General features: G+C 34.9%; 8 protein-coding genes across 10 annotated transcripts in view; 3 read left to right on the forward strand and 5 right to left on the reverse strand.

Annotated features, from left to right (window-relative positions):
• Positions 1 to 618, forward strand: part of tlr5a (toll-like receptor 5a) — a 3,502-nt gene extending 2,884 nt beyond the window's left edge. Inside the window, exon 2 of the mRNA XM_052534714.1 lies at positions 1 to 618. This exon is cut by the window's left edge and continues 2,218 nt beyond it. Within this exon, the coding sequence (XP_052390674.1) occupies positions 1 to 444 (444 nt within the window). The 3' untranslated portion in view covers positions 445 to 618.
• Positions 619 to 4,454: 3,836 nt separating this feature from the next.
• On the reverse strand, positions 4,455 to 49,649 carry LOC127938689 (protein dispatched homolog 1). 2 transcript variants are annotated; one of them, XM_052535496.1, is made up of 8 exons: positions 49,492 to 49,649; positions 23,618 to 24,037; positions 10,910 to 10,939; positions 10,092 to 10,215; positions 9,666 to 9,793; positions 9,049 to 9,146; positions 8,543 to 8,640; positions 4,455 to 8,440 (listed from the first exon to the last, which is right to left on the reverse strand). In XM_052535496.1, the coding sequence occupies exons 2-8, from the start codon at positions 24,007 to 24,009 to the stop codon at positions 4,868 to 4,870; spliced, it is 4,443 nt and encodes a 1,480-aa protein (XP_052391456.1). In that variant the 5' UTR covers positions 24,010 to 24,037; positions 49,492 to 49,649; the 3' UTR covers positions 4,455 to 4,867. The 2 variants fall into 2 exon arrangements, with proteins under 2 accessions (XP_052391456.1, XP_052391457.1); XM_052535497.1 differs by lacking the exon at positions 49,492 to 49,649 and adding an exon at positions 26,340 to 26,788.
• A 2,655-nt stretch (positions 49,650 to 52,304) lies between these two features.
• Positions 52,305 to 55,221, reverse strand: LOC127938122 (uncharacterized). The gene is made up of 2 exons (XM_052534546.1): positions 54,715 to 55,221; positions 52,305 to 52,921 (listed from the first exon to the last, which is right to left on the reverse strand). Exons 1-2 carry the CDS (start codon positions 54,854 to 54,856, stop codon positions 52,449 to 52,451), a joined length of 615 nt encoding a protein of 204 aa, XP_052390506.1. The 5' UTR covers positions 54,857 to 55,221; the 3' UTR covers positions 52,305 to 52,448.
• A 1,514-nt stretch (positions 55,222 to 56,735) lies between these two features.
• LOC127938822 (BRO1 domain-containing protein BROX) lies at positions 56,736 to 68,509 on the reverse strand. The gene is made up of 13 exons (XM_052535716.1): positions 68,374 to 68,509; positions 67,321 to 67,427; positions 64,368 to 64,474; positions 64,163 to 64,259; positions 62,933 to 63,028; positions 62,095 to 62,167; positions 61,832 to 61,937; positions 61,666 to 61,755; positions 60,772 to 60,857; positions 60,547 to 60,628; positions 59,379 to 59,529; positions 59,142 to 59,301; positions 56,736 to 58,444 (listed from the first exon to the last, which is right to left on the reverse strand). The coding sequence occupies exons 2-13, from the start codon at positions 67,419 to 67,421 to the stop codon at positions 58,358 to 58,360; spliced, it is 1,236 nt and encodes a 411-aa protein (XP_052391676.1). The 5' UTR covers positions 67,422 to 67,427; positions 68,374 to 68,509; the 3' UTR covers positions 56,736 to 58,357.
• Positions 68,510 to 69,314: 805 nt separating this feature from the next.
• LOC127938665 (axin interactor, dorsalization-associated protein) lies at positions 69,315 to 73,453 on the forward strand. Of its 2 annotated transcripts, none has more exons than XM_052535444.1 (10): positions 69,315 to 69,605; positions 70,214 to 70,280; positions 70,448 to 70,501; positions 70,628 to 70,682; positions 70,918 to 70,981; positions 71,196 to 71,266; positions 72,130 to 72,252; positions 72,334 to 72,456; positions 72,872 to 72,989; positions 73,078 to 73,453. In XM_052535444.1, exons 1-10 carry the CDS (start codon positions 69,499 to 69,501, stop codon positions 73,172 to 73,174), a joined length of 879 nt encoding a protein of 292 aa, XP_052391404.1. In that variant the 5' UTR covers positions 69,315 to 69,498; the 3' UTR covers positions 73,175 to 73,453. The 2 variants fall into 2 exon arrangements, with proteins under 2 accessions (XP_052391404.1, XP_052391403.1); XM_052535443.1 differs by having other exon boundaries at positions 69,316 to 69,605; positions 71,196 to 71,299.
• Positions 73,454 to 76,138: 2,685 nt separating this feature from the next.
• Positions 76,139 to 96,584, reverse strand: LOC127938664 (transport and Golgi organization protein 1 homolog). The gene is made up of 27 exons (XM_052535441.1): positions 96,390 to 96,584; positions 94,957 to 95,090; positions 94,333 to 94,419; positions 91,790 to 94,244; positions 90,570 to 90,860; positions 90,366 to 90,502; positions 88,975 to 89,094; positions 88,865 to 88,886; positions 88,016 to 88,104; positions 87,868 to 87,945; positions 87,667 to 87,777; positions 87,504 to 87,575; positions 85,552 to 85,656; positions 85,362 to 85,484; positions 85,185 to 85,260; positions 84,207 to 84,262; positions 84,043 to 84,133; positions 83,815 to 83,953; positions 82,325 to 82,487; positions 82,215 to 82,250; positions 82,058 to 82,125; positions 81,892 to 81,980; positions 79,986 to 80,099; positions 79,803 to 79,871; positions 79,029 to 79,078; positions 77,596 to 77,803; positions 76,139 to 77,212 (listed from the first exon to the last, which is right to left on the reverse strand). The coding sequence occupies exons 1-27, from the start codon at positions 96,511 to 96,513 to the stop codon at positions 76,974 to 76,976; spliced, it is 5,346 nt and encodes a 1,781-aa protein (XP_052391401.1). The 5' UTR covers positions 96,514 to 96,584; the 3' UTR covers positions 76,139 to 76,973.
• A 3,135-nt stretch (positions 96,585 to 99,719) lies between these two features.
• On the forward strand, positions 99,720 to 114,229 carry LOC127938942 (dual specificity protein phosphatase 10). The gene is made up of 5 exons (XM_052535869.1): positions 99,720 to 99,829; positions 100,899 to 101,130; positions 102,313 to 103,102; positions 110,488 to 110,856; positions 112,125 to 114,229. Exons 3-5 carry the CDS (start codon positions 102,379 to 102,381, stop codon positions 112,388 to 112,390), a joined length of 1,359 nt encoding a protein of 452 aa, XP_052391829.1. The 5' UTR covers positions 99,720 to 99,829; positions 100,899 to 101,130; positions 102,313 to 102,378; the 3' UTR covers positions 112,391 to 114,229.
• Positions 114,230 to 125,344: 11,115 nt separating this feature from the next.
• LOC127938081 (uncharacterized) lies at positions 125,345 to 139,350 on the reverse strand. Its single transcript, XM_052534485.1, has 9 exons — positions 138,992 to 139,350; positions 137,967 to 138,263; positions 131,078 to 133,013; positions 130,902 to 130,970; positions 130,066 to 130,140; positions 129,873 to 129,950; positions 128,929 to 129,003; positions 126,970 to 127,062; positions 125,345 to 126,423 (listed from the first exon to the last, which is right to left on the reverse strand). Exons 1-9 carry the CDS (start codon positions 139,250 to 139,252, stop codon positions 126,194 to 126,196), a joined length of 3,114 nt encoding a protein of 1,037 aa, XP_052390445.1. The 5' UTR covers positions 139,253 to 139,350; the 3' UTR covers positions 125,345 to 126,193.
• Positions 139,351 to 144,179: the final 4,829 nt, after the last annotated feature.

Genomic DNA, 144,179 nt, shown 5'->3' on the forward strand with positions numbered 1-144,179 from the left:
AATACACTCCGCTGCTGCTTTGAGGAGCGAGACTTCATACCCGGAGAGGACCATCTTACCAACATGCGAAATGCTATCCAGAATAGTCTAAAAACCCTTTGTGTGGTGTCTGAACATTTCCTGAAGGATGGCTGGTGCTTGGAAACCTTCAACCTGGCTCAGTGCAGAATGCTAGTGGAACTTAAAGACATTTTGGTGGTGCTTGTTGTAGGGAACATACCGCAGTACAAGCTACTGAAGTACGAACAACTGAGATCCTACATTGAGACCAGGAGATACCTTCAGTGGCCCGACGACAGCCAGGATTTGGAGTGGTTTTATGACCAACTTCTGCATAAAATAAGAAACAACACCAAGGTTACACAAACAAATGCTAAAGAAAAAGACAAAGAGGTAAAAAATAATCCGGAAGCAGCAAATGTGTATGCAGACACGGCAGTGTAAATATGAAGGACCTAGTTTGGAGATACTTTTCTTTGCTTATGGTGAGGTTCTCAATCGTACTACTGTGTTTGACCCACTTTCTTTAAGACGTCGACGTCTACAAAAATGAAGTGTATTATGCTTGTCACCATACTGAACTGTGTAATTATAAAAGTTTATTTTTATCATCCAAAATGTGCAGTAGCATGGTCTTCTTTCTCAGTTGGTGTTAAGTTCAATGGATCTGTGACATTACAGATATGATACCTGCATTAACATGGTAATTGCTTTAATGTTTTATGTAAATGGCACACCTTTTAAAAAATAATTCTGGATTTGGCACAAAGTTTAATAAATCAAGACTGTGTGTTACAAGTCACATGTTCAAATAGCTGTGGGACACTAAACTACATGTTATATTTTTTAAATAAAACATGACTTAAAAATAATGTACTACTTTGTAAAATTATACTTTTTTATATAATTCTATTTTGCATTCAGTTATTTGAATGGACCTTGGCAAATACCAAATGGTTACTGCTAAAAATGACAAATGTTGGATACACCACACACACACATATTTTTATAAACTACAAATTATTTTACATTTACCAAATTTGATGTTTTATATTTAAATTATTATGATTAATAATATTATTACACGCTTTAATGGTACATCCAATACTAACAAATACAAACATTTAAAAAAAATTATATTTATTATTCTATATATAAAAAAAAGAACACAACCGATTCTAAAAAAAAAAATGATTTAGTTAATAAATAATGTTGTTGCAGAAATGAGTCGAATCAGACAAATCAAAGAGTCTATCAGAGCTGTGTGCATTGAAACGAGAGCCGAACTCCTCAGGAAGTCATAAATCAGTTCTAGTGCCACAGGAACCAAGCAAGATAACCAACCAACCAACTTGTTCACACAACAGCTTTCAACATTAACACCAATAGAACAATTATTAACAATTTTAATTCGAAGAAGAGATTGTCAAATTTATTGTTCGTGATTGAGATGCAACGCTGGACATCACATGTAAACCCAGGAGATCAAGTTAAATACTTGCATTGACTTCCCCCATCAGGCAGAGCCAGACTGGAATTCCTAAGGGGGAAGGGCTTTAAACCTTTGTCTTCACAGAAAAGTCCCTTTGCCAGAGAATTTTGTACATTATATATGGACCAGAATGAACTCAAAAAGACTTATAAATGAATCGTTCCATTGCTTAACTCCATATTCATTTATGTGTAACCCACACATTTGACTATCATGTATAATCACTTATTGTGTATGTCTTTTGATAACTATAGGATACAAAGTCATGACTAGTATTGATATAATCGAATTTTCTTGCTTGATATTGTCCTGACAATCATTTATTTGTAAAATATATCATAATTGTGTTATAGGAATCATGTCCAAAATTAGATCCTGCGAGGCAGTTACCACATGCTTGGTAAGATAAACAAATGATTTATGATCCCCTGAGCCAAGACCATATCTGATTGGTCAAGGCAACATTTGAGGGGTGGCCAACAAGGAAGTTTAAATACTTTGGACTAGGGCTGCAACTAACGATTATTTTGATAATCGATTAATCTGTCGATTATTTTTACGATTAATCGGTTTATGTACTTATATTTTAGTTTTTTCCATTTTTTCCCCAAGGAAATTATTAATATTATTGTATTTTATTATTTACTGGGAAAAAGCTTTATAGCTTATGCTGTGAAATTGTAAACAATCCTTCGAAAAAAAGTGCCAATGGCATGAAACCTGAATGGAACTCACAATTTAAAGTAAAATCCATCAGAAGGTTGTCCAGAAAAAAAAAATTGGGACACACACAAAAAAACCTGCTGTGTGAAAAAGAGCAGTGAATACTTAGAAAAGAAGTGCATTTTAAATATACTCAAACATTTACCTCTCTCATTCAGTCATAATTAGGCTGCAAGTCTGAATTATGAACTGGTAAACGACAAACTGATCACATAACATGTTTGTAAAGCTTAAATGTTAACTGTTAAAAAGCAATGTTATCAGCTTTTACGACTAAACATTTGCAAACAACCTTGTACTGGAGAATCTGCACAAATAAAATTCTTAGGGGCCGTTCACATATCGCACCTAAAAACGCGTGGAAAACGCTAGTCGCGCAGCTTTCTCCTTCTTTCCAAAGCGCTCGGGCAGAAGCGCCCGAGGCGTCTGCCTTTGCTAAGCAAATGACGTGCCCTCTCCATGAAGACCCGGAAATTTCAGCAAAGGATAAATGGATGCGGTGTGGACGCGCCTGGAAAAACGGGCGCATCGCACCGCGTGCGTGTCGCAACCGCGTCGCTTCCATTATGAGAGTGCATACTGCGCGCCTACATAGGAAATAACGAACTTGAGCACGCAAAAGACACGATATGTGAACGGCCCCTTAAACAGTTCAGTAGTGCAGAGTTTACAGGTTACTCTTCATTTTGAAGGCTCAAAGTAAAGTACTCCCACTTCCCGCTGAATGCTGCAGAGACGCTGTTCGGGAAGCACGTGACATAAAACGAGGCCAGCTATTGGCTATTCGCTACTTCACCTGCTGTACTGGCTGAGTAAAACCTCCGGTGGCTCATTACTGCCACACTTTGGTCACCGCAGATTTGAAATATGCACGAAATGAGCCGCTTATGGCAAATAAAATTTATTTAGCGACGAATCGATTACTAAATTAGTTGACAACTATTTTAATAATCGATTTTAATCGATTTTAATCGATTAAATCGATTCGTTGTTTCAGCTCTACTTTGGACCCCATGAAATTTTGCTTTTAGTCTGCTTTTAGTTCCCGCCTTGCTCGTGCTATCAGTCATGCTATTAGTCATGCCTGCTCTTAGCTTTTAGCTTGTAGCTTTGCTACCTAGCTTTAGCTTGTAGCATCTAGCCATGCGGTTAGTCATCATTGTTCTTTGAGCGCGGTTCCAGCGTGCATGCCTGCTGCTACTATGCCACGATGAGAAGGAAAACAACCTTGTCTCGTCAAACTTTATTTCTTTTATTTTCCGTTTGAGAGTTTCGTGTTTTGAGTTAAGTTTTGTAACGTCGACCTCGTCTGAGCGTTTGAACTCCAACCAGCCACACAACTCCAGCTTCAGCCAACGCCCAAGCACGGGCTCCCCAAGACGTCACTTCAGCCAACTGAACTTCCAGCCAATCAGCGACACCGGGATACCCCTTTCAACTGGAGTCCCTTTCACAGCAAACGAAGGCAACGTATCCCCAGATATTTGTTGTGCTGGTGTATCTAATATAATTTTAGTCACATTGAGGAACTGGTTGTTCATGTTTATGCAATTTAACGTATTGCTGTAAACTCGGAATTCCCTATTTCCATTCTCTTAAACTCATCTTTTTCCTAACTTTCGATCTTCCTGCAACTTGTGTGAATGTGTGTGTGCGTGCGTTTATGTGTTAGATTAGTTTATATGTCTTAGATTTATCTAATAAAGCCTTATTCACATTGAAAAGAGAAGTATCTTGTGTTTTGTGCTTACAAGTTAATGTCTCAAACTGCCGATCTTGTTACTGTGCTAATTGATAGTGTTTTCACTATAGTTTGGATATTAGTATCCAGCGCAGATTTGATGTTAAACGGCTCGTTCAGTGAACCGCAGGCGCGTCTCCGCGTGAACAGCCGTGAAACAGTGATTCTGTTCAAATTCCCTTTAAAATCTTAAATGATTCCCTTTGAGCTAAATTGACCTGTTTCCCTTACAATGTTCAGGTATGAGATACACAGTCAAGAATGTGACACTTAATATAATATTTAGTTTTCCATGTAGTATATCTGACAAAAACATTTTTTTTTTTTTTTTTACAATTTTCTTTTATCTAAAGTCACATAAACTGACTCAATTTCCCTGAAGTCTTGAGGCTAATGTAAATGTTTGCGTACTGCAGGAAGTGGCACTGGTAAAAAGCAGATGACTTTGAAACGAAGCACAATGAGTCCTTCAATTCACCATCATAGAAACTACTGAAGTTTGCTTGTGAATTATTAAAAACATTTATAGGCGAAACATTCAAATCAGCATCAACAAAAAAAGTGCATGACTCAAATACATACACAACACACACATAAATATATACAAGTTCATATAAATTGTGCAGGAAAATAATTCTGATTATGTTTTTCTGTTCCCATGAAAAAGTTATGGCCTGTGGCCAGACATAAAAAAATGATCTAAAACAGATGTCACACAAATACTAGCAAGTGGGTAAAAATAGTGTCCTCTTAAATCAGACAAAAAGTTTGCCTTGACGTCATGTCAGGATTCCCATGCACATAATGTCAAGAAACTCTTTCCTGTCAGGAAACAACCAGTTGCTTTTCTGTGCTAAATCTTAATATGGCATTATGTTCTGAATCTCAATCTAACGCTCTCATTTTAAATGTTAGCATAAACTCTCAGATGAGGCTTTTGAATTAATGGTAATAGCAGGCACAGTGGTTTTTGGTTTGTGAAACTCTACAGAATTGCACTTTGCTTTTACAGTCTTTTTAAAACAGTTAATTTTTTTGCGAGATAACGGCTCTGCCCTTTCATTATTGTCTTTGTTACTCAGATTGCATTTGACACTTTCTTCCGGTATCACTGGAATCGCTTCGCGAATCTCAAGACTGTCCTGCAGCAACACACAAGTGCCATTTGTTTTTATATGGTTCCATGGTATTTTTTGAGAGGTCTGGGAATTCAATGCTAGGTCCCCTGTCTTCTGTGTATCATGATTAACAGTACAGACCCGAGTTGTGTCAGGTAAAGCACAGCGCTGAACATCTGGAAACTGAATGTGAGCTGGAAAGTTCTGGCTCTCTGGTAGAGGTGAACTGGGGCCACGCACGTTGATTTGGGACCTGTCATGCACTGCATTATCGGACGACAGTGCCTGATGCAAAAGTTGCACTGCGTGCATGCTGTAGCCCCCGGGGAAACATCTGTGGGGGACTGGCCTTGATGTTTGGCTCTGTGAGCAATGTTGGAAGTTGCCAGATTTTACGAAGCAGTCAGCTGAACTGTGCATCGTATCCCGTGAGGATTGAAGGTTTTGACCCACAGGTAAGTGATTGGTCTGTTTAACAAGGCATGGGCTTTCTCGAGATTGGCAGCAAGGATGGTAGGGAGTCCTTTGTCGCTCCCTCATATACTGATGCATGGCGTTCTCACAGGTGCACCTCGTACTGTATGCATATTGATGAAGATGTGCAAGTTCTGTGCCTGATAAGCCATTTTCAATCTCAGGACTTGGTCCTTCTGGGTCGGTGCAGCTTCTCAGGGTTGAGTGTTGAGAGGTGATGCCATTGTGCAACTGTGTACATGCTTCCTGTTCCTCATCAGAGGACTTCTCTTCATTCCTGACATTCAACGCCAAGGGCTCAAGCTCATAGTGTTCGGGTTGACCCTCACTTCTGGCGTTATCTATCTGGTACTTGGCTGTGTGGCAACCACCGAGTTTACCTTGGTTCGGATTAGATTGGTTTTCTGATGTGTGCTCTGAAAAGGAATAGCACTGGAGTTTCTTTGGCAAAGGAATCTGTCCACAGGTGCCCTGGGGTCCCAAACAGCGACACATGCATTGGAAGAAAAACGTAGCAAATGCCCAACTAATGCACATGATTAGCATCAGAAACGTCCCCAGTTGAGTGTACGCCAAAACGGTGGATGGCATCATCATCGCACCGGCTACAAAGGTTGTGAGTGCTGCCATTGCTATAGCCGAGCCCATTCTGCTCAAGGAGAATACCACTTTTCCTTCCCTGTCTGGTTGTGGTGCAAGGCGGTACGCCACTCCATAATGGACAGCAAAGTCCACAGAGAGGCCTACAGCAACTGAGATAGTCACTGATTCAAGCACATTTAGTTCCCAACCCAAGAGCACCAGCGACCCAACTGTGACAAATATGGTTCCGGCGATTGATATGATGGCATAGAGGCTGATGATGATATTCCAGGTGGTCAAGAGCATAACACTGAAGGCCACTATTACCGACAGTGCCATAGCGATAAGAGTCCCATCCGAAAGACTGTCCTGTAGGTCGTAGAACTCCAGGTTGCTTACAAACCATCCATAGCTCAGTCCTTCAGGGGCATCCGTCAGCTCCTTCTGAATCCAAGCATCCACTTCTCTGTAAAACTGATGCATCTTCTCGTACGCCAGAGTGAAATGGTATGTACTTCGAAACTCGAGCACAATTGCTCGAATTGTGTCATTGATGTCAAACCTTGGCCCTGGAGTCTTGCTGTCAAGGTGGTAGATGGTGCTTCGGTCGAGCTCCATAATTGCCCGTTTGATGCACAACTCAAAGACGTCTTGTCGGTAAGGGAATATGGATTGACTACAACAGGGATAGACGGAAGCTTCTTCACAGTCTTGGTTTTCCATCCATTGCTTGAAAGTCTCCATGAAGCAGCTCGTGAAGTCTTGCTCCTCGGACTGGAACACGAAGCTCTGGTTCCTAAGCTTCTGGCAGAAGTTGAGAATCCATATCTGACTCGCAGGACTCGCAATGTTGAAGGTTGTGTCAAGTGTCAGTTTACCCTTATTTTTGGGGCTAAGCGGATCTCCATTGTCGACTGGAGTAACTCCCCAAATGATGGTGATTGGCATGTGGAGGTCTTCCCCATGGTTGACCCGTTCAAACATAAAGAGTTTTTTGTACTCCGCATCGTAGCGTTCAAAGGGATGGGAAGAGCGGAAAACCTGAAACTCCGACAGCTCCAGAGAAGGCAGTTTCATCTTGGGATTGACGCAGACAACGTAGGCACCACCCGCCATCATCGCCAAGAACCACAAGAGCCACAAGTAGCGCAACTTGATCACGATGCAAGGCAAAACTTTCTCAAAGAAAATCCGGGAGGCCTCTGAGATGCTAAAAAGACACTTGTTGACTATCTGGTACAGGCTTGTCCAAAACGTCGTAGCACCCTCCGTCTGGTGGTGTTGTGACCGGGAACATGTAAAGAGGTTGACCAGGTACCTTTCATGTAGGACCACCACAGCTGGCAACCAGGTGACCATCAGTATGTAGTTAACCAGGATAGCAGTACCAGCGTACACACCAAAGCATCGGATGGCAGTGATGTTGCTCACGTAGTTGGCATAGAAGGCGGCAGCCGTGGTGAAGCTGGTGACAAACATAGAAAGTGCTGCATGGTGAAGCGTGACGCTGACTGTCTCAGACAGTTCAGAATTGGGTTTGTCAAGCTTTGTGTAGTTCCAGACATCGCAGAGGACAAATGCATCGTCTGCGCCAATTCCAACCAGTATGATGAGTGCGGTGAGGTTCATGAAGGGGAAGAAATCAAAGTTGAAGACCACACGGTACAGGAAGTACGAGACGATGAGCGAACTGATAATAGCAAACATGGTCATAAGGGTGATGAACATTGATCTCGTGTAGATGCACATGACTACCAACACGATCACAATTGCTATTGCGGGATACATGGTATCTGTCAGAAGGTAGTCCTGAAATAAGTCGTGTTTAATGCCAAATTCTATTCCTGTGATGGTCGTGATCCCGTCCGACGAGTTCCAGTTCTCAAAGTTGTCCAAGTAAATGTTCATCATCGTTTCGCCTTTCTCCGTCGGGGAGAAGAGCATGCTGTACTTGAGGTTAGGCGTGAGGTAGTCCGTGTTCTTTGGATTCAGAAAGTCTTTGTCCACCAAGAAGTGAAACATCTGATACACGGCGTTGTATTTTGTACACTTCCGTGGCACGTTGCCACACTTGAGGTCCTTCTTACGGGTCGTCATATCCCAGCACTCGGGTCCGAGAGTGCCATTGTGGTAATACTTTGCACAGGAGCGTAGGATCTTCAGAGTGTGGGAAACATCTCGCTCTGTGATCTTTTGGCAGGAGGACTTGTTAGTAAGAACCGCTATGTAGTTCCCAAGTGTCCAGCTGGGACAACATGAGGCAGCAGTGGTGCGCTGACACAGATCCAAGTATTGGGGATGGGAACGAACCTGCAGGACCAAACATGAAAAACACCAGTAAAACTCATTTCAATCATCCCATTATTTATATGCAAGAACTATAATCAATATATGCAATGCAATGCTACATACCCGTGTATTGTCAAAATTGCACATGGATTTTATTGCCTGTACATTCCACAAGTTCTTTCCCTCTGCAGAGGCAAATACGATTCGGGAATAGCGGTCACCTGTAGAGAGACAATGATTGGTGGTTAAACACTTAGAAATAATGTACTAAAGCCGTCACTTGCACAAAAGGTACAAATAAGGCTCTAATTTGTTCAATTTAGGTACTAAAATATACCTACTATGCAATGTAAATAAGGTAATGTAGACATGTAGAGTACTGCTCTGGTGACAGCGTTTACTACTTTTTTTCTGAGTGTGAACAAAAGCCATCAGCCTTTCTTCATGAACCACTAGGTGGCAGATTTGATTAATGTCAACATGTTAAACTTTAATACTATGTTTGTATTTACTTTAAAACAAAGGACACATCCAATAGATCAAAAATTTGAGCACAGCTTTGCCATCACAGGTGTAAATTACATGATAAAATAAAACAGTCAAAACATTTTTGTAAATCCAGAACTCACTTGGTACATCACAGAAGAAACTGTCTTTACTGAAATCCCACTCCGCTTGTCTTTTCTTTCGATCATAATTGTCCTTGGACCACCTGTCGACTTGGTGACTGAAAAGCAGGATAAGGAGAGTGTTTCAAATTTAAATCAGCTGTGCATGAAGAGCTAAATCATTCAAAAAACTAATATTTGTATCAAACAAAATATGCAATCTACTCTGACTTTATAAAATTGCTCAAATGTTGATAGTTATCCAGATAAAGCTGAGTCAGCCACCACAGATCGCATTACCATGCACTGCTATTCAGCAACAAAAAAATGCATATAAAGTGGCCCCAAAAGCATCTGCATTGATCTGATTGTCAGTGCATTCAACCATAAAGTGTCTATGCTGTTTGGACACATTTGAAAGCAAAAAAGTCTCATTTCTGATGTGCATTTAAAAGATACACATTTGCAAATAAAATACAAACAGGTCATGTTCCCTATTGCAAAACCAAAATCCCATAGACGCAGCCATTTTGGCATGAGTCCCAATCCTCGCTTGGCTCACGTCACTCATCTAGTGCTGTTCTGGATGAATACGAACAGGAAAATGTGGTTATCAGATAAGAAGTGGACTCTGTTACCTTTTGGCCTGCTCGTCTGCGTATTTGAAGGGGTAGTTGGCCAGCGTTGCCTTGTAGCCCGTGTTCTTCACCATGTTATTCCATGTTACAAGTCTCTGGCCTATTGCAGTGCCTCTCGGTTCGAATCCCTAATAAGAGAAATTACAACAAATCCTCACTCAAGCTGCCCATGAAATCAACATGAAACATCATAAAGTGTCATACATTTTTCCATTAGGATCTGATCCAAGTAGAATTTTATTTTAGAAGTCCAGGAATGTAACAAATTACAGAATTCGGGTTAGCTTATATATTTACTAATAAAAAAAGTTCAGAATGTAGTAATTATTATGTATCATGGCAATGCAACTTGATGCATCAAAAGGAAAAAATATATAGAAATGTCAATATATTAAAAAGTAGACTGGAACAGCTGCTCATGCTTACTTGCAGTGGATTTGAGAAATCAGGCAGGTCGGGCACGAGGATACCGACTAGGGCACAAACCACGATGAGAACAGTACACACCCCTAAAACCACCACCGGCCAATCAGCAATGAGCTCCGCATAACTGCAATTGAGGGAGATTTATACATCATATACACAAATAAGTATATCACTGTATACTACATACTGTCCAGCTTCTTCACTGTACAAGCACAGATCATGAAAACAACACTGTACATACATTTTACACATTTTAATTGACCCAAATTTGTTTACTTGAAAATGTAATATATTGTAATATTGCAATATAATTAAAAGGTGAATAATTCAAAATTCTACTGCAAGCATTTTTATACAACAAAAATTTTTTATTATAAAATTAAATATGATATAGAATTATATATATATATATATAGATTTTCCATTAATTAAAAATGTAATGTAATATATAATGTAATATTACATAAGTAAATAATTGTAAATAATATTGTAAGCATTTTTATACACTAAAAAAGTAATATAATTTTTTAATGTGTGTATATATATATATATATATATTATTTTTTTTTTTTTTTATTGTATAATACTTTTATTGGCATTTAAAATTTACATTTTGTAAAAATACTTTAGTCTTAATTTTATTAATTTATCATTTTCCATTAACTGAAATTGTAATGTAATGTATTGTAATAGATATAGATAGATAGCTGACTTAAGTCAACTAATAAAACATACTTCAATATTTTTGTTTAAATGTAATTATTTTAAATGACAACAAAAATGATCTAAACAAAAAATAAAAAGAGGAGTATGCTTACCTTTTGGGAAACCGGAAAGGCCTTGGAGGGCTGAAAGACAGAAGTAAAGAGCCTAAATTAAATAGCCAAACAGTGGATTAAAACTACCAGTGTGGAGAGACACGAAGCGCATATTTTTAACCACATGTGGTCTAGATCTCTCCATTCAAGCACACATTCCTGTGGGGAAATCATGTTTCGTCTTCCTGCTTTTCCAAATCAAAACCATCATGGATGTTCATATTAGAGGCTCTGCTTTAACACAGCAAAACGGCATCACCATGCATCTAATGCACAGCTGTTCTCAATCAACCCCCTTCATGCATTCATGCAATATACAGACGCATTAAAGATCCGTGCATGCAGGTGCATTGAGAGAAATGGTGCAGGATCCTCAATACTCTAAATATGAGCAGCAGTATCAGGGATCCTTGAAGAACCACAACGACAACCAACACTGCGCTCTTCTAGGAAGATTACACAGTGACGGGAGCAGTAAGGTCACAGGGCCAAGAGGTGGCTGTAATTTTCTTCCTCGTCGTCTTAAAAGGGAATCCATGGAATGCTATAATTAGTGGTTGTTATGGCACTGGAAAGCACAGATGAACAAAAGCCATTGGCAAGAGCATTTTCACCACAGGGCGACTTCTAGAGAGGCCGTAAATCCCTTTGAAAGTTCGACGGACACGTTAATACAACAACCAGATGTTGCAAGCGCAGGCTTTACAGCATCTGCATATTCGGCTCAAGGTGAGTCCCATTAGGCTTTAAAAACAGAGAGGTGCACATCCTTCTCCGAGCAATCAGAGAGAAGTACACGCAGACAGCCGTTAATCAAAAAACAAAACCAAAAGTAAATAACGAGGAGCAGATTTCCTCCACTTCCTGTGCAAGCGTTGCAAGGACGGTTCGGGGGGAAACAATGAAATGATTTATAAAGCGAACTCTCCATATTTGGGCCACAGATTCTGGAATTCAGGGGCGTGAAAGAGAAATGGTCCAAAATGGAATAACATTGATGAGATATCGGGACGGATTATTCCACTGGAGTGCAACAGTTCTTCAACGCGATTTGGGAGTTTCCCTTAGAGATTATTATTTCATATTTAGATGTGTGCAACTTTTGTTCTCTGGTTAGGCTGAGAAGAATACAATTGGTATTCTAATCGTTTTTTGTATGCATTATTGTAAATGTTTCTTACTGGCATCGGTGGTTCTATGAATAGACATTAACATTCATGGATCATTTCCATTGTATGAAAGGCTCTATATAGTGAGGAAAAGAAGTTCTTTAGAATATTAAAATGTTCTTCACACTAAGAAAAAATGGTTATTTGGAGAAAGCAAAAAAGAGTTCTTCTTTGCATTACTGCAAAAACTACAGAAGCCGTTTCCACCACAGAATAAAAAAATAAATAAAAAGCTACTTTTTCTCAAAATTCTTTTTTTCTCAGAATTGAGTCTATTTCCCATGAGTTAAAAAATTGCATTACTTTTTATTTTATTTTATATAAACAGTATTTTGAGATGCAAACTCAGAATTCAAGTCAGAAATATGAGAAATAAACTGAGAATTGCAAGACATACTCCTGCAGAAAAATTAATTTTGATTTGTGATACATAAACTAAACATTAAATTATTTAATTTTTACAATTTTTTTTTTTTAAATAAACAGGATTGTGAGGTTTAAACTCAGAATTCTCAGGAAAAACATCAGAATTGTTTGATTACAAAACAAACTCGGGAATAAAGTCAGAACTGCGAGAAAATCTTACAATTCTGAGAAAAACGAACAACTCTGAATTCTAATACATAAAGTCTAAATTGTGAGAAAAAAGTCAGAACTATTTGATCAGAAGTTGCAGTAATGCATTTTATTCTAAGAGCATATCGGATTCGGTTCAATATCTTAGGAATAATGCTTCCAAAAAAAAAAGACTATTTTAAAAAATCACAATCATGACAGCAGGGTATTCTGCATTTCTCATTTTGCAAATGTTACTGGATCAAGGGGTTAATTAATAAAGAAAATAGGGGAAGTGAGGTCAAACAACAGCACGGTGAGGGGGTGAGGTCAGAGGTCAAAGAAGGGAGCAGGAAAAAATAAATGCATCACGGTTTCCATCAATTAGAATGTTTTCTGAAGGATCGTGTGACACTGAAGGCACTGAAAATTCAGCATTGATTCGTAAAAATAAATTGTATTTTAATATACATCCACATAGAAAACAGCTAATTTAAATTATAAAAATATTTCACAATTTCACTGATCAAATAAACAGAGCCTTTCATAAACAGAGTGTTCCTAATTAAGTATATAAACATTTAACTAAAGTAGCACGGTGCAGAATCTTCAGACTGAAATGGAAAATGTTTCAAACATTTGGTTTTTCATTCCTGCGATTTTAATCACAGTAACAGCAGAGCATGTGAATGACGTGCACACATGCATCTGCTCGAGTGAAGAAACGGAGAGGTCTGGAGGTCGACTCCTGATATCTCTGCATTCTTTGCTTTGACATGTGGATATATGGACTCCAGACAGGAACACTGTGGCCAACAGTTACAAGCTGTCCAAGAAACATCTTCATTATCTATTGGCCTCCTACTGCAAGAATTGGACAGCTTAAGCTACAAACTCTGGAAAGGCGAACACAACACGCTTAAATAATGTGACACTGTGTCTTTCACATGATTTTCAGCACTTATATTTAACTTCAAGTGGAATAAATGAACAAATAAAAGCACTAAATTCAAGTGTAAAGTGCTAATGCAAAAGTATATTTCGTTATTAAAACTCATAGGTTAACTATAATGTTAATGTAACTGTTGCAAGAATCATTTGAACTGTTTGAAGCATAATTACACTCACAATTTTCATTGCCGCAGATCAGTGGTTCTTGCACATTCAAATAAGAATATATAAATATAAATCATTATGCATTTATTGATCCACTTTTGATTCTTATTAATGGCTTCCAAATTCTGAAATAATTGGATGAAATAAATGTTGTCCAATTGCAAAGATCACGAGGTAGACTTCTTGGGAATGTACTATATGAATCAATAGCAATACTAATAATATTAATTATAAAAATGTATGCCTTGAATGCAATGCATGTAATTTTGGATAAAAGTATCTACCAAATGTATAAATGTTAAAAAAAAATGCATTAAAAATGGCTTTGTGTATTAAATAAATGCAACAAAAATGTGGCTTTATGTATTAAATAAAAGAGAAACTGAAAAGCAAATCTGTCGGGAAATTTACTCTAAAAGAGTTAACATTTTTAAACTCTAGAAAAAAAGTGCATTCATGCAAAAAAAAAAAAAAAAGAATTGTTCTAAAAAATAAGATTAATTATAAAAGTTTGTAAATGAAAGGCAAAACCCCCCTTAGATGAACAGGGTAATAAAAATATACATTCCTTTTATATTTATATATTTCATCATACTTCCATAGTTAACTGATTACATTAAGAATTGATTTTCTTTTTCTAGTGTTGTTTAAAAATACAAATGGGGCATAATCTAATTAAATATGCATTAAATTTGCATAACTTTCCAGAACAGAAATCTGAAAACTAGATAAATACAGGTTCAAAATTGTCAAAAATGTATTTTTTTAATCACTCCATAAATTAAAAAAAATTTGGTTGTTAGCCAGAAGTTACAAAATCATGCTTAACATAAAAAAAATGTACACAACACTGATAGAAATAAAACCATAGTTAGCTAAATAAAACCTAATTGTGAGAAAACGGCCTTCAAAAACATATTGCACTCTAGAGATCCAGACAGATACAATAAAATAAATATTTAATAGTGTATTTTAGGAGTTCATTCCACTAGTCAGTTTATGTGCACGAGTCAAATTACCAGCAGAAATCACTGGCACATTACCACTGAAGATTCATTTCATTCAACTCAAGAGTGTGTGAACAGCAACAGAGGCTCGGCTTTGATATCAAGCATGTCTAGACACGGGCCGAACTCATTCAGCAAGAGCACACCGCAGGCAGAGCTCTCTGTTTGTGTATCACATCCAGATGCACTGAGGTCCATGCAATCCTGCGAAATATCACTTTGACCAAAGCTTGACTGAGAATCAAATCAATCAATTCTGATTCTTTTTTATGCCACAAGACCGAAAGGATAAGTTCATGACCCCAGACAGTATTTCCCAGCAACACAGCGCTGAAAGAAAACCACGTCACGATCTCTACCTTCAGAGGAGGGTGTGCGATTCGAGAGGTGGGGATCGAAAGAAGGTTTTGAGTGTGACTGAGACTGGAAAACACAACCAGGAAGAGAGGAATGAACAGGGTATATACAGCAATCCTTAAGTTAAATTTACTACTTTTTAATACCTTTTTTACTACCTTCAGAATATTTTTTTAAACCATCACGACACTGAATTGCAAGTGTTAATCAGCGACCTTTCTATTATTTACACAGATTTTGACATATATAACATACAAAAAATAATAGATTTAGAGACTGATGTTGACAGCATATTGCACATTTATTTCACTTAGTAAATAAAAATAAAACAAATACCATAAAATGTGCAATGGAGAAAATGGATAGTTCCAGCACATTGGCTGGTATTCATTGCAAGTTGATGTATTACAAACAGGCATCTTCTATGAACTGTTGCAGATTCTAAGAACTGTTGCGGATTCACAAACTGCGCCACAAATTTGTGGCGGTGGTGGTGGAGGTGCAGCCGCGCAGACAGCTGAGATTGGTAGAATTAACTGCTCTCTCCGAGCACACATTCCATTTTTATGTTTAGTGGATTGCATATGCGACCGAAGTGCGTTAGCTCCCATCCAGTTGACATTGATGTTTTTTTTACACACCAAAGAATAAGCCTGCCTGTTAGTGTTGTCACGGTACCAAAATTTCAGTATTCGGTACCGATACCAGTGAAAATCCACGGTTCTCTGTACCAATTTCGGTACCAAAGCAAAACACAAAAATTTGCTAATAAAAAAATAACTTTTTAGCACTAAAAATAAAACCAATGCCATTCTTTATACTTATTTAGAATTGTGTTTAAAGTTTTTCTACAAGTTATATAATTATGAAAAACAGTAAACAAGTTTCACCCAAATTTAATTTGTCTTTTAATTTATCAAATTTAAACACATTTTATTTTTGGTAAATAAAGGAGATTTGCTATTAAAATTAAAACATGGAAGAAATATTGAGATTTTTTTTTTTTTTTTAAATAAAGTTTTTTATTTTTTTCAACAGTGGTAGCAGTATCACATATGTTTTACTAAATAATAGTAATATTTCTAGCACAATGCCCTTATGTAAAAATTGTCTTTTAGGCCTAATGAATGCATATTTGTCATTTTGAAATTGCTATTTGCGCATTAGCTCCGCCCACTACCGGAGAAACCGGTATGTCTTCTGCTTTTTCGAAAATGAATATGAATAATTCTAAATGAACTCCATTATTTTGACAGGAGAAGACAACAGATGCTGAAATTAATGCAAGCGTCATGACTGAGATTTTGAGATTCCGTACTCGTTTTCTGCTTCGCGGAAATCATAGCGCTGTATGCGTCAAGAACCGGGTTTGAACGGGACCTTGGTACTACCGGTCCTTAAAGAAACCTGGTACAGTCACATTTAAATTTTTTTAGTACCGACTTGGTACCGAGGTACCGGGTCTTTTGACAACACTACTGCCTTTTATTCCCTGTACAGGCCTGAGCCAGTCCTTAAACGCTGGGTCGTTAACCCAGCTATTAGAAAACTTGCATTTGTCCATGAAGATGACGATGGTTGTCCAGTCGTTGAAGATATGCCTTGAAGCAAGTCTAAAATAAAACGTAAGCCAGCCACTTCTGTTGAGCTCACAGTGTTCTGAGATGATGCCGAACGACCACTGAATATGACGTCAGCATCAAACATACGTTGAGACGGAGACGGAAGATCTTTGATTATGTGCCCAGATATGCTAAAGCCCATATAAATGAACTAACGCGAACGCAGATAGAATTTCAATCAGAATAGGACACCTGATAGTCTGGAAAAAATAATACCTAATTTGGAAAAAAATAATACCTCCGAGACCACATTTAACACTTTTAATGGCCTTAAATTTGACCATTTTGATTTATCACTTTTTAATACTTTTTAAAACCCCGCGGACACCCTGAATGAAAGGAGAAGGCTGGAAATTAGCAGAAACACGTAAGAGCCGAGGCTTTGAGAGATGTGTTTGAGGGTGAAGTGTGGCACTGTGTTCATTTACACACAAACTGATCTGCTCAGAGTTTGGATCATTTATAACATGCAATATGTGCCAACTATCTTCCCAAACTTGTGTTGAGAAGTGCTCGGAGATCTGCTGTCAACAAAAGAGAAGTTTTAAGAGCTCACTGTGGGCTTACGCCAAAATAAAAACTCTGAACGACTGAAAATTAGGACAGCTATAAATATTACTTTTGCACTGTAAAATAAAAGGATTTTTGCTTTATTTTACAGTGTGATATTACAATAGTAAAATATCTTGTAGTTTATATTTGTATTTAGTAGAAGTAGTCGTAGTAATTCAGTATAATAACAACCACCATAATAATACATTTTAATATATTATTATAATAATAAGTATATATATATATATTTGTTATTTTACAGCAAAATATTAAGTACAATTTTTATGTAGTTTAATATTTACATTAAGTAGTAATTCTACTAATAATACATTGTTATTATTATTATTAATCATTAAAATATTTTACAGTGATGTTTAATACTTAAGTAATACAATTATAAATAAAATAATACTAATAAAAAATATACATTATGAATTATTAGTAGTCTTAGTAGTCGTATATTTTTCTTATTTATTTAACAGTGAAAACTTGTGTTGTTATATATATATATATATATATATATATTTATTAGAGAAATTACAATTTATTACAGTAAGAAAACAACAATAAAAGCCATGCAATAATACTTGTTTCATGAATCGTGCAGCCTCACTATAGTTCCTAAGAGAAAACAAAATCAATTTTAATATTTTCTTAAAGAAAACGCTTCTGAAAAACCCCCAAACTCTGCGTCTTAACCTCGTGTGACGTCACAGAGCGCCAAACAACAAATGCTTTACCCCAGTCCTGAAGAAACATTTCTAAATAAAGCCACGATTTATTAGAAGCTGACTAAAAACCTTCAAGCTCAACTGTTGCAAGGATCCTCTCTTTGATGGGGAGAATAATAAGTGCACCTGCAGAGCTAGCATCAAAAACAGGACGCTCCCAGATAGACTTAATACGCTCCAGCTGTTCCCTCGCCCTTCTACAGGCTTCAATCTGTTTAGCAAACGGGAATAAGCAAGCTACACATCAGCCTAATTTGAGGTTGTGACTGGGTCCTGCTTGCTCGGTGTCTTTGATGGTGTTTTATGGGATCAGATGGGCTTTGATCTTCTCTGGGCATCTTCACCGGGTTCCTCACGAACCCTGGACCAGGATACAGACGGAGATCCTCGGGATGCATCAACAGCAAACCAGCATTACATTTAAAATGCCATTCAAAGATCTCAAAATCGATAAAAACTCTTAAAGGGACAGTTCACACAAAAATGAAACTTTGCTGTTGATTTAAAGCATATCAAGAAACACAAAATACCGGTGTATTATGAAGCGAAACAATCGGTCTGTGCAAGAAACATTATTCACATTATTCCCTGTAATCCAGAGCCTCAAGCAAACGGGGGAAATATGATTCTTTTACACTAACTGGTTCTTTCAGACAGTTCGATTCAATGAACTAGTTCATTTGTGTCATCATGCAACGATGCAGCGGATATGCAATTACATGATCAGGAATGATTAGAAACGGGGATGTTTTACATAAACCATGAAAACGTTCATTATATTAAAGTGTTCGGTTCATACATGCGCACATCAGTGACTCATCGGTCCGAGTCGAATTGTTTGGATGAATCGGTTCATTCATCATTGAATCAAATACACTGCTATTTTGACTCATTTTGGTGTCGGAGTGACTGTCAGGCTTCTGAAAGTGAATTTTGATCGAGTATAACTTGTAGATTTGTGCTGTTTGAGCCGCGGACTTTTGCAGGTGATTCAGTCCGATCTAGTGAACTAGTTCACTAAAAAGAATCAGTTCACTGGAATGATTCACTTGTGAACTGGATATCCCTTGTTGTAAACAATGTTCAGTTTCTTGCACAGGCTAAATGTTTTGCTTCATAAGACCTCAGTATATCACGAGGACATGCTTTTTTTGACTCTTAAAGTGACGGTAGCCATTGACTTTAATTTTATGAATCACAAATGATGATTCGGTCTCAGCTAAAAATATTCTTTACTCTTCTACTGAAGAAAAAAGTCACCTACATCTTGGATGGCTTGAGGGTGATCACATTCATTATTTTTCAGGTGAACTATCCCTTTAACATTGTACAGAATCTGACAGGAGCTCTTAAAACTTAATAGCTTTTGACTGCCTCCAAAAGCAGATGCAAAACTTTGATTAATGCATGCACAGAATAAAACAGCTCATGGCACCGTTTAGTTAAAAAAACATCCTTTGGCCGGTGCTAAAATGCCACTGTGCTGCCAGAAGTATGTGTTTTTGTGTTTCTGTTTGGAGCTGAAGCGAGGCGGTCAGGGATTAAACGCTTGTAGTGTTTGTGTATCAGTCTTTCCAGGGCTCAGACACATTCAGAAAACAAATGACAGCATTTATTACGCATTTAAGCGAATGCCAACTTCCAAAAACACCAAGAGGAAATGTGTGGCCTTGGGTTGGAGCATTACGATTTTGCAACACTTTCACTTTTCACTTTCAAAAAAAATTATTACCTTAAAAAAAATCCATAACTGTCTTGTGACTTGTGAGTATGAGAGAATTAAGACAGATGTGTTAAAAATTTTAATGACTCTTTTGTCCTAGAAGTCAAAAATCAAGTTTTTCCAAGTATTACAAAGGAAAGCATAAAAACAGTATTAAAAAAATCCAACCCTAAAAAATAACATTATATAAACAGTTAATACATTTATTACAATTATTACTATTATTAAGTTAATGACTTTTATCTGATAACACAACATTTTTCAAAGATATATATAAATATAATTGTTATAAACAATGTATGTATCATATACATATATATATATATATATATATATATATATATATATATATATATATATATATATATATATATATATATATATACACACACACACACACACACACACTTTTATATTATATATTTAATTATTATTTACTTGCTTATTACTTTTTCAGATCACTCAGAAATGTCCCAAAAAAAAATCGATATATATAATAATATATATATATATATATTATATAAATTTATATATATATATAATGCAATTATTATTTACTTGCTAATTACTCTTTTCTAATATTATTTCTTTGAAGAAATATAATAATATAAGTAATATTATTAAATATAATAATAATAATAATAATAATAATAATAATAATAATATTATTATTATAAGTAACAATAGAATAAATATAATGAATCAATATTATATAAAATAATTATATATTTTAACATTTGTTATAAATATATTATATACTATGAATAATAGTATATTTATAAATAAAAATATTTGAACCATCACTTAATGCACTAAAGATATGGCTTTAAAAATGCTAAATATTTATTGAGTGGTGTTTATTTAGCTATTTATTTAGTTAAATAGTTAATAAGAGTATATATAAAACTTAGCTACTTTAGGTATTATTTAGATAAATAACATTTATAATAAAAACATTACATATAGTGTTAATTGTTGTTGAGCATCTGCTTTTATTGAATACTTGGAGTAAAATGGAGATGTCAGACTGAGAGACACGAGCTAAACAGTTGTTGTTTCTGATAACGCATGAAGGTTTCTCAAAATGACAGCCTGAAATTGAGAACACAAAGATCATTTTCAGGCTAGTCGGCTGGTTGGGGCTTGCAGCTGTCACACACACACACACACACACACAAAGCTCTGTACGTTTCGTAAACATCTTCCAGCTCTGTCCTGCAACAAAGAACTGGAAGCTTCTTGTGATTCTTTAAACACCGGGACAGATTTATCAAAGTTTCTGTTTGACGTTGATCAAACATCTTCCTGAAAAGGAACTGAAGGAGCTGAACGAAGCATCTGTTGACTTACACAGGCACGACAAGACAAGCATCGTTCCCGTCCGAAGTGAAAGTGAATCACTTCAAACTCAGAATGCATGTTCAATTAATAGCTGAGAGGCACAGAAACTAAAATGACCAACATTATGCACATCCGAAATCTGCTTTAGCGTGTTGCACCTGGGTAGAAACGTTCTAGTCAGATAAATGAAGCGTGTCAGGTTCAACATGTGACATGACCCCTGAAGGCTACATGTCAGCTCTCTCTTTTTCAGTCAACGAAAGCCATTCATCATTCCTCAGGTGGAAGATCGGCTCAACTGCATAATTTCCTGGAAAATCCTCAGGTACTAAAAGACCATTAGCTCTCTGAAAACAGTTTTATAGTTTCATCGTGCACTCCGTCAGTGGTAGGAGTTAAGCAATACATTTTTGTAGGGATGTGAATCTTTAGGTGAATTGATTCATGACTCACAATGAGATTAATGATTCTATTAAATGCATTCATATATGAAGGCTTCTTCTAATGTGTCTTTAGGTAAGAAAAAGACCATAATATCGGCAACTATTCTGGTAACCGCCGATTTAACAGCAAGAGATAGTGATAATACATATTTTAATTCATTTGTTGTCTCGATGCATAGATTATAAATCCTGGCGATGCATATGTAGCATCTTGAGACTTGGATTTAAAATGCTAAAAAATCTAATTAATAGCATTTTGATTTTATTTTTCCACATTTTAAAATAATTTTTTCTTTATATTCGCATTTGAGACCTTCAAATAAAATTTTATAAAATTAATAAAAAAAAATTAAAAAAAACATGATTTACCGAAGTGCCATAAAAAAAAATGTAACAAATTAAAATTATATTATATAATAATAAATTTGCTTAATAATAATAATCATAATCATCATTAGAAGTTTAAATTTTAGGATTAATTCAACTGACATATGGTTATGAAAAAAAAGAAAAAAAGAAAAAAAAAATATTAAAACCTGTGGAAATACAAAAATAACTTTAAAAATGAAACATGGAATGGTTTTCTAGGTCGGCACATTCCATAAATAGCCTGTATGTACATATTTAATGTGTGCAATAAGTAGTTTCCCTTTTTTTTTTGCCATATTGCATAATCCTTTAAATACACTTATAAAATGCTCAATCGAATCATTAATTTAAACTGAATTGTGAACCAGATCAAATGGTTCTGAAGTCATCTCTGAAGCCGTGAACTAAATCAATTTGATTGGCTGTCAATCAAAGATTCACATCTCACATAGTGATTATTAATTTGTCTGTATGATATAAATGTGTCTATCACTAGTAAAGCTTCAACTTATGACTGCTACTCTCCAAATCAGCAGAAGCAGATCAAACACACTGGATATGTTTCTGTGTGAGATGCTGATGTTGATTCACAGAGCAGAATCTCTGACCTGATCTAAAGCAACCTGCCTCTTCAATTACAGTCCAGACCAAGGCAGCTGTGAATAAGCACTTCGCTTTTTGTCCTAAATCCCACTCCTGTCGAAACGTTTGGGGTTTATACAAAGAAATGAATCATTTTATTGAGCAAGGATGCATTAAATTGATAATAAAGAGATTTATAATGTTACAAAAGTTTCCTTTTTTCAAGTAAATGCTGTTCTTCTGAACGTTTTATACATCAAATCGAATGTTATTCTTTTATTTTGCTTTAATTTATTTGTGTTATTTATTTTAGTACTACTCAAGTCAACTTTTTAATCTAATTCTTATATTTTAAGCTTTATTTCAATTCTCTTTTTAATGATATTAATTAACAATTACTCCACAAGTATGAACGCCTGTCAAACTAAATGTGCTTCAGTCATTTGTCATTATTATTAAATTTATAATATAACTTTTGAATTCAACTTTGATTTAATTTGATTTCAGTTTTACTTATTTTAGAGCTTATTCTAGTTTAGTTAGTTTGCAAGGTAATTTTAAAAAATAAATTAATACTTTTATTCAACAAGAATGCATTCAAATGATGAAAAATAACAGTCAAGACATTTATAATGTTATTAAAGATGTCTATTTCAAATAACTCGCTATTCATCTGTGAATCAATGAAATAAATAAAATGAAAATGTACTGTTTTCAACATTTATAATAATCAGAAATGTTTCTTGAGCAGCAAATCAACATATTATTCTGATTTCTGAAGATCATGTGACACTGAAGACTGGAGGAATGATGCTGAAAATAAAGCTTTGATCACAGGAATAAATTATATTGCAATATATATTACAACAGTAAACAGCTATTTTAAATTGTAATATTTTTTCACATTTTTTACCTTATTTTTAATCAAATAAATACACCCGTGAGACTTTGTAATAACACTATAAAATCTTGCCAACCTCAACATTTGAATTCGTTAAACTTTCGAGTAAATGTTTACATCATTTGTTATGCCTGTTGCCATAGAAACACATACTTGTCTGAGAACATGAATACTATCAAACAATACACCATGCACAGAATAATCAAGTTTTCTGAAACGCAGAGGAGACCCCGAGCTCACCTCAGTGTGGTCATGTTGGGCTGCTTCTGGAGATGCTCAGGCCAGTGATGCTGCATGCAGAAACAGCGCACGCCCTGAACGCAGGACGAGGACATGTGAAGCGCTGCGGACGACACGCCGCTCTGGAAGAGAGCACAATCCTGCTGGTTCCCGCTGCAGCAGACGGGCTGACGGGGCGAGCAGTAAACACAGCAGGGCGCTGGCAGCAGCACAGCCCGCCTCTGAGAGTCTGTGACATGTGACGAGGAGGCGGAGCCTGGAGGAGACGGACACACGGCACCGTTCTGACCCGTCTGCTCGTCCTCCGGCTCTTCAGTGGCGTCTGCAGCAGGGTAACCGGTGTCTGCTGAGGATCCAGCGCTGCTGGTGATGAAGGCCTCGCTCAGGGCCATGATCCTCGCTCGCTGACCACGACTTAATCTGCGATTAAACACACAGACACGGTCACTCGTGCACAGACATCTGCATTAAACCATTTACGACAAATGTTAAAGGTATACTGACTCTTGAGATGAAGCTGAAGTGATTGCATGTGTATGGAAACCAGTTTTATTTTGATAAAATTAAGATACTGTTATAATTTTAAATAATATTTTGAATGTGTCTATTTCTATTTTTGTTTTCATTTTAGTTTCAGTATTCATTTTGGTTAAGTTTTAGTAATTTTCTTGTGCTTTTTTCCATTTTTATTTTTTTTATATATGTATATACTTTTTTTTGTGTGTGTGTGTGTGTGTGTATGTATAATCATTTAAGTCATTTTTAGTTCAGTTTGAGGTTTAGTTATTTTAGGACATCCAGTTAAACCAAATGAAAGCGAAATGTGACTTGGCAACTAGCTGAAATAAAATACATTTATTTTTTTCATATATTAATTTGTTAATTAAATGACGTTATCGACTCAACTTTTATCACATAAATGTTGACTTAAAAAAAAATCTGAAGCAATTCAATATATATATATATATATATATAATTTAATTAAAAGACTAGCTGCAACTAGCTGAAATAAAATATGTTTTTGAATATTTTATTTCAGTTAAAGCCATTTTTATAATCTGAGTTTTAGTTAACTATAATAAACCTAATGAAAAAAAAATAAAAAAATCAGGTTCTGATTCCATTTAAAAGAGATTGTGTTATTAAATAATTCAGTTTCTTACTGATTCAGTTAATAAGTGAATCATTAGATTGATTCAAACCAATGACTCATGAGTTAGAGAACGATTCGTTGATAAGAACCGACTCACAAGAGAGTCATTTGTAAAAATCTTTCTGACAGCCTTCATTCTCATTAGTTTTCTTCATAGAGGATGGGAATGTTTAATTCAAAAGTTTCAAGCCACAAACCAAACCAACAAACTCCAAGAAAAATCACAACTTTACAAACTTAATTTTTCAAAAAAAAAAAAAAAAAAAAAATGAACCACTTCAGACTGAGAACCGGTTCTCCATTACCAACCCCAGTTTAATTTCAGGAAGAATGGCTTTGTGAACAAAGTGAATTTCAAAGCCTCTGTCTGATTGAAAAGAACAGGTTCAAACACAGCAGAGTCGTCCACGTTTCATGGTACGCTTGAATTTCAACCCCCATGGCCAGGAAATTGTTGCTGAGGAATGACATGAGCCGCCTCTGCGATATTAAATGTTTCATTGGATGTTTTAAAAAGTGCACGCCATGCATATCACGGTAAAATAAGATCCAAGCGTATTACTCAGGTAAAACACACACTTGTGATACTGGAAGTTTGCCCAGAAACACACACACACACACTGACGCCATGGTCAGTGCTTCCCGTGAAGTAAATCACCGATGTCCTTACGTGACAGATGGAGACCTGCACAACTCCATTAGAAACCCAAAATCGTCTCGAGCATCCAAAATAAGAGCTCATGAAAGATCTCTTTTGATACTGAGGTGACTGTCCTGTAAACACAGCGTCCGCTCGTGTTTGCAGTGGAACCGCATCCATTTAAAAAGCAGGCAGATAGAGAGAGCTTTCTGAAGAGCTTTATGAATGCTCAGTGTGCTTTTCTTCTGAACGCTGTGCGCTGGAGGAAGATGATCAACAGAAGTCACCATGATTAAACCAAGCCTTCAGAGATACATACACATTCTGCTGGACATATGGAGAAATTAAAGCATTGGGCTTAGAAAAAAATGCTGATTATTCTTTTTCTACACGTGATGCATTATTTTATTATTTCAACCCATATATATATATATATATATATATATATATATATATATATATATATATATATATATATATATATTTTTTTTTTTTTTTTTAATAATGAGTATAAAATTAATACTGCCAACAAGCCAATGTATGTAATTTTCTCTTTAACATAATTAAAAATTATGACCGTAGGACAAGCATTAATCAAAAAAAAATTAAAATAATAATAATATTATATATATATATATATATATATATATATATATATAAAAAATTATAATATTTTATAATATATATATATATATATATATATATATATATATTCAACTAAATTACTACTATGATTCATGGAACATCCTAAAAGAAATTAATATCTAAAAGGATAAATACAGCATTACAGATAGATAGGTAGGTAGGTAGATAGATAGATAGATAGATAGATAGATAGATAGATAGATAGATAGATAGATAGATAGATAGATAGAAAAAATACAAATAAAATCCTGTCGATGTAAATCATAAACAAAAGACAAACTTACTGAATGTAGGTCAGATGCAGATTTCCATTCTTTACAGAAACATTACATGAGCCCAAGACACAGGACTGAGTTAAACGAGGTTTTTGGTTCAGATGCAATCATACAGTATGTTCAGAGGTCTTCATCAGTCTGAGCTCAGCTCGTCTCTGCAAACCGCGTTATTTACTTCTTCTGCACTCGACAAACTTTTGCTCACAAACATCCAAACAAACGCGTCTGAAACTCCGTGAACTAACTTTAAATCTGCTTTTAAAGCGCAGTTTCGTAGCAGGAGATAGAATAACATTCCAAGATCACAATACAACGCTGTAATCCTTTCGAAAGGAGCGAGCTATGTCGCGCATTTGTTGAGAACAACGGAGCGCATTCAGACTCTCTGTTGACGCGACGCAACAAACGCTCCAGCGCTTCCATAAAGCCGAGCGCATGCGACACCGCGAGCGACGGGATCCCTGACGTCAGCGGCCGCCAGCCAATCAGAGCGCTCTCATTATAATACATAGAGCTGCATTGAATTGAAGCGTATAATGTAGACTTATGAAGCAAAATCGAGCAGATTTGCTATTCACGTCTCTATTTCAACCTTTGCGTTTGGTTTTAGAGATAATACTGTGATGTGTGGAAGATCATAGTCATACTAATAGCAAGTCATACCGCAGCTTACAAATTATTTCACATTATGATAAATAATTTGGATTTGTTCAAGACTTGGCTTGAGAAATGCAGAAGGTAGAAATTCAGGATATAGAGTTTGTGATAAGACTAGAAGTGTGATTTCTATAGTTATATTTTCTAATAATTATCGTCTATATAAATATCGTACCCTAATGTTAAAACTGATGCTTCCAACAAGATTATTAATGATAATAATGAATCTGATTATGATCATATCAGGATCATTATATATATATATATATATATATTTCACATTTCATTTATGATGGATGAAAGGATGAATGGAACAAAAGACGATGGAGGGACGGATGGATGAATTGAATGAATAAAAGACAGAGGGATTAATGAATGGATGGATAGAAGCAACCAATGACGGATGGATGGATAAATGGATGGGTGGATGAAAAAAATTATGGATGAAAGGATGGATGGAACAAAAGACGCATGGATCAAAGGCGGATAATTGGATGGAACAAAAGACAGATAGACAGATGAATGGATGGATGGAATGAAAGGCAGATGGATGGAACGAAAGACGGATACACAGATGGATGGATGGATGGAATGAAAGACAAATATACGGATGGATGGATGGAACAAAAGACAGATAAGACTGATGAATGGATGGATGGAATGAAAGACAGATGGATAGAACGAAAGACAGATAGACGAATGGATGGATGGATGGAATGAAAGACAGATAGACGGATGGATGGATGGAATTAAAAGAAGGATGCATGGAACAAAAGACAGATAGACGGATGGATGGAACGAAAGATAGATAGACGGATGAATGGATGGATGGAATGAAAGACAGATGGATAGAATGAAAGACAGATAGACGAATGGATGGATGGATGGAATGAATATAAGACAGATAGACGGATGGATAGATGGAATTAAAAGGATGCATGGAACAAAAGACAGACGGATGGATGGAACGAAAGATAGATAGACGGATGAATGGATGGATGGAATGAAAGACGGATTGATGGATGATAGAAAGACGGAGGGATATATAATAATAATTATTATTATTATTATTATAATTCATTTTATTTCTGGGTGCCTTTCAAGACACTCAAGAACACCTTACAATTATAAAATACATAATTAAAACAGAACAACAACAACAACACAATAAACAACAATACATAGAAAAAGCATGGATTGATGGATCAAAAGACAGATTTATGGATGAATGGACGAAACAAAATATGTATGGATGGATGAATAGAATAAAAAACTAATAGTCAGATTGATGTATAGATAGACGGAAGATTGGAAGGATGGATGGAAAGACTGATACACAGAAAGACAGATAGCTCCATCCCAACTCCACATGTTCAAGCTCAGCTGCAGATGCCCGTCTGAAATAACAACAGGCAGATGAACTTCAAAGAGAAGAGAGAGAGAGAGAGAGAGAGAGAGAGAGAGAGAGACAGAGAGAGAGAGAGAGAGAGAGAGAGAGAGAGAGAGAGACAGAGAGAGAGAGAGGGGGCACTGGATGGAGCTGTAATCAAAACGCTCCGGGTAAACCCTCGATCGATCGCCAGCACTTCATCAAAGCTGACAAGGTCAGCCAACAACACAGCGGGAGAGAAGGAAGAAAGAAGGGAAGAGAAAAGAAAAAGCACATCACAGAAGGATGAGGGTCACAGAGGAAGGGTGGGTTAGGATGTTGTCTATTCCAAAATGCAACAAGGTAACAGTTTCCAATCTATTTATATTGAGAGTTAGCTAATGCCACCTACTAAGTGAACGAGCAAATGTGTTGTTAAATTATCGACTAAGTAACTTCAAATCTACTGTCAATATACTTTTCTTATTAGACATCTAAACATTGAGTTGAGTTCCCAGGAGTTCTCAACTCTTTCGCTTTGTTCTGCTCCATAATTTGTCTAGTTTGTTTTGATCTTTCTCCAGTGCCGTAAAACACATTCATATGCAGCCTTTTATTCGATGCTACAAAAATGTTGATCCATAAAAGTAGGGAGGGATGGGATGTTTGGCTGGAAATGAAATATGGGAGTGCGTTCATGATTTACATTCCTCATAGAAGTGCTGCCTAACGGCTCTCAGGTGCGAGCGAGAGCACAAACCCTGTACCGTATGCCACAAACCATCATTTAGTTTACTTTGTTCAGGTAGGTTTGTTATATACGCCTGGCTTGTCATTTGATCTGAAGCCTGATTGGTTGAGAGCAAATGGTGAGAAAACATCATCTGTGTTTGTTTCTTCATCATGTCTGAAGAAATGTAGCATTGCATCACTTGCTCACTGCAAGTGAATGGGTGCCGTCAGAATGAGAGTCCAAACAGCTGATGAAAACATCATAACCACAATAAATAATAATCCACAGCACTCCAGTCCATCAGTTATCATCTGGAGAAGACAAAAGCTGAAACAAATCCAGCATTAAGACGTTTCACCTTCAAGTTGTCACTTTTGGTCAAAATACAAGAATAACGTAATCCAGAATAACGCTTCCTACAGTGAAAAAGTGTTCTGGTCTGAATCAGGAGAGAAATCCGCACGGATCAAGCAGTGTTTAAACAGCTCTCAACAAATCTGTGTCTGGATTTTGATGTGAGAGAGGAAGTGTTATTATGGATTATGGACTATTTTAGATGAAGCAATAGTTTGAAGTTAAAAGCGTCTTAATGCTGGATTTGTTTCAGCTTTTGTCTTCTCTAGATGTTACCTGATGGACTGTGGATTATTGTGATGTTTTTATCAGCTGTTTCGGACTCTCATTCTGACGGCACCCATTCACTTGCAATGAGCTAGTGATGCAATGCTACATTTCTCCAAATCTGATGAAGAAACAAACTCATCCTAATCTTGTATGGCCTGAGGGTGAGCACATTTTCAGCAAATTTTCCTTTTTGGGTGAAATATTCCTTTAACGTCATTAAAATAAAATAAAAAGTCAATTGCACTGCAGATTTTTGAAATATTCTGGTTCTGGTTCTTTGGGAATCCAAATATGGTTATCCTTTTGGAACCTTTATTTTTTAAGAGTCTATATCCTGGATACTGTTGCCTACAGAAGTTCATGCATAGACAGATAGAGCTGGTAAAAAGATGATAAATCAGAGTAGCTGTCTGTTTCAGCAGAACGAGTCAATCTCTGGAAGACACAGTCAGACACAGTCTTCTGGACTTCCACACACTTTTATGGAGTGTGGATGTCAAACTACTCTAGGGGCCTCAGATTCCAAAGACAGGGAGTTTCGGGGCCAGAGGAATTCTGACATGATGTCTCAAGGCCAAAATGAGAAGAAACAGCAGACTGACGGTATTATAGCAGGAATAAGCCAAAAAGTTTCAACATTTACTTTTAGGGGGGCAAACTGAAACGGGCTAAAATGGCTAAAACGAATCAATTTACTATGCATTTACATGCATCTAAATATATAATTAATTTTTATTTGCATTTAAAAAAATGTTATGGCTTTCAACACAGGTTTTTTTTTCAATATTAATTACGGAATTATGTTTTATTTACATTTTTTATTTAAGTCTCTTCTGCTCACCAAATTTGCATTTATTTGATGAGAAAACGGTTTATTTGAACAGCAAAAACAGTAAAACTGCGAAACAGTTATACAATTTAAAAGAAGTTTTTCAATGTCAATATATGTGAAAAATATAATTTATTTCTGTGATGCTCCGCTGTATTTTCAGCATCATTACTACAGTCTCCAGTGTCACATGATCTTCAGAAATCATGAAAATATGATGATTTGATTTATTATTATTATCAATGTTGAAAACAGTTGTGCTGCTGAATATTTTCGAGGAAAATGTGATGTGTTTTATTCTTCAATATTCTTTGATTAACAGAAAGTTCCGTTTTTGAACATAAATGTCTTTACTTTCACTTTTGTCCAATTAAATGCATCCTTGCTGAATAAAAGTATAAATTTCTCTAAAAAACCAACCAATCCCAAACATTTGAACAGTAGTGTACAATAACACATAGTTCCTAAAAGGACAAATTCGAGCAAGAAGCTAAACAACAAACCTCACTGAACCTTCCCATCCACGTCCAGTCTTACACTTTACTGTAACGCATCTAGAAACTCATCACCAACAACATCAGACCGTTTGCGTAAAGCGGATTCCACACAGCAGAATTAAATCATAAATCCTTAACTGATGAAAATTTAACACAAACATTTGTGCAAGCCAACCACAAAAAAAAATGTTACGAGTACATTTGTGAAAAACGGCCACAAAAACCACAAAAATATCATAAGTGCATAATAAATTTCAGCTGTTTCCACGCGGTTCCACCCGCAACACGGCATCCTGGTCTGCGTCTCGTTCCGCTTTCATGCCAACACAAACCAAATCACCTCACCCTGCATGATTTCACTCAACAGCCCCAGGAAAGACAGACGTGTGTGTGTGTGTGTGTGTGTGTTGGGTCTGATTTTAATGAACAGACCCGTACTAACAGCGCTCTGCTGGGGAAAGACTTCTGGCATCCCGCCTGTGTCATGTTTCCAATGAGCGCCGTGAACCAACAGCTGCTGGCCACATTAAAAATGTGCAAATAACACAACAACACAAAACAATCTGTACATATTGCATTAGAAATGTGTGCGTTCATGCATTATATACTGGGAGTTGCATGCATTCACCTCCTAAATAGCTAGTTGCATTGAAGCTTATCCTGTTTTAACCTATATTTTGGTTTTGGCTTTATGAACACACACATACAAACACACACACACGTGTGCGCACTGCATTCAGAGTTGCACTACGACTCTGGATGCAAACCAGTAATGCTTTTAAGCTTTCTTTAAAATACAAGAGCCATTTTCTGTCTTTTTCACTGAATCTGGACAAATATGACACTATAGGATTATGTTAGCAATTATTTAAAGCCTACTTTTTGCTGTGAAATCAGATTTTTATAAAGTAAACATAGGGATAACTTTAATATTTCCAGATGTACACTTAAAGCTGCTTTGCTTAACTTATTTATCCAAGAGTCTTTTTTTTATTAGAATCTGTGAGTCTCAAATATGGCCTTATTCTGACGGCACCCATTCACTTGCTTCATTTCTCCAAATCTGATGAAGAAACTATCTAAACTATCCTAGGTAATTAACACGGCATTTTCCATTAGTGGTGTTAAACTGAAAGGCAATCTCGACAAATGTCAAGTGTGCAAAACAGACACATTTTTGTTAAGAATTTCCATCTGAAACATTAGCGTATGGGTACCAGCAGACGGGTCGAATGATGGATGTGTGCTTTGACAAATGTGTCCTATAAATACAAACATGTGTGTGATCTTGTGCTCCACACTAACAAATGTTTCTAGGACTGGAAAGCAGAGAGTGTGTCAGTGTTTTAATGTTTTCTGATTTGGAGGCGAGTCTGTGCATAACTTGATGCTCTGGTCTCATGGATGACACTTGAACTACACTTTTGAACGACGAATAATGTCAGGAAAGTGATACTGTGGCAGAAGAATGACAGCAATAGTGGCTCGGAAAGGAGAAATCCGGGCGTTTTTTATATGCTTTACCCTGAGTATTTTAAAAGAACAGATCGGGTGTCAGGATCGTGATGCTTTGCTTAAATGCATTACAAAAATACAACACATCACACAAAAAGAAAGAAAGAATTCCTTTCTTTATCTACACTGGAAAAAACACAATTTCCACGCAGTAAATTTCACAAACAATTACAAAGAAACTACAAGTAACAGTGAGTTATATGCAAAGACTGAAACAGTATTTTCTTGTAAACATGCTTTATTTACAACTTACTGACAGTGTATATTTCTCTAACCAATCTATGTGCATGAAGTAAAAAACACTTTCTTTCTTTAAATGAACAGATGAGGGTCGTTCCAAAACTTGGATTGAATCCAAAAGCACAAATTTTTACAATATATAAGGGTATGAGAAGTGCTTTTGGCAGCCAAATATTAATTTCTGAGACCCCAAAACCAAGAAACAATTTTGAACTAGATGTTATTTTCAGGTTTCACTTTCATTTTAGTGTCAGAAATGTAGTTGTTTTTGTCATTTTTATTGGTTAGCTTTTAGTTTTTTTAATGTGTATATGTACACACACACACACACACACACACACACAAATAATAAAATATCTTTATAAAATTATTTTTATTTATAAGGTTCCCTTAATTTAGTTGTAGCTATTGAAGCACTAAACTAAATGCAAAATGTTGCCTTTGCAACTAAAAAAATTAATAAAAATAATAATGCATATTTTATTTCAGCGAAAGTTTAAATAACTTTTTTTATGTTTTAGTTTTAGGTTTATTCACAAAATGCATCGCAACAAGTTAATAAAACCATAAAAGGTCAGTAAGATCTTTTATTCAGCGAGGATGCATTCATTTGATCAAAAGTGACATTAAATGCATTTATGTTTTAAAAGATTTCAAATAAAAGCTGTTCTTTTGAACTATCTGTTCTTCGAAGAATCGTGAAAAATAAAATATATCATAGTTTCCAAAAAAATATTGCGCAGCACAACAGTTTTGATAATAATCAGAAATGTTTCTTGAGCATCAAATCATATTATTATGATTTCTGAAGATCATGTGACACTGGAGACTGGAGGAATGATGCTGAAAATACAGCTTTATTGCACTTTCAAATGAATTATAATAGAAAACATTTATTTTAAATTGCACTAATATTTCACTCTATTATTTTTGATCAAATACATGCAACCTCCCGTTGAGCAGAGGAGGCTTTTATAAACATTAAAATATTTTACCGACCCCGCAACTTTGTGTTAAAAAACCAAAAACCAAAAACTTGAATAAGTATTTGCATCCTGAACCTAACTTTTCTCGTAATTTCAACCAAACCTTTGGTTCATCAAACCATCCTGTCGCACCTGTGAAGAACTCACTTCGCTCATTCTATAGACTTCCTCTTGCTGTAAAACGACCATTATTTTGATGCACAATTGTATATTTGTACAGAACAGGCAATTAATGTGGCATAAGACCGGTGGATGATGTAAAAAGAGCCTTTTCGAAGCAGAACCAGAGCTATAAAAACGGTAACAGCAGTGTGTCAGACAATAAAGTCAGTGTTAACGTCCGAGACAGAGAAGGAAACGGTGAATATATTGTGCCATAATGGCCTTTAAGTAGTTTCCCAAACAGCACTGAGCAAATATCCACCTCAGTGATTTATAGGAGGAACGCTAACACACTTTTGCACCATAATGCTCTGGATATTAGAGCAGATCCAGCATAATTACTCTTAGCACTTGTTTTTTTGTATTTTTTCAGCCCATTCTGAAGAGCTTAGAGGTCTTGAGGAATGAAACACACTTAGCGATCCATTTGTCCCAGTCTGTCATTGTTGGGAGGCTGCTAAATATTTGCTCTTCCCAGCTTAGGATGTATAGCGAGAGGTCAGAGACCGAAGCGGAGATCTCGGCATCTTCAACCATCACTTACACTCTTTCCGTTAGTGGAAAGCTTTGACTGCTTTCAGGAAGAAACTCTTTGAAAGAGTCTGCCACATCTATCAGAGTCCAGCAAGACTGCGAGGGATTCGCTGGATAGAAACTAATAGCAACATCCTTTGCTCCAGAATACTCACATTTATGTGCATTTATGTTTTCATAAAAAAAATTCACAAGGTTACTTAAAAAAATGTTTGCACTTAATAATAATATTTTTAATATTATATAATAATAATAATAATAATAATGATGTCTAATAATCATAATAATAATACATTTCTTGAGCACAATTTCAAAAATAAATTAACGTTTTAATTTTAGAGGAAAATACTTTTTTTTTTTTCTCAGGAGTACAAATTCAAAATGTGAAAAGTCACAATTAAATTTTTTATTACTTGGTAGAAATTCCAAAATTTCTAACATTGATAATAATCAAAAATGTCTGCTGAGCAGCAAATCATCATATTATTATGATTTCTGAAGATCATGTGACACTGAAGACTGGAGGAATGATGCTGAAAATACAGCGGAGCATCACAGAAATAAATTACACTTTAATATATATTCATATGGAAACAGCAATTTCTTGTTTTAATAATATTTCAAATTTTTATATATTTTTTTGTTTAAAGAAATACAGCCTTGGTGAGCAAAAGAGACTTCTTTCAAAAAAAAATATTTTTTATTATTATCTTACCAACCCCAAACTTTTGAACAGTAGTGTACGTACTTATTGTTATATTATTGCATATTAATTAAAATAGTTATAATTCTTCCTCATGCTCATTTAGTAAATACCAGTATGGGGGGGAAAATGCATCTTTGGCTGTTTGATCAAAATCTCTTAAATTGAAACATTCATGCAATACATCTCAACTAAACCATTCATACTAGCTGCAAACTTTAACCCACCCGAGTTATTAATATTGGCATAAACAACAAACTGTTTTGAAATAAGTGTGATGACATTGAAAACATTTTTTTAAATTATCAATGCAATTCCTATTATTATAAATTGGGATTTTTACTAGATTCTCATTCCCTTAAAATTTCTTTGTTTTATTAAGTTAACACGATGTAATAAATAGGGGGCTCGTCCGGGATGATTTTAATTTTTTTTATTCATATAAAAGTAATTTGCAATTTCAATAAAATATCCTAACAATATTACTATAACGTGAATAAAATGTTTCTGCATTGCAGTAAAATAGGGTTAATTTTCTCATTTCTTCCTTACTTTGTTCTTTCTTTCAGGATGAAATATGCCTGGTTTGGTGCCATTCAAAAGCACGCATTTGTCAAAGTTTTACGTGGGCAAATTAAAAAGGTCAACTTAGAAAAACAAACCTTAAAAGTAGTTTTTAAATCAACTCTTTCTTTATATAAAGTAAACTGGGAAAAGGTCATACAAGCATTATCGGTCATCGAGCTTACATCCATGGAAAACCAGGCACATGGATGATGGAAAGGATCTGAACAAAGCCTAAATTTCCATCCTGGACTCAACACTGCTGGAGTTAACCACAAATCACTGACCAACAGGAAAAGTATGTCTTCAGTGTACGAGGTTTCATTCTACTGTGCTTGAATTACTTCGCAGTTCATAAAAATTACTGACCCCAAGTATAAGCAATAGCTATTCTTATGATTTTAAGTAAATGCATTTATTTTCTCAAAAATACAGTAAAATTTAGAAATATTTTTATAATTTAAAATAGCTATTTTCTATTTGAAAATATTTTAAAATGTAATTTATTCCAGTGATGCGCAGCTGTATTTTCAGCATCATTCGTCAAGTCTTCAGTGTCACATGATGTTTCGCTGCTCAAAAGACATTTCTGATTATTATCAGGATTCACAGATGAACAGAAAGTTCAAAAGAAAAGTTAACATTTTCATCAATGAACATCTGGAGAAGACAAAAGATGAAACGAATCCAGCATTGAGACGTTTTTAACTAAAATACGAGTCTATAATCCAAAATAATAACGCTTCTTCCAGTGAAAACGTGTTCTGGTCTGAATCAGGAGAGAAATCTGCACAGATCAAGAAGTGTTCAAACAGCTCTGTGTCTGGATTTTGATGTGAGAGACAACAGGAGATTCACTTTTTCACTATTATTATGGATTACGGACTTGTTATTTTACCAGGAAGCATCAGTTTGAAGTTAAAAGCGTCTTAATGCTGGATTTGTTTCATCTTTTGTCTTCTCTAGATGTTAACTGATGGACTGTGGATTACTGTGATGTTTTTATCAGCTGTTTGGACTCTCATTCTGACGGCACCCATTCACTCGCAGTGAGCAAGTGATGCAATGCTACATTTCTCCAAATCTGACGAAGAAACAAACTCATCCTAATCTTGAATGGACTAAGGGTGAGCACATTTTCAGCACATTTTTTCATTTTGGGGTGAACTATTCCTGTTCCTTTAAGTAATGCAACACGTGATTCTCAACAAGTAGCACAAACACAGTGATGCCTGACTAACACTAAGCACATTTTCTCATCCGGTCCAAACTACATTAACGCATTTTTTTCCTACATAGGTTCCTACTTTCTTCTTTACTACTGCATCCAAGATTCAACTTCAGATGTTTACGGCATGAAGCATGTGCTCCACATTACAGAGCCAAGTCACATCATTAGCATTTTACACGGAAGAAAAAAAAACAATACCAAACACGTAACATAAAAAATATGAGTCTTCCATAAAATCATGAGAGTTTAGTCCACATTTCTTATGTTTTTGGTCCTAGATGTTAAACACCAGCTGTCAAATCTGCTGAGAGAAGTGGATCTCAGCTAACAAACGTAACTTCCTCGAAGAACTACAGCAGAGAAACCATTTAACTTGTTTCTTTTTTTGACGTTTAATAAGATCTGGCAGTCTAAATCACGTATATCCCGCTGAGAAAATATTTCAAACTCGTGTCCCTTGCAGAGACCAATTACTGCGATGAAGTCTGACGCACTGATCGTCAGCAGACGTTTCCACATGTTTAGACGAGGAAAACCAAACACATATAACACACGGTTTACACTAGAGCCGTTAATATATGCCAATATATATAAAAGTCCAAAAATGCTAAAAAAAAACCTTTATATATAACAGTCAGAATTTTAAAGTCAGTAAGATTTTTTAAAATGTTTTTGAAAGAGGTCTCTTTCTTCTCACAAAAGCTGCATTTATTTGATTAAAAATACAGTAAAAACTGAAAAATTGTGACATATTTTTACAATTTAAAACAGCTGTTTTCCGTTTGAATCGGTGTTAAAATATAATTTATTTCTGTGATGCTCCGCTGTATTTTCAGCATCATTCCTCCAGTCTCCAGTGTCACGTGATCTTCAGAAATCATTCTTCGCTGCTCAAGAAACATTTCTGATTATTATCGACTGGAGAAATGATGCCGCAAATTCAGCTTGACGCTGCTGAAACAAGTCTGTCTTAACTCTCTCACACTAGGAAACTTAATGGCCACATAGAAAACACAGTTAAATAATTATGGCTTTTACAATGTAGCTTAATATTATGTGACCCAGCCTTCAGCAAAGGGCCAGTGATTGATGTCTGCATTGCTCCCATTCCTGAGAGAATCCGTCTCTCTGGATTGACAGGAACGTTTGCCTGGTAAACAGAGACATTCCTCGGACTCTGAGCTCTGAGAACACACACACACACACACACACACACACACACACACACACACACACACACACACACACACACACACACACACACACCTTGTCAGCTCAAAACCACATTACTATTTTGTCGTCCAGGCAACAAAAACAGAGACAAGTGAAATTAGTGAAAATATTATTAAATACATGATATTAGAGCATCTCTCAATCTTAAAAAAAATAAAATGTTCTTACCGAAAATAGTTTTTTAATTTTAAATAAAAAAAGACATATGCTTTCTTATAGAACATCAAGCCAAATTAAGGAACATTACAAATTCTATGTAAATAAATATATAAAAAATTAAATACATTAATATTTTTCTTAAAGAAAATAAAACCTGTTTTATGATCATAATTAAATCATTTTCTTATATATAATGAAGGCTATTTTACATTTATTAAAATAAAATAAAATATAAAATAAAATAAAATAACATTTTAGGAATAAATAAATTAAGGAATTTTCTTACAGAAGATAGTTCATAATAATTTTAAATAAATAAAAACATATGCTTTCCTATAGAAAATAAAGCCAAATGAAGGAACATTACTAATTTTATGTAAATAAATACACAAATCATTAAACACATAATAGATATTTTTCTAATAGTAAATGAAGCCTGTTTTAGGATCACAAATTAAAAAAAATATTTTTCTTACAGATAATGTAGCTTATTTTAGGAATAAATAAATGAATTAATTTTCTCAGCTTATTTAATAAATCCAAATCAATAAACAAACAAACATTTTCCATCACCAAATGATACATAGGTTTAGTTTATCATCATTTACAGAGAAAGAAATATTATGACATGGATTGGATAATCAGTGCTGAAATAACAAACACTGACGGTTTGGGCATTTATTATTATTATTTTTTTTTATTGAGAAAAGACACCACTGTATTTCTGCAGAAGAATGCTGTATTGCATCAAACTACAGAAAACAATATGGATAAAAGAGTGTAAAAATGGAGATGAAACACCTGGATATGAGAGAACAAACAGCCTTTATTCACATCAGAGCTGATTCACTTCATAAATTCACTTCGTTAGGAACAGTCGCTCGGCTAATTGGCTTTTTAGGGGAAGAGGAAAAGGAAGTGGTTTAACGCTTTAAATTAAACAAGAAAAAAGTCTTAATTTGGTTTCCTTGTCTGGAAACAAAGCTGAATCTCTTTCTAGAATTCAAGGTGAAACTTTTTCATCAGCTGACGGCACCCATTCACTTGCAGTGAGCAAAGTGATGCAATGCTACATTTCTCCAAATCTGATGAAATACAGTGTGAGTACACTTTCAGCAAATGTTCATGTGTGGGTGAACTATTCCTTTACCTAAAAACAAAAGAGCGGACTGTGTATCACTCATCTAAAAACGATTGATATCACAGAAGCGGCTCATGCATAAAACAGACTCTCATATTGTTTCACTTAAAGTCCAGCTCTTAGGAAAATGCATTTTGTGAGTGCAGCAAAATCTGAATACAAGATGTTTTTCTTTCCCACATCCCACACTTGGATCGATCCTGACCTTTGCCCTCTAATCGTTCAATCTGGATTGAATTGAAGCTGAGATCTGTTAGTATGCAGGAGAAGCGTATATATTGCACAGAGTGATTCAGCATTTGCTCCGCTATCACGAGACGGTCAACAAGTGTCCAGAGAAAGTGAGCTCAGTGCCGTCTCTGCTGCCAAACATGAGCACATCTGAGTGTTTGCTGAATACGTAAAGAGCTCGCTGGACTCAAAGACGGCTTCTGTAGAGGTCTCTGAAGACATGGAAGGAAAAATCATGTTGAAAATTAGGAGAATATTTCGGACCTTTAATCATTCAATATAAATAGCATAAATAGCTAACAGACTAATTATTTTTTTGTTTGTTTCTTATAGAAGATGAAGCCTATTTTAGGACCATTACTCATTTAAAACAAATATTAATTGTATAAAATTAAGCCTATTTTATGATAATTAATAATTAAAATAAACACAATATAATTTTGTTCACAGTTCTTACAAAGGATTTAGGCAAGGAGAATTAATAATTTAATATAAATATTTTTTGTATAAGTTTTTCATCTTTAGTTTAAAACTATTCATTATTTTTTTTTATTATAATAATCAAATATTTCTCATAAGAAAAGCAGCCTTTTTTAGGACCATTAACAATTATGAAAGAAAGAAAGAAATAATTTCTTACAGAACATGAAGCCTATTTTAAGGGGCATTAATCATAATAAATAAATAAACAAACAAACAAAAAAAATGCTCAAAAAAGGATGATTATTAATTTTAAATAAATAAATATTTCTTACAGAACATTAAGTATTAAGAATAAATAAAACAAATAAACATACAAAAAATTATTTTTGAAAAAGAAGCATGTTTTTTTCACCATTATTCATTTGACATAAAGAAATAAAGAAATAAATAAGATATATAGGACATTCTCAGCACTGCCTCTAGAGGCGCTACAGTGAACCTCATCTTCTTCTGTCTGTTTTCTCTCGTCTGACCATAAAGTATATTTTCTTGCCAAAATATTGATTGATAGCTTCTAATCAAGAGATTGTGCCAGGAAAAGTACTTAGAAGTACTAAAGTCTGGAAAAACGAAGAAGAACAAAAAAAGCTCAAAGATGTGATTCAGAAATGAAACAAACCAGACCGGTTAACTTCCACAGAATAATGCATTAATCTATACTAAAACATTTCTTCAGGTAAAGCTCCAAAACGGCTCTTAACTCACACTTGCATCCAGAAGCACATTCATTAAAAAGCATATTTGTCAACTTTTTCTGAAATCAGAAGAAAAGCAGAGAGAACGATCCCACTGAGAACCACACATGAACCACTGAACAGACAACACCGACACTGTCTTTAATAAGATGTTTACATGCATCTTCACAAGAACAAGTGCTGTTTGCCCGTGCACAACTCCGAGGGGTTAACAGTGTTGCTATGCATTTGCTAGGTGTTGCTAAGTGCATGTTGGCATGTTACTAGGTGGCTGTTTTCTCTTTGACGTATAGGTTTTGTTGCTCTTTTTATGTTGCTTTGAAAAAAAAACATAAGTTACATGTTTTTTCAAAAGACAATGAAGCATATTTTAGGACCACTAATAATTATAAAAAATATTATATATTTTTCTATTATATATATATATATATATATATATATATATATATATATATATATATATATATATATAGATGTATTTTTCTTGCAGGATCATTAATCCTTAAAAATACATGCACATACACTTATAGAAAACAAGGAATATTTTAGGACAATTAATTTACATATTTTAGGGGAAGAACCAAACCTCATATAACGAGGTCTGAGCTAATATAAGACTTATATTTAGTATTAATCTATTGATGGTACACTTGCAAGCATTCATTAGACTCTGCATGCATATAAACGTATATAATATACCTGTTTTGAACTCCCGAACTGACTCAAATGATTCGCGATCTCCAAACTGACTCAAATGATTCGCGGACCCGCTTTGAACTCCCGAACTGACTCAAATGATTCGCGAACCTGCTTTGAACTCCTGAACTGACTCAAATGATTCGCGATCTCCAAACTGACTCAAATGATTCGCGGACCCGCTTTGAACTCCCGAACTGACTCAAATGATTCGCGAACCTGCTTTGAACTCCCAAACTGATTCAAATGATTCGCGAACCTGCTTTGAACTCCTGAACTGACTCAAATGATTCGCGATCCCCAAACTGACTCAAATGATTCGCGGACCCGCTTTGAACTCCCGAACTGACTCAAATGATTCGCGAACCTGCTTTGAACTCCCAAACTGATTCAAATGATTCGCGATCCCCAAACTAACTCAAATGATTCGCGGACCCGCTTTGAACTCCCGAACTGACTCAAATGATTCGCGAACCTGCTTTGAACTCCCGAACTGATTCAAATGATTCGCGATCCCCAAACTAACTCAAATGATTCGCGGACCCGCTTTGAACTCCCGAACTGACTCAAATGATTCGCGATCCCCAAACTAACTCAAATGATTCGCGGACCTGCTCCGAACTCCCGAACTGACTCAAATGATTCGCGATCCCCAAACTAACTCAAATGATTCGCGGACCCGCTCCGAACTCCCGAACTGACTCAAATGATTCGCGATCCCGCTCCGAACTCCCAAACTGATTCAATTGATTCGCGATCCCCAAACTAACTAAAATGATTCGTGAACCTGCTTTGAACTCCCGAACTGACTCAAATGATTCGCGATCCCCAAACTAACTCAAATGATTCGCGAACCTGCTTTGAACTCCCGAACTGACTCAAATGATTCGCGATCCCCAAACTAACTCAAATGATTCGCGGACCCGCTTTGAACTCCCGAACTGACTCAAATGATTCGCGATCCCCAAACTAACTCAAATGATTCGCGGACCTGCTCCGAACTCCCGAACTGACTCAAATGATTCGCGATCCCCAAACTAACTCAAATGATTCGCGGACCCGCTCCGAACTCCCGAACTGACTCAAATGATTCGCGGACCCGCTCCGAACTCCCGAACTGACTCAAATGATTCGCGATCCCGCTCCGAACTCCCAAACTGATTCAAATGATTCGCGATCCCCAAACTGACTCAAATGATTTGCGAACAATGGCTCTTCTGTGGCATCACTTTTATTTTTAAGAGAGTGTTTCTGAAGCAATGATGCTTGCCTCTGCAAACACAGCTAATTTCATTACTTTTCATTACAGACAGACAAACCTGGCTGGAATCATTAATGAGTCTGTTCTTCAGTAGCGAGACGTTCGGTCCGAGATCTTTCCAGATCTTTCTTCTGCTCAGTGTCAGGCTAATGATCTCTCCAAGCACAAAACTCTGGCCAGATTTAGTGGGGTACGAAATGCACTCCTGACGCTGGCGAGCAAATATGACTTGCATTTGCACATTTTTTCAATTTATCTCATTGAATTAAGGACGCAGACTTTTGGACACTGCAGCGGGACCTTGAGTAAAGCCATCCGTCTTCAAGGCATCAGCTGAAAACATGATAAATGTGAACAGGTTGTGCAATGAAAGGTCACAGCGGTCTGTTTCCAAAGCATCCTGAAGAGATCCTGAGCCAGACTTTAGTTCTGAAGAACTGGCTCTGATTTCATGCTTCTGCATTCGCATCACATGCAAAAAATGTTTTAATTTTGACCAATTAAATGAACTTCAAAAGACCTTTGAATATATCAAATAATGATCAACAAAAGCAGAATATTTATTTCTAATTTTTATGCTTTGAAAAATATTCTGGTAACTATTAAGAAAACTATTTAGAACATTATTTGGTCATTGAAACAAAGTTAATATCAGTCACTAAACAAAACAAAAAATGTGTAACTTATAGTAAAATAAATAAAACCAAACAATACAATTTTAACTTTTTATTTTATAACTTGATCTTCTAAAGTACTTAAAACTGAACTAAAAACTATATAACATATTAATAATGACAGAAACACACAACAAAATTACTAAAATTGAAATGAAAATGGAAAATATGTAAACAAATATTTTAAAAAAATCTAAAAATATCTAAACAAATAACTGAAAAAAAAAATTATTTGGTGAAAAACTAAACTAAGAACTAAAGTTTCTAGAAGTAATGTAAAATACTAAATATATATACTAACTATATACTAAAACTATAAATTGAGATTTATTTATTTACTTTTTATTAATGATCCTAAAATAGGCTTCATTTTCTATGAGAAACGTTATTATTTATTAATTAATTTATTAATTAATTCAACTTTTTAAAGGGCCTAAAATATGCCTTGTTTTCTATTAACCAAAAACAACTATTTATATATTTACAATTATTAATTGTCCTAACATAGGCCTCATTTAAAAAAGTATTTAAGAAAATGTTTTTATTTAAAATTCTGAATTACTTAAAAACACCAAAGAAGACATAAAATAGTAAAATAAAAGCTAATTCAGAAGATTAATAAAAGTTATAATCTTCAGAAGTATTTCAGTACTATTTATTTCATGTTTACTAACAAATAATAACAACGATTTGAATTTTTTGAAACAAATGGCATTAGCTACCCGTTTTACTTCAGTAACTAGTCACTAGTCACTAACTAAGTGAGTTTAACCAGCAGGAATCCTTCAGCGATTCACAGCCTTCGTCTCGCTCAGCTCTCATTTCTGAGCTCAGTACACCTGGATGACATTTTTCTTCCCTGAGGGAAAGAAATTGTTTTGTAGCAATAGTCAAACATAAACCTCCAGACGTATTTCACAATAATGCAGTCTGACAACTCAATCCAGCCGGCTGACTTTCTGGAGGAGGGGAAGAAATGAGTGGAACTAATACACAACAGCTGTTTGTGCTCCAGCGCAGTGACAGCTGTGAGACGGACGGACGGACGGACGGACGGAGCACAGTCTGACCGCTCAAACAGCACACAGACCAACACCAGCGCTTCATCTGTCATATTTCACATATGACTTCTCTACGCTATCCATTTCTCCCATCAGAGGAAGATCTGGTTCCTTTTACCTTAACCGTAAAGTCTGCGACACTGATGACATGATGTACATATATATATCCAAACGAGGATATGATGAGTCAAAGGAAATCAGACCTGAACACCATCAACTGACCCGATCGTCTACCTTTATAGATTAGGACTTAATATATTATTTACACTATCATTCAAAATTTTCATCAGCAAAGATTTCTTAATATTAGATTAAAAAACTTAAACTTAAAGAAAAAAAAACCTGAAGCACTACAAACAAAAATTAAAACTGAAAAAAATAAATAAATAAATAAATAAATAATAATAATAATAAATACATAAATAAATACATAATAAAAATCCCTCTCTCTCCCTCTCTCTCCATATATTAAATATAAAGAGAAAAATGTCATTCATCCAATAAATTTTTTTCAGGGCATTTACATATATAATAAAACAGGCTTACTTTTCTATAAGTGAAATGTATTTATTTATATATATATATATATATATATATATATATATATATATATATGTATTTATGTATGTATGTATTTATTTTAATTACTTAAGGTCCAAAAATAGGCTATATTTTTCTATAAGAACATTTTTATTTATTTATAAATAATTAATTATCAATTTAAAAGAAAAAGAAAACTGGAAATAGTAAAATAAAGAAGTGTTTAAGACTCAAATGCATGCATAATGTATTATATTAATATGAAAATACATGCAGCCTTGGTGAGTAGAAGTGGCTTCTTTGTTTTATATATATATATATATATATATATATATATATATATATATATATATATATATATAAAATATAATTTTACATAAATATTATGAATGTTAACAGAAAACATATTACAACAGATTCAAATCATTGTGATATTCGTAGTGCTTAAATTGACTTTGTCAGCCCTAATATGAATGTTATGGCCCGTCTGAGGTATAATTCAATAATTTCACTAAATCAGAGTGGACTTCTGCAGGGTCGTTAATTGGGATATCATATCTCTCCATGAAATCAAACCCTCACTCACGGCCTCCAAAAGAAAACTGGCTAATGACTCATTTCCTCTCGTTCTCGTAACATTTCATTGCCAGAGTTTGGGTTGTGTTTGTAACTCAATCTGCTGCTACGAGCCGCTTCTACAAGCAAAGGTCAAAGTGACATCAGCTGGGGTCAAACCTGCTTCCGGTGACCCGAGTCTGGCCCGAATTCAGCTCAGAGATTACTAGGATCACACATTCAGAAGAGAGACATATATATATATATCTTGTGGTCGATTCAATAACTTCTGTCAATCATTGTCCAAATGTGCATATAATAAAGTTTATAATACATGTGCACAATTAACTCATAAAGCCACATTGAGATCCCCAAATCTCTGGAACTGAACCGCACAGGGTCCTAAGAATTGGTATATCAAAAGAAATGTTTGTTAAGAACCAGAATCTAAAAGATTATTAAGCTGTCTATAATGTATCTTGAGTTACAGGAACGCAAACCTCAGGAAAGCATCACAAAAAGTGCTTTTCACCATCGGCTCATAATGCAACAAAGATTGCTGAAGTCAACAGATTTTACTAAAAGACAGATCTCGGAGTAGAGATAAAATAATGATGCTGGCATCTTTCGTCCTGTAATTTGGCTCCAAATCTCAGGTGATGGGAATTTTGACCCTCTTCTAAGTTTCCATTCATTGCATTTAACATTTTGGCCTTCAACACTATTTATCACCATGTCTTTCTTCAGAAAGTATATGAACAAAATCATGAACGAAAGTCTTTGCAACCATCTTTAAAGCATATGAGGGTAAAAGTGAAAAGAGGCACTTGTGAAGAGTTAAATTAAACTGTTTTAACCATAGCATTTTCAGAAAATGTGCAACGAACAGAAGTATGTTTGGATTTATTTCTGTCCAGATCGCTTTTACAGCCTCTTATCATGAAAGCCCAGAGTTAACAGGACAACATCTGTTTTTCTTATTGATTTTCATTTCTTTTGGAGCACATACTGTGCAAGCGGAAGGAGAAATCCAGCCAGTCATCGCCAGAATCAGCGCTCCGGCCAACGAAAAGGGACACGGGTGACAGATCACCATCGCTGAATCTGGATATTAGATTTCAAGCTCTCTTCACATTTGAGGCTCATATAATCAGCCGAAAATATTTCACATCCTGACTCGATGGTGACCAACTGTACACTTCACTTCAGGTCAGACATGTTAGTAAACCAGCACCCCCTTGTGGAGGAGCTCATGTGTGAGCAATGCACAAATAAATAAATAAAATGAAATAATTATAATTATTATATTTAATACTTTTTCAAAGATTCTTTTGTTGAACCATTAGGTGTTTTTTTACTGCAATACTGTCATTAATTAAAAATGATTTTCCCCTAAATGCTTACACATGTGTTCTGCCATTTTTTTATTTGATTTAATATTTTACAGCCAGCAGTACTATATGTATGTATGTATTTATCTATCTGTCTATATATCTATCTATCTATCTATCTATCTATCTATCTAGACAGATAGATAGATAGATGTGTATTTATATGTTATTATTTTTTTTTCTTTAATTATGTTAATATTGTTTGTGCTGCAATTTTTTGCTTATATAAAGATAAATACAATTTTCTAATTTATTAATAGAACATCATTATACACACACACACACACACACACATATATATAGGCATATATAAAATGTTAATACTGCTGCTTGTGCTGTAATCTATGCTAATTCAAATAGTTTTGGATTATAATAATTAGAAAAAGCAAGAATTGGGGGATAAATGTGCTTAATTGTCATGTCAATATTGTAATGACTTACTTACTTAGTCATTAAACGCAAAAAAGTCTTAATGTTTTTTGGGTTATGACTCCTGAGAAGTAAGACTCTTTCAATGCTCATCTTTCAATGTTTAAGAGGAAAAAAAATATCAGTGCTCTGTATCATTACGGTCTATGATTTATTCTTAAATGGGCTTGTCCTGTGACCAAAAAGTGTTTTCTATAAAAAAAAAGAAAAGGCCACAGTATAAAAAAAGAAAAGAAAAATTCTCTATTTCTGTCACTCTCGCTTTCGGTTTTGGCTGCTTTTAGGCTTGAGGGAACAAAATCAGTTTGTCAACTTCACTTAAATTCCCATGTCACTGCATTTGTCTCTGCGAGAGCCTGACGGTCTATGGCATGTACAGGGAGATAAACATTTCCATGTTTTCAGTGGAAAAGCCCTGGGAAACATGGCTGCATGTTCACATTCACATTTTTCTCCGTCCGAGAATGGCAGATGAAGTATTTCAGCAAACAACGGGAGAAATGAATCAGTAAGACAGGTGCACAGAGATGAGCTGAACTGAAGTCATTCCCAGACAGGAGAGGACCCTTCAACATCAAGGGAAGAGACGAGGGCATCTCAGTCAAACATTTACAATCTGGGTCAGCAGTTAGTCAAACAGAGGACAGATGAGGAGAAGACGGCAATACAAAACCACTCCGTGCATTTATACACAGTACTGATGAAAACATTCCCACATCTCATACATCTTCAGGATTTTTGCATCATTTTTCTGGCCATTCAAAATTAGAGCTATTTTTTCGAATAGTTTTAAAGAGTTTGCATTGATGCATTTGGCAGATGCGTTTATTAAAAGTGACATTACAGTGTTAAATCTTTCTGGATTTATTTTGCTTTACAATAATATAAATTTGGTAGGAAATGTGCTTAATTGTCACGTAAATAATGTCATAAAAATGCAAATCTTAAGAGTTTTAAAACTATTCTTTATTTATTTTCATAGTGCAAAATATTGAGTTTGGGGTAAAATATGTTCTATATGTTTTTCACTCTTTGACAACATACATTCATCAAAATAATATTTATCATAAAGCAAACTAAAAAGTCTAAAAAATGATAAAATTACGTAAATAATATTTTAATTTACACATTTTTTAGATCATCTTTTTTTATCTCTCTGTATTTAAATATGTATTATTTTTTACACTATAGTTTGGTACAGTTTTATGAATTTGGTTTATTGTCATGACAACGTTATAAAATCTTAATGTGTTTTTAATTTTCATACTTCATATCATTTTATACTGTAATAATGCAAAATATAGTTTTTGAGTAGCCTACATACTCTTGGATTTGGCTGAAATATGATTAAATACGAAACGACTACACGATTCAATATTTTAGAGCTGATCATAACTATAAAACGATAGAGACACTATAAAAATGTCCATGACTTGCTGCTAAATACAGTTTCTCCTTTAGACTTTGGGGTGCTCGGCTCATGAACATGAATCTGAATATGATCTACACATGTTTTGGACAGGTTTTTCACTTTTTGACAACAAACTTTATAATGTTAGCTGAATGCTGGGACATGTGTGTGGGGGGGGGGGGTAACAGGATTTTTATTGTGGGAAAAGTAAACACACACACACACACACACACAAAGTCCTGCATGACAATACAGGGCACCGCATCCCTGCTCAACACAAGCATCTCATGCATTCATTCACATCACTAACACACATCCAGCTGCAGTCACACAACATCAAAGCACCTGAAACACACCAACAGAGCAGAAAAGTGCTGCCCTAAACAGTCGCAGCACGTTTTCCGCACTCAACAAGCTGAACACAACACAGCACAGAGAGAGAAACGCGGCGCTCGCACTGATTTCCAGACGCGCCTGCGTCATAATGGACACAGACGGCACGTCATAATGGATCAAAGATACAAAGTAACAGCGGCGGCGCGCCAAATGTATCTTACCTCAGTGCGAGCTCGAGCGCGTCCGGCAGCCGTTCAGCGTCTGAGCTCGCGGATCATGCGAGACGGGGCAGGATGGTTGGTCGGGAAGATGGGAAGGAACTACAGGAAGTGACTAGTGAGGGGCAGATCCCGAGAACATTCACTCGAGACCTGCGCAGAATCAGATCAGCCGGACACCACACTACACTCGGGCCAGGGACGTTTTTTATTCCCAGTCGCGGACTTTGACTAGGCCCGTCCCAAAGCAATCGGCGCTCGTACACTCGACAAAAACAACAATAACGCCTGGCATGAGTGTCACAAGACTTTAATTGTGGCTCATGCAGGGTTTATACAGGGATTCTTAAATTTACCACCTATTTTACTACCATCACAATATTTTTACTACCAACACAGCTTTAAACTTCAACTGTAGCAGTGTTAAGTGTTAAGTAAAGTGACAGAGAGAGAGAGAGAGAGAGAGAGAGAGAAAACATCAAACAGAAAACACAAAGCCTCTCTTTGAAAAGGATTTCGTTTTGTATTAATCTTATCTTCATTTTAATCCATGTTTCATTAGTTTGTATAAATCACAACACGTTCAGACATGAACCGAAACTCAGTGTATAGGTAGCCTAGGCTACTCACCTCACAGACCTAAACAAATTAGAAATATCCTATATCTATTATCTACAGAAAGGTTGAAATTTCTACTTTTAAACAGAACCATTCAAAACTACCGTATTTTCCGGACTGTAAATCGCACTTTTTTTCATAGTTTGGCTGGTCCTGCGACTTATAGTCAGGTGCGACTTATTTACCAAAATTTATTTGACATGAACCTGGTTTGCATGCGCGCTTTTGCTCGCTCTCTCTAGATTCGCAGGAGATTTGAACTAATTTCCAGGCATCATAACATTACAAAAGGCAATTGTAATATTTTTTTATTACTATTTTGGTATGATGAACATTCACCTGCCAGTGTGACGGATAACCTTTTGAGATTTACTCGCCAAACGGAAAATCTAAACGCACTTGGCGCTTGTTAATTTCGGACCCTGGCTGCGGGCCAATAAAAACTGGACCGCGGGACGCAGTTGGCCCGTGGGCCGTAGTTTGGACACCCATGATATAGACCCAGATAGATGGGGCTTCGAAAATTTACTACCTCGTCAGATAACGTTTACTACATTTTACTGGCTTTAATTTGGCATAATTTAATTTACTACTTTTTACAACCCCGCATAAACCCTGTCATGATACCATACCATCCAAATTATAGCCCTGATGTTGACTAGATGTTGAGCTGGAGTGGGTGTCTTTCTCTGCGGCTTTAGTATCTAATTTCCACTTTTTTTTCTCTCGCCTTCTCACCCCGACCCTTTTATTTCCGTTTTTTACCCACGGCCGCGTTATGCATATTGTTTGTTTGTTTCTATGCTTCTTCTATCTAATGTCAACGTCTTTGCTGTTGATTTTTTCTTCCTACTCTTCTACTTATTATTCTTCTTACTTGGCGGTCACGGCCAGTGCAGCTGGCATCCAACTTAAAGGAGCATTGCTGCCACCTACAGTACTGGAGTGTAAAACAGATTAGCGGGGGAAAGAAAACAGGTGATGACTGCACGCGTGGTGGGTGGTGGGCCGTGTCTCAAATCACACACTACACTACTACACGTGCCCTTTAAAAAAATGGAATATACAATGCACAGTATGCGTAGGATTTAAAATGCATTTTCTGTACTACATCTTACAAAGGCCTTGTTTGATGTACTTGTTTACTGAATAGTGTGGAGCATATACTGTATACTACATACTATTTTTAAATAGCAAGTTAAAAAAAGAGAACACTATCAAATTGCATTTTAAAATAATTTTTACTTTATAAAAGGCAACACAACCAATACTATTATAAATACTACAATCTTTAAATATATTAATAATATTTAAGTATATTACATATTTTAGATAGCGACGATGATTGTATTTTTTTTTAGATTATATTTGTGTTACTTAGTATGAAACTGAATGTTTGACTGAATGACCTGTTATCAAATACATTTTTAGGAGAAAAAAAAACTATGTATTTATTAATGCAATATTTATTAATAGGGGTTGTGCGATATAATAAGAATTTTGTAAAACAATTTGATTATGTTATGAAGTTGTTAAAAGATGATAATACTTGAAAGTTAAGCCGATTACTTATTAAATATAAAAAAAATATAATATTCAATGTCCAGAATTATCAACTTTATCCTCAGATCACCAAATTATATATATGTAATATTTAACTGAGGTATCAGTATGCATAAAATATTGAATTGGAGTTAAAATTGCTATGAAAATATTTTAAGTTTTTTAATAATTTAAGTTTGTATAATTGATTGTGTATTTAGTTTTTTTTACCTTGATGGCTCACTATAGACTGGGGTTGTTATAGTTAACTAAGATAATAATAATAATAATAATAATAATAATAATAATAATAATAATAATAATAATAATACTAAAATTAGTTACTGAAAATGAAATGAAAATAGAAAAAAAATGTATGTATATATATATATATATATATATATATATATATATATATATATATATAAACTATGAAGACATTAAAATCAAACTAAAAATTAAAAATAAAAATTTGCTAAACTAACAAAAATATTTAATGTAAATATTCAAAATAATTATAATAGTATCTCAATTATATTTTAAAATAACACAGCTAGTGAAATATTACACGTGAACTATACATTTTAGAGTTCCTCCTTTTGAAACGTAGCTTCATTGAAGAACACTCAGTATATCTCCAGACACAAACATCACTCTCATAGTGCACATGTCTGTTTAATCACTGATCTCAGATGAAACAAACATCTACCGGCATCGACACAATATGTTATGAATGTTAAAAAAATGCACTGGATAGATTTTCAATAAACGATAGAAAAATATTAAGAAACTATAGAACATCACTTAAACTCGGCCTCATACAACAGCTGGTGAATTTTTAATTTGACGGCGCTCTTCTTGGCGTAAGGAAGCCGTCTGAGATACGGCAGTAAACTAAACAAGAACATCTCGTCCTCCAAGTCCTCGTTGGCCTCCATCTGCCACTTCCTCTTGCGTCCCGAACCCTGCGATCCCGACGCGGAGTAGTGTGAGGATGTGTCCAGCATCCCGTGATCGCCCTCAAAGTCTTGTACGCCGAACGCAGAGTTCCCGTCCGCCGGGCTCTCGTCCTCCTTGTCCTCTTCGTCTCGGTCCTCCTCGGGCTCGTCGCTGGCCAGCGATCGGGACTGGATGAAGGGCGTCAGGAATGACATCTGCCAGCTGTACTTCCAGCTGCGATGGGACGTTCCCGAGGCTCGCCGGCGCTGCTCTGCACGCTTGTCTTTGATGAACATGTCCCGCAGACTCTTCCATCTCCTGCGACAGTCCTCTTCTGCACACAGACACAACAAACACCGCAGAAGACATGCATGATGTGATGCACACGCAACTGCTGCAAAACAGTCATGAAATATAAAGGGTGACTTTTTTGTGTGTGTGTGTGCAAATTTAATGTTTTTAAGCATATGCATGCTTAATGCAATCAACAATTAATTTAAAAACAAAAATAAACAGTGATTTTAGCATATGCACATATTTATAACTTAATATAATTGTACAATAGTCAATAAATAACACTATTGAAGACTTGCATGATATGACGCTGCAAAACAGACATGAAATATAAAGGGTGACTTTTTTCATCATTGTATTATTTTTTATTTTTTTGTGCTAATTTACTGTTTTTAAACATATGCACACTTTTATGCAATCTACAATAAATTTAAAAACAAAAATTAACCTTGATTTTAGCATATGCACATATTTAGAACTTAATATAATTTTACAATAGTCAATAAATAACACCGCTGAAGACATGCATGATATATAAAATATATGAAATATAAAGAGTAACTTTTTGTGTGTGTGCAAATTTAATGTTTTTAAGCATATGCATGCTTAATGCAATCAACAATAAATGTAACAACAAAAATAAACAGTGATTTTATCATATGCACATAAGTATAACTTAACAATTTTTACAATAGTCAATAAATAATCATTTAAGAATACAAATAAAATAGTAAACAATAAATTGTACAGTAATCAATAAAAGGAGACATGCATGATTAAATAATAATATAATAAACAATAAATGTTGAGATAATAAATATGCTGGATTTAAATATATGTATACACATGATAATAGAATCAAAAAATTTATGTTGAATAATCAATCAATAGTGATTGAAGCATGTCTATATCATGAATAATATAATTCAATATTTCACAATAAGCTATTTTTTTTAAATTTTTTTAATTAAGCATGTGTATATGTAACTAATAATTAACAGAGAATATTACAATAATAAAAAAACAGTGATTTAAACATTTTATTTATCATATGATTAACGATAAATCGTACAATTATTAATTCAAGCATCTGTATACTTAATTCATGAATTTATTAACAATAAATGTTCCAATAACCAATACATAGTGTTTGTGATTTAAGCATATTTAATTAATAACATGAATAGTCAATTGACCATTTAATTTAATTCACATAAAGTTAAAATGTGAGCAGTAATATACATTTTTTTTTTTACATGGAAAAAAGTGTTTAAGTCTGGGAACAGTTTAGATCATAATTTACGAAAACTAATAGTGAATATTTAAAACTTTCCCAGCATGCTCTATGCATATATATAGGCATGAATTAATTTATGCATGCAGCATCAAAAAAGTTATGCATGCGTACACTATACTTTGCAAAAAAAATATTTTTCATAATTTTTACTATACAAAGCCAAATCAGACTGGTGCAGCTCTAGTTCAAAATGAACGCTTTGTGCATCAAAACAGAATTCAGCTTTAATACAAACTCAATAAACTTTGGATGAAATCAAACCCCGCTTACTGTAACGTTACAAATGACCAAACTCAAAACAAGTCAAGTTCGCGGACAGTTAAGTGTCATTTCTACCCGATTGACCCATGCAATGCCTTTACAACTCTAATACACGTTCAGCTAGGTCTACCATGAAATGCAAACAGCATTCGTGGGATATAAATTCAATCTTTAAACCTGGATTCCTGTTAGCGTACTCTGAAACAAGCTAACAGCACACAGCTAGCTGTTTAGTAAGCAACAAACATCTCGAGAAACCGCGACTCTTAACTTACCAGGAATTTCCACTTGCAGACTCACGGCTCTCCATGCTTTGGCTTTTCTAGCAACGTCTTTGTATGAATTTATTGTAGAATTGTATAACTCGGGATAGTCGGACACCGCTGCTATTAACCTCTCCTCCATTGTTGTTAGCATTAGAGTTGTGACGTTCGCGAACGAACCGATTCTTTTGAACGGCTCATAAACATGAACGATGGGAGCCGAGTCGCGACTGGAGAGGAGCCGTTCTTTCTATCGTTCTTTTTTCCTATGCGTGTTCATACAAATGAGCTCCGCCAGGAGACAGAACAGTTATAGGGGGAGGGGCGCACCCAGCGCAGGCCAACCCTTTATAGCGTGATGATATTAGTTATTAGTTGTGCATGCATTTACATTGCATTTTGTGTTCATTTAAAACTTATTTTAAAATCATTAAAAATGTTCTTTTGTGATACTGTACTTGTATAGAAATGTTTCACTAAAAGCTGTTTTCCACAGACATTCATTGCAGCCCACTTTGTTATTGTTCATTGACTTGAAGGGGCTGATGTCCTATTTGCAAAGTTTACAGTAGTAATAGTATGTAGTATGTAGACATTTCCATTTTATTTATTCTAATTTTATCTACTTAAAAAAAAAAATTAGTTTTCTATCAAAATGTTCTTGTGTTATAACAATGTTCTTGTGTGGAAGTGTTTGTAGTAAAAGCTGTTTTGCACAGAAATTCATTGCAGCCGGCTTTGTTTTTTATGTTTATTTGTGAGTAGGTATTGTATGAATAACATAAGTCAACGTAGTTTTACACACACACACACACACACTTTGTACTAAAGGTAAATCAAAATAATGATGTCACTGTCTAAGCAGAGGGATTTGTGCAACCCTATGGAATATAGTCGACACATGAGAAATGAGGTAACAATCAATATTTCAGAATAATTCAAACTCAGATATTGGTGTGTGATATCTGAGCTTTAATTATTTGACTACAAATCTCACCTCATAATACCTCCCAGTGATTATTTCCAGGATAAACTGAGATGCTCCCAAGCTGGCTTCTTAAAACTGACTAAATATTTAAAAAGAGCCAAAAGAGCCATTCTTTTGAACGGCTCTTTGAAAGGAACGGATCGCGAAGATCCGGATCCCCTCAAAGAGCCATAAATCCCATCACTAGTTAGCATTGGGCGGAGATGTTTCTATCTAATAACTGTGTGGTATGGGACACGAGCGTTTATTCCGGTATGGGGCGCCTGTTGACCCAAAACTCCTAATTCTCATTGAGTTGTATTTAGACTTCAGCACACTGTTGTCTGTTTTGTAAAGGTATTTTTTCAAAACAACGTATAATCTTTTTAATGTATTATTAATAAGAATTACTATAGGCTTTAAAATTAGAAATCTGCTTAAGCGAATTCGCTGTATTTGTTTATCTTAATTATTCATATCTAGTAATCTAAAACGACTGTGATTGGTTCATTCTGATCACCGCTGAGAAAAGTAACAGGTGCCACGTGATAATACCTCACGCACGCGTCACGGACACGGTTATGAGTTTAAATTCCATTTTAACAACGGACGTTGACACGCTTTAATTTATATTGAATGTAAAAGTTATTTAATAGATTAGAAATACGATTTAGAAACATCGTACCTTGACAAGTCAGAAATAACAGACCCCGCCCGTATTACTTAAACATTTCACTTTTCCGCTCTTGATCTATTTCTTATTAGAAAAATGTATCTGCGCATGCGTACCTTTCAGTCACCGAGATGCAAGCCGGGAAATGTAGTACGTGTAAGTGGCCTAAAATTGAGCGCTGCTCTGCTTTAAATCTACATAATTATTTTGGAAACAATATTTTGTATTTGTGTATTAGGAATACATATGATTATTTTGATGGCAAGGACAGATGAATTACATATTTGACGAAGTAGACGTGATGATCTTTCTATACTTGTATTGCCAGTATTACAAAAATCAAGAAGTTGAGGAATCATTCATGTCTGGAGAACAAACACTGCACAAAACAAATAGCTGACACACATTTTAATGGGAAAAAAACATTAAATGCATGACTTTGAGTTACAGGTTGATAGTAATCTGTGAGTATATATGATGCATACATATCCATACAACTGCATAGACGGCACAACGAATAATTGCAAAAACTAAAAGTGATCGCGGAGTGTCATCTTACAATGCCAGAGAAAATCTTGTTCTCTGCAGATTTGTGTTAAATAAATGTACAGCAAAATATCTGCTAATCATTTAGCCTTAATAAGAACACAAGCTCTTTGTTTTCAGTATGCTGATTAAAGCAGGGGTTAAAATAATAAGCGTCAGACATTTAGTGATCATTTCTGAACCTGGAGCTGAAGTAAAAGTGCATGTAGTTTTGTTGAAGTTTTTACGACCGTGACCCTCAAAACACAGCACCAAAGATCAAAGAAGGTGGATGTTCTTCTTGAGCTTACAGTAAAAACAGCCAACCCATCAAATCAAACCAGTAAACAACTGGGAAACTGAGTTTCCCATCACACGTACAGCACAGCAATGCAAGTTCAGATTATTCTGACAGGTTTCAATTCAGAAGCGAATCGTATTTTTGCTTAAATGACTGTAAATATATACACATGGAAAGTAAGTCCAGTAAAAAATTATAATCAGAGCAAAGCTCGTGGCACTTCACATCATCACCCTGTTTAATTTTATTCCCAGTTCAAGCAAATCAGCTAAGACTGGGATTCATTCTGTTCTTTTCCTACAACAACCCAAATACAATGTGCTTTTCACTTCCTCCCACTGAGAAATATGAATCATACAGCAGATATTAAGTGCAATACATGAGTAATAAGTCATATATTTTTTTTAAATCTTAAATGTAATGTTGACTAATGAAATTTTATTTTGCATGAAGACTTTTTTTCAAACACCCATTTATTGCATTCTAACATTATATGCATGACAATTTATCATTATATAATACAATATATATTATATTAAAGAAAATCAATCACATTTAATGCCAAATAAAATTATTTAGAATTAATAGCATATGCATATATATATATATATATATATACACATTAATTTCTTCATTGCAGTATTTAGAAACTTGGAAGAAAATGTGCTCAATTGTCATGAATTATAATGCAATAATGCAATAAATCTTAATGTATTTAAAATGGTTTTATTTTCGTTATGCAAAGCATAATTTTTCATATCTTATTTTAATTGTTCAGAAATTCATATAGCTTAAGGACTGTTTAACAATTGCATTAAATCAATTTCCAGCATCACCATGAAGAGTTAAATTCTAAACATTATTAAAAAAAAGGTGAATTTAGTGACCTATAGAAGTTATTCTCTAATCAATGGACCCAATAAACATTAAAGGTCGGACTGAAATCATCTATATTGTGCTACAGAGAGACAATCAAGTGCAGATCAAATGGTCGTATAATTCAGATTCAGTCAGTTAGCCACACAACCGTTCATCTGAACACCTGTCGCTTGTAGACGAAACACCTTCATCAGAATCGGAGCATGAGACGGATGCCACTGTTAAATCACTATGTTATATTGGGAAATATTTGAGTTACACGAGAAGATTATTACAGACATCGACTTCACGCTGATGCTTCAGCAGGAGTTTAAGAGACGACGCAGCCCGTGTCCTTCTGCGGCTTCAGATCCGGCTCCTTCACCGGCTTGATCTCCTCATCGTGCTTGGCTTTTGCCTGGAGGAGGGATCGTGCATTACAATGTGTCCCGTTTCATTTATGCTGATTTTTGTTTTCGGAGCAAAAAATAATGGCTATCATACATTTTGTCCATGATTTACAGAAGACACCCCCCTAAAATGTCATTCGATGTAACAAAAGTTCATATGCTGTCATGCATATTTATACCGATAATCATTAAAGACATTAAAACTAAAAGCTTTTGAGCACTATGTACATCTCTCTTTTTCAGTTTTAGTACTGCCCTTCAGAAGTTGCTTATATGTTTCCCAGAAGACGACATTAGTATATTTACCCTTATCTTCAAACTCAAAAAGTTGCATGAATGGTTTATTAGGATCACACAATATTTGTCTGAGATACAACTATTAGAAAATCTGGAATCTGAGGGAGCAAAAAAATCTAAATATTGAGAAAATCATCTTTAAAGTTGTTCAGATGAATTCTTAGCCATGCATATTACTAATCAAACATGAGGTTTTGATATATTCACTATAGAAAATGTACAAAATATTTTCATGATACTTAATATCCTAATGAATTTTAACGTAAAAGGAAAAACTATAATTTTGACCCATGCAATGCTATTGTTGGCTATTTCTACAAATATAGCCCAGAGACTTAAGACGTAAGGTTTAGTGCTCCAGGGTCACAAATGTATATCCAATCTGTGGGAAAGGAAAGCTTTCCTCACCTTGTCGTCTTTGGGTCCCTTGGTAAGGTCAAAGGTCGCGTAGACTTCAGGCGTGCACTGAGCGCTGAGAGGCGGGAGCTCGAACGGAGTCGGTTCAGCCAAACCATAACTGGCCTTCAGTTCCAGCGCCGGAGCTTCTGCAGGAACCTTGTGGAAGTAACTGACACAGAAAGCCAGCCATAAAACCCCGGGTCCTCTAGGAACCGTTCCATCGCGTGTCACTGGTGTTTGACTCACATGAAGCTGTTCTCTCTCTGGCACTTCTCCAGGGTGTTCTTGATGAACGTGCCCAGCTTCTTAAAGAAGAGCTGCTCCGAGGGTTTGGCCGTGCTGCCCGGACCCTTCATCTGACGGTACTCTTTACACAAGGCTTCAGCGCGGGAATAAACTGAAACACAGATTCAGCACAGACATCACCCAGAAATAAAACACTCAGAGCTCAAAATAAGAAAAAAAAACAGTACTCTATCGTGTTGCAAAGAGACATACAGCTTTTTTTTTTTTTTTACAGACACAGTAATAAGTTATTTTTTGAAGTTTTACAAAAACAATTGCAATATTTAAATTTTTCCTACTTTCCCAATTTCTGAGTGTAAAACATTTTTTTCAAGGCATAAAGAGCTCATTAAGATGAATTTCCTAATGGAGATTAATAAAAAAAACTTTCAACTTTTCCTATATTAAATATGAATGTGAACTAACTAAATATATCTGAATAAATACCTATGGCCCTATGTTTTTTTTTTTGAAAATTAAATTTTTATCCCTTTCCAATTCTTCTGGATTACATTTTTTTTCCAGACTATGTATTAAATGGTAAAATAAAATGTTATTAATGCAAAAGCATGTTAAAAAAAGCTAAAAAAAAATATATATATATATATATATATATATATATATATATATATATATATATATATATATATAAAACAAAAAAAACAATGGAACATAGAAATTAATAAAACATAAATATATATATATATATATTGTTATATATGTTTTATTGTTATAAAACATATATATATCCATTGTTGTAATGGTAAAATTACATTTTATTAATCAAAAAGCATTCGCAAGAAGCAATTTTTTCGGGACATATGAAATATTTATTTATCGTTTTATTTTTAACCAAATTCTGTTTTCCGTTTATTTTAGCTTCTTTTTTTTCTCTCCTTCTTCAAAACTTCTGTGATATGTCCTCGAATTGTTCTGGTAATCAAATGATGGCATATCTTTACATTTATTTAAAACATTAATTTATCTTTTAATCAAATGAATATTAAACAAACAAATATGGAAGAAAATTAGCATAATCATTTGTAATAATAATTATACCAGTAGTAGTAGTAGTAAGGCATATACTCTACAGTACAATATGAATAAACATCTGTTCATTTGTTCGTACATTTCTCGGCCTCCTGCAGGGATCTGATGGCCTCTCCACATTTATCAGCCGCCAGAAGAGTCTGTCCATGATAACAGTGCGCCTGCACAACACAAACACATCTTACAGCAAGAGATTACTGCATCAGTGAGAACAGATGTCTGCCATTGTTCATGCAAACAGAAAGTCCTGCCAAATATTGCACGCTGAATTACTCCATGTGTGTTCGGCTTCAGACCGACTCACATAAGCCATGTAGAAGTGCTGCTTCAGCTGCAGGTATTTCTTCCATTTACTGCTGCATTCTGGATCCAAAGTGTTCAGAGTGTGATCTGAGCAAACACCAAACAATATCTTCTCAATAATATATCACTTTATTATGCAGCACTCTCAAATACTCGATGCATTTATTTATTTCCTGATTTATATCCAGGTCCATTCGGGTCAGCAACACTCTTTACATATACATATTCTATAAATATGTTTTATATATGATCTTATAAGATTACATGGTAAGTCATTACAAGGTCTCATTTATTAATATTAAGGCATTAGCTAACATGAAAATAAAAAAGGTTCAAAATACATAAAAGATACATTTCCAAAATGTATTACTTAATGAAGAGAAACTAATTATAGAAGTATATATATATCTACACACACACACATTTATATATATATATGATTATTATTAAAGCTAAAAACATTTGTGTTGCTTCATATCTTTGTGAATTTTTTTTTTTTCAGGATTCTTTGGTGAATAAAAAGCAAAAGCACAGAACTTCTTTGAAAGAGAAATATTTTCTAACAGTATAAATGTCTTTACTCCCACTTCTGATCGATTTAATGCATCCTTGATTAATAAAAGTATTTAAATTAAATTAAAATTTTAAATAAAAATTTTAATTTTTAATTTTAATTTTAATTTTAATTTAAAAGTACTTAAAAAATATTGAATGGCAATTTGTAATATAATAATATAATTAAGTAATATATATACACACAGAAACACATGCAAATATATTTATAAAATATTAAATCTATTATTTCGATTGCTTAGAAACATTTAAGTGTTAATGCATCACAAAACTTCATAAATTGGGGAATTGTTAATGCAGAATTAGATGGAGAGCAGCGTACCGGCCTTCTGGTAGAAGTTAGCGGTCTCGAAGGACAGCGCTGCGATGAGGGAGGCGTTGTGCTTCAGCTCGATGGCTCTGGCAATGGTGACTAAAACAGAGACTCATGAACCCTCACACACTCACACACACACACACACACACGACTGTTCAGCAGTGTGTTTTACCCTCCTGAGCCTCCGCCTGACTCTGCACGATGTAGGTGTCGATGACCCGCGGCTCAAGGTCGCGACCCTTCTCTGCTGGAGTGATGAGTCGAGGAATATGAGTGTCCTGACAGGAAACACACCACATGAACGAACAAACACAAGTAACAGAGTCCAATATTAGCATGCATTATCACGTTTAAGAGGTTTTAGACACTCTATGTGCTGAAATCAGCGATATGCATGCACTCCTATCACTTTTTCACATAATCTGCACATTTTACCTTCAGGGTTTTAAATATTCCAGCGGCGATTTTCAAGCTCTTGTGAACATCTTTGGCCTCGTCCTCTGTGATGCTACAATAAAAATAAAAACAGCCCGTCTTTAATGAAACTACACATATCTAATGATCATTCTCTGCTTTAAATATTACACACATAAATATAATGTAGTATTACACACTTAATTTATAGAATTAGCTGACTGTATAGAATATGCATCAACTCTTTTATTTCACACCTACTCACCAAAATAAATAAATAAATAAATATCTAGATTCTGAAATTTAAATAATTTTATTACGTGGGAAGAAAAAGCAGAGTGTTGTGAAAGACTGTTGTTTTAGTATTATTTAAATAATTGGATCGAATTTGTTAAGAATTTAAATTAGTTAGATTTTTCAATTTTTAATTTCATTAATTATTTTTATTATTATTTTAAGATTTTTTTGTCATTTCTAGTTTAAGTTAGTCACTTTTCTATGCTTTTATCATTTATTTATATTTTTTTTTATTTGCTTTTATTTTTAGTTTAGTTTTAGTCATTTAGTAACATTAAATCCCCAAAGCAACATTTTTAACTTTTTAAAATATAAGAAATAAAGCTGATATCCATTGCAGCGTTATTTATAGTTTAAACATGACATAGTTGAGACTTGAAACTAGCACAACTCTGCAGGAAAGTGGTTGGCTGGTTTTATAAGTGTACAGCATCAGATGCATGTTTTCTGCTCGAATCGCTGCAGAGGTAACTTCTCTGAGAGAGGACAAACTGCCTAAAGGCTAAAGCACAGCATATAATGTTTTAAATGACAGAATCCAATCATTACACACATAACTTACTTCTCCTTTCCGGACAGACGTGAGGCAAACTTGGAGTACCAGATGGCCACATTAAACGCCATAGACACCAGCTCAAAAACAGCATCCTGCTGGGCACTGCAAAACATAAATCAGATTACCGTATTTTTCGGACTATAAGTCGCACCTGAGTATAAGTCGCATCAGTCCAAAAATACGTCATGATGAGGAAAAAAACATAAATAAGTCGCATTTATTTAGCACCAAGAGAAAACATTACCGTCTCCAGCCACGAGAGGGCGCTCTATGTCTTCAGTGTAGACTACAGGAGAACTGAGCAGCATAGAGCGCCCTCTGGCGGCTGGAGGCGGTAATGTGAACTCTTGGTTTATTTCTCTTAGTTCATTTCTCTTGGTTCATGTCAAATTAATTTTGATAAGTCGCACCTGACTATAAATCGCAGGACCAGCCAAACTATGAAAAAAAGTGTGACTTATAGTCCGGAAAATACAGTATATATTCCAATCAAACCATTTAAACTTGACCGTCATTTTCATAAAAGCTCATCAAATCAGATCATTGTCAATATGGACATGTAGCAAAACATGCCTTCAGTTGAACTAAATTACACAAGTTGACAAAAAATAAGAAAACACCGAAGACGAACACTTTGGACGTGTTTGTGTTATTAATAAATAACTTGGTAAACACAATAAATAATGCATTTCAGTGTTTTTCTTATTTTGGGTAACACTTCACACTGACAAAAAAAATTATTTAAATAAAACAAAGCTTAGTAAAGTACATTTTACATCAAAATACAATTTCAGTCTTTTTTCTTTAAAATTTCTACATTTTATAAAAAAAGTCACTTGCGGTTTCTTTGTAACGCCTTTTTCTGCGTAAAAAAAGGTTCAAAGTTAATCTGATCTTTTCATAAATTGACACCAAAGTTGAAATGCAATCTAATATTTTTAGATTACCTTGTGTTTAATCTATTATAGTTGTAACAGCTGTTAACAATGAATAAATAATTATTATAAAGTATTGTAACTTTGGTTATTCAATAAAAAATGCATTATAAAGTGCATTACAATGAATGCATTAAAATGCTTTTATAATGCATTTTATATATATAGGCCTTATGCATTAAAATTTTTTCTTTTCTTTTGCACAACTTTTTCCACCAGTCAATATCATTTAAAACATACAGTAGGTCCTAAAAAGAGAAACCACAAAACCACATTGTGTACTAGTTTCTTTCTGAGTTACCTTGCCATATTTCCTTGTAAAGTGTCAGTCCATTTGAAGTTCTGGATGAATCGGAGCTTGCTCTCTTGTGTGGTTCCATCCAGCGGCAAAATGAATCCTAGAACAACATCATCATCATCATCATCATTTCTCTGAGCAGGATCAATGCAAATGCATAAAAAGCAGCCTGAGGAGCTCTAATAGTGAAGGCTAATAGTGCACAAACCCTGTATAAGAGCAAAATATTCATCACTGGATCTCTTCATGATCTCTGGGGTGCATGTGGCATCTGTGAACATGTCCAGCAGTCGGGCTCGCGCCGTCCTCAGGTCACTGAGACAGATTGAATATTAATATTAGAAGAATCATGCAGAATCATACTATTTTTCCCAGACGGGATTTCTGGACTGGCTAAAACATCCATGTGTTTGACGTGCTCTCTACAGTCCTCACACATGACATGGACATGTTTTTGAATTGTTTTCACCGTTCTCAGTAGATCCCGCCTTCTCGCACGTCACAATTGGTCGATTATCCACAATGCCTGCACGCTATTGGCCAAACCAGTTTTCAGTCATTACCATCAGCAATAATGAAAGGACATGAAAACAAAGCCAAGACCTGGACATTTTACTCCTAACAGACACGACCAGTCAAAAGTTTTCAAATAGTAAAAATTTTTATGTTTTTTAAAGAAGTCTCTTCTGCTCAGCAAGCCTGCATTTATTTGATCAGAAATACAGCACAAGCAGCAACACTGTAAAATATATTTACTATTTAAAATAAGTGCTTTCTATTTGAATATATAGCAAACTGTAATTTATTTCTGTGATGCTCCGCTGTATTTTCAGCATCATTCCTCCAGTCTTCAGTGTCACACGATCTTCAGAAATCAGAATAATATGATGATTTGATGCTTGAGAAACAATTATTATTATTATGTTGAGCAGAATTTTTTCAGGTTTCTTTGATGAATAGAAAGCTCAGAAGAGCAGCATTTATCTCTTTATAATAACTTTTGATCAGTTTAAAGCATCCATGCAAAATAAAAGTATTGATTTCTATATATATATATATATATATATATATATATATATACAGTATTGTTCAAAATAATAGCAGTACAATGTGACTAACCAGAATAATCAAGGTTTTTAGTATATTTTTTATTGCTACGTGGCAAACAAGTTACCAGTAGGTTCAGTAGATTGTCAGAAAACAAACAAGACCCAGCATTCATGATATGCACGCTCTTAAGGCTGTGCAATTGGGCAATTAGTTGAAAGGGGTGTGTTCAAAAAAATAGCAGTGTCTACCTTTGACTGTACAAACTCAAAACTATTTTGTACAAACATTTTTTTTTTCTGGGATTTAGCAATCCTGTGAATCACTAAACTAATATTTAGTTGTATGACCACAGTTTTTTAAAACTGCTTGACATCTGTGTGGCATGGAGTCAACCAACTTGTGGCACCTCTCAGCTGTTATTCCACTCCATGATTCTTTAACAACATTCCACAATTCATTCACATTTCTTGGTTTTGCTTCAGAAACAGCATTTTTGATATCACCCCACAAGTTCTCAATTGGATTAAGGTCTGGAGATTGGGCTGGCCACTCCATAACATTAATTTTGTTGGTTTGGAACCAAGACTTTGCCCGTTTACTAGTGTGTTTTGGGTCATTGTCTTGTTGAAACAACCATTTCAAGGGCATGTCCTCTTCAGCATAGGGCAACATGACCTCTTCAAGTATTTTAACATATGCAAACTGATCCATGATCCCTGGTATGCGATAAATAGGCCCAACACCATAGTAGGAGAAACATGCCCATATCATGATGCTTGCACCTCCATGCTTCACTGTCTTCACTGTGTACTGTGGCTTGAATTCAGAGTTTGGGGGTCGTCTCACAAACTGCCTGTGGCCCTTGGACCCAAAAAGAACAATTTTACTCTCATCAGTCCACAAAATGTTCCTCCATTTCTCTTTAGGCCAGTTGATGTGTTCTTTGGCAAATTGTAACCTCTTCTGCACATGCCTTTTTTTTAACAGAGGGACTTTGCGGGGGATTCTTGAAAATAGATTAGCTTCACACAGACGTCTTCTAACTGTCACAGTACTTACAGGTAACTCCAGACTGTCTTTGATCATCCTGGAGGTGATCATTGGCTGAGCCTTTGCCATTCTGGTTATTCTTCTATCCATTTTGATGGTTGTCTTCCGTTTTCTTCCACGTCTCTCTGGTTTTGCTCTCCATTTTAAGGCATTGGAGATCATTTCAGCTGAACAGCCTATCATTTTTTGCACCTCTTTATAGGTTTTCCCCTCTCTAATCAACTTTTTAATCAAAGTACGCTGTTCTTCTGAACAATGTCTTGAACGACCCATTTTCCTCAGCTTTCAAATGCATGTTCAACAAGTGTTGGCTTCATCCTTAAATAGGGGCCACCTGATTCACACCTGTTTCTTCACAAAATTGATGACCTCAGTGATTGAATGCCACACTGCTATTTTTTTGAACACATCCCTTTCAACTAATTCAACTAATTGCCCAATTGCACAGCCTTAAGAGCGTGCATATCATGAATGCTGGGTCTCATTTGTTTTCTGAGAATCTACTGAACCTACTGGTAACTTGTTTGCCACGTAGCAATAAAAAAATATACGAAAAACCTTGATTATTCTGGTTAGTCACATTGTACTGCTATTATTTTGAACAATACTGTATATATATATATATATATATATATATATTATATACACACACACACGGACTCCAAGCTTTTGAATGATACAGTGTATAATGTTCCAAAATATTTGTTGTTTTTTCATTTCTATTCATTAAAGAAAAAGAAAAAAAAAATACTCCCATTTCAACATAATAATAATAATAATAAATGTTTTTTTTTGTTTTTTTTTACACCAAATCAACCTATTAGAATAAAGACTGGAGTAAAATCACAGGAATAAATTACATTTTAAAATATATTCAAACAGAAAAGAGTTGTATTAAACAGTTAAAATATTTTACAGTATTACTGCTTTTGCTGTATTTCTGATCAAATAAATGCAGGCTTGCTGAGCAGAAGAGACTTCTTTAAAAAGCATGAGAGATCTTACAAACTTTTAACTGGTCGTGTACGATGCATATATAACAGCACAAATGAAATCCTCACTTGCAGATCTTGTTGGCAGCGGGACTGGACGCCACGCCGTACAGATTGAACGATACCGGAGCCGTGGCTTTTAGAGGGTTTCGATGGAACCAGTGAGTCATGGTCACCTGAACGGGAAGAAACAGACTTATTTATTTCAGTTTACTTTGATATAATTGATTTTAAAGGCATTTTATTTTCAACCCAAACATCAGATGTCAATCTGGATCCTGAGCATTATTCCTGCGAAACACAAAAACATGCCCATTCGACTAAAATAACTCTTTAGATTAGATTAGATTCAACTTTATTGTCATTGCACATGCAAGGAAAATGCAGTTATCATCTAACCAGAAGTGCAATAAGCATTAAGTACAGAATATACAAGGTCTATAATATGTACAATAACTATACAGATAAGGCAGTATTATGGACATAATTTACCGATTTTAAATACTTTCAGCATGATATACAGATAGGTATATTATGAACATACTATACAGATGGATTATGCATAAGTGTATGTACACTATAAGCAGAAACTATGAAATAATAAACATAATTTACACTAGTGCAATGGACAGTAAAGTGCATAGAAAATATTTCAGTGTGCAAATGGATTACTCAGTGTTTCTGGATGAACAGACAGTAGTGCAAGTAATAACAAGTGTAGCTGTTTTTTTTTAGTAGTCTAGATTATGTGATTTTCTATATCAATGAGAGTCTATGCAGATGGTATCTGGACTATTTTCGGTGCTTGTGACGCAAGCAACTAAATAACCGAGCATATCTCACATCTATTATATATTATATTTCATATTAAGAAGAAAGATTTAACAATATAGGGATCAGATGATATTCAGTGAGTCATTTGATTTGTAACATCTCGGTAAACAGATTTCTACACTGGTTACAAACTATCTAATGTTGGTGATTTTTCGTCTACTGATGTAAACACACTTATCTGCGAGCTTCACGTTATTCATACAATGGTTAAAACCTCGCAGTAAACACAGCAGCCACGCGCTAAAATCTCACAACAGACTCTTAACACCCTTCGCAAACGAAACAGACCTCGTCTTCGCACCAGAAGTGTGTCGACTGTCAGATGTTTGTTGTTTTGATCGGCAAGACTCCGAGGATGTGGACCAGGAAAGGCCAAAACAATGAACGCTCTTCCTGTATGACGTATCTCGGAAGGTGACGTCACACACACGGCAGTACGTAATCATTTTGACGGGTGTCTGTGCAAGATCAGTTTTGTTTATTTATGTAAAAAAAAGGTTTATAATTGAATGTGCAATAAAATAATTTGTGCACGTGAGTACAGTTTGTCTAAATATATATATATATATATATATATATATATATATATATATATATATATATATATATATATATATATATATATATATGTATGTATATATATGTATATATATATATATATATATATATATATATATATATATATATATATATATATATGTGTGTATATATATATATATATATATATATATATATATATATATACGATTTACATAATCCAGAATGAAAAAAGAGAGAGTAAAAAAACATTATATCCACAAATCAGCCAATTCACTTACATTAGAGCTTGCAACCTAATGTAGAGATATACATTAATACATTATTAGAGAAAGTGTAAATTTTTAATGTTTTTTTATTATTATTAAACAGCTTTTCGATTTAGTTTAAATTTTGTCGTTTTTATTAGTTTTTCTTTTTTTATGCTTCCATGTAGTTTTATTTTTATTTATTTTTTTTACTTCAAACAAAATAAAAAAGAGAAATATTGCCTTGACATCTAGCTGAAATTAAATATCTTATTATTATACTTAATTAGCTATATATAAATAGTTTAAAAATTTACATTACACTACAGGATTTATTTATGTAGTTGTTTCATTAAAGGATTGGAAGTGCTATTAATGATCAGTGTGATCAGTCTTCTTTATTCTTGAGCGCATATTGGGACTTTTATTTTGAAAACTTCTCTTTCCGGCGCAGTCGCAGATAGTCCGGTTGCACTCGCGTCAGGCCTGTGTCGGTGTGTGGCGGTGCCACTGGAGCATCCGGAGCCCACTGCGTTTCCCGGCGGTGCGCAGCAATGCGGGCGCTGAAGAATACACTTCCCTAGCGATGTCAGATCCCGGAGCTTTCGCGTAACTTTAACCGGAGAAGATGTCAGATGTCACCAAAACCGTCCAGAAATGGCATGCGAGTTTTAAAAAGGGCACTGACTTTGATTCGTGGGGGCAGCTGGTGGAAGCCATCGATGAGTATCAGATGTAAGTTATGTATGTGTTCAAAATAAGCAAAGATATTTGGCGACCAGAGCTGGTTAAAAAACGAGGAGCTCATTTTTTTTTCTAAAAGCAATACACATAGAACTTAAATGACAAGTGATGCATTGCAATTACACAAAGTTGGAATTTAAAAACAGATGCGCGTGTTCTTGCATTGTGATGCACAAGATGCGGTGAGTAAATAAGTAAGTGTTGAGTGTTTGACAGCCTGTTTGCATTACGTCGCGCGCCACACCCTCCAGTCTCAATCTGAACTCGTGCCATCTAGGTCAGTAAGACACAACTCCGTTCTTCACTCTCTACTTTTGCATTCCATGCATGGATTTGCTGTGCTTTTAAAGTGTCAACAACTGCAGTAATGTTCATAAAGACACTGACTTATTCACTTACAGTATAATTAATCTATTAGCTGGATGTCAAATGTGTCTGTAAACAAAGTTTTTATTATGTTGTTTTAATTCTTCAGATTGAAGTCTTGTGGTGTGGTTTATTGCCTCATCATGATCCATGTACAATATATTTAGTATTTCCTTGTAGAAATGAAAAAGACATTCAGTGGTTTGTAACCAGTTTTTGTGATGGTTCAACAGACTCGCGAGGCAACTTCAGAAAGAAGTGCAGTCTTCAAACTCGCATGATTTCACAGAGGAGCAGAAGGTGTGCGTTTCCCAGAGATGTTGACAGCTGTCAATCTTTTTTTTTCTTTTTTTCAGAATTGATGTTAAAATATTTCAAATGATATTAATTATTTAAATGTTTGGTCTTTTTCTTCCTCTGTTATCTAACGATATTAATATACACTATTTCTTTCATTTATTTTCCAGAAAACTCTTGGAAAGTTTGCAACATGCCTTGAAATGCGAAGTGCGTCCTTACATGTTAGTATTATTATGAAATAAGTTAATCACTTACAGCTCCTTCAGAAAACATTAAAATCTATTTCCATGATTGTTGAGAACAATTCTCAATGCTGTAACTGTGCTTCTGCTGGTTTTCTTCGGCAGTGCACACAATCTCAAGAGGAGTTCAAGTTAGAAGACTTGAAAAAACTGGAGCCCAGTATGTACCTCCTATATGTGAATATGAATTTTAACCCTATAAAGCCTGCTGTTGTTATATTTAGGGCCATGATGACCCTTTTGGAATTGAAATATTCTCACTATATGAGTCATAAAAGCCTGATGTATCACAAATGACACAAGACAAAAACACAAATGCAAACTTGTTTATATTTAGTCGAAAGGTTCAGTAAACTGTTCCAATAAAAAAATCTATCACTTCTATTTCTCCACAGTCATTAAGAACATTCTGACTTACAACAAAGGTTTCCCTTTTGATGTCCAACCAGTGCCTTTGAGGTATTTCTTTGATGTTTATTTATAGAACAGATAGTTCCAGTCCTGGATGCTGATTGGTCGACCAGCGTTCCATTTATAAGATTACGCTATTATTAATGATTATATGCACAGTATTACATCTGACACTTTTAAAGATACTTTGTTCCAGTAGAACCTCTTGTTGTTTCACGTTTGTTATTTCCGCTGCTGATTGATCTGATTCTGGGTGTTTTAGGAGGATTCTCGCGCCGGGTGAAGAGGAGAACCTGGAGCTGGAGGAGGAGCTGGACGCCGGGACTGGTGCAGGTTCAACTCCATCATTCCCTTCAAGGGTTCCAGGTCATTCACTACATAGTGCACGAAGGACTTACTTTGATGCACGTCTTGTTATGGATATGATCAGCATTAAATATGATTTTTCAACTTTATTAATAAAAATCAGGCAAATAACACTCTCATTTTCTTCAGAAATGATCAAAGTCTAGGTTTTGTTCAGTGTTATTTTAGTATCATTGATATACTTTTAATTTAATTATAGTTTTCATTTTTGTTAGTTTTTATTTTTTAAATATGTCTATATAGTTTAATGTTTTGTTGTATGACTTCAATCTAAATAAAAATGAGAAATATTGCCTTGGCAAATGGCTGAAATAACATTGTGTTTCTGGTGATATTTAAGTAATGCACTGCAAAAATTATTTTCTGATTTTTAAATCAACACATTTATATGAGAAGCCAAATGACTTAGGACGTTAAGTTTATTTATTTATTTTTTTAATGAGAAAAAATATTTGCCAATGGGGCAAGAAAAATATTTTTTTTCCCCTTTGAATAATTTTTATTTTTTTTACCCCAATGCCAGATTTTTCCTTTATCTTTTAAGCAAATTTTGTTTTTTTCTGAAAACGAATTGTTTATAGATTTTTCTACTGTAAAACAAGACAAAAATACTGAGTAAGAAACTTTTTTTTTTTTTTGGTTTTAGTTTACCAGTACTAACCCAAGCTCTGTTATTGCAATATTAAATGTGATATAAGTAAACAGTAGATGAACTTACAAAAGTGAAATCCACTTTCAGAGAAACTGATGCATTTATTTTTTTTTTAATCAATAAACTAACAAATTCTTACTTTTTCACAGTTTTAATGAAAGTTTGACGTCTTTGACAGGTAAGCTCTTGCCACGGTTGCCCTCAGAGCCTGGAATGACTTTGCTTACGCTGACGATAGAGAAGATCGGTCTGAAGGACGCAGGACAGTGCATTGACCCGTACATTACCGTCAGTGTGAAAGGTAGATCTCCGTAGCCCTCTTTATCGTCACATCAGATCTGTCTTCACATTTTTCTTACATTTCAATCTTTTCACCCTCCAGATGTGAACGGTATAGACTTGAACCCGGTTCAGGAAACGCCAGTGGCCACGCGGAAGGAGGACACGTATATTCATTTCAGCGTGGACGTGGAAATTCAGAAACATGTAGAAAAACTACCAAAAGGTCTCACTTTGCTCTTAATGGAGTATTTCACCCAATAATGAAAATGTGCTCCATCTGTGATCTAGATGAGTTCGTTTCTTCATCAGATTTGAAGAAATGTAGCATTGCGTCACTTGCTCACTGCAAGTGAATGGGTGCCGTCAGAAGTTTAAAGTTAAAAACGTCTTAATGCTGGATTTGTTTCATCTTTCGTCTTCTCCAGATGTTATTTGATGGACTGTTGATTATTGTGATGTTTTTATCAGCTGTTTGGCATCTTATTCTGACGGCACCCATTCACTCGCAGTCAGATGCAATGCTACATTTCTCCAAATCTGACGAAGAAACAAACTCATCCTAATCTTGCATTAAGACTCAAGAGATGGTGTATGAAATATACTCCAGTTGTTAATTTTTGCGTTTGCCTCTTCTGTAGGCACAGCTATTTTCTTCGAATTCAAACACTATAAACCCAAGAAAAGATTCACAAGCACCAAGTGTTTTGCGTTCATGGAAATGGATGAAATCAAACCAGGTCCCATTGTTATAGAGCTGTGAGTAGCAGAGTTCTTCAGAGTTGCTTGCATCTCCTAAATTCATTCTTTCATCGTATTTATGTATTGCATATTAATCTGATTTTAGGTACAAGAAACCGACGGACTTCAAGAGGAAAAAACTCAACCTCCTGACAAAGAAACCACTTTACCTGCACCTCAACCAGACTTTGCACAAAGACTAAACCAAGATCTGTCGGACAGCTCTTGTATTATATTTCTCAGAAACGTTTGGTGCATTGCCTCTCACACATTCCTTGCAATATCAGATGCTTTTCTTAATCTCTCCGGACTGAAGTTTAGCACACAGCCTGATTTCTCCATGGTGCTTCATTCGAGAAAAAAACTGAATTGTGTACAAATGGAGTTCTGATGGAAACGGATGGATATGAGTTGGATATAACACAGCTCTCCTTTGGTTATTTTTATTGCATTAAAGAAACCGCTCGCCCTCATCTTCCAAACCTGTATGCGGTTATTATTTTTGAAAGTCTACTTTTCATGAAATTTCATTTTATAGTCTGAAAAAAGCAAAAGCACCATTAAGCATCCTAAAAACAATCCATTTTATATTCTACTTTTACTCAAGCCATACAAAAAGCATTGCAGATTTAATATCAAACTGTTATTCAGTGGAAACCTCCAGTATTTGTTTGATTATGATTTGTTAATTCTTAAAATCAATCGAATGTGAACATATTATATCTTTGGTTTGATTTTGTTTATGCATACTGGGGGGAAACGGTTTACAAATTTGGAGTCCTATGAGGGTGAGTTAATAACTTTTGAATGAACTATACCTTTATAAATGTTTATTGCTTTTAATGCTACCTACATAACAACACTAAACATCTCGAATGTAAAACCAAGTTGGTTTTTGAGATTTCTATCATTTATTTTTTACCACAGCAATGTTAATATTATTCTATAATACTCTAATCCTAATGACTTTGCAGTACACTTTAATAGATCACTCAGAAGTTTAATTAAATATGACCCTGCAGCACAAAAGCAGTCTGGAGTCTCTGGGGTATATTTGTAGCAATAGCCAAAAAATAAACATTGTATGGGTCAAAATGATAGATTTTCCTTTTATGCTAAAAATCATTAGAATATTAAGTAAAAATCATGTTCCATGAAGATATTTTGTAAGTTTTCTACTGTAAATATATCAAAACATAATTTTTGATTAGTAATATGCATTGCTAAGAACTTCATTTGAACAACTTTAAAGATGTTTTTTTTTCATCCTCAGATTTCAGATTTTCAAATTGTTGCATCTCGGCTAAATATTGCTCGATTGTAACAAACAATACATAAATGGAAAGATAATTTATTCAGCTTTCATATGTATGAAGCTAAATATACGCTTTTGTGCTCTAGGGTCACAAATGTATCAGAAAAGCTAATAAATATGAACATATGACCTTATATGGTCATTTAATTTCATATTTACAGATTTTAATCATATGAAGTTAGTATTGAGGAAATGACTTACTTCTGGATTAGTTTCTCAAACAGTGTTAACCAAGTTTACTAAAAGATTTCACAAGGTTGTCACTAGCCAGGATAACTTTTACCAGGAATTTACCAAAAAAGGAAAACATTAATGGAGATGTTTCCCACATCGAGCTGTTTAGTTTAATGTGATGTCAATGTTGGAGTCTTGGAATCAACTAAATGGTTAAAAAGTATTGCATTTTTTTTTTTTTTTGAAGACTTTATACATCATGTTTTGATGGACGTTACCTATCATTGGTGTGTATTAATACACAGCTTTATCGAATGTCTCATTTCTAATAAATGACGATGCTGCTTGAATCATGAACATTTTATAAATACACTCCAGTCTGAAATACATATACGACATAATGAGAACAAGCAGGCAATCTCTGCTTGATTAATTGGCTGGAATTTCTTGGATTTATAGGAAGTGCATCATTAGTCCCGAGTGAAATCCCATGTGAGCCAGATTGCTGTTTAAAGACGTTGAGACGCAAGGTCCCTAAAGTATGCAAACACTTTTAAAAACAAGTGCACGTTTAATTGCATTAGATAAAATGTTTTCTTAGAACATTTGCAACACGACATCTATTTATTTTAACATTTTAAACCATGCACATTTTAAAATAGATACTAAAATGTAAAAATAGAGCTAAAAGTTTGATCGCATCTAAAGCAAACCACATTCAGATATTTTTAAGCATGTCTTATTCTGGTGGGATGCTATAGTTAATGTTACTAAAATTAACTAGACTACAACTTATCGACTTTTCTCACACAGGGTATCACAACTTGCCAAAATTTTTTGTAACTTTTTACACTAGCGGTGTTCCAGGTCAAAAATGACCCATCAGAAAAGGCTTATAAATGTTTTGTTATACTATATGTGACCCTGGAACACAAAACCAGTCTTAAAATTGAATCATCTGAAAGCATAATTAATCTTTTCATTGATGTATTGTTTGTTGGGATCTGATAATATTTGGCTGAGATTCAACTATTTAAATATCTTGAATCTGAGGAAGCAAAAAAAAAAAAAAAAAATCTAAATACTGAGAAAATCACCAATTAAAATAGTCCAAATGAGTTCTTAGCAATGCATATTATGAATCAAAAATAAAGTTTAAAAAGACTGATTTGTGCTTCAGGGACACATATTAACAGATATTGTCTTGTCTTCTTTGAATTAGCACAGGTTTTGTATTTCATTTAGGAACTGACTGATAATAGATTGATTTGAGCTCATGCTCTTCAGTTTCTGACTGAACATTGCCAAAATTATGGACACGTAATGCTTTTTTTCTATCAAAAACTGTCTATAAACTCAGATCAACCAGGCCTTCAATCATCCAGTTCCAAAAATAAATGTTCTAATCAAAATAATACAAAGTTGACAAATGATCTTGCTGATAATATAGCATAATAATCATATTTGACCAGGAAACCATAAGGAAAGGATTTTCAGCACAGCAAGTGATAAGTACCTAAATCCTCTTTAAGGGAAAAACTGGCATGATTAATTGTTTAATGCAAATGTCCTGTATTAATTAATCCAGAGCAAAATCGCTGGCTCCTCATGGGAGTTCTTGATGAAAGATGTTGAGACGCATGACGGTGGATTTGCCAGAAAACACATTCATCAAAACTACAGGAAAAATAAGCTTTATTTAATGCCACATATTTTTAAAACCGTTTCTTCCCTCTTACTGCGTGCACATGATGCATCCTCTCAACACACTTACTAAAATAATTTACTCAAAAAAAAAAACAATATATGCAAAGAAAAAATAAAAACAAAATAAGATTATGGATTTTGAGAATTGGAGCATTTTTCTATTCTGTTTCCAAAAGCATTGCATGAAAAAACTTAAGAGAACATCAAAATAAGAAGGTTTTCTGGGAATGAAATTATTATTTTTAAATTATTGCAATTCAGTGAATCTTTTGCAATGAATGTGTGGCACTTGCTTGTAAAATAATTTTTGGGTTAATCAAAGAAATGAAAATAATGTAGAAATACTCTGTCAATATGACATCAAATGTGCCTTTCCGCTAGGAAAAAGAAATCAGAGCAGATGCAAGATGAATAAAACGTTAAAATAAACACAGACGAGGCGAATAAAAAATAAACACAGGCTAGCTGACGAATCAAAAGAACGGTAATATGGTTGTTCAAAAATAGTGAAAAGTCTCTTCAGAGTCCTCTCACATTAAAGGAATGAGGAAATGGCTTCACGATGTGCCTGAATATCGGCTCGACATCCCAGAATGCATCAGCACTGGGTCGAGTAGTAGAGATTATAATTTAACCACAAAAAAAAAAAAAATGCATATTGAATCACACTATTTCCATAGGAAAGGTTTGCTAAGATATAAAATCAAAACATTCATTATTTCTGTCTCAAATGTGTTGTTGTTTTAGTTTTTTCTACCCAAACCTGATCTTGATGATTGAATACTGAACAGAATCAGGTTCTCGGGTCAAGGATCCTCGTTCTGATGGGACGTGTGTGTTGGGGGCTCGTCGGCGGGTGTGACGTTCCCCTCGCCGTCTCTGGAGCGCTGAGGGGTCAGCAGAGGGGGTCCCGGGAAGCCACGCCCACCGTACAGAGGCGGGACCATGGCTCCGGGGGGGAAGGGGCGAGGGGGGAAGAATTCTGGAGGGACGTCCCGTGGTCCGAGAGGAGGAGGGGGGAGCGATCCCAACGGTGGCCCTCGTCCTGATGATGAAACAGTGAAACAGGAGATTTTTGTATATGGATTAAACAAATAAAGCAAGCATGCATGTGCAAAAAAGGATTAAATTCACATTGCATTGCCAACATCAAAAGTTTTCAGTTACAGTGTTTTCAGCTCGTGCACATGCATCAAACAATGCTTAATGTAAATTGCGATAAACACAATTTCTAGGAAATAATCGACAATTATGTTTTATGTCATAATCGTGCAGCACTAAAACAATCATTAATATAAATAAATAACACCGTGTCATATCTAGTGTCACAGAATCATCTTGCGATCCGATGGTTGGGGACTGAATGTAATGTAACTGTACGATGTTCCCAATCTTACAAGAAGCAGACTCAAAGGTAATGAGGATTACCAAACGGTGGAGGTACGGGTCCAAACGGGCCGAGGGCAGGAGGAGGGCCGTACGAGTCCAAGGGTTGAGGTCTGAAGCGCGGCTCGGGGGGAAGGTCACTGGGAGGTCGGATCATCATGGGTGGGAGCGGCACGACTGGGGGTCCGTACGACTTTGGTGGAGGAACCGGAGACGGCAAGAAGGATCCCTGACTCTGAGACTTGGAGAGCTGGAGGAGAAGATGCAGAACTACAGGTTTATGAAAAAAAATCCTGTTAACCGATATATAACTCAATATAACTAAAAAATTAATCAGAATAGTTGATAATATATAAAGTTACAAAACTAATTTCAAAGCTTCATGCTTTATTAATAATAATTATAATAATTCTTGACACTTGTAAAATAAAATAAAGATTGATGGAAATGTTGTATTTTACACTACAAGATGCAATGCTGATAATGTGACCCCTGGACCACACAACCCAAACATTGAGATGTATTAACAGCTGATAAATCATCTTTCCTTTGATGTATGGTTTGTTATGATCACACAATATTTGTCTGAGATGCAACTATTTGAAAATCTGGAATCTGAGGATGCAAAAAAATCTAAATATTGAGAAAATCGCCTTTAAAGTTGTTCAAATTAAGTTCTTAGCAATGCATATTACTAATCAAAAATTACGTTTTGATATATTTACCATAAGAAATAAAAAATATATTAATGGAATACAATCCTTACTTAATATCCTAATAATTTAGTGACTGATTTTGTGCTCCAGAGTCACATATTTGTCTTAAGTTCTTCACTTTCGAATATTCAAGCTTAATTAATAAATTAACGCCAATTATTAAAAAGAAAATGAAACATGTTGTAAATTACAACTGTATTGTAAAAAATATTTTTATTTTACACTACAATATTCATGTGGTAAATACATTTTTAATGCATACTCAAGCTTTTATAATATATTAAAATATATATATATATTTTTTACTATTTACGCTTTTGACATTTCAAAGCCTCAAGCTTTTATTATGGCAGAATTCGGCTGGAATGCTGTAAACTTGTGCAGACAATAATGTCAGAGGTTATGAAAATGTGTAAAAGCATGAGTCGAAATGTTGCAGGACTTGCAGAGATGAAACTGCATTATTTGTGCAATTACATTTTACATTCAATTCAATTTTACACACTTAACATGTGCTTGTTACACTTAAGTCTTGTTGTGTTTCCTTTCAATCAATCTTGAAACTATTTGGCATTCATGTACTTGTATAAGTACATGTTGCTGTAACTCTTTCACACACCCAGCGCTGTTTAATGGAGAACAACATCTGGATACGCATGACTGTTTCTGACAGATGTTTACTGGAGATCTCCTCGCTCACATTTGGACATAATGTACTTCAAATCTCAAGAGAAAAGCATGAAAGGGTGTGATCCTCACCATCGGTCCGTCATGTGCACAGGGAGACGAAGTCATCGGAGGAAACATGTCTGAAAAACAGACAAAACCACAGCGGATGTAGATCCTAAACTGTGCAATGCAAACCATATCTGATAAAGCCCACATAAAAAAATAATAATAATAAAAAAAAAATTATATATATATATATATATATATATATATATATATATTATTTTTTTTTATTATTATTATTTTGTACTTTCTAGTCATCAAACAATAACAAAAAATTTACATTTTTTTAATTGCTTTATTTTTAGTTTAGAGGTCACTTTTCTAATTTTCATTTAAGCTTTTTATTACATTTATATTTTATTTCAGCTATATTTCTAATCAAAAAAAAAAATTACCATTGTCATATCTTCGTATATTTTTTATATTTAGCTTTGATTTATTTTTATTTAACTTTATATTATTTCGGTACTTATTTTAATTAGTTGATAAGGTAACATCTCGATTTCTTTTTTTTAAATGAAATAAATAAATAATATATATATATATATATATATATATATATATATATATATATATATATATATATATATATATATATATATATATATATATATATAAAATCTATTTATTTATTTTACAAAAATGCATTAAATTGATCAAAAGTGCCAGTAAAGACATTTATAATGTTACAAAAACATTAAGACATTTAAATAGCAATAATATTTTGAATTTTTCACTGTAGTTTTGATCAAATAGACGCAGCCTTCCTTGCTGATTTATAACGGCTGGTCTCATAAACACCTGGTCTGGAGGGCAGCGGGTGTCCGAGGTCTGAGAAGCGTCCGTGAGGGTCAGACGGGGGTCGTGGACCTGGAACACATCACAAGGGATTATTAAGGAGCTGTTATCAGTCATTTTATACTGATATCAGAGGCTGGAGCTCAGGAGCAAACACATCAGGAGAGGATAAAGTTGATGTCTCACCGAAAGGTTGGCCCCGTCGCCCTGCAGGTGCAGAGGGGGGGCGTCCGGGACCCTCTATCATTTGAGGAGGAGAGGGAGCCCCCCCACTCACAGGAGACGGCCCGAACGAATCACCTGCTCAGATCAAACCAGCACAATCAGACACAATACGAGCCAATGACACGACCGGACACATCAGAGCTCCGCCCCTCGGTTACTGTCGCCGAGTCTGACAAGCCTCCCAAAATTATCAAAACGAAAGAAAGTAAGAAAAAAAAAACTTTATGTTGAAGAGTATTTTTTTTAAACTGCATATTTAATTATTTCTTTATTAACTTTCATTTTAATTTTAGTTTTAGTTTTTTTGTTAATATGCTTTTGTATTTGTCAGTTGAAAAAAATATATACCGGACTATAAGTCTCACTTCTTTTAATAGTTTGGCTGGTCCTGTGACTTATAGACAGGTGCGATTTATTTATCAAAATTAATTTGACATTAATCCAGAGAAAACATTACCGTCTCCAGCCGCCAGAGGGCGCTCTATGCTGCTCAGTGCTCCTGTAGTCTACACGGAAGACATAGAGCGCCCCCTCGTGGCTGGAGACGGTAATGTTTTCTCTTGGTTATTGCTTCTAAATAAATGTGACATGTTTTTTCCCTCGTCATGACATATTTTTGGACTGATGCGGTTTATACTTATAATTATCTTATCTTTTATTTTAATTCTATTTTCAATTAATAAAAACGATTTTTAATCGTTTTGGTAAACAATAATTTTTCTATTCATCATTATTTTTTTTGTAAGTTTTAGTTATTTTAGCACACATAGTTATTTTTTCATCTAATATTTTCATTTTGTTTTAATTAAGTTTTTTAGTTTTAGTTAACAATAACAACATGGGATTTTACAAGACTGAATACATTTGTCATCATTATTTGTTAGTTTTTTTCTATTTTGAATGAATGATTTTATCTCCATTTGAGTTATTTTAGTCACCTAGTCAACATCTAATGTAGTTATTTTTTTTAATTCGCTTTCATTTTGATTTTAGTTTAAGTAATTTTTTAATATACTTTTGTCATTGTCCGTTTTTTTAATACTTTTTCTATCTAGCTATTACGTTTTTATCTAATAATTATATTTTATTTGAATTATATTTTCAACTAATGAAAACGATTTTTAATAGTTTTGTTTAACAATAACAATTTTCTATTTATCATTAATGTTTTTTTATTAAGTTTTAATTATTTTAGTACTTATAGTTTTTTTCATCTAATATTTACATTTTATTTATTTAAGATTTTTTTGTTTTAGTAAACAATAACAACATAGCATTATTAGCATCATAATTTGTTAGTTTTTCTATTTTGCATGAATGATTTTATTTCATTTTGAGTTATTTTGTCACCTATTTTTTACATCTAAAATTTATATTTAATTTAGTTTCTGCTTTATTTCAATTTATGAAAATAACTATTTTTTTATCAACAAAATAACATTGCATTTATCAAAGAATGAATGCCTGTGTCTAAAATATGATTTTGTCATTGTCATTTGTCAGTTAACATTCATTAAAAAAAAAAAAAAAAGTTTGTGTTTTCTTTCATTTATTTTTACTTCAGTTATTTCAGTACTTTTTTTTCTTTTTTATAAAAACAAAAAGGATGTTTTAACAGTTTTATTTAACAACACCAGCACATTATGCAAAGACAAAAGCATGTGAAATGAACTGTGGACAGCAGCAGCTGCAGTCGTTAAGTGTCTCGTGTGTGTGTGTGTGTGTGTGTGTGTGTATGTGTGTGTGTGTGTGTGTGTGTGTGTGTGCACGAGAGGACAGAAGCTCCTCACCTCGGCGTGTGTGTGTGTGTGTGTGTGTGTGTGCGTGTGTGTGTGTGTGTGTGCACGAGAGGACACAAGCTCCTCACCTCGTCGTGTGTGACGCTCTGGAGCTCCAGAGCTGAGTTTGAACAGACTTTGCTCCAGCTCTGATATTTTATCTCTGTACTCCACAAGCCTTTACAAAAGCACAAACATCAGGAACATCACGTTCAATAACAGCACTGATACGAAGCACTTGAACAGTACACTCACTTCTGATGAAGGACGGCCGACTCTCTCCGTTCCTCCAGCAGAGTTCGTTCAGAGGCGCGCGCTTTCAACTACAAGACATACACAAGTAGCTATGAATAATACATCGGTAAATATATCAATATTATCACCAGACAAATCATGGTGATTGCTCTCTCACCCAGTTCTCATGGGCTTTCTTCTCCTGGATGGACACCTGTTAGAAAGCAAAGGCGTGGAGGTGAGAATGAGATGAGAACATGGTGATCGTGTCCAGTAAATGTTTCTGACCTCTGCTTTCAGAGAGCGTTCGTTCTGCTGCATCTCCTCCTCGATGTCCTTCATCTTCTGTTTCAAGGCCCTCAGCTCCTCGTCTGAGAGAAGAGCTTTACTGTCCACCTCCGACAGCTTCGTCTCCTTCTCACGCCTCTCCAGCTCCTCCTGAGTCAGCTTCCTACACACACACACACACACACACACACACACACACACACACACACACACACACTGCACTTGAGGTTTGACATGCAACTTCAGTGAGATCTGTGTCACCCTGAACAGCCGGATCAGAATTTAATCATCTATTTCTTCTTCTAGTTTCTCCTGTTTTCTAGCTGTAGCCGTCTAATTACGGGGATAAACTATTAAATAAACTATTACTTAATATCGGGTGCAGGATGAAGAATGTGTGTGAAGTGTGTGTGAAAATTTCCATAATCATGCATATATATTAGGGCCGGGACTCGATTAAAAAAATGTATCTAATTAATTAGAGGCTTTGTAATTAATTAATCGAAATTAATCGCATTTTAATCGCATATAAATATTTGACCTGAGAACAGTGAGAAGTATTTTTTTCACATGGATTTATAGTATACCATTGAATAAAGACTGAATACATAAGCTTAAGCAACAAAATATTGTTTATTTTTGTTCAACCAAGTCTAGCAGACCAGTGCAATTTTTGCCATTAAGTGTAGCAATAGCATATTTAGAAACAATTTAGAAATAGTACATTTCAGAAATTCAGGAAGCTTATAGGTGCTGGAACCTTCTGTAAAGTGTTTTTAAGTAAAACACAATACTCTCAATTACATTCAGAACATTAGAAACACTGACTATTAGAAAACATCTCTCTGTTGCTTCAGAGGCCATAACATACTAAGTCCAACTCTCAATAACCTTGGCCAAAACAATAAAGAGTTCAACATAAACTGTTGCACCAACAAAATAATACATAGTTCAACATAAAGTGTAAAGTCCACGCTAGCTGCTATATGTTTTACGTTGAGATTATACTTGAGGCTCGATGTGTGCTGCTGTGATGTGCGAACGCTAGTTGGTGCTCCAGTATAATCGGTCCCGCCGAAACAAATCCAGTGAGAAACGTTCCGCGGTGCAAAAATAAGTTATTAAAAATGCGAGATTTTTTTTTCTGTAATTAATTAATCTTAGTTAACGCGTTATTTTTTGTGTAATTAATTAATCTCAATTAACGCGTTAAAGTACCGGCTCTAATATATATATATATATATATATAGCTGGTCCTCTTGGTGCAAAAAAAAAAACTTATTTAAATTTTGAATAAATTACAGAAAAAGCAAGCATCTATATTGAAATAATTACTACACTTAGCAGAATGCCTTCTGTGCAGTTTCATTTCATAAAACTCCGACTAAAAATAGGGACTTCTAATTGTTCTATTGCAGCAGTCCCTGAACTAATGATCTGATCCGTGCACTTGTAAAGGGTTTGTGATGTAAAGAAGTGTGAGCTCTCACTGCTGCAGTGCGTGCTCTTTCTGCTGGTAGAGTTCAGTGGTGATCTCCAGCCTCTGCTGCAGGGTCTTCAGCTGGTTCTCCAGATGCGCTTTCTCCTTGTGCAGATTCATCTGTTCATGCATGGCCTTCTGATATCGCTCTAGATTCAAAAATAAACAATGCATGAGTAGATGAAGAGGTAGGAACCCGATCAGAAGGTGTTCGAGCGAACAGTCGCAGTCTTCATACCCTCCAGATCCCGTCTGGCTTTCTGTTCGGCGAGGAGACTTTCCACGAAGCGATTCCTCTCGTCTTCCACGACACGGAGCGTCACTTTAATCTGTCAAACAGAAACTGCATTAGAAATGAGAAGAGTGTTGAATTATCCTCCAAATACAATCAGACGCATGTACCCTGGAGACGTCCATCATCTGTTTGATCCGCAGTCTCATGCCGTCCATCGTCTTCTCTGAAAGAAAACAGATGCTTGTTGTTCAGAGAATGTTAAATCTAACCATCTTCACGCCTCGAGAAGCTTATTGCTTGTATAAAACAGTAGCAAAATAATAAAACGATAGAGCTAATGTTCACTGAACACATGTAGGGCACCACGAATGATCGCAATATAACCAAACTCACGAGCAATTTATTAAATATTAAACTAAAATAAATCTGCTACCATTCAACATGAAAATTAAGATATTAAGTTTACAATTCTACCATAAAATAATTTTTTTTTTTTTGTAAATACCTTATTTTACTGTAATATTAGAATCGATGTTATTTTGTGTAATTAGTAATAACTTTTTATCATATTGTTTATAATATAATTAAGTTATTAAAAATATATATATATTATTTAAAATATTAAATGCATTAAATTAATTCATTAAAATATTACTATTACTACTAATAATAAAATAATATCCCATTTTGTTTAACGTTTAAATAAGAATTATGCTTATTAATAATTACAACAACAACAATAATAATAATAATTATTATTATTATTATTAAAATGATGAATAACTAATTTCTGGCCAAATTGTGCATGCAAACTGCTTTTTTTTTATTGCAGCAGAAATGACAAGAAAAACTACAACAGAACAGGCCATGCAACAAAACAATCAACGGTTTTATAAACATTGGTCCTCTTGCATCATGAAGAAATTTTGAATAAAATAAATTATCTATACTGAAATCCAAAATAATTCCACATAACAGTGTTTTTAGCTTTAGTTCCAAAGTCAGAGAATGTCAGAAGACATTTCCTCAGTAAAACAAACACACATCAGATATTTCCTGATTTTGCTTTTCTCGGCAGATCACATTACTCTAGACGAGAGCCTCTGCAAATACAAAAACAGACAACAAATGTAAATAGAGCTTACCAGCATCATCTTTCTGTAGTTCTGCAGGATCACAAGCTCCCAGACGACTGAGCTCTGCAATACAGCTGGACAAAACCTAGACACCAGAGGATCATGGGATGCCATGCTATTTTAAAGAACACACTGTGATTTGTGATGAAATGTAAATGAAGCTCCAGTGGAACAAGCTTCACTCACGTCGATCTCTTTCTCCCTGTGCACCAGAGAGTCTTCCAGCTCTTTCTGGGACGTGTGGTAAACGCGGATCTCCTCGCTCAGTCTCCTGTGCTTCTCCTGCCAGTCTTCAGCATCACGCAGGAGCTGTCCGAACAGAAATATCATCAGATGATGCTCGAGTGAGATTCACAGCTCTGACCGCAGGACTCACAGATTTCTTCTGCTCTTTTAAAGCGCCGTTTTCCTTCTCGAAGGACAGAACCTGAGCCTTGAAGGCATCTTCTCTGAGTCTGGCTTCATCCATGAGCACATGGACCTGTTATTAAAGCAAACAAAAACATATTTATTTTCTTCATCTTTAGGACATGAGGGAATGAATTCAAATGTTCAGATACATTTTCAAAACAGGGATATATATATATATATATATATATATTTTTTTTTTATAAATTAAGGTGTTTTATACACACGCATACAAATATATACACACATATATATATATACAGTACAGAGCAAAAGTTTGGAAACATTACTATTTTTAATGTTTTTGAAAGAAGTTTCTTCTGCTCATCAAGCCTGCATTTATTTGATCAAAAATACAGATTTTTTTTTTTATATTTTGATATATTATTACAATTTAAAATAATTGTTTTTACATTTATTATACTTTAAATGATCATTTATTTCTGTGATGCAAAGCTGAAAACAGTTCTGCTGCTTAATATTTTTTCAGAACATGTGATACTTTTTTAGGATACTTTGATGAATAAAAAGTAAAAAAAAAAAAAAAAAAAAAAGAAGCTATGTTTTTAAAATATAAATATTTTGTAATAACAATATACAATACTGGTCAGTAATTTTTTTCTTTCTTTTTTTTAATAAAATCAATACTTTTATTCAGCAAGGATGTGTTAAATTGATAAAAAGTAAAGATAGTAAAGAAAATATATTATTAGAATAAATATTATTAGATTTTTTTATTTTTATTTTTAATAAATGCCGTTCTTTTTAACCTTTTATTGATCAAATATATTAGACAGCAGAACTGTTTCCAACACTCATAATAAATCAGAATATTAGAATGATTTCTAAATGATCATGTGATCGACTGATGTTACATGTGACACTGAAGCTGGAGGAATGATGCTGAAAATTCAGCTTTGCATCACAGGAATAAATTAGTTTTTTAAGTATATTCAAATAGAAAACTATTATTTTAAGTTGTAATAATATTTCACAATATTACTGTTTTTTCTGTATTTTTGATCAAATAAATGCAGGCTTGATGAGCAGAAGAAACTTCTTTCAAAAACATTGAAAATAGTAATGTTTCCAAACTTTTGCTCTGTACTGTACATAAACTAAAACTCCTAAAATTGACCAACATAAAATTAAAATGGAAAGTACATAATTTTTTTTTTTTTTGATTTATAAAAACTATAGCATTTAAATAACACTAAAATAACAATACAAAAGAATTTAGGTCTTTTTATAGAAAACAAAACTACAAATCCAATGATATAAACATTTTATAAATTATATAATTAATTATCAATTTAGCTGAGAATTAATATTCAATGATGCTACAATCTATTTTGAAAGATTTATTAAAAATACAAGAAAAAAAATGAAGGTCTTAGTATTTTTATTATTTAGAAAGCAAACTATAAGTGAAACAAATTGAATAAAAAAATAATTATTTTCTTTTCACATTTTTGTGGATCATTTAAAATACAGCTAAAATGACAGAAGTGATGGTTATGATGATGATCAATTATGATATTGAAAATGAAGTTGATTACTTGTGTTCATTTACTGCTATATTAAATTTCATTATGCATCAGATGTCCCCTTTAAGTAAAAAATAAATGTATTTCTAGTAAATTTCTCATCATTCTTCCGTTATACCATCATATATATATATATATATATATATGTATATATATATACACACATACCTATTTACTTAAAACTTAAAGGGGACGTCAGATGCAAAATGAAATTTAACATAATAGTAAATGGACACAAGCTCCCTACAATCACCATTTTTTTTTATCCCCTAATATGATGTCATACTACTCAAGCTCCGCCCACAACCACTGACAGACTGTCCCGTATTAGCATATATCCACAGAAACAATACATGGAGATCTCTGAAGTGACCTGTGCACGCTCCTCATCAAAGCTCTTGAGAGTTTTCTGGTATTTCTCGATTCTCTGGTGCATTCTGCCAATCTTTGGTTGAGAGAAAAACAAAAAGGGTATTGAAAAATCAGAGAGATGATAAATCAGTGGCAAAAAAAAAATGGAAGAAGCTTGATCTTACCTTCTCCCTGAGATTAGCGTTTTCTTCCTGTGTGTCTGCTATATTCTGGTTGAGCGGTGAAATGCGGGCACACATCTGCTCCCACTGACTCTGGAGCATTTGGTGACGGTTCTAGCACAACACAAACAACAAACCACGTCAAACCAATGTGCATCGAGAGGGAACCGTGACCGATGCATGAATCCTGCCGCTCTGATTCACCTTCAGCGCTTTCATTTCATGTTGACTGGAACTCAGTGATTTCTCAGAGTTTTTCAGCCGTTCTTCACGCTCTTTTATCTGCAAGGAGACACCGGATCAGATTCATCAGACTTCCCTGAAAACACTGAGACGAGTCGGTGAAGTTTACCATGTCCTTCAGCTCGGAGATCTGGTTAACAGCTTCTGATTTCTCCTTCAGAAGCTGCTGGATCTTCTCTCGGAGCTGCTTTTCACTTACTGCAAAAGAAAAGAGGATGTGAAATAGATTTAAAAAGTACACTTTAAATTACTACAAAAAAATTACAGAAAAAAACTACATATTTAAAGTGAGAATAATTTAATATTATTATTATAAGCTTATTTTGTTATTAATATTGATATCTAATATTACAATATTCGATGAAGATGTAAATATTTTTGGAAAAGTGATTCAAAAACTACTGAAAAAATTGTGTTAAATTAAACTTATTTGAATTATTTGGAAAGGAATCTAAACTACACTGAAATAACTTTTTCAAATAATAACAATAATAATTTTTGTATTTCTTTGAGCAAATAGAATTTTTTGAAAAAAAAAAAAAAAAAAATCTGATAAAATACTTAAGTAAAAAATAAATGGATGGAAAAATTATATATATATATATATATATATATATATATATATATATATATATATTTTTTTTTTTTTTTTTTTTCTTAGACAAATAAACAAATATTTTAAAGGTAGTGTGGCTGACACGACTAAATAATATTATGATGTAAATTATATTTTGCAAATAACTTGTTTTCATATTATATGATGCAATAATGCCTATTTTTATTTGAATAATCCAGTGCATTAAATATTTGATAAATTTTGAGTACTGCTGCATGTGATTATCTGATACACACAAACCAAAGATCATCTTATTTCTAAATGAATAAATCTGCCACCGGTGCATCTTTGAGATCAAATGTATATTTAGCTGATCTCTCCATCATAAAGAGGTTGACTTACACTGATAGCTTCTGCCTTTGATCTAGAGGAGGAGAGAAGAGTTGAACGACTGATTTAGACTGATGCGATCTCAAAAGAATGATAGGTGATTCTCAAAAGGTGATTCTTACAGCGAGAAGCGTCCTCCAGAAGAACATCAGTAATGTAAAGGTACCACACACGGCTGTAACCACCAGCGGCTCCCAGGGGACGCCGAGGACCGTGGATTCCTCCGGAAGAGCCCTGATCAGCTGATCCCCACAGAAACACGTGAAATTACTACGTCAAAAAAGGTCATTGCAACATTTTCTCACAATCTGACTTTTATTCTAGCAATTCTACATTCACAATTATTCTGATTTCACAATTTAAACTCAGAATTCTCACTTTTTTTCTCAGAGTTCCGAGTTTACATTCCGCTGTTATTTTGTTTCCAACATGGAACACAAATTTTAAATCGTCTTTAATTTTAAACTTTTTCTCACACAGGTCCCACTTTTAGCGAGTTATAGCTCACTATTCTGACTTTTTCCACAATTCTGAGCGATAGACTCTGAATTACGAGGTATAAGCTTAGAATTCAGAATTTTTCTCACAAATTTTTTGCATTTCAAAATTAAGATTTTTTTTCTTCAATAAAAAAAGTTAATTCTAACCTTTTCTCTCACAATCTGACTTTTATTCTAGCAATTATATTCTACACACACATTTCTTTTTTTAATTCGCAGAATTTCTGTGTTTCATTCCTCTATTCTGTTTTTTTTTCACCATGGAATGCACATTTTAAAATTTGAGTTTTATATTAAAATCCTGTTTTTTTGTCTGTTTGTTTTCAACACAGCTTAAAAAAAGGCTAAAGTTACTTTATACCACACAATTCTAACCTTACATCTCTCTATATTTGACAAATCTGACTTTATACCCCACAATTCTGAGAAAAGAAAGTCACAATTACTTTCCTACTTTATCCTGTTTTAGAAACAATGTTTTCACCGTCTGTCAGTTTTAGATAGAAGCCCTGGAAGTCAAACCTGTGACTCTTTCAGATCAATTTTAGACTTATATTGTCAAATCTTTTTTAGCACTGAATCTGATCAGCACCAGCCACATGCAACAAAAACACAACCCTAGGATGAAACCCATCTCCTGAAGCCCATAGAATAAACACTTTCAACTCTGTTTAAATCATTTATACGCTCCTTAATAGACTTAACTCACTAGGTTAGCAGAATTACTCTATACGAGCTCAAAATACAGCCATTGTGTCATTATTACACAACTACTGCATGGATATAATACTCATCTGCTGACTGAATGATGGAAGGAATATCATGCATTTCGCTTCTGAAACACCAAACACGCTTGCTCAAATCAACATTTCTTTAAAGTCCGTTTAAGTCAGAGTTTGATAATCTGAAATAAAGACTAGTTTTATCTCCCATAGCGTCTAATACAGGAATGCTGAGAACTGGACGACACAAACGCTGTGTGGCTAGAATCTTAAAAATATGGTCTTACTCACAATTTCTCCATAAACTCCCAGATATTCTTTGATGAGGAGCACTGAAGCCCAAAGTTCGTCAGCAGTCGATGAGCTGGAGGAAACGCCGCTTGCTTCAGTTTCGTGGAAATCAGAGACGCTCGGAGACTCCAGTGAACCTGGAGACAGAAACAACTCTTTTAGCTCAATACATGCTACATGAATTATTCAAAAACACTGACGCACCTGAGGATGGATCCACTTCAAAGTGAAAGCCCATGTCCACTGGGTTCTCTAAAATAGCACGAGGTCCCTTCTGGATCTCCGTCTGAACGTCTTGATTTCTGTTGAAATGGCCCCCATCCTCCTGGAGACCCACGTCTTTACTGTGAGACAGGTCTCTGTTCACATTTAATTCAGGATTCAGAATCACTTCAGATTCGTTCGGCTCCTCATGCATCGCGGGACTCTGATGTGGTTCGGTCATTTTGAGGTTACGGTCCAAACCATTCACCTCTTCAGAGTCCATTGTTTCATCTGGGAAGATAAAGCGCATTAAACAAAAATCGGTAAGAAAACATTAACCCTGACATTTGAAAAAAATTGAAATTTTTGAACTGGAACGGTTTATTAAACCCTTAGACAGTAAATTGAAAAGAAAATGTGCGTATACTTTTTTTTTTTTTTTTTGAGTATCATTTGATACATCAGGCTTTTATGGCTCTTATACGAAAAAAAAATGCAATTTTATTTACAAGCCCAAAATGAGCATAAATACACATTTGGGTTCAGATGCTGATATTTATTTAATCACAAAAAGTGATTAAAATCCGATGTTTGTAATGTAAGATCTTTATAGCAGTACAGAAGATATAAATATCAGTCTGTATCTCCAATAAATATGTCTTAGTAAAATGAAATTCAAATGATAAAAACATATGATGCAATGCAATCCAATGATGACTGAGAGAAGAACAAATAAACGTTCCTTAAATGCCTGATGATCATATTTGATACTCACTTATTTTTCTAAAACATTTTAGTGAAAGCAGCGTTTACTCCAGGTCTAGTTAGTGTTTACTTATAAAATCAGGAAAGATTTGACATTAAAAAGACACTTGAAGCTCGAGCTGAAAATACAGTTTGCATCATAGGAATAAATTATATTTTAAAATAGTAATAATATTCCACGATATTAGTTTTTTTTTTTTTTACAATTATGCTTAACTTCTACTTGCTACAAAATCTAAAGTAATCAATCAAACGAGATTGTGTGCAACTGGTTAAACAGCAACGTTAATTAAGAGGCTTTAGAAATGCATGCATCAAATGTGATGCAGGAGATTTTAAAGGGTTAAAACAACGCAAACAGTATCTGATTCTAGGTCAAACCTGAAATGATGCATTGAAAAAGGCAAATGCATATAATTAGTTTGGAAATGCAAGCACCTTGCTGCTAAACCGACCTGTTTCAGAAGCGAGATGCTCTTCTTCGACCAACGGTGCGCTGTCACTGGCTGCTGAATATTTCTGTCGTAACGAGAAAATGATCTCTTGGAAAGCGTCTAAGATGGCAGCTTCAACATCGTACGTTTCCGGTTCCTTCTGCTGTCCGTGTTCCTGATTTTCCTGGTCTCTTTCATTGAATATGTCCTCTGTGGCATCGAGAATGGAGTTCTCCGAGACCTCCATGATCTGGTCCAGCGTTCGCTCGATCTCCTCCGTGTCCGTCTGCAGCTCTCTCGCGGACTTCATCTCCAGATCTAGATCTGAAAACATGGCTTCGATTTTGAACAGGTTCTTCAGTTCTAAATACTTCTGCATGTGCTCCATCTCTTCGTCCTTCAGGTGATCCCGTAAGATCGTGAGCCTCAGCACGTCATCGCTGTATCCGGGCTCCTCGGGAGGAAGACGAATTTCTCCGCTTTCATCTTGTTTTGTAATGTTTACGCTTTGTTGGGATTCAACCCACTGATCGCCTTCAGGTTGTTGGTTTTCTTCAAGTTCATGTATGTCTTCTGTGAGCTGAGCTTTAGAAGAAAGAAGAGCATTTTCGTCTTCTAAAAGCTCTTCATTCAAGTCATCTTCAAGTGTGTTTTTCAGTAGATCCAAGAGTTCGTTCTTCACGTTATCAATCTGATGTACTTGGGCAATTGGAGGTAGAGTTTCTGAGCTTTCTGTAACAAGTTCCTCCTTTAACTTCTCATCCCCGCAATTAGATTCACTCACTTTTTCGCTATTCTTTGTAACTGCATCCTGAGGATCGTTTGCATTTTCATTCTGCCTCATGCTGGCCTTCTGAAGAACGTCTACAACGTCTAACTCCTCTTGATTGTCTTCCTTAGTGATTTCACTTATATTTAATGCCTTGGCAGACTCCGTTTCCAATGCTGGTTCAGATGGGACGTCTTGACTCATATCCGAAGCGGTTTTAGCGTTTGGAGAAGATTCTGGGATTTTGACGTCAACGGCTTCATCTGCATCAGCCAGTTCTTCAAAATCACTTTGTGCACGAGTGCCCTCAAGACCAGCTTGTTCTTCAACTTCTTTGGCGAGTTCCTGAAGCGATTCATTCGCTTGTGTTACACCTTCATGGTCTGTTTTGAAAGCATCTTTAAAGCCTGACCTGTCCTCATCCTCGAGTGTTTTCTCTGGTGTTTGTAGCGGTATGTCTTTATCACTTAGCTCTGTTTTAGCAGCTTCTTCATGTACTTCATCTAAACCTGCTGTTTGTGTTTCAAGTGGCTCAAAATCAGAATCACTTTGGTTGTGCAAAAGCTCAGAATAATCTATATCTCGTGCGTCAGGATCTAACAGATCGGTTTCTGCATCCTCTGAAATGACCTCAGCATCTTGGCTTATTGAAATCCCTTCAGTCTCTTCTGTTAGTGCATCTTTAAATTCAGACGCTGGTTCTGATGAAACATCGTTCTCTGGCTGAAAGCCGTCAGAGTCCTCTTCAGTAGATTTTTGTAATGTCTCAATTTCAGGAGCTTCTACAGATTCTGAATCATCTGCCTTAGATTCAAGAAGCAATGTCGATTCTGAATTGACTGATTTTGATTCATGGAGTGATTCTGATTCTGAATCTACTGAATTTGATTCTAGAAGTGATTTTGATTCTGAATCCACTGACTCTGATTCAAGTATCGATGTTGATTCAGAATCGATTGACTGTGGTTCATGAAGTGATTCGGATTCTACTGAATTTGATTCTAGAAGTGATTTTGATTCTAAATCTACTGAATCTGATTCAAAAAGCAATGTTGATTCAGGCTCGATTGACTCTGATTCATTAAGTGATTTTAACTTTGAATCTACTGACTTCGATCCGAGAAACAATGTTGATTCTGAATCTACTGACTTGGATTCAAGAAGCGATGTTGACTCTGAATCGACTGACTTTAATTCTAGAAGTGAATCTGATTCTACTGAATTTGATTCTAGAAGTGATTTTGATTCTGAAACTACTGACTGCGATTCAAGAATTGATGTCGATTCGGAATCTACTGACTCTGATTCATGAAATGATTCTGAATCTACTGACTCCGTGTCAAATATCAATGTTGGTTCTGAATCTACTGAATGGGATTCTAGAAGCAATGTAGATTCCGAATCTTCTGGCTCAGATTCATGAAATGATTCTGAATCTACGGACTCAGAATCAAGAAGTGATTCTGATTCTGAATCTACTGACTCAGAATCAAGAAGTGATTCTGATTCTGAATCTACTGACTCTGATGCAAGAGGTTCCACTGATTCTGTTGTTGTCATTTGAGATGCATCTTCATCCTGAGCTGGTTCTTTCGATTCTTCTGTTGAATTCTCATTTTCTAGCAACAATGTGCTTCTTAATAACACATCTATGTCATAGCTTTCAAACTGATCAAGACCAGTCTCAAAGCAAACAAAATCTGTTTCCTGAAAAGGGAAAGAAAGATTTGTGTTAACGAAATGACTCCTCAAAAAAATAACCAAGCATAAGTTAATATTAACTACATCAACATACCTCTGTGGGTGCCTCCAATTCTTTTTCAGAATATATATGATTTATAATAAGATAGTCCTTTGGGAAATAACCAAAGTTGTTTCCAACCTATGCAAACAGACGAAGAGAGAGACAAAAAAATTACTTTTTGTGCTACAGTATAAGCACCTTTTAACACACTATGAGTTCATAGGATGCTTTCTCTGGTTTAAAAAAAAACCTTGTCTGTTGTCTTTAACATCAAAATCCACCCACATATCCGTTTAAAACAGTTCTGGACTGTTTTGTCTTGTAAATGGTGCTTGATCTGTGCAGATCTCTCTCCTGATTCAGACCAGATTACTTTTATCACTGGAGGAAATGTTATTATGGATTATGGATATTATGGTTTGAAATCACTGTAATGATCAATTTGTTTCTTTTGACTTCACAAGATGTTAACTGATGGAGTGAAGTGCTGTGGATTATTGTGATGTTTTTATAAGCTGTTTGGTGTCTCATTCTGACGGCACCCATTCACTGCAGAGGTGTGAAATATTCCTTAAACACATTTCTCTGCTGTTGAAGATTCATGCATGCATCATATACTGAGTACATCATCAGTAACGCCCATAACGACCAAATTATCAATCAGTCATTACTTACACTAGCAGCCCACAGGTCTGATGTCTTCCCTGAGAGTTTATAATATACATATATCGTCTCTCCTTTCTTAAAAGAGAGAAACCGACAGTCCGGCCCCGTGAAATCCTTGGCAGCCTTCCCTCGGCAGAGAAGCACTAAAGAGACACAAAAACACTTTAGGATGAAAACTACTCACTTCATGTTTGATTATGAAAGCTTACCATGTACTGTACATCCACTTTAAGTTAACAAAACCTTGTTCTGCATGAAAGTTGCATGAAAATTGTTACAATGTGGATTTTTATTTCTTTAATCGAATGCAATATGGAATAAAAAAAAAACATTGTGATTAATTCATTGTAATTTACATTAAATATAAAGCATATTACAGGCATAATGCAACAAATCATAAGGGTCCTAAATTAGCATTTGTGTTTTATGCAAAATATATTTAATTTCTTACTAATTATTTTAAACCACAACATGATCTGGATATTCATGGACAGGTTTTGTGAGATTCACCCAATCAGGTTGCATGAAAAAAATGTGTGTACAGTACAGTACAGCATGCATTTTTTTTAACCATTTAATGATAACATAAATTCACATACAGTGCTGCTACAAGTAAAAATTACATTTTTTTTTTTATTGCAAATACATAATATGAAGAAAGAGGGATTGGGAATGATTATATTATCTACTGTAGAATTTTAGTCATTTTAACCGGAAAAATATATTAAAATGCTAATAAATTGTTAACTAAATTACGTTGCATTATAAAATAAAAATGTTATATTTTAAAAGACAATATATCTGATGTTTTTTTTTTTTATATTAGTATTTAATTAAAGTTCTAGTAAGAACAATATATATACACAACTTTCAACAACATTTTACAACTTGTATTTTGTCTGAATTGTACATTAAAAATTAAATGTGATTAAACTGCAATGCAATATAGCAGATATCTGCATTGTGCATATATTGACAATACTTCTGTTTTTGTTCATTACACTCTGAATGTCAAGTAAAACTATCTTGTCAACAACAGCTCAGCCTAATTCATCTCAATCGAATCAGGTTTCGCAGGGAGTTTGTAAATAACAACCTTCCTAATCAAGCAATCGGTCAGTTTCACATGCTGACATACAGCCACGCCTTATATTTAACGTTATTAAGCGTTTCAGTGTGTGATAGTAACATATTAAATGCATGAAACATGCATGGACTGGGTCAAAGAACCAGACTGAGTGTACAGTGCGTAGATGTTGTTAGCTCGACTGGCTAAACTGAGCTCAGGATCAACACACAGGATCTTCACATCTTCAGTACAAAACCCCGCTTCTCACTCAATCTATTTACATCTGTTACAAAGTTACAGTATCCCGCGGGAGCGGCGGCGCGGCCTTTATGACGTCAGCCGCATCCCGCTACAAAGTTGCAGTGATACTCACTGCTGCAGTCCTCGTCAGCGCATCGCTTCAGGTCCGAGAAGCGCCGGTCTGCACAGCTCGGAGGAAAACACGCGCAGAGAACGAGCATTAAAACAGAATAAAAACAGGGACACTGTGCAGCCATGATGCTGGCAGACACGTCAGCAGATCCGAGGAGAGCCGAGCTGCTTCTGTGTGTGTGTGTGTGTGTGTGTGTGTGTGTGTGTGTGTGTGTGAGGAGGAGAAGAGAAAACCCGGAGTCACGTTACAGCGTGCTTAAAGAGACCGCAGCACCACAACAACAACAACAACACAACACGCGCATTAAAGACTCTTTAGGATGTTTATGTTACGTTTTACTTTATTTTTTATTTAATTTTTTATTATTAAGTTGAATAATTTGATCATAAATAATGTTAGGGAAAATAATTATTTAATAAGATAACTCAAGAAGCTATAGATAGACAGATAAACATACACATAAGAAAGCATTTTCACATATAAATAAAAATTTATAAAGGCCATTTTATGTCATTGCTGGAATATATAATATATGCCTATTTTTGAAGATTTAATATATAGTTGTGTCAATTTGGATGGAAAAACTATCTCAAATAAAATTACAAATAAAAATAAACTACTTGTATGAAAACGTTCAGAGCACACATCAAAAATTATATTCCCATTATTTTTGCTAAATTATAATATTACATTTTCCTTTATAGAAATAAAGGTTTCATAAAATTCATATTTTGAAACATCTTGCTTTTGTCAAATCTGCTTATGAGTTTCTATGAAATAAATTCACTTGCATAGAAAGAAATGTGACATATGGAAAGGACAAAATGCTAAACCAAGGAATAATTCAGCCACAAATGAGATTTTGTTGAAAATGTGCTCACCTTCAGGTGATCCAAGAAATACACTGCTAAGATTTGTGATGTTTTTTTAAATATGTCTATTCTGTTCATCAAGGCTGCATTTATTTGATCGGAAATACAGAAAATACAGGGGAAATTATGAAGTATTAAACAAGTTTTGAATGTTCTGTTTCTTTAAAAGTGTTTGAATATTTTTTATTTTACATTTTAAATATTAGTACAGTTTAAAACATGTGTTTTCTATTATAATATAATGTAAAAACGTAATTTGTGTGAGGTGCAGCTGTATTTTTACAAAAAATCAAATATTTTACTTGCCCCCAAATAATTAATAGTAATAAATCACAGTTGCCACAAAAATATGAAGCAGCTGAACTGTTTTCAACATTGATAATAACCAGGAGTGACTGGAGTAATGATGCTGAAAATTCAGGTTTGGTCACAGGAAAAAATTCTTTTGAACAGATATTCCAAAATAAAAATGCTTTTTTAAATTGTATTAATATTTTACAATTTTCACAGTATTTTTGATCAAATAAATGGAGACTTCTTTTTTTTATCTTTAGTTTTTCCAAACTGTTAACCAATAGTTTCCTTTCCTTTACTTTACTTTACTAGCTTTTTTTTTTAATAAATACATAAATATATATACATTTTATTTACTGATCCTAAACCTTTGAAAGGTAGTGTATCCTATATAATTTTATTTTATTTTATTTTAATATGGCAAAATGCATAATTTTTTTTTAATTGTTTGAGATATACTGTAACAATACAGAAAATTAGAATGTAACTTTCAAAGTATAAATACTCAGATCTCTCTTTTTTACAGAGTAGTAACAGAAAGGAGAATATAGTACACACACAAAAACCCACATTACACTATTGTTATATCTTCTTCAAATTGTAAACACATTGATTATATTTTGATGATAACTGCATTGTATATATCAGGAGAAGGAAAAGGAAAGGAAGACTGTCAGTGACTAAGAAGTCCAATTAAATTTGAGTATAAGTGTGTCGTTTTAGATTTTCTAGATTTTTAGCAGAAAATGTTTGACTTGACGAGACTCTTTCATCTGCTCCTGTTGAAGCTTCACTGTGAATCAAATGATTGGAAATGCAGTGAGCTGAGCATCGCTCTTGACTGTGTCCAGCAGAGAGTGCAAGCGCTGCGTTTCTCAAACCTGTTGCTTTCCAGGAACCACAGCTGAACCTGCTGTGACCTTAAATTAATATTTGTAATAAAAAAAGATTTTTCAGCAGGTTGCATGAAGATTTTAGGGGATTTTCTCATATATATATACATATATATGTAGGCTATATATATATATACATAATTTTTTTTTGTAAACACATTGTAAAAAAATAAATGTACACATTTACATATTTTTTAAAACATATTATATATATATAATTATTATAAAATTAAATATTTGAAAAAATATATATATATTTTTTATCTTGAACACTGCGTTTTTTATTTTAGCAAAAGAAATTGGTTTACAGTGCCCTAAATATGGTTTAAAAAATGTAAAATAATTTTATTTAAATAATTTAGTTGACATTTTTTTTCAAAACTAAAACTGATTCAACTTATTCAAGTGTTTCAACTAGGTGATGTAAACACACAAACACATATATTTTTCATTTGATTAATTCTAGTTTTTGTTTAGAATTTTTCTTAATTGTAAAAGATGATGATTTCTGCCGTTCCAACACTTTTCTGATCATTTTTCTTGTCTAATGTATCAACCGAAGTTGTTCTCACGGTGGCCTGTATAAATAGATTTAGACACCAGACAGATGGCTGTAATAACAGCATGGTTTGTGTTGAGATTGTTGACAGCATCTCTGTCACGTGTAGCAGGTTTGTGTGTTGCTCACGACCATCTGAACAACACTTATGCTGAGCAAGATGGTCATGGACAAATGCTCATAATATCTCATTCCTGTAGAGCTATGTATGTGTATTGCTATAATGAATTCCTGTACTGTACTGCTTTTAAATTATGTTTTACAGAAATTAGAGTCTAATCGAAATCACCATTGAGAAAAATGAAACCAATTTAGAGAAAAAAGGGACTGAGAAAAAACACATCTCTGCAAAAGAGGAAGTGGTTGTTCGTTTCCTCTTCTTCAGGCCTTTAAATATCACACCGCATGACGTCAGTTTTTCCACTGAGAGACACTTACATATACACACATCTAAATATAATTTCATGCTTCTACAGGGGTAATAAAACAAGTTCAGGGCAGAGCGTAAAGTTAGTCACCTTATCTCACACTTTACCTCATTTTAACAACTAAATATAATTTATGCACCATGAAGTATGTCAAAGCTCACCTCAGTGACTCCCACTTTACAAATTAGGGTTGTGTTTTTAGAACAGGTTTGGTGAACATTACACTATTCACTGCCACTCACTGCTCATATTAGATCTCATTAGTCACAGATGAATCATTTAGGCCATGAAGACATGATATAACATTCACCCTGATGTGAGAACAAGGTCTCTCAACTAAACTTCAGTGTGAACAGCAGTCATTGGCTTTGTATGGGACTCCAGTCAACAGCAGGTATTTTGGCACAAGAACCTATTACACTATGATAACCTTCATTAATAAGTCATTTCATGTTATTGGATGTTTAAATCATTAGGTGTTCTAAAGGTCATTGAAATATGATTTAATACGTAAGTCATAGTTTCATGAAATCTGAATGCATTAAGTTATTATATAATGATGTTACAGTATCTGTGTGAAGTTGCCATGTTTATTCTTATATATATGAAAATGTATACTCTTTCTGTATTTTCTATTTTATTTTTAATTACTATTTTATTTTTTTGCTATTAAGTTGTTGACATAAGGACGCTGCAACATTACAATTTTGCATGTTTTAACGTTTAGTTAAATATATTTTAACATTTTTATATTTAAATTTATTTTTCAGCATTTTATTTTTTACATTTTCATTTTAATTATTTGATTTTAATTATTTTTTATGTATTTTTAAGGTGTTGACATACATAATGACCCCCCCAAAAATATATATTTTTTTTATTTTTCATTATGTATTTATTAATCATTTTTATATAAGAAGGTATCAAGTTTCACATTACACATGTTTCACCTCTTTCTGTTTGTATTTTATTTTTAATAGCTATTTTTACATTTAAGGTGTTGAAATAAGGAAGGGCTCTACAACATTCATGATTTATTTTACACTATTTTATTTTTAATTAATATAATGGTCTTTTTCATGTTTTATCTTATTTTTAAACATGGTTTCATTATTAAACTACATTCACACGTGTGTCTGGTCTCTTTAAACCATCTTCCGATTGTGTAATTTATGCAATATATTATTTTTGTGTTATCATTTTATTTTTAATGAATATTTGCATTTTTGCTTGTAAGGCGTTAACATGATTTTATTTTATTTGGCAAATTTTTATTTAGCCTATTTATAATTTTTACTTGATTGTATCATATTATTTTTAAACAAAGTATTTATTATTTTGATACGTTTTTATTTTCACTATTTATTGATTAAACACCGTATCACTCGGCATTTCAGTGCGTTCACACTCGCGTCCCGTCTCTTAATCCGGTTTCACCGAACTCTCTCCTGATTGGCTCTCAGTGACGTCACCCTGCGCTCCGCTGGTGCTCTCCGTTCCCGCGTGACCAACAGCAGTGCGGAGCTCCATTGGTTCAGGCTCACGTCAGTCTGAAGTGATACTAGTGCAGAGCTACAAACTCCAACTACATCAGAGAAGAGAGAGCAAAGCAGCTCGGGAGGAAAATGTTGCGTGTCTCGAGCGCCGGGACCAGCTGATCGATAACTGGGACTGCGTGATAAACGCGACTCCAATGTAAGTGTGAAGAACATATTTAATTGCACTGGATTGCTGAGCATTAGAGATCAGTATTGATCTATAGGATGAGTTTCATTATAGGAAATCACAAATTTAATGCCCTGAAATCACACTTCATTGCATTGCTGTGCCCAGTCATGTGTGAGGCTGAAGTTGTGATCTGGACAGATTGTGAGCTGTGCAAAGCACTCATCATCTGTAAATCGCATGCATTGTCACCGCATGAAATAATGATGATGTCTAGCCTCGGATGCAGAACCTTTACCAGATTTTATTCCCTGCACGTCCACATGCCGTGTTTGGGAACGGGCTGCCGTGTGCTCTTTTGAAATTTAATTGGGTCAGCATTTCGCTCTCGTGCATTGAGAGTCTCGTGCGATGAGAGAGGAATCTATCAGATTTCCATGCAAATCCAAATACACGTCATTCTGAAAGTTCTGCACGTCTCCTGTCGCTTGCACCTTTGCTGATTTGACTCTAATGCTCTCAGCTGAAAGCATTTTCGCAGGTTCCCCCCAAAATATGTACAAACCCCCTGCAGTCAGTGAGAACAGTCTGTCCTTATAAAATAAAGGTTCTTTACTGCTTCCATGAAGAACCTTTAACATTAGTGGAATCTCTCCATTCCACAAAATGCTCTTCACAGTGGAAACAGGTTCTTTAAGTGCTCAGGAGTTAGTTTTTTTATTATTAAAAATTTTATTTCAGTGCATTCACACTTTACATCCTGGCTCTTTAAACCAGTTTCACCAAACTGTCTTCTGACTGAATACGGTATATTTCAGATATCTCTCTGCTTGTGCTTTATTTTTAATGTTGTCGTCATAAAAAAGGACACAAAAAATCATTTTTATTGAATCTTTTAATTTTATTTTTAAAGAGTATTGTTGTTGTTGTTACTTTTTAAACACTGTATCACTTCAGTGCATTCACACTTGTGTCTGGTCTCTTTAAAACAGTTTCATCGTCTTCTGATTGCGTGCAGTATATCTTCTTTCTGTGTGTATTTTATTCTTAAAGTCTATTAAATAACCATGCAACATTGATAAATAATAATATTTTTTTTTGACACCGTGAAGGACCATGCAACATTGATACTGTTTGTATATTTTAAGCATGTGTTGTGTGCCTCCCCTACAATAATCTTAAACTCATCTGTGATTCTCGTGTGTTTCTCAGCGAGCAGCTTGCGACCGAGCGCACATCTGAGTTCTCCGTGGTGTGCCAGCCCTCTGTGGTCTCTCCATGCCTCCTTCTCCTCTAGACGACAGAATTGTGGTGGCGCTGCCAAGGCCTATACGACCTCAGGAACTCCGACTCCGCCTGGACACCAGCTACCTGGAAGCCACCGTGGGCACCGTCGGTCAGTCGACGGTCATCAGCAGCACCACCGTGGTGAAGATCCAGGCGTATATGCCCTCGTCCAGCGGCTCCACGCGCTCGCTGACGTGTGGATGCAGCAGTGCCAGCTGTTGCACGGTGAGCACCTATGAGAAGGACGGCCAGGTCAGCGCCAGCAGCCCAAACCTGAGCTCCGGAGTGGGCTATGGGGTCCCGACGGAGGCCAGTCTCACCTCCAGCCTGAGCAGGGGCGGCATGCGGGTCATCCACCCCAACGAGCTGGCCAAGAAGCTAACGCATTGCCCCTTGGGCCACCCGGTGGGGTCGGTCCCCGTCATCATCGACTGCCGGCCCTTCATGGAGTTCAACAAGAGCCACATCCGAGGCGCCGTGCACATCAACTGCTCGGACAAGATCAGCCGGCGACGGCTCCAGCAGGGCAAGATCACCGTCCTGGACCTCATCTCCTGCCGCCAGAGCAAGGACTCCTTCAAAGGGATTTTTTCCAAAGAGCTGGTGGTGTACGACGAAAGCACGGTGGACCCGGGCCGCTTGACGCCGTCTCAGCCTCTTCAGGTGGTTCTGGAGTCGCTCCGGAGGGAAGGAAAGGACCCCATCGTTCTTAAAGGTACAGTACGCCTGCTTTTTCCAGTCTGAAAAGAATATAGAGCACTCTAATCTTTCTTAGTTCAAATGCAATCTAAAGTTTCATGGATGTCAAAGGTTCTTCAAGGAGTCAATCCAATGCCATTTCTACAACATTTAGAGTTTATTTTGTGGTCTCCGAATTTTAAAAGAACCATTTGTTTTCTTAGTGTGAATGATTTTTTTTTTTTCTATAAAGAGCTTTTTGTGGGAGTCCCCAACAACATGTTTACATGCATACAAGGTCAAAAACATTTTCATTTACTGATAATATGCATTTAATTTGATGTTATTTTTTAATGACTCTCAAACGAATCGTTCGAAGATTCATCTTACATAAACACATTGTTTGCGTGATGCTACTCTGCTCTGATTGGTCAGATGACCCAGGTCTGTTGTGATTGGTCTACTGTGTACAGAGCATGTCAGAAACGGACACCCATCACCAGTAATGGAATATAGCTTATCAATAATTCATCCTATTATAATAATAATAGAGCTCCACTCAGTTCTAAACAAAGTGTTTCCACGCAGAACGTAGGCGAGCATTATGCAAATGTATTAACTTGTTACATGTGAGTTTCACAGGAATGGGGTTTGAAGTTAAAACAACTCGTTTCAGAGGTTCAGAGTTTGTTTTGAGAGATAATAACTTTATTTATGATGCACTTTCAGTTTGCATTCACTTACAGCTGCATTACACACGGCATGAAAGTTACACTGTGTGGCACTGAGAAATCCTAAAAAGAGTGTTTAAAAATAAAGGCTCCAAAAAAGGCTCCCTTTTTTCTAAATCCATTTTAAAATGTGTCTTAAAAAGTTTTAGCTATTTAAAGAATAAAATTTATATTTAGTGTAAATGCACTTAAAAAAAATCTTTAGATGTTTCCTATAATATTAAATATATGTTAAATATTTTACATAATAAGTGCTTTTTTGGACTTAAAAAAAAAGATTTAAAACACACTGGAGGCTATCCTAACTTTATTTTTGATGTTTTTTAAAGAAAAGTAAATTCTTTAGATCTTGTCAGGTTTTGGCTTTAGAAGAATCTTGAGAAAATGAACATTTTGTATTCTCTAAAACATCTTAATTTTACTCTTATGAAAATAAGAAGAAAGAGTGTTGCTTAATGTATCGTTAAGATAAATTGTAAAGTTTTTGTGAGAATGTTCAATGCATTCTAAAAAAATAATGGTTTCATTTTTTAAAGGTTAAAGGTCCTTAATGGAACCATTGATGCCAATAAAGAACCTTTATTTCTAAGAGTGCAGTTCTTGACAAATTCTTAAGATGTTCTCAAATATTTTATACAATAAGTACATCTTATTTAGATGTAAAAACAGTCTTAAGTTTACTATTAAATTAGCAAAAATAAGAAGATAGCCGTTTTGTGAACTAACCTTTGTGTTGCCTTTTTAATTTCACCAACAGTCATTTTAGTCTTGCAAAAATAGAACTATCTGAATTATTCATTTCTAGAAATGAGTCGTTATTGGACGCCTACTTTTTGTTTCGTAGGCATATGAACTTGATCCGAATTACTTCTCAAACATCAGTCTGTACTTTGAAAGACGAAGCCCCCCTCTCAGACGTGTGTGTGTCTGCTTGGAGATTTTTGGACCGTTTCTTCTGAGTAATCAGACGGGAGTTTCACTTTCTGAAACTTTTACTGTAATCCTGGGTTTTCTTGATGTGCGTTTGACACAGTTTCATCACAGATTCTCTTAAGTCATGATTGCACTCAAAAGTTTTGGGCCTCTCTTTTATTATTATTATTATTATTATTTAAAGAAGTTTTACTCGGCAAGAATGCAACAAAGTGACTTTTTAAAATGTTACAAAATAAACGCTGTTCTTTTGAACTTTCTGTTCATCTGTGAATCCTGAAAAAATAAAATGTATCGCAGTTTCCACAGAAATATTGTGCAGCACGACTGTTTTCAACATTGATAATAATCAGAAATGTTTCCTGAGCAGCAAACCAGCAGATCAGAATGATTTCTGAAGATCATGTGATCATGAGTAATGATGCAGTAAATACAGCTGTACAACATGAAAAATAAATGACATTTTACATTATATTACAATAGAAAACAGATATTTTGAATTGAAATATTTTTTTGCAATTTTTCAGTTTTTACTGCATTTTTTAAATAAAGCTTTGGTTATCAGAAGAGACTTAACTGATTCAGCAAAAGGTCAGATCATTGCTTTAATGCTAGAACAGTAGAACTGGGACTGTGCATCAACAAACTAACCGCACACAGTACAGCTACGTCTACTTCACGTTGTCGAAAGGTTTTAGGTTGTTGACTATTTGCGTCCAGGGCGTTGCATGCATGCATGTCCAGCTCGGCTCAGCTGACCTCTCGCCGGACGGCCATGTGCCACCGCGTGCTGAGCTCCTGCGGCCCTTGGCAGCAGCTGACGGAGAACAGAGAGCTCTATTCTAGCAGCGCGCGAGTCTGTTGCCATCTTTTGCCTTGTTTGGCTGTCGAGGAGAGTCGAGGGACGAGGACAGTGCGCGTCTGTCAGCTGACGTCCACTTCATGCATCTGCTCCAAAACCTAGCCATCAAAAGAGAGTTCTTTTTACACACGATGCTCTCTAAGTGTTCTTGTTTTAGCCAAATTGTACATATGTGTTGCATATAGGATAATCCCACAGTCAGGCTGCTGCTTCAGAAGTGTGGACAGTAAGGCAGCGCACTAGGTTTTGGAACGGAGCCGGTATGGAAGCGTATGCACACATTAGGACTCTGTTCCAAAACGCAGCAGTTTGAAACAGAATCTCATAAATGGTTTGGAACACTCTATAGAGGCTAAAGTATGAAAATGTGTGTTTTGTGCAAATAGCACTCCTCACACAATATGCACAAACACAACTCACTATTGATTTCAAAAAATTCAAAAAATTAATAAATAAATAACAAAAATCTTAATCACGTAATAAATATTTTTTGCAATGATTTTACAATTTACATTCTATTTTTTTCATTTAAAGTTCTAATGAATAATAATACATTTAATCATATATAATATTGTATTTTATTTTATATGATATGATTATATTATTATTAATAATGTTTTTTATACCGTATTATAAAAAGCTATATTATACTCGTTATTATTAATGAGCCTGTACTTAAATATGGATATTACATATGTAATAAAATTGTTATTATACATGCAATAATATAGGTCATGTTATATTATAATTATAATAAAAATGTTATAATTAATTATGGAAATTATATAGATTATGAAATGTAAGTGGAGATTATATTATATTAGAAAATTCTGAGGTAATTATAGTAATTATAATTTATAATACCTAATGCATATGCTTGTATTAAAATTGTTGCAATTAATTATGGAGAATATATATATATATATATATTCTCCATAATTAATTGCAACAATTTTATAATATAATAAAAAAGGAGATTAAAAAAATATTATATTATAATTTATGATACTTTATATAATAATATAATAATGTTTCTCTTCCTTCACTGAGCTAGGCGCATTGCATTCTGGGATAGCTTTCTCCTGGAAGGCTAAACGCGATGCTAATCAGGCTTCTCTTTCATTCTCATGCGCTGTGTGCATGTTAGTGAGAGTATCACGAATCTTGCAAAATCCTTGCAGATAAAATCTGTTCAAACTGCAGCCCTTCTGTGCTTCTGAATCTCCTGAGAGTCAGTATTGTCCTACTGTACATCTCATGGCCCTCTGCAGAAAAGGCCACATATTTATTAATTCCTCCATCAATCAGGAGGATCTCGGAAGTTTGTGATCTTGATCTTTAAAAAACAAAGAAAAGACCTCTTTGTTGTTTCTAGTCCTTAATGCACCAGTTTGTGAGCGGCAGACTTTCAGAACATCTGAGGAACAAATGGCGCTTGTGTAACACATTACTGTATCCATGAACACATTTGGCACTGTTGATTTCTAGTGGATCGTGCAAAACTATAACACTGTAACTATAAGTTCAACCAAAAATGAATATTGGCAGAGAATCTAGTCACCGTCAGACCATCCAAGATGTACATGAGTTTATTTCTTTATCAGATTTGGAGAAATGTAGCATTGCATCACTTGCTCATTGCAAGTGAATGGGTGCCGTCAGAATGAGAGTCCAAACAGCTGATAAAACATCAATAATCCACAAGTACGGTAATCCACAGCACTCCAGTCCATCAGTTAACATCTGGAGAAGACAGCTTTTTTTAGAGCTGTTTACACCTAGCTTGATCTGTGCAGATTTCTCTCCTGATTCAGACCAGAACACTTTTTCACTGGAAGAAGCGTTATTATTATGGGTTATAAAAGCATCGTGATGCTGGATTTGTTTCAGCTTTTGTCTTCTCCAGATGTTAACTGATGGACTGTATTATTGTGATGTTTTTATCAGCTGTTTAGACTCTTATTCTGACGGCACCCATTCACTTGCAGTGAGCACGTGATGTGATGCTACATTTCTGTTTTGAAATAGCTTTTCAAAGAAACCTGGATTTGAGTTCTTTTCAATTTGAGACTTTTAGAAACCATGTCGTGGGTTTCTATAAATGAACAAGCGTTGAAGGTGCTTTCCTGTGTGTGATTCACGAGCGATTGTGTCACGCCGTAAGAATCCCCTTCACTCAATACAGTGAGCTGTTTTCACCACTGAATGATGTCAGTGTTTCTGCAGCAGTTGTGAATGAGAGGCAGGTTAACAGGTGCTACAGGTTTCACATTTGACTAACTGAAATTTAACAGACTATAACTTCACACCCTCTATTCTTCTGATGAACGTTACAGGGGGGAAGCGCAGATGTCCAGTATGACAAGTTAAACATTTATTATAAGGGTGTTTGCTTGTTTGCTGATGCTTCTTCTGTATCTTTTGTGTTACAGCTGTTGTTTGCTCGAGGCCTCAGGTGTTTGTAGAGGTTTAACAGACAATTCTCTACAGTCTATAAAAGCTCAAAACAAGATTATATTATATGTAAAAAATAAGATATATTTATAGTAATAGAATTTATAACACCTAATATAATAATATGTAATGTTGTATTTTAAATTAAATAGTAATATTCTTATTTTTAACACATACACACACACATACACATGTGTATATATATATATATATATATATATATATATATATATATATATATATATATATATATATATATATATGTTTTAATTAATTATCGGTTTAGATAAAACCGATAAATGCTTAAATGTTAAATGCTTAAATGCAAATCATGCCTATTATACTGTAAGACATTTTTAAACTGATTATAATTGCCTAATATAATAAATAATGTTTGTATATTATATAGTAATATCATAATAGTGTTTTAAATTAATTTTAGATATTATGTTATAAAATGTACCTTTTGATTATATTATTATAAGAGATAATTATACATATTTTATTTTTTCATACCTAATATAATTATATATTTTTATTAATATTTGTAATTAATTATGGAGATTATATTATAAAATAGAAATTTAGATTATATTGTTAGACATAATTATACCTAATATAACATACAATGTAATATGATATCATATTTAATAATGTTTTAATTAATTATTGCTTTGTATGAAAGAATCTGTTAAATGCTTAAATGTATGTGTGAGTTATGGATATTATATTATATTACAAAACATATACCAATTATAATTTATAATATAATATAATATTTAATGGTGGATTTTACATTATAAAGTAATATTATAAATATAATTTTTTATTAATTATGGAATTTACTTAATTTATTGGAGATTACATTATAATATAAAACATAATTATACAAATTATATTTCATATTGCCTAATATAATAATAAATTATATTGTATTATATATTGTATAGTAATAATATATAATGATTAATAATGTTATAATTAATTATATTGATTAAAATAATTAATGATGTATACTTATTATAGAAATGTATAAAATGTCATATTTTTGCCATGTTTTTTATATGCAGTGAATTTTGAATTTATGTGATAAGCACTGACTGATCTCAGAAGATAGTATTAATCATTCAGCATTCATATATGAGACAGATCTGTAACACAATCTGGAATTTATTCAGCCTGAAATGCAAATTACATGCAAATCCTTCAGTGTGTTTGTCACCTGCCCTCAAAAACAAGTTAGGTCTCTTATGATTAGATGAATCAGCACGCAACTACTTTACATGAAAAATTAATTCTGGACAGACAACATTAAAATATTGCATGGGGCAGTTGTGGCCTAGTGGTAAGAAAGTCAGACTTGTAACCCAAAGGTCGTGGGTTTCACAAGAGCAATATATTTATTGCTCTTAATTAGGGATGCACCGATAGGATTTTTGGGGCCGATACCGATACCGATATTTGTCACCTCTTCTCTTATTTGAAATATCGGCATCAAAATAGATAGTATTTTGATCATGTTTTAAATTAGCAAAGTTCAAAAACACCTTCATTAAATAACACAAGCAGTTTTATTGCTGCATCATAAAAATTTTTCTAATGAACATGGATTAGATCCATTAAACATTCAGCAGGCCTACATAAATACAACAGAACAAAGATGCATATTAAATAAACAGTGCTTTTTAGGTACGTTTAACAGTTTTCAGGTATGTAAACAATTGTAAAATAACACGGTATAAATTAAATACATATTAATCCTTCTTTATTTAGATAATGATTACCGATAATCTTCTGATTGGTTTTTGTATACATTTTAATATTTTTTGTAAGTTCAAATATGTATGAGATCTTTGGCGGGACTCTTATTTTGACGAGTTTTCTAGTCTACAGCGCTACTATATGGGTAATAAAAGTTCCAGTAATTGCAGTTCTTCGGATTTAAAGTTTGTCAGTTTATTAAGCACCACCTGAAAAGGCATGAGATCTGTATATATTTATTTACTGCTAGTTTTAATAAGTGTTTTCCTCTGAATGTTGATGATAACAGGGAGAGAGAGTTTAATGTGGACTTCTTAATTTTATTGGAGTGAAAAAGTATGCAATAAACTTTTTTTTAAGATTTGGTCATCATTGAGATAAGGTCCGGTACACTTATGAAAGTTACAAAAGCTATTAAGTCAAGAAAATTTTGCAATCTTTTGTTATTTGATTATTATTAAAGTGCAGACAGCAGTACTAGGATTATGCAGCAGTCATTATACAGCTCAGTGCCTTCACAAAGTTAATTAATAAACCATCTGTATGTTATATCAGCCTTTTTTCGTTGTATAGCCGATATGTCAATGGTTATAACAATCGGCCGATAAATATCGGCAGCCGATATATCGGTGCAACTCCCTACTTTTTAATGAATGTTTCTGCATTTGTCTACATTTGTAGGAGGCCTCACTGGTTTCCGACAGAGCCACGATGATCTGTGTGAACACTCTCTTCATCTGGAGGAAGGACAGGACGGCAGTACCACAGTTGGTCTGTCGGGGGCGCTACCTCATTCCCTGCCCTCCACGCCGGACATCGAGAACGCAGAGCTGACGCCCATCCTCCCCTTCCTCTTCCTGGGCAACGAACGGGACGCTCAGGACCTGGAGCTCATGCAGCGGATGGACATCGGCTTCATCCTGAACATCACCACGCACCTGCCGCTCTATCACTACGACCTCGGCCTGTTCAAGTACAAGCGCTTACCTGCCAGCGACAGCAACAAACAGAACCTGCGGCAGTACTTCGAGGAGGCCTTCGAGTTCATAGGTATGACAGCAGATGACTGATACGACCAAAGGATGATGGGAAATCTCATATTTCAACCCCAAAATAGTGGTTCCTGTGGCTCAGTGGTAGAGGTTCTGGGTTTGATTCCCATGCAACACACATTCTAGTAAGAATAAAAATGTATAGCCTGAATGCACTGTAGGTCGCAATCAAAATAATAAAATTAAAATACAAATTCTGCTGAAAAAAGTAAATTAAGTCTATTTTAGGGCTAAAACATCTTTATATATTCATTGCATATATATATAATTTATAAAATAAAATAATTATAATAAAATGTTATGACATGTTTGTGTAATTAGACATAAATTAGGATTTAGAAATGAATATTAAAATTTAAAAACATTTAATGCATAATAAATTATAAATGATTGTTATATAAATTATTATAATAATATTTATTGATAATAAAGTAATAAATTATAGTTACAATCAGTGTAATTATATATATTATAAATTATACATATTTTAATACTTAAATGATCATAATTTACATTGTGTTATATAATAATATTAATAATAATAAGTACAATTTGTACAATTTATAAGAACTTTTTTATAATATAACTAGATAATATAATTAATAATTACATTATGATAATTATATATATATATATATATATATATATATATATATATATATATATATATATATAAAATTTATTGTAATAGTTATTATTAATAATAAAATAAATTACAAATGCAATATATAATGCATCTTTGTGTGTGTGTTTGTGTGTATGTATATATAATTAATAAAATCAATAATTTTAGTAAGATTATGTATATAACAAATGCAATAAATTATTATTTTAATAATTACAATTATGTAAAAATTGAATAAATGTGATTATAATTCATGCTAATATATATATATATATATATATATATATATATATATATATATGCAATGTTATGTAAAATGTTATTGTAATAATTATATATTAGCATAAATTATAATCACAGTTATTTAATATTTTCATAATAGTAATTATTAAAATAATTTATAGCATTTATAATATATATATATAATCTTACAAAAATCTCTCTCTTTTTTTGTACCGATTGAGGCACTAAAAAATAAACAGATTTTTGAGAGCAGGGACTTTAGTGACTTCACAAATGCTTCAATGCTGGAAATAAATCTTTAGGAGTATATATCTGAGAAACAGGACATAGTTTGATGAAGTGGATGTAGTGTCGTGTTTAATGTCTTCCTCTCAGGTCTTGTGTTCTTCCCTCCTCAGAAGAGGCTCACCGGGCCGGCCGCGGCCTCCTCATTCACTGTCAGGCCGGCGTGTCTCGCTCCGCCACCATCGTCATCGCATACCTGATGAAACACACCTGGATGACCATGACGGACGCATACAAGTTCGTCAAGTCCCGGCGGCCCATCATCTCGCCCAACCTTAACTTCATGGGCCAGCTTTTAGAGTTCGAGGAAGACCTGAACAACGGCATCACTCCGCGTATACTCACCCCCAAACTCTCCGGCCTCGAGACCGTCGTATAGCGTCTCCGATCCAGACGGGATATCCTTGATTGGTGGATGAGGAAGACATGTCCGGTCAGTGTTCAGCCAAACGCTGTGCTGGTGCTGGCTAACGTTCACCTGTCTGAAAACATGAGGCTCGTTTCATTGTTCTTACTCTGTTTTTATACGCCTAAAGTGGCTTCACTGTGCAATAACGTGTGTGTGATGTGTATATAACGAGCCTGTGTTTTTCATATGTTCATTTATGCTTGCTTTATACACGTTTGGACGATTTTATCTCATTAGCATCGCCGCTGACAATCAGAACAAACCTCATTTGAATGTCCTCTGAAAATAACCCAGTGCATGATCGGGATATTACGAATAGAGCTGAAGTGGTCAGTTTTATTGGTTTGCATCAACAGTTTTCATGTTGGGTTGGTCAGCGTTGCACATTCGGTCTCTTTCTGCGTCTGTAAGTGTGTGTTTGTGTGAATGGGATCCGTGTCCGTGTATATTTAACTCTCTCCTGACCTCAAGCTGGCCAGAAGGATGCTTGAGTTTCAGCTTTTTGCGCACTTGTAAGAATCGTGCCTCTCTATTGGTGCCTTAACTCATTTTCTTGTGTGTGAAGCGTGTGTTTTAATGTGCTGGAAAAGAGTCAAAAGGTTGATTCTGATCACGGTTACGACAAAGTACGTTCTTCTTTCTCATAACAGAACTAAAACGCTGTGAAACAACACAACTCGGGGCTCGAAGTGTACACAAGGACAGTTTATAATTCTTCACCTGGAGCCTGTCAATCATCCCGATTAAATGTTTTTCTGATTAATACATTTGAGTTTTTCAGCTTTACGCAAAACCTCCTGCACTCTGGCCGTACGATTTTGAAATCTTGCATATTACTGCTTTTGTTAAACTAAAAGAAGTTGTGAAATTTCAGTGAAATTGTATCCCCATGTTTGTCATTTCTATAAATATGTAAGGACTGAAAATTTGACAAAGCAAGAAGTCGACTTGAAATATTTACAAGAGATCCTCACTCTCAGTGAAAGCAGACTTATTATTATTTTTATTGTTATTATAAATCATAAAAACCCACACAAAAAATTCACACAGAAAAAAAAGCAGAAAAAATTTAATTGCAAAATGTAAACTCAAAAATTTGCGACTTTTTTTCTTGCAATCTGAGTTTACATTTAGCAATTCTGAGGGGAAAAAAGTTTGAATTGTGCAAAAAAAAGTCACAACAACTTTTTTATTACAAAGAAACATAATCGTGAGTTCATATCTTCTTTTCTTCCTAAGAATTGCAAGAAAAAAGTGACGCTTCATATCAAGCTCCTATTAGATATATCATTAAATTCAAATGTTGGAGGATGAAAACTAAATGCAAAGCACATTTTGACTATGTTAAGCTTTCCTGTAAATTAACCGCGCTATGCTAAAGGAACAGATTGTGTTTCATTCATGTTCAGCTGATGCAAAGTGTATTTTTATCTTCGAATGCTGGTTTCATGTCACTTCTGTCACACTGTGCTCGTCTGAATCCAGGATTTCAAGGACAAAGACTGTCTGGGTGCATGCGCTCAGCTGGTTTTATGGTGGACACATTCGCTAATGGATTTCTATGCATTGTTTATATTTTTGCACTGACTTAAAAAAAAAAGAAAAAAAAAAAAGAAAAAAGCTTTTTTTTACGTATGATTTTCCCTCAAAGGTGCTACGACGCTGGAGGCCTTCCACACTGTTTCTGCATGACCTGCTTCAGTAAAGTGTCTTCCTGTAAACCAAGAGCTCTCTGTAAATGTCAGAGTTCACAACACTGTTATTTTGTAATGTGGGGTTTGGAAATAAACAACAACAACAACAAAAGAAGGGTTCAGAATGACTTATGTTCATGCATTTTAAGAAAAACTGATGCATTTATGAGCATCACTGTTACTGTTGTTCATATTGTAAAAAACAAATCTCTCTCTCTCTCTCTCTCTCTCTCTCTCTATATATATATATATATATATAAATGATGATTTTAGTATCATTATAATACCATTTTAGTTTTATTATTATTCTAAATCAGTATAGTGCATGTTCCAAACTTAAATTTTTATAATTCATGACTGAAAACATTTTGTAACATGATATTGATGTACCATTTACATGGTAATGCAATGTCTGATTTTAAAATGGGTTTTGAAGGATGAATTTAGAGATTTTAAGTTTTCAGTTGATATATAACTTCTGATGATTTCTAAAATGTGATAGAGAAAAAGGCAACGAGGAAGTCTTTTTTTTAAAAACAAAGGTCAAAACTCCTGTTATAATGTAGATTTTTGAGGGTGCACTCTTGTCATAAATTAATTTATTACATTTCCTACATAATTGTTAACAAAAAACATGGGTAAAATATGTATTTGGGAGTCTTAGACCTTTCCAACGAAATATAGTTTTTCGATATTAGATTAGATTTCATTGTAATATAGTGAAATAAATGTAGGTGTCCCACAGAGCGGACAGGTGACAGTTAAAGGGTTAAATGTTCATCTTTATTACGTTTAGTTAAACGTTTAGTAATTTTGTTGTGTGTTTTTGTCATTTTTAGTAATTTACATGTATATATATTAACTGATTAAGTTTATATGTGTCTGTGTGTGTAGTTAAAAAGTTCTAAACTTCACAAATATATATATATATATATATATAATTAAATAGAAATATAAATGATAAATTACCTGAAATAAAAAAAGAATATATATTTTATTTCATATACCTATATAACAAGTAACAAAAAAGTTAAACAGCTTAATAGAAATATAAAACTACAATCAAAACGGAAACTGAGTATATGAAAATAAATAAGAGACAAATAAAAAATAAAAATAAATACTATATACAGTTAATAAGGATATATACGTATGCAAATTATTAATATATGCATTTTTTTATTTGCATGAGCAGGTGACACTTACATTTTCTAAAGAGTGTGTACAAATCTATTTTGTGTTATATATAATGTATATATATATTAAAATGTAGACAACACGAGGGGCTTTCACTCTCTCACATCTCATTTCTCTACTTCGATCAAGCTCCTAAATATCCTAAAACTCAAAGTGACCCAAATGTGAGATGTGCCTGCGCTGGGTTCTCAGGGGAGAGATCTGGGACGCTGGTTCTCTACGAGGAGGACGAGTTGAGATGTTGATGTTTGTGTGGTGGGAAATGAAGCGTATATGGCTTTAATGTCGCTCTTGTGGGCGTCTGATTCAGGGTCAGCTGTCAGAGGAACATTTATGCTACAAATATCTTAATTTAGGGTGTTTTTCCATTACCTTTTATAAAACCAATAAACACATCTCTGCCGATGTCAGACGTGGTTCAGGAGCAGGTGAGGAAAGTTACTTGAATGCATTCGAATATCGTGTTACTCCCTAAAAAAAGCAACTAATTACGTTACTAAAGTCACTTTTTATGGAAAGTAATGATTTACATTACTTTTGCATTAGTTATTAAATTTGAGTGTTTTTTTTTAATAGGCTTTAAGAAGTTCAGGAAAGCCCTTTCACACAGAAAAGTGTTATGAAAAAGTGTTTTTGCGAGTGGGCTTCACATTCAGTCTAGAACTACATAATTTTATTAGAAAGCCATGTTTTTCTAGCTTTTGTTTTCTTTCTTAAAAACACATCCCAATTACGACCTATGCTCTCAAAGTCAAATACAGAAACAATAATCTCTGAATCATCAATGAACTGACTTTAACTTTTTTTTATTTATTGTCCTCTTGCATTATTTTCCTGTTTAACACTGTAAATCTGCTTTGACAGAATCTGTATAAATAAAGGCGACTATACTGTAAAATATTTTTAAATTTATTTGTTGTACTGAATGTGTATTTATTGTTGAAATACAAAATTACTGAATAACTGTAATGAGTATTTATCTGGGAATCATTAAGAATTATTAGTTATTTTACATGATAGGTAAAAATTGATAGCCTGAATGCAGTGTAAGTCACTTTGGATAAAAGCGTCCCCTGAATGCATTAATTTAATTTAATTTAATTTAATTTAATTTAAAATTTAAAATTTAAATATATATATATATATATATATATATATATATATATATATATATATATATATATATATATATATATATATATATATTTTTTTTTTTTTATATATATACATTTTTTTATTTAATATTTGTATTTTTGTATTTTTTATTTTATTTTTTAATTTTTAATTTAAATTTTAAATTTTAAATTTTAAATTTTTAATTTTAATTTAATATTTTAATTTAATTTTAATTTAATTTTAATTTAATTTATAATTTTTTTTTGCATCGTAATGTTATTTTCATGACACATTTCATCCAAAATTCCCATTACTGTAATGCATCCAGATATTTTACTTTCTTTTGTTTTTCTTATTGCTTTTAATGATTCCCAGTTAAATTCTCCTCACTGTAACACAGCAATTATTTAATTATTTAATTTTAATAACAAATTTAATAAACATTCCTCACAACAAATAAGTATGGAAACTTATTATTATTTATAATATTTAGTGTTGCATCATGGCAGTCACAATTTGGGATTAAAGTGCTTAACTGTTATGTAAAAATAACGTATAATGCCAAAAATAATACAAGTTAATAATAGAGAATGAAAAGCAACCATGTTCTTATCAAATTCATCCAAGATCAGATGTCTAATTTTAAAGCTCTTCTCATTGTATGTTAAGAATGAACTCTTCAGAAACTACTGATGCTTAAATGAAACGTAACTGAGAACTGATTCCTGTGATCTTTAAAAAAGCAATGCATTTGCACTCGAGTTCTCTGAAGAACCTGTAAAGATGTTTAAGACTGCAACAATGTCTCTGCTTTCCTCTTTTAACCCTGATGTATACAGACAGTGTGTTTGGGCTGGTTACTGTTGCTGTGTGTGTTTGTGTCCCTCTTCAGACCGTCCTGTTGGGAATGAGATACTTTCACTCAGAAGTGGCTCTGCATGAAGCTCGCTGGGCGTCTCTGGAGACAACAGCTGCAGACTTTAACAAGCAGATATATCACACTCCAAAAATGCAACAATGAACACACGTAATCCCAAAAGGTCAGAGCAAAAATAATCAGGTCATGAGATAAAAATGGCTCTTGAAATATGAATATGTGTTAGAGGGAGCGGCGATCATTGCTCGTAGCTCGTAGTATCTACACTATTGATCAGAGACACACAGAAGTATGTTAGTGCAACAGTTATAAATTCAGAAGCAGGATTATTATAATTAACTAAAACTAGGAGAAAAAAAACTTACATTTTAAATTTGCACAAAAAAAAATGCATAGTTGCTGCAACATTAAGATAGCAAACTTAATTAAATAAAAATAAAAAAGTAATAAAAACTATACATGCATGCTTTAAAATGACTATCAAAACTTTAACTAAAATTAAAGGGTAAACTAAAAATATATATATATAAAAATCTAAATAAAAATATTAATAAAAACTAGCCTATTATCAGTGATATTAAAATTGCATTAGCAATTATTATTAAAGCATTATTAAACCTGAAAGATTATTAAACATAAGCACGTTTTATGTTTTGTTATGTAGGGATGCATTGATATAGAAATCTTTACCATTTATTTTTAGCAGACAACAACAAAAAAAGATGAATCAATATTAGTTGATTTTATATTTATTTATTATTTATTTTTTTGAAGATAGAGCGCTTATACTTCAGCTTCAGGAATCAAATCCTTATAATTATATTTGATATGTTTTATTCTTTTATTATTAATTGATTCACTTTGTTTTATTTTTAAAAGCTGCAAATAGCTGCTAATTTTTCTTTGCTAATTACTAGCTGCAAATCCATTCAATATTACTAGTCAAGTTTATCTTAATGCACAGTAGATTATATATATATATATATGTATATTAAATATTGTTTCGTCTCAAGATGCACACCAGGAATGTTTTTCTGAGACACATCTATAAAAACTAGGCATTTATTCTATTTATATTTTTATTTGTTTTATTAAATTTCTATTTGATTTAAAAATTTTGCATAGAAAAAAAAATACTCTGCCCTGACATTACTGCCATCTAATACTAAATTAGAAGCAAATGACTTGCTGCAAATCCATTCAGTATTTACAGACACCATGGTCTCAGTGTGTGTCTCACGTCTCGGTTGTTATTTTCACACTAAACAGAAATGCATCGAGCAAAAGGTGAAGTTTCTCCGTTGTAACGAGAGCCATAAAGAAAATCTGTCCTTGCATAGCTGGGAGAAATCAGTCTGCGTTTAGATGCTTCCCTCTTTAGTTCCAGCGTCTACTTTTAGCCTGAAATATGAAACGGTCACAATAAAGAGCTATTTATAAAAGCTATCTGGACATGACAACAGTACATTAACATGTCTTGTTCTGCCTCTTAAAGATCAAAACTTTTGCTGTTAAACCTGTTGCACACGGTGTTCATCTTTCAATCATCATTGCATTATTTATTCTGATCATTTAAGTCTGATCTTACTGAGACATTGCTGAGCCGATTTTTTTATACGTTCAATCGAGCCGCTTTGTTTTATAGACTCCTGTTGTGCGTTACTGTAAACACCATTTGTTTAGTCTTCACTGATCTTTTAAAAAGTACAAATAATTGACATATATGTAAAAAAAAAAAAAAAAAAAAAAAAAAAAAAAATGAGTGCGTACACCTTTAAGAGGAGTTGATCCGGAGTGTTGTTGAAAAAACCTGTACATTTGATTGTTTATGTTATCTTAAACAAAACAGACCACACTTTTCATCATTTATCATATACAGTACCGAAATACAAGTGTGTAGGAGCCAGAAACTATACTAAATATAGTAAATGTGTTCCCTCGAATAACAATTGAAGTGAAAAAGACACATAAATCAGATTAAAATGCTCATCTCTTTGCAGGACTTTACTGCCATCTAGTGTCATAACTGAGTTTTTTTTCTTTATTGTGAGGAAGTTGTTTTAGTACAGTTTCCCAAACTGGTCTTGGAATTGATCAAAAGATAATAATTTAATTAAATAAATGTTTTTTGATCTTTTATATGTTAAGAACCCTCAAAAATGATGCAACATATGATTTTAAACATTGTTAATGTTATTATCTGAATCTAATGAATTTATTTTAATTCTTATTTTATTCTTATTTATTTTTTTACACTGTTTTTCTCCCTTGAAAACCAACTTGCTCTCAAATATATTAATATATTTTATTACAGCTATATAATGTATGTGAACAAAAATTAAAATAAAATAATATTAATTATAATAATAAAAATGACAAATCCCAAGTTTTAAGAGCTTTTTGATACAGAAAATGTACAAAGTATTAAAATAGAATCTTATATAATTTTTAAAAGTGAGAAAAGCTTGTGTTAGTTTTTTATACTTTACATTTATGAAAACATAGGTTTGTTTGTTATTACACAAACTGAAAACTTAATTATGCATTAGAATTGATTTCTATTTTGGCAGAAAATCTCAGGCTCATTGCTGATGAAATATTGGGAAGATTTGAAGCTGTTTGGAAAGGGATTTATGAATTATTATTGCTCATAATGAAGGTTATTGATGTGAGCAAATACCTGACACAAGTATACACTTGTAAAATGTAATCAGTGTTTTTAAATAGCATTTTAGTGCACTATATATAAAATATTATTTTTATATTGTAATAAAAAAAAATAATAATGGTTATTGACTTTTATGATTATATATATATATTTTTTATATAATATAATTGGGCCTTTATATATTGTTATGTGTAAGATGTGAATTTGCACGTCTTTATGTAAGCATCGTTAACGACCCCTTGTATATAAAAAAAAACAATTAATAAAAATGGATTGATTGATTAGTGAAATGAAAAAATGATTTAATAAAAAATGAGAATGATATAAGTAATTGTCTCTAATTAGCCTAATTCGCTAAGCCTGAAAAACGGCTATTATTTAGCGGATTAAAAGATTGATATTATACTTTTGAGTTTGGATTATTTCTGTTTTGCATGTCACACACACACACACACACACACACACACACACACGCACACACACCTTGTAATGAATGTTGTTTTACAGTTTTTCTCAGTCGCTTTGGTACATTTCTCGAATCATCCTTGAGATTTGCAAAACAGTAAGTTAATTTCTCAAAACAACTCGTACAAAGAACAAAACACCATGGATTACCTGCAAAAGCCAGTCTCTTGCTCAAAATCCTTAGTTCATCTCTCAAAAATAAGTATCTGTGTCAATGAACATGTACAGTCTTTACAGTATAAGCTTTCTAACTGAAGACTCATGAGATGAACCTTTGAGCTATTTCAGAGAAAGGGTTTATCATTGCTTTATCATCTACATTCTCTTCATTAGTCAAGATTCACTTGCACAATTCATGCCAAATTGACAAAAAGTCTAATAATAATGTGTAAAAATAAATATAAAAAAAGTGTGCTTGGCAGTTTGTGACAACTAGATTAAAACATTTTGCATTTAATGGCTTATATGATGAACTAAAGACTAGATGTTTTGAGGGGTAAGACTATTGCACAGAAAACTGTGTAATACGTTTTAAGCGACATGACATTAGCAACTGATAATGTAGGAAACCACAGATAAATGTGCGTAATCAATTGCATGAATGTACAAAAGCTATCGCAACTTGTTCAAAAGAATGAGAAACTGGTTTTATGATGTGTATAAATGACTAGATGATGTGGAGGTTGTACAAGTAGTTTTGAGAATTTCATTTCTGATGTGAGAATGCACCAATGTGACTGAGAAAAACTGTAATGTGTGAGTGTATGATGCCCTCTGGTGGCAAAGACGGGTATCACATATGAGCAAAACACACTCGTCCACTATTGCCATTCATTTTGTGTTAAATTCTGGCCTTGAATTTTTTATTTTAATTGTAATTTTGTCAGTAGCTTATCTGATGACATGATCATTTGACTCAAGGCACTCTAGACTGACAGAAGGTAAAACAATCTGTGCTGATGTTAATATTCTTAATGTAAGCTATCAGTGCTTTAAGTGGTCTCTATTATAGCCATTTTTTTCTTTTCTGTATTTTTTTTTTTTTTTTTGTGATGACTCCGCTCATCCCCTGAGGTAACAACTATATTGAAGGGCTTTTATATACAGCAGTAAACAGGCAACCTTAATAATAAATCCTTTTATTAGTTTGTGGATTTGCTTGAGCTAGAAAGAACTACTGAACATAAATAAAATGTGCAAAAGGATTTTGAAAAAAAATACCCTAAGAAAGAGCTACTGCATTACTGCATTCAAACTTCCAAACTGACTCCTATGAATCACGCTCCGAACTCCCGAACTGACTCAAATGATTCGCGAACCCGCTACGAACTCCCGAACTGACTCAAATGATTCGCGATTCCCAAACTGACTCAAATGATTCGCGAATCCGCCTCGAACTCCCGAACTGACTCAAATGATTCGCGATTCCCAAACTGACTCAAATGATTCGCGAACCCGCTACGAACTCCCGAACTGACTCAAATGATTCGCGAACCCGCTACGAACTCCCGAACTGACTCAAATGATTCGCGAACCCGCTATGAACTTCCGAACTGGTTCAAATGATTCGCGATCCCCAAACTGACTCAAATGATTCGCGAACCCGCTACGAACTCCCGAACTGACTCAAATGATTCGCGAACACGCTATGAACTCCCGAACTGGTTCAAATGATTCGCGATTCCCAAACTGACTCAAATGATTCGCGAATCCGCCTCGAACTCCCGAACTGACTCAAATGATTCGCGAACCCGCTACGAACTCCCGAACTGTTTCAAATGATTCGCGATCCCCAAACTGACTCAAATGATTCGCGAACCCGCTTTGAACTCCCGAACTGACTCAAATGAATCACAAACCTGCTATGAACTCCCAAACTGATTCAAATGATTCGCGATCCTGCTCCGAACTCCCGAACTGACTCAAATGATTGCCGAACCTACTACGAACTCTCGAATTGATTCATATGATTAGCAAACCCGCTCTGAACTGGGAAGAATTAGGAAGCGTCCATTGTGAAGGGTGCTCTGAAAAGCGGCAGCGCAGGGAAAGGATTAAAACCTCTATTAAAGCAGATGTCCAAATGAACGTACCTGTACGCTAAAAGCACGTTCTAGGCGCACGGAGAGGTGGCGGTACGCTCAAGAGCTATATTTGGAAGTGGCGGTACTGAGTACTGGTGCGTACCGGCCCACTTAAAACACTGATCGATATGATCTGAGGTTGTAACCTCTGTTAAATTTCTCAGAGTGAGCTGTGATAAAACAGTAAGAGAACATCAGGAATAGGGCCTTACCAAACATTTAATTATTTATATAAAAAAAAACAGACTGACAGATTTAGCAGACCCTCATCTCAAATGAATAATTTTGTGCAATTTCCTCCTGCATATCAAACCTGAGCAATGAGTTTTGCATGAATGTAAATGTTTTTTTTTCTCTCTCCTAAAAGTGATGATTCAGTTTCCACTTTTCCCACATAATTAGTTTGACACAAATAAAAAAGTGTGCATGCTTTTTTGTGCATATATGCTAATATCACCCAAATCCCTTTTTGCAATGAAAGATACAGAGTTTGGCGATTATTTAAGATAATTAATATTTTTAGTCATACATTTATCTGAATATTGAATGTGAAATTATTGCAATATTAAAGTATATTTAAAACTATAAAATTAGGTGGGATTAATTGCGATTGGTTTCCAAAAGTTTATATTATATATATATATATATATATATATATTTAAATAGATTGACACCACTAGTACAAAATAAAAATATAAATTCAAAAAGTATAAAATATCATTTATATAATAATTATGAGTTTCATTATTTCTGTTTACTGTTATAAAATGTAATGTTTTATTGTATTTTTGTATATGTAAAGTATTTATATAAAATCTAATATATAAGATGCTATATTATAATTATTAATTTACTATAAATATAATTATATATATATATATATTTAATTGGTATTAATTTATAAATTTTGGTTTAAATGTTACGTACGCATACACACGTTATATGTACAAATATAAATTCAAAAGTATAATTAATAATAATAATAATTCATGTGTATATATGCACAAACATATGCACTTCTAAAAATACAAATTAAAAGTTTTTTTATTATTAGTATACTCATGCACTAAATACAGACTAATTGGTTGACTTTTCACACTTTCTTGCTTCTGATTAATGTGCTCAATGTGTTACAAGGATAAAGAAATGACCGCTGTAATTAAGCGAACAGTTATTTCTGTGTTGCCTGTAGTTTCTTTTCCAGAATAAAACTCCTTTGAGCAGCTGGCAGGAGTTTATCTGAGCGTGGTTTTTCTTTAAAGCTAAAGTGAATTATGACGTTCATGTGACTCTGGAACTGCTGTCTTGAGGATGTTATGTACGGTTATATTCAGTGTTTGTGTGCTCAGAGACACGTCTCTGTTAACGGTTTGTTGTCCTCCTGAAGGAGGATCCAGTGACCCGCGGTCGCAGAGTTAATTGCTCATCCTGAATATGATGTAATTCAGTTCTCTGTGTTCATGAATGATGTCATCAGAGAACGGTGTCTCTTGTGCATTGTGGGGGGATTTCCTGACAGCAGCGTGAGACACCCTCGGCTCTGCTCACCCGAGCATGTTATTATTACAGCTCATTAAGACTGTGAACAACTCACTGACACAGTTCCATTAGCGAAGAGTGGACACACACACAAACACGCGCGAACACACACACAAACACACACGCATGCGAACACACACGCGAACACACACACACAGACCCACTCACGCACACAGACACACACACAAACACACGCACATGCAAGCGAACACACACACACACACAGACACACTCACAGACCCACACACACACACACACACTCACAGACCCACTCACGCACACAGACACACACACACATACACGCACGTGAACACATACACACACACGCACTAGCACACACACACAGACAGATACACACACACACACACACACACACAGACCAATACACACACGCATGCGAACACACACATACACACACACACAGACAAATACACACACACGCACTCACACACACAGATAAACACACACACACACACACACACACACACACATACTGGTTTTGCTATATTAGTGAGGACCTTGACAGACCTGATCAGTACTGAGGACCAGGTTTTCTAAAGGCACTAGAGACAAACGAATACCACAGATCACCATTAGGTGGCTCTAGACGCTGTTAAATCACTTCAGATACAGAAAACACGCCAACGATGAAAAACTTAACACACGTTTGAAAATCCGCTACACTTGTGAGGTCACGCTGTTGCTATGTGGATAGCAACGCACATTTTAAATGCGAATATCATACAAGACTCTAAATATTAATTATCCAAACGTTTTATAAGTATAAAATATGTAATCACATATGAATAACGGTATTTGATGCTGATAATAAAAGTTTTAATGGTAAAGGAGAACGATTGTTTGAATCTTACCGAGCGCAGATTTAAACGGCTCCGCACTGAATGACGTCACAGAAGTGTAGTTTTTAAATTACGTTGCCATGGATACAAAAACTGCACAAGACATTGATCCGTTTCTGTTAGTAAATTACTAACAGTGAATAAAAATAATAAAAACGTTTCTTTTACCAAAAATTTCAAACAGTATAGATTTATTTAAATCGCATATGTAATTTTATATATATATATATATATATATATATATATATATATATATATATATATATATATATATATATTTTTTTTTTTAAATAAATTTCTATCTATTATTGGTAAATCCTTATAAGAGTTTATATGATAATGGCAACCAGTAATGGTAAAATACTCTCGTTTAGTGCAGATTCTGTTCCAACTTGACAGGAATAAGAAATATTGTGAATATTACTAATCTTAAATTGAATAATGTACAGTAAAATGTTATTTATTGCTTTGATTAAAGATGCATTTTCAGCATCTTTTCATCACATAAACTGCTTTGGACTGTAGAGAAAATAAGAAAGTTTGGGTTTAATTTAAGACTTCGACTACCCTATAATAAAGGGTTCATTCCTACAGGATTACCTCAGTTCCTGTGAGATTTAAAAAATGCTATTGAAATTTGTGTAGATCTATGTACACAAGAACAACAGTTTTGATTCTGCAAGAGAAAAGCAGCCCTTTATTTGGTGACTATCACACACTCGGAGGTTGAGTAAGAGCATGATGGGATTGAACACAAGCCTCAGTCACAGAGACCAGGCGGTGGACTACACCAGATACAGACAGAGTAACTCAACAGAACCACAGAAACTCAACTAAACTCAGGCAGACTTAAAACAAACGAATGACACAACGAAAGAGTGCACTGACCACTGTGCAGATCTTCAAAATGAAAAAATGACTTCTAAAAAACTGTAAATAAAGTGCGTATACTTATGAAAAAAAGAAAGAAAAAGAAATGATTAGCAGTCAATATATAGAGACTTAATAAAGTGCTTACTTCCACTTAAGGAATGAAATGCACTATTGGAGAAATAGAAATATTTTATATTTTGAATAAAATCAAAGTAATATAAAGTGCATGCTTCCTCTCAGAAAGGAAATATAAGTAAAGTGCCTTGAGTTTATACAAAATCCAAAAGATTTATATTTCTCCAACAAAAGAAAACGGTAAAGTGCTTACTCTGAAAAGAGAAACGTGCGTGAAGTACTCAACCGAGAGAAAAAACTGATAGACTGATACTCTGGAAGGAAATTAGACAGCATTCCTGCAAGAAGCAAGTTTCCTTTTCATAGCCTGAAGATTGTTATGGACAAAGTTTTTAACATCAAGCCATGATCTTGAGCTCAGTACTGGATTAGCATCTAGACATGATTGACATTCGGCTTTTCCAGGAAGCTTCCTTAAGGAAAAGCATGTTGTGAGAGTCCTCTTCACAGCGCTCTGCTCTTCACTGCTCCATGGTCTCTTAGGAGCTTTCTTTCCTGAAACACAGAACAAAGATCCAACTAAACAACAACCTCCAAAACCTGCTGCTAAATGTGTAAAGAAGCCTCACTCTATTTTCACAGGTTTCATCACTAGCCAGGTTTACATCCAATGGTTGTTTTGCAAAAAAAAATGCTACACATTTTGCCCCATTATAGCAAGCATTTAGAAATTTGGAAAGACTTGATGAGTGCTCTACTGCAAAATCACTGAATTCAATGATGAACTGCCTCAATTCTCAAATTGTGTGTTTACTATGGTCTTTCTCTATTATTGACACATTATTTTCACATTTAATACTGTAAAGTGCTTTGACAAAATCTCTACTGTTAAAAGCACTATATAAATAAAGGGGACTTGACCAATCATGTTTATAAACCCTTAAATGTTGCATGCGTGACAATACAAAATGAGCGGCAAACTGGATGGAGACAGCTAGTTTTGATTCTGTTGATAACAAAACTGGATGGAAACTTGGCTACAGACAGATATTAAGCAGGCTGAATAAGTTGTGCAGAAGAGCAGCTGAGCGATCTGATCACCTGAGAACATCTCTATAATGTGTTGATTGTCTGGAGGAGAGCGCTTGACTGTCTTTCCTGAGGTAGAGGGTTGATCATCATTCTCTGAAGCGTCTGGAGATCACAACAGTCAAACAGATGTTAATAAACAGACATATTCTACAATAACATGTCTAACTGATCTACTGACTACTCAATCAATTAGAATGTCTTGGAAAAGTTCATGTACTTAAATTAACTCAAATTGTGAAACTCGTGTATTAAATAAATTCAATGCACACAAAGTGAAGTAGTTTAAGTCTTTGGTTATTTTAATTATGATTTTGGCTCAAATTAAAAAACCCACCAATTCTCTCAACAAATTAGAATATGGTAACATGCCAATAGGGGTGCTCCGATCACGATCAACCGATCGTTATGCGCATCTCGTCAGTAAAGCCGGTTCTCTAATCAGCGGTAAATACCATCAGGTGCGTGATTTCACATAGAGCAGCTGTTACTACACAGAGCTGTTATTAACTGAGAAGCTGCGCAAATCCACGTTCTTTTTCAGCGTTTATTTGCGCAGCTTCTCAGTTAACAATGGCTCTGTGTAGTAACAGGTACTCTATGTGAAATCAGCACCTGATGGAATTAACCGCTGATTAGAGAACCGGCTTTACTGACGAGATGCGCATAATGATCAGCCATTCGTGATCGGAGCAGCCCTACATCAGTTAATCAACTCAAAACACCTGCAAAGGATACACAATCATGGGGAAGACTGCTGATCTGACAGTTGTCCAGAAGACAATCATTGACATCCTTCACAAGGAGGGTAAGCCACAAACATGCATTGCCAAAGAAGCTGTTCACAGAGTGCTGTATCCAAGCATGTTAAATGAGAGTTGACTGGAAGGAAAAAGTGTGGAAGAAAAAGATGCACAACCAACCAAGAGAACCGCAGACTTATGAGGATTGTCAAGCAAAATCGATTCAAGAATTTGAGTGAACTTCACAAGGAATGGACTGAGGCTGGGGTCAAGACATCAAGAGCTCCACACACAGACGTGTCGAGAGATTTACTGAATCACAGACAACCTCAGAGGCGTCTTACCTGGGCTAAGAGAAGAACTGGACTGTTGCTCAGTGGTCCAAAGTCATCTTTTCAGATGAGAGCAAGTTTTGTATTTCATTTGGAAACCAAGCTCCTAGAGTCTGGAGGAAGTGTGGAGAAGCTCATAGCCCAAGCTGCTTGAAGTCCAGTGTTAAATTTCCACAGTCTGTGATGATTTGGGGTGCAATGTCATCTGCTGGTGTTGGTCCATTGTGTTTTTTGAAAACCAAAGTCCCTCCCCCCGTTTACCAAGAAATCTCAGAGTACTTCATGCTTCCTTCTGCTGACCAGCTTTTTGAAGAAGCTGATTCATTTTCCAGCAGGATTTGGCACCAGCCCACACTGCCAAAAGCACCAAAAGTTGGTTAAATGATCTAGTTGTTGGTGTGCTTTACTCACCAGCAAACTCACCAGACCTGAACCCCAGGGGAATCTATGGGGTATTGTCAAGAGGAAGATGAGAAACAAGAGACCAAACAATGCAGATGAGCTGAAGGCCACTGTCAGAGAAAACTGTGCTTCAGACCACCTCAGCAGTGCCACAAACTGATCACCTCCACGCCACGCTGAACTGAGGCATTAATTAAAGCAAAAGGAGACCCTACCGAGTACTGAGTACATGTACAGTACATGAACATACTTTCCAGAAGGCCAACAATTGACTAAAAATGTTTTTGTATTGGTCTTATGAAGTATTCTAATTTAAGATAGTGAATTGGTGGGTTTTTGTTAAATATGAGCCAAAATCATCACAATTAAAAGAACAAAAGACTTAAACTACTTCAGTCTGTGTGCATTGACTTAATTTAATACATGAGTTCACAATTTGAGTTGAATTACTGAAATAAATTAACTTCTGATTATTGAGATGCACCTGTACTTACCAGTTTCTGTGACGCGACGCTTGCGCTTGACTGTCTTTACTGAGGAAGAGGGTTGTTCATCTTTCTCTGAGGCGACTGGAGATTACAACAGTTAAAAAAATAAATAAAAAAACATGTCAGAACTGAGTGATAAATGAAAATGCTGAGTCTATAATAACTAAGGTTGGGTACCAAATTCTGTACTTTTAAGGGTACGGACCAATTTGCGTCGGTACTACTGATTACAGATTCACATTAAATCAATCTGTGCCAAATCTTGGTAACTAAGATCACATCTGTTCATAAGTTACAGAGAGAGAGAGAGAGAGAGAGAGAGAGAGAGAGAGAGAGACTCTGTGGTGTGATGTCACTCCTGCTACTCGTTCAAACACAACACAGCGCAGACCCAGATGATCGTTATAATCTATGGGTGCTGCTACACTGGATGCAGCACGACGCGACACAAATCCCCGACAGTAAATTGTATTTGGCCAGATTACAGAAACTAAGCCCCCCCCAAACCTGACAACCACCATCACAGCCCAACACCTACCCAGTAAACGTTGCATAAGCCTAAATAATTTGTTCATTTATATAAGGCATATAGCATGGTTTATTTTTATTAGTTTTGTTAATAAAAGTTCTATGAGTTTGGCGCTGTATTTTGTAATAAAACTGAATCTACAGCAAATTGCTTCTAATTTGAAAGTAAAAAAAGAAATTTTACAAGTTATTTAATAGAGAAGCGAGGAAAAGAGGGAAAACTCAAATGAAATAAACTGTTCTGGGCTTTTTTCCCCTGAAATAAATGTTTTTGTTATTACACAGAGAGTAAAATAGTGTAAAAAGCTACTGTTAAGTACCGGCACCAAATCTCAGGCACAGATACTGGTAACATACCGGTTAACATGTAAACGGTACCCAACCCTAAAATCACATGTCTAACCGATCTACTGACTGCTTACCAGTTTCTGTGACGCGACGCTTTCGCTTGACTGTCTTTACTGAGGTAGAGAGTTCTTCATCTTCTTTCTGTAAACCGTCTGGAGATCACAACAGTACAAGTTAAATCACGTGCCAAAACTGTCTGTGGATGAGATGATAAATGAACAGACATATTCTACAATCACGTGTCTAACCGATCTTCTGACTGCTTACCAGTTTCTGTGACGCGAAGCTTTCGCTTAACTGTCTTTACTGAGGTAGAGGGTTCTTCATCTTTCTCTGAAGCATCTAGAGATCACAACAGTGCAAGTTAAATCACGTGCCAAAACTGTCTGTTTAGAAGCAAAAATGGTTTCTAACGATCATAACAAACACACAATTTCTTTCTAAGCAAAGGTGATGCTGTAAATCAGTCAATGCGTATCAAAACAGTTTTATATTTTGTCTAAAGCAGGGGCTCAGTCCTTGAGATTATTTAACAGATGACAGATCTTCTAATCGTGATAACTGATCTTTGCTTTGGTTCTTCACACATATTTGTGGATTTGATATAATATATATGTGGATAAAGTTGTTTGAGACTGCTGCACGTTCTTCTGTTCAGGGGAAAGGGCAGATATATTGATGAAATGTTTGTAACCAAACCATTGACTTCTGTAGGGAGTTACAGGTAATAATAGTCTATTGGTGAATATGAATTACCTGGACTTTAGAGGGTTTTTTAAAAGAATTTTCCACAACTTCCGTTGTATTTATTCTCCTATTCTCCACATATATTCAGTGGTTCCCCAAAATGGTTTGGTTACAAACATTCTTTAAAATATTTAGTGTTCCACTGAACAAAGAAATTCATGCAGGTTTGGGACTCGAGGGCGAGGACATGACAGCAGAATTTACATTTTTGGTTGAACGATCACTTTGAAGTTAAGACAGAGTCGAATATGTTTTACTCCAGGACTCTATGGTTTTGGACGGTTTCTTGCAGATTTTAAATCAGCGACCGGTTGAATATGGCCTCTAAGCTAACCAACAGATCCTTCAGTGCTGACCTTCTTCTGTGGTTCTGCATTCATGCTCTCGCAGGCCTCCGGAAGCAGCGCTTCTGTCATTTTCAGTCTCTGTGAAGCACATGATTAAAGATGTCAAATACAAAACAACATAAAAACAGATATAATACATTTAGTATAATCACTGAAGTGTAAAAATCCAGATAAGTTTTACTCACCCTCTGTACTAAATGTAATCTCTTCCAAAGATCTTCCTTTGTAACAGTCAGATCCCTTTTCTAGAGACAAAAGCAGCTTGCTAACTTTAGCGAGTTGGATTGTATTCTCGGACAGTCTGTAATACTCGCGGTGCACTCTAATGTCGTGTCCCAGGAATTTGGCCAATTGGTCGAGTTCATTGTTTTTTAAATTCATGATCTGACTCAGAGTAGCTATTTGTTTCCTTAATTTGGTCGACGTAAGGCTCCTGGGGTCTTTTGCGCCACACGTTTTGGAAAACTTTCTCAAACAGTCTGATCCGCGGATGTGCGTTAAAGCCCCCAGTCTTGCAAAGACGTAAGGATTGGCTTCGCTGATGCCCACTGTGCTCCTGCTTTCATTCAGCAGGTCCATGGACTCCAGCATGTCCTTGGTCAGCAGGACAGGCACTTTCTTACCTCTCTTCCCTCGGATCTCTAATCGAGTCAGCTCATTGCACAGCTCCCGCTCTAATTTAGTCAGAGATTTGACCACATCTTCATTAGGAGGCTTCACGTTTCGATTCACGTATGATGCAAGGAGCAGTTTGGATGCCTCACCTTCACGTCTCCGATTAAAAAGAATTATTTGACAGAGTAACGTCTCAGCCAAGATTTTCCACTCGGCGCCATTCACGTTCTCTTTGAGTTTGTCTTTTGAGACCTGCTCCACACTCTTGAGATGCTTTTGTAGAGCCACAACATCTTCTGTGAGAGGGATGGTGTCTCCCTTGTTCCACTTGCTCTGCTGCAAGGTGTTGAGGGCTTGACTCGAAATGTTGGTACGCCAATGACTGTCAATGAGCTTGATGAAGTTTTTCAGCTTCTTCTCAGCGTCTCTGTCCCCTGCCATTAAACTCTGTCCCAAACTGAGCTGACAGGCTTTCTTCAGCGAGTATCCGATCTTCAGAGCGAGGGACGGGGTTTTAAACGTATTTAAATCTGGTTGATAGCTGCTGACTTCTTTACAAGCGGCGATGGCTAGGAGAAAGTTCTCAGGGTTACAGAGCTGTGTAAGGTTACTCACTTCTCTGGATCTGGACTTTACTTCGATCATAAACCTGGCCAGCTCTCTCATCTTTTGAATGATATACTGATGCTGTGACTTATCATGACCGCACTTTGTATAAAGTGATTCACCGTAGAGACAGATCAAACTGTCCTTCATGATTGTTTCTGAGATTTCATCTTGTCTCATAGCTTGTAGGAGAGAGCTGATCCCAGCAGAGCACTGTGCAGGTGTTGGTATCAGACAGACTGCAGCTGATCTCACACGCTCTCCTCTGCTTCTCTTCACATCCCGCTGTCCTCGACACGTCTTGGAGTGTTTCCACAGGTCTTTCTTCATGAAGAAGGCCAGACAATCCGGGCAGGGAAGGAACTCAGAAATGTCTGCATCTTCAGTCGGTTGTCTCCAGGTAATGATCTCTCCACGTCCGGTCTCCAAGACTTTGATGTTATGATAATAATTACCCTGGTTCCGGAGCTGTTCCAGAAGAATCCTGCGTTCCTTTGAACGTTTGGGAAAACTAAAGGCTTTAGCAACTTCTGTTTCATTGGAATGACTTCTTTCAAGATGTCTAGCAAGCTTGCTTTGTGCCTTTTCACAGAAGACACAGTACTGTTTTTTGTTCCACGTTCGTTTGCCTTTAGGATCTCGCTGACTTGTTTTGATTGTCATTTTTCTTGGACTTTTTTGCTTAGCCTTCTTTCTTGGAGTTTTTTGCTTTGCCTTCTTGACTTCTTCAAATGTATTAAATATTGTGTCTTTTACAGTCTTTCGAATGGTCTTTTCAATCGGGGACTCTTCTGAATCGAGGTCTTCTTCATCAGTAGACTCCTCCACTGAAGGAACAAAGACTGAGCCTTCGCTCTCATCCAGATCACTCCAGTCCTTGTTGCCCTGGTTCGATTGCTCCTGTTAACAAACACAATTTAGACATTCACAATACAGTTATTTAGGAAAGATCACAATAGTTAAAAATATATATTGGTTAAAAAATAATAAAATCACTGCATAGTTTATATGTTTCCCCAAAGACAAAACACTATCAACCCAAAGAAGAATGAAATGGGGTCATGCACTGAGAGGTCAAATTGTTCTTTAATAGATAATAAAATTCTTTAAATAGTCTCTGTTTTTGAAACAAAGTAATTTTCAAAACTCAAAACATTCATTCTCTTTAAGGTGTGATCACGTATGTGCACATATGTGCCAAAATACCATGAACGAACTATGGGAACAATGACACAATCATCCAAAGCTGTTCTGCCAGCAAGCAAAAAAACCAAGCAGCCTCATTTTAAGGATGACTTTATAATATTGAAGTGCAGCGTTGATATTCTGTTTTGCTGTTATACACAGCTGATATCAACGAAGACTGAATAATTTGTATCAAACAATGACGTGGCAAATAAGTTAAAATAGGACTAGTGCTGCAGGATTAATCGCATGTGATTGTAATGCGTGTCTCATCAGTAAAGATGGTTCTGTGATTAGTGGTAAATGTCCATCAGCTGCTTTCAAATGAAGCTGCACTTACTACACAGAGCTGCAGTTCACTGACAAGTTACACAATATCGCATCATAATCGCAGATGAATTACATTTAGTTATGAACACAATATTGCGTAGCTTGTCAGCGAACTACAGCTCTGTGTAGTAAGTGCAGTCTTACTAACCAATATAGTGAGCACACCTCCATTCTCCCCAATCAGCTCTGCTCTAATCAACTTATTAAACGAAAAATAAAAAATTTAAAAAAAATAGGAAAGGAAAGCGGGAGAGAGACAGAGTGGGATTATGGCGTCTACAGGGTCAGATCAATAGTTAGGCAAATTAAAACTAAAGAAAAACATTATGTAACTTAAACCTCAAAAATACAGTCAATGATCAAAAAAGGTAATTTGCAAGAGCTGCGTCACAATACAAGAATTAACGATCAAGAGCTCCCTTATCGGTTGTGTTTTCAGTACTGGAGGATAAAAGATACATTCTTATGCTGTGTTCACACCAAACGCGAATAGAGCGTCAAATTCGCGTCTACTGCGTCTAGTTTGCCGCTTGAACATTTTGAGATCATTCGCGCATGAAATTAACTTCACAACAGACACGAATTGGGGGGGCTTCTGCCAGATGAGTTCATGCAGCATTTTCAATCGCCATTTTTATTCTGATAATTTTCAAAATATTACGGTTATCATGTCATGAAATGTAGTTTTAAAAGTATTTCAGAATGTAGTTGGTTTAAACTCAGATATGCGGTTTATTTATAAAGACAGCGTCTATTTAAAAAATGTGTTTCGCCGATCTCGGAGACGTGAGCTCCACATGATCAGCGGGAGCTCCGTCATCATGTATCCGCCGCGAGCAGCCTCAGCTCGGCTAGACCTTCTGACATTTCCTGCTGGCTCTGATGTCTCTTTAGTGGTTCAAGATAAAACATAATTAGTTTGTGGTAAAACTAAACGTTTCTTATCTTTGGCCTTTATTCAATTAATCTATTAATATGTTTTATATATATATATATACACAAGTCCTCTTTATTCCTGTTTCTATACAAATATGAACTTTTGTCATATAGCTCCAGTTGACTGCTCACTGACAACATCAGTCGTTCCTCCATGTTGAATGAGTGACTCCTAGCAGGCTCCTGATTGGTTAACGCGGCACGAATTGACGGCAAAGTTTACATTTTTCAACTCCGGTGGCAGACGCGAATTCGCGTCAAACGCTAAATGCACAAAAAGCATCATTCGCGCTTAACGCGCGAAACGCTCAATTCGCGTGTCAATTCGCATCATTTGTGCGCAACGCTCAATTCGCGCGAAATAGACGCGCGAATGAGGCGAATTCGTGTCTTCTGCGCCACGCTAAATGCCTCATTCGCACCGCGAGACCTCCAGACGCGCATAAATGTGCCTTTGCATCGACTAAACATTGAAATCATTCGCGCCAGACACTCTATTCGCATTTGGTGTGAACACAGCATTAGATGTTTTGTTAGTACATGAATGTTGTCTTACACATTTTATCTCCCCAACAGATTAATTTGAAATAAGTTTATAATGCATGTTCGGTATTCTCAATTCAAAATACCGCACACTGACTGTGTCTCTGAATGCTTCTCATACTCGCTCCTATCTTCTCCACACGGCACGAATCTCGAGTCACGGACGAGACGTTCACACTCGCTGTATTCACGCAGCCTGTTTCGTAACACTGGGTTATATTTGCTCGCCCTGCACCTCTTCACGAGCGCATCTGGCAGTATGATGAGGCTCAACACACGCTCACAACCTGCATCGACTCGCACCTGGCTCCGCGTTTAATACCAATGTAAGTTCAGTCTAACTGCTTTCTAATTTCACTTGGATGAAATAAAACATTCAGCACCTTTTCCACCAATCCCAAATACAATGTAAGATATGTAATACTTTACAAATTGACTAAAGAAATAGTTATTTATATAAAATAAAAAAATAAAATCTTTCCAGTGAAATTCTTCAATTAAATTAATTATGTAAAAGTAGTTATACAGTTATAATCTTCCCTGCTGAACAATAAAATAAACATAAATATAAAACTCCTCCCCAAAACACAAAGAATGGTTTTCAGGGTTATAATGGGAATTGTATTGGTTTTTCTGTAAACTATAATGTTGTCAATTTGATACTAATATTACTATATTACTAATATTATGTTAAAATGTTGACACAGTGTAATAGTTTTATAAATGTTGTTAGGGTTAGGGTTTTTAGGGTTAGTCTGGTTTGGTCCAACCCTAACCCTAACCCTAACCCTAACTATCAGTGACTGTTCTTTATTCTTGACTTTAGGGCTCGCTAAATTCCAAAATCCCTGTTAGCCCTTTGGGCAGGCATACTACAGCTTTTGGTAGCTCAAAATAGATGTAACTAGCCTGAACAAAAATGACATCGGCTGGACTTCACAGGTTGTCTATTCCCGTCTTTGTATTTTCTTAACATTGAAATCACTGCTGTCAGACGCTCTATTTGCGTCTGCTGTGAATGCAGCATAAGCATGTTTATTTTCCACATTTACTTTTTAATCCATTGTCAAGTGATTTTAAACTTCTTAAATATTAATAATAATAATAAAAAAAAAGTAATATTGGCTTTATATCAGCTATCGGCCCCCTGCTTTCTAAGATATCTGCAGTCAAGAAACACATATCGGTCGACCACTATGAAATAGGAGCTTTATGGAGAGTGTGTATACATGGTTATAAGTATAACAGTTCATTAATTTGAGGAGAATAACAAGTGTCTCAGCTCTCAAGGGACTATTTGGCCAATCAGCTTTTTCCTGCTTGAAAAGCTAAATGTTATTGATGTACTACAGTCCCTCCAGAAAAACGCGGATTTTTTTTGTGATTGTTGCGGGCAAAAATCCTTGATTTTGCGGCACGTTTTCTTAAAAAATGCGATGGAATATGCGGGATATTTTTGCAATTTTATCCGATGAATTTGCGTGAACTTGCAAAAACTGCGGTTTGATGAAAAAGAGAAAAAAAGGTGATTCCCCCAACACCTTTTTCTCACTAGGCTACTACCTTAATGTAAAGAGTAATTTCTTATTACTTCCCATGATAAGCGAGCATACTAAATCACAGAATATTTAAGTTGCAATCTCTTACTGGAACGCAAGTTATTTTACATACTACTAATATAATTACAACTAAGTTTTTGGTACTGTTCTGTAACAGAAAAGTGCAATCTTACAACTGTAAAGTTGCATCAACTTCTGAATGAAACTACAACAGTGTTAGTAGCCTAGTGAGAAGGGGGTGCTGGGGGAATCACCTTTTTTTCTCTTTTTCATCAAACCGCAGTTTTCGCAAGTTGTCGCAATATAATTTGTCTCCACTGTCATGTAACCAATCGGGAAACTGCTTTGTGCGTTCTTTTACGCTTATTTGTGTTGGCAAATAAGAATGATTTGCGCGCTTCAAGTTTCACCCTGGTTTCACCGCGGGGTTTGCAGATGATGTTCACGTCACGTAATTACGTCACTTCATAAGGTTCCCATGGCAATAGGGGAAAATGGTGCTTTACTTGTGTGAAGTAAACGCAACATTTTTCAGCTTTCTGCTAATATATATATATGTGAGTTTTTTGCAACGAAAATACAGGGATTATGAAATCATGCTAGCCCCGCATATTTTGCTTTCTGAAATCGGCAATTTATGCGGCAAAAGAGCGGCGTATTTGAAAAAATGCGACCCCGCATAAATGTGCGGCCTTTGGCTGATTATGCATTAAATCAGGCGATCGTATAATCGCGTTTTTCTGGAGGGACTGGTACTAGCATTACTCAGCATTACTTTCAAGCAACACTACATTCAATGAAGGTAAAATGGTAAAAAAACATAATAGTTTATTTAAATGGAACCAGAAAATTTGTATAGCATAATATACGTTGCATTTTGACATTGCCAACCTTTAAATTAAGTTGACAGTAAGTAATAAACAGTATTAAGCACTGAGTAGTTGAATATTGTTAAGTTTTCCTTAACACTATTTTTATTTTTATAGTTGTTTAATGATTTTAATGGAACTGGAATTGAAAACGGAACCATAAGGCAGAACTGGAAAATTTCTAATGATTCCTAACCCTACTGAAGAATCGACTTGCAATAAACAGAAGAAAAAGAAAATCAAAAAATATTATTTTGTGTTCCAGAGAATATGATACAGGTTTAAATCTATATGAGGGAGTACGAGACAAAAAGCTAATTTTCAGATGAAAATATATTTAGCTGTTTGTGAATGTATGTATAATAAAAATATATCCAATGATCTGTTTAAATTGAATAATATAAACAAAAAAACCCTTAACCATCACTTACCTCTATACAAATTTCCTGGATGAAGTCATTTTGTCCGTCTTGGTCCTCCTCATCCCTCTTCTGTCCATCCAGATCTTCCTCATCCCTCTTCTGTCCATCCAGATCCTCTTCATTCCTCTTCTGTCCATCCAGATCCTCCTCATCCCTCTTCTGTCCATCCAGATCCTCCTCATCCCTCTTCTGTCCATCCAGATCCTCCTCATCCCTCTTCTGTCCATCCAGATCCTCCTCATCCCTCTTCTGTCCATCCAGATCCTCCTCATCCCTCTTCTGTCCATCTTGATGTGAAGTTTTCATCTATAATCAAAAAATTTTTAAGTTAACTTACAGTCATTTCAAAAACAACATTTTAAAGTATTAAAGTCCTCTTCATCATAAGTGGTGTATGATTCTTTCTTCATATTCTTGTACAGTTTGTGTCCATGCGCCTTGTTCAATGTTAAAAGTGTGGCAGATTCCATCTCATTAGTAAAATCAACTATAACAGAAACCAGCCGCCCCTCCCCCACCCCTCGCTCTCTGCTCAGCGCTCGCTCTCTGCTTCGCTCTCTGCTCTGGGCCTCCGCTCCGCTCGGCTCGTGTGGGGGAGGGGCGCAGATCACACATCGCGTGAAGCATTATTAATCTTTCATCTTTAATCTCCACACAACACCGATACACTGATTAATAAATCCAGTTTATATTTCATTCTTTAAACATTACTTGCTTCGTTTTTTTTACACTGCTTCTCTTATAGAATTGTTCTACATCACGTATACAGATATAAATATGTACAGTATACCTATTAAAAATACTTATTTAAGAAGGGGGCGATTTTGGCAGTCAGCTCTTGCCATTTTCCTCATTAAAATCATTAATTAAAACTAATCTATGCAAAACATATCAACTGGTGGTTGTACCTCTCTCCCTCCCCCACTCTCTATCTACATAAAACCATGAACACTTAATTGAATAATGAAATAACACGGATACAAAAGTTAAAATAAATCGACAGTTGATATTTACTGTGTTAGAACAGTACTTACTCCGTCCTTCGCGCTGTTTCTCCGGTGTCTCTGCTCACAGATCGCGTGGTGCTCCCGCAGCCGCCTCAGTCTCCGGTTAAACCGCTCCGTCATTTCTCTCCGTTCATACGCGTCACTGACACGTTTCGCGGAACACGAGCTCGATTCACGTACTCCACGTGACGTAATGCTGGCGCCAAAAAGCCGTGCATAATGATCGCCATTAAATGCAGCTCGATGAAAAACAATTGCATTTGTGAGGCAGTTGTTGCTGAAAAGCATACATCCTATTTTATGTACTCCTTATTTGGGAAAGTAATTGTGATATTTAAGAAATAAAGAAAGAAATACAGTTTATGTACAGATATGTACGTTCACTGGCCGACCAATCACAAAAATCACCAAGCCAACCAATCAAAAAATCGGAGCCGTTCTCTTCCAGCCAATGATAAATTGGCTGCAGTTCACGTCTCTATCCTTTAGAGGGAGAATGGAGAATGAAGGAAACACAGTTCTGTCATGATCTGCTATTGAAGTAAGGACATTTGAGAGATTTGCACAGCACAATGCCCCACCCCCACGGGGGCTAAACTGAGCAAAATAAAGTGAGGACCACGATTTTGTCCTCACTTTACCAAAAGGTCCTCACTTAAAAGGTGTTTTGTCACATTTTGGTCCTCACTAATATAGCAATACAAACACACTCACACTGACAAATACACAAACACACACACACACACACACACAGAGACAAATACACACACACACACACACACGCACTCACAGACAAATACACATACACACACACACACCCACACAAATACACACACACACCCACACAAATACACACACACACACACACGCACTCACACACACAGACAAATACACAATGACACTCACACACACACAGACACAAACAAATACACACGCACACACACACACACACACACAGACAAATACACACACTCACTGACAAATACACATACACACACACACACACCCACACAAATACACACACGCACTCACACACACAGACAAATACACAATGACACTCACACACACACACACACACACACACAGACAAATACACACGCACACACACACACACACACACACAGAGACAAATACACACACACACAAACTCACACACACAGACTTTCTATGAACATCCATTAAGCAATCATATATTTCTAACATATATTTTTGAAACATATACTTCAACATTTTTAACTTATTAAATGAACAACCCCCCCCCCCCAAAAAAAACACCTGTATGCACATTTTTCTAATTAAAAATGTGTAGCATTTAGTTCATTACGTGAGTGAGATGTTTGAAAAATACACCCTTTCCACTTGATTTATTTGAAGAATCTGACAGATAAAGATTATAAGATTTTCTTTGCCATCATTGTAGCTGTTCACACGTGCAGTTAATTGTCTGCAGCAGCTTCAGTGTGTTTCTCTCTCTGACAGAGATCCACAAGGAAAGCAGCATTTCATTTACAGCCAGTCAAACAAACTGTGTGTGATTCTGCTTTAAACCATTATACTCTCCTGAAAGCTTCCCTTCTGCATGAAGCTATATACTGGAGTCTCTTGACCTTATCTGTCCCCGCGGCCTGGTGAAACACTGAGACAAGAAGATTATTTAATGTAGTATCTAAGAATATTTCATGGTTAAAAATAGCAATGTATTTATGTTCAGTGGGGCCCCAAAGTCTGAGACCACAACGAACATCTGGGATTTAAAATATAATTTAAACCTGCGAATCAAAAGAAGATTATTATAAAAACACTTTTATGATGTAAGGTTAAAAATAACATTTGACATATTCTGCAGGATTTCTAGATGCAGAAATGTGTCTCATTTGCTCCTCTGAAATTACAGTGGAATTTTCTGATCATTCACTTAAACATTAGCCTAGATGCGTGCACTTTTTATCCATATACAGCTATGATTCGCGAACCCCAAACAAACTCAAATGATTCGCGAACCCACTACGAACTCCCGAGCTGGTTAAAATGATTCGCGATCCCCAAATTGACACAAAAATTATTTGCGAACCAGCTCCGAACTCCCGAACTGACTCAAATGATTCGCGAACCCCAAACTGACTCAAATGATTCGCGATCCCCAAATTGACTCAAATGATTTGCGATCCCCAAATTGACACAAAAATTATTGCGAACCAGCTCCGAACTCCCGAACTGACTCAAATGATTCGCGAACCCCAAACTGACTCAAATGATTCGCGATCCCCAAATTGACTCAAATGATTCGCGATCCCCAAATTGACTCAAATGATTCGCGATCCCCAAATTGACACAAAAATTATTTGCGAACCAGCTCCGAACTCCCGAACTGACTCAAATGATTCGCGATCCCCAAATTGACACAAAAATTATTCGCGAACCAGCTCCGAACTCCCGAACTGACTCAAATGATTCGCGATCCCCAAACTGACTCAAATGATTCGCGATCCCCAAACTGACTCAAATGATTCGCGATCCCCAAACTGACTCAAATGATTCGCGAACCCCAAACTGACTCAAATGATTCGCGAACCCCAAACTGACTCAAATGATTCGCGATCCCCAAATTGACTCAAATGATTCGCGATCCCCAAATTGACACAAAAATTATTTGCGAACCAGCTCCGAACTCCCGAACTGACTCAAATGATTCGCGATCCCCAAATTGACACAAAAATTATTCGCGAACCAGCTCCTAACTCCCGAACTGACTCAAATGATTCGCGAACCCCAAACTGACTCAAATGATTCGCGATCCCCAAATTGACTCAAATGATTTGCGATCCCCAAATTGACACAAAAATTATTGCGAACCAGCTCCGAACTCCCGAACTGACTCAAATGATTCGCGAACCCCAAACTGACTCAAATGATTCGCGATCCCCAAATTGACTCAAATGATTCGCGATCCCCAAATTGACTCAAATGATTCGCGATCCCCAAATTGACACAAAAATTATTTGCGAACCAGCTCCGAACTCCCGAACTGACTCAAATGATTCGCGATCCCCAAATTGACACAAAAATTATTCGCGAACCAGCTCCGAACTCCCGAACTGACTCAAATGATTCGCGATCCCCAAACTGACTCAAATGATTCGCGATCCCCAAACTGACTCAAATGATTCGCGATCCCCAAACTGACTCAAATGATTCGCGAACCCCAAACTGACTCAAATGATTCGCGAACCCCAAACTGACTCAAATGATTCGCGATCCCCAAATTGACTCAAAAATTATTCGCGAACCAGCTCCGAACTCCCGAACTGACTCAAATGATTCGCGATCCCCAAACTGACTCAAATGATTCGCGATCCCCAAACTGACTCAAATGATTCGCGATCCCCAAACTGACTCAAATGATTCGCGAACCCCAAACTGACTCAAATGATTCGCGAACCCCAAACTGACTCAAATGATTCGCGATCCCCAAATTGACTCAAATGATTCGCGATCCCCAAATTGACACAAAAATTATTTGCGAACCAGCTCCGAACTCCCGAACTGACTCAAATGATTCGCGATCCCCAAATTGACACAAAAATTATTCGCGAACCAGCTCCGAACTCCCGAACTGACTCAAATGATTCGCGATCCCCAAACTGACTCAAATGATTCGCGATCCCCAAATTGACACAAAAATTATTTGCGAACCAGCTCCGAACTCCCGAACTGACTCAAATGCTCATTACCTCTTAAATCTTGTTATTTTCCAGGCAAGACAAACTACCGGCCTGTTATGCGCTCCAAAATAGCCTCCCCTCCAAAAAGGCTCTGATTTGGCAGCCTGATGGTTTATAATTGTGTGTTTAGTGCTACTTGCGATGTGACGAGCCTGGATTGAGCTTGTGAGAAAGGAAGCACCAGGAATATCAATACATCCTCTGCGTAGATTTCCAGCAGAGTGTGACGTGCGTGTGGGGAAACGGAGGATACTTTCTGTATTATGGATTTGACATGAACTTGGCCCTCAGCTCTGGGGAATGTGATGAATGCATTATTTGATTTTCCTGTCTTTGTTTTCCTTTTCCTGGGGCATCAGCGAGCAGCCACTCATAACACACCGTCAGTGCACGTCATTCCATTTTTTTAATAAACAGCAATCACTTCCGGCCCTTTTGATGGAGTGCAGAAACGGTAAACTGCGACAGTTATTTTTGGCAAAACAAAGGGACTGAATTCCTGGCATATTGGTCGCTGGGGACCGATCTTTGACATCTTATCTGTGAATGAACAAATACCAAATAAAAGCATGTCTGCATGACAAACCTAAAATACACTGAGCATAAAAGGGTTCAGATAACTTTATACAGAAGGTCAAAACTGTACTACTGATTTCACATGTTTCGCATCAGCACAGGGTTATTATCCTTAACTTAAACTAAAACCATAAAAAATACATATTTTTGATATTTGACATAAATAATTTTTTTTATACATTTATTTTATTTTCTATTCTATTTAATAAATTTATTTTTGCTAGATGCCTAAGCAACATTTTCATTCACACTAAATTAATAAATAAACTAATAAACTAAAACTAATAAACTAAAACTAATAAATAATAAATACTATATACATGAAACTTATGAAAATAAAAATACATTAAAACAAAATATAAAAATTAAATATAGTACTAAAAGATTCAAAACTAATAAAAATACTATATATAGATATTTAGAAAAAAAAACTAATAAAAAAGTTACAACTAAAATTACAGCGAAAATAGAAAATACTGTTTAAAATAAAATCTACTGCTACAATAAAAAATTTACAAAAACTAATACAAATTTATAAATAAACAAAAAAGACAAAAACACTTAAAAGTGAGGACAGAAAATATAAAAAAATAAACAGTACTGAAATAACAATCAAAAACTAACAAATAAATATGAATGAGTACTAAATATGTTTTAAACGCTAATAAAAACCACAAAAAAAGACAAAAACACAAAGCTAAATAACTGAAACAAAATTACTAAACCTTTAACTAATATTAAAATAAAATAAAAAATATAAAAAGGAAATTTAGTTCTAAAATAACAAACTATAAATGCAAATTAAATACTGCATGGAAATAAAAAAAAACTTGAAAAAAAAAAAATACAAAAACGTTAACTAAAATTAAAATAAAACTGAAAATGCAAGAATAAAATCCAATTCTGAATATTAACAT

This window comes from Carassius gibelio, chromosome A20, assembly GCF_023724105.1.
Source record: "Carassius gibelio isolate Cgi1373 ecotype wild population from Czech Republic chromosome A20, carGib1.2-hapl.c, whole genome shotgun sequence".
Lineage (NCBI taxonomy): Eukaryota > Metazoa > Chordata > Actinopteri > Cypriniformes > Cyprinidae > Carassius > Carassius gibelio.

Bases quoted from the DNA above. Each gene is read 5' to 3' on its own strand.
- LOC127938689 (XM_052535496.1), bottom strand. From the start codon at position 24,009: ATGGCCCTGAGCGAGGCCTTCATCACCAGCAGCGCTGGATCCTCAGCA. The intron at 9,794-10,091 runs GTAAGCATGAGC...TTCTCTTATTAG, and splicing joins ATTTCTCAAATCCACTGCAA to GGATTCGAACCGAGAGGCAC. The intron at 8,641-9,048 runs GTGAGTTCTGGA...GTCTCTCTACAG, and splicing joins TTTCTTCTGTGATGTACCAA to GTGACCGCTATTCCCGAATC.
- LOC127938122 (XM_052534546.1), bottom strand. From the start codon at position 54,856: ATGCTAACAACAATGGAGGAGAGGTTAATAGCAGCGGTGTCCGACTAT. The intron at 52,922-54,714 runs GTAAGTTAAGAG...GTCTGTGTGCAG, and splicing joins TCTGCAAGTGGAAATTCCTG to AAGAGGACTGTCGCAGGAGA.
- LOC127938822 (XM_052535716.1), bottom strand. From the start codon at position 67,421: ATGACTCACTGGTTCCATCGAAACCCTCTAAAAGCCACGGCTCCGGTA. The intron at 61,756-61,831 runs GTAAAACACACT...TCTCTGTTTTAG, and splicing joins TCAGGCGGAGGCTCAGGAGG to TCACCATTGCCAGAGCCATC. The intron at 60,858-61,665 runs GTACGCTGCTCT...GTGTTTGCTCAG, and splicing joins TAACTTCTACCAGAAGGCCG to ATCACACTCTGAACACTTTG.
- LOC127938665 (XM_052535443.1), top strand. From the start codon at position 69,499: ATGTCAGATGTCACCAAAACCGTCCAGAAATGGCATGCGAGTTTTAAA. The intron at 70,281-70,447 runs GTGTGCGTTTCC...TTTATTTTCCAG, and splicing joins ATTTCACAGAGGAGCAGAAG to AAAACTCTTGGAAAGTTTGC. The intron at 71,300-72,129 runs GTCATTCACTAC...CGTCTTTGACAG, and splicing joins ATTCCCTTCAAGGGTTCCAG to GTAAGCTCTTGCCACGGTTG.
- LOC127938664 (XM_052535441.1), bottom strand. From the start codon at position 96,513: ATGGCTGCACAGTGTCCCTGTTTTTATTCTGTTTTAATGCTCGTTCTC. The intron at 95,091-96,389 runs GTGAGTATCACT...GTGTCTCTTTAG, and splicing joins CGCTGACGAGGACTGCAGCA to TGCTTCTCTGCCGAGGGAAG. The intron at 85,261-85,361 runs GTGAGTGAAGCT...TCTGGTGTCTAG, and splicing joins ACAGGGAGAAAGAGATCGAC to GTTTTGTCCAGCTGTATTGC.
- LOC127938942 (XM_052535869.1), top strand. From the start codon at position 102,379: ATGCCTCCTTCTCCTCTAGACGACAGAATTGTGGTGGCGCTGCCAAGG. The intron at 103,103-110,487 runs GTACAGTACGCC...CTACATTTGTAG, and splicing joins GGACCCCATCGTTCTTAAAG to GAGGCCTCACTGGTTTCCGA. The intron at 110,857-112,124 runs GTATGACAGCAG...TTCCCTCCTCAG, and splicing joins GGAGGCCTTCGAGTTCATAG to AAGAGGCTCACCGGGCCGGC.
- LOC127938081 (XM_052534485.1), bottom strand. From the start codon at position 139,252: ATGCTTTTCAGCAACAACTGCCTCACAAATGCAATTGTTTTTCATCGA. The intron at 127,063-128,928 runs GTAAGTACAGGT...TGTGATCTCCAG, and splicing joins GCGTCGCGTCACAGAAACTG to ACGCTTCAGAGAATGATGAT. The intron at 126,424-126,969 runs GTGATCAGATCG...TCTGTGTTTCAG, and splicing joins CATTATAGAGATGTTCTCAG to GAAAGAAAGCTCCTAAGAGA.